This window comes from Bombina bombina, chromosome 9 (assembly GCF_027579735.1).
Source record: "Bombina bombina isolate aBomBom1 chromosome 9, aBomBom1.pri, whole genome shotgun sequence".
Classification (NCBI taxonomy): Eukaryota; Metazoa; Chordata; class Amphibia; order Anura; family Bombinatoridae; genus Bombina; species Bombina bombina.
In genome coordinates this window covers 198,310,629-198,454,807 of record NC_069507.1, presented here as the reverse complement: position 1 = coordinate 198,454,807, position 144,179 = coordinate 198,310,629, and the positions used below count along the sequence as shown (strand labels likewise).

Sequence of the window (144,179 nt, the reverse complement as noted above, 5' to 3'; positions counted from 1 at the left end):
AAATTGCTCCATTCATTGCAACAAGCCCAACTCAATAATTCACCTCTCGCACTACTCTCGACAGACGCGGAGAAGGCGTTTGACAGGGTGGACTGGCAATTCATGTGGTCCGCCCTGTCAAAATTTGGTTTTTCCGAACTCTTCATTTCCAGAATAAAAGCCCTCTACCACAACCCGAGCACAAAGATTAAAGTTAACAACAACCTATCCCAACCTTTTTCCATCTCTAATGGCACATGACAAGGATGCCCACTCTCACCTCTATTATTTGCTATCACGGTTGAAATACTGGCATTGCAAATTAGACACTGCCCCCATATTCAAGGCCTAAATTTCGGAGACATTACTCAAAAATGCCTTCTATTTGCTGACGACGTGATCTTTACTTTACGGTCTCCAAACACCTCCTTGCCTGCCCTCATACAAATCTTAGAAGAATATAAGCTAGTCTCCAACTTCTCCATTAACATGGAGAAATCGGGATTAATGCCGATAAACCTAACTTCCCAAGAAACGCTGACTATCTCACGACAAACAAAATTTGTACTATCGGATAAACTTAAATACTTAGGTTTGATACTCTCTAAAGACTTACGCACACTCTTTCCAGAAAATTTTATCAACCTCCAAAAGACCGTCAAAACCTCACTAGAGAGCTGGCACAGACAGGGACATTTATCTTGGCTAGGGCGGATTAACACGGTGAAGATGATGATAGTCCCCAGATACCTATACTTATTTCAAACCCTACCTATGTCCATGCCAAGACCCTTTCTCCTAGCGCAACAAAAAATGATTAATTCTTTTATTTGGTCATATAAACGTCCGAGAATAGCGCCACATACTATGTACCTGAGTAAGGAAGATGGAGGCCTTGGTGTCCCCAATCTTACTAATTATTACAAAGCCACACATCTAGCTAGAATTGTAGCATGGAATCATGCCAATCCTTCGAAATTGTGGATACAAATGGAGAGTTACCTGGCTCAGGTTGACCACATGAGAGATTTACCTTGGATCCCTAAGGAATCCAGACCACGTATCATACAAGAAAACGATTATATTAAAACCACGCTAGAAGTGTGGGATGATGTACTCGCCCACACAAAAGGAGTTTCCACCATGATATCTCCCTTAACTCCCCTCCTCCACTACCACCTTTTTCTCAAACACAACCTTTTCACTCATTCTCCAGCTAATACGCTCCATAAGTCCCTACCAATCTATCTAATGACCAACGCCTCAGGTGTTAAAGACAGAATAACGCTTCATGAAGAACTAGGCCCTCCTTTTCATTGCTGGTACTCCTACTTACAGATTAGACATGCAATTAGTCACAGCCCGCACAAGGAACTGATACTTCGGCCCTTAACCACATTCAAGCAGTTATGTATCAACCCCAATATGCATAGGGCACATCTTTCTCTGACCTACAAAATCCTCAGGGGTTCCTTCCCTGGAAAACGACCTACATATCTATCAAAATGGTTAGACGAGTTCCAAATTGACCTAGACACAGAGACTTGGAGGAGATGTTTCCGACACACGCACTCTACTTCTATATCCTTGACTATAGCTGAATTAAACTACAAAATACTAGCTCGATGGTATCTAACCCCACAGTGCCTGAGGATCATATATCCAGCCGCCTCTTCTAGTTGTTGGAGGAGGTGCGGAGAGGAAGGTACCCTTACCCATATATGGTGGTCATGTCCTTACTTACACTCTTTCTGGAACCAAATAGAAAAGCACATTGCCAGGGTTCTGGGTATTAATATCAAACTTTCCCCATCAATCATACTTATCCCCAAACCTCATCCCCAAACTCGCTTGTGCTTACCGCAAGAAATTACTCCTTCTAATGCTTTCCTGTGCTAAACGATTAATCCCCCGAAAATGGAAGACATGTGAGATACCCACTATTGCCCAATGGAAACTCGAAGTAAACCACATCCTCACGTTAGAAAAGATGCATTACTGTTATATAGGTAAACTAGACATGATTTCTAACATTCAATTTATATGGGAACAGGGATCCCATGACCACACTAAAAATGCCAACTTGACATCCTCTACATGATGCTATAAACACTATACCCATCTTTCTCCCTGGGACTATAGAGATATAAATACATTCCTCTGCACCTTTGTTTCGCTAGACCAGATGGGATGCTATTCCACCCTCCAAACCTTACCACCCTAATCCTTATTCTTCCCCCCTAACTAATCCAAACCCCTCTATTCCTTCCATGGTCATGTTATGACTCATTCTCAAGTCTTAATTTTTCAACTTTAATCAATCTTGAAAATATTTCTGGAAACTTGGTTATTTACTACAGATGATTGCCTTTATAGTGAATTGCTGTTATGCTTTTGCTAGACGATTGAAACTATAACACTTGCTCTTTTCTCACTGTACCGGTTTTCAATAAAAATCATTTAAACAAAAAAAAAAAAAGGTGAGCATTACTCTACTATTTATTGCTACACTTAACACTAGTGCTTTCATACTGCACCATAAATAATAGTTTTTTGCTTGTTTCCTCCCTTCTATGAGCGCTGACATCTGGATCCCATACTTCACATATATACATAGGTATAGATATATATTTTACAAAAAAAATCATATCATACTATAATTGTGTTTGTAATGTGTCCGTATGTCACGCATCCTCAAAGGAATGTTGGCTGCGCGAGGCAGCCAAAAGAATGTTGGCTGTGCGAGGCAGCCAAAAGAATGTTGGCTGTGCGTGCAGCCAAAAGAATCCACCTGTATGCAGTGAAGCTGCATCTAGGTGGATTCCAAAAATGGCAGGGTGGTAAAAGAATCCACCACCCTGCCATTTTTGGATTCCACCTGGATGCAGCGTAGGCAGACAAAGTCTTTTAAAAAAAAAAAACGCAACCGCACGAAATAACAAAAAAAACACGTAACCACCCGCAAGAAAAAAAAAACAAACTGCCCGCATGAAATAATAAAAAAACCTAACCGCTCGCACGAAGTATAACAAAAAACTAACCTCCCGCAAGAAGTATTAACAGACACCTAAACCGCGAACCGCCACATCACAAAATAATAAAGTATATAACCCCTAATCCGCAAATTAAACAATGCAAATAACATAATTAAAATATTAACCCCTAAACCGTCAACCCCCCACATCACAATAAACCTAATTAACCTATTAACCCCTTAACCGCCAACCCCCCACATCACAATAAACCTAATTAACCTATTAACTCCTAAACCGCCAATCTCCCACAACGCAAATAACTAATTTAATTACTAAGCCCCCTAACCTAACACCCCCTAAATTAACCCCAATTACATAAACTAAGTTATAATTAAAATAAAAAAATCCTAACGTTAATTTAAAAATAAATAAAAAATTAAATAAATACTGAGAGTTCCCAGTACGCCCCACTAACCACAACTGGGAGCTGCCACACTTGTGAGTATGTTTTGATAATTATATACCAATCTCACATATCATCAGTGTTACACTAGGAGGTGCCCTTGTTTGTGATTCCTTTTCACCGAAGCCAATTTAAAGAAAAACCTAACAGTAAATTACAAACAAATTATCTTAAATTACAAAAAATAAAAAGTCTAAAATTACAGAAATAAAATAAACAAAATTATCAAAAATAAAAAAAATTAAACCATATGAAAATAAAAAAGCCCCACCAAAATAAAAATACCCCCTAATCTAAACTACCAATAGCCCTTAAAAGGGCCTTTTGTAGGGCATTACCCTAAGTTAAACAGCTCTTTTACATTTAAAAAATACTAAGCCCCTCCCTAAGAGTAAAACCCCCAACTCACCAAACCCCCCCAAAATAAAAAACTTAACACTAAAAAACCTAAACTACCCATTGCCCCTAAAGGTAGGCTGACCATATTGCCCCTTTAAGAAGGGGCACATATGAAAAATACATATGTCCGGGTTCTTATACAAAACATTTCTTTAAACAGCCCTGACATATGTATTTTTCATATGTGTCCCTTTTTAAAGCGGCAATATGGTCACCCTACTAAAGGGGCATTTGTTTGGGCATTGCCCTTAAAAGGGCATTCAGCTCTTTTACAAGTCCATTAAATCCCTAACCTTAAAAATAAAAAACCCAAAAAATAAAAAAGCCTTAGTCTAACCCCTAATTAGGTACTCACCTTTCCTGAAGTCCGGCGAAGAAGGTCTTCTTCCAGGCTGTAAAGTCTTCTTGGAGGCGGCAATATCTTCTTCCAGCGTGGGGATCTCTTCTATCTTCATCCAGAACCAAGCCGGCGCAGAGCGAAGGTGACCACAGAACAGAAGACCGAGCCACTGAGCATGGAGATCCTCTTTGTACGATCGTCAACGCACACTGAAGATGTAATGCAAGGTACCCGTTTAAAAATGGGGTACCTTGCTTTCCTATTGGCTGAAATTTTGAAGTCAGCCAATAGGATGAGAGCTACTGAAATCTTATTGGCTGATTTGAACAGTCAATAGGATTTCATTAGCTCTAATCCTATTGGCTAATTTAAAAATTTCAGCCAATAGGAATGCGGTACCTTCCATTCAATTTTTAGTGTATGATGGAGATCGGATGAAGAGGAGCCTCCACGCCGTTGAGGACCGCAGCTGCTGAAGACCGCCGCTGAAGAACCACGCATCTGGGAAGACCACTCCGCACCTCTGCTCAGCGCCGCCTTCAATCCGGATGAAGATAGAAGATGTTGGAGCCGCCTGGAAGACCTTCACCGCCAGACTTCAGGAATGATATCTATTTGGGGCTTAGTCTTAGTTTTTTTTTTAGTTTTTTGTGTGGCTTTTTATTTTAGATTAGGGTTTTTTGGGCTGTAAAAGAGTTGATTGGCCTTTTAAAGGCAGTAAAAGAACTGAATGCCCTTTTAAGGGCAATGCCCATACAAATGTCCCTTTAGGGGCAATGGGTAGCTTAAGTTTTTTTAGACTTAGTTTTTTTTATTTTGGGGGGTTGGTTGGGTGGGGGTTTTACTGTTGGGGGTAATTGGTAATTTGTTTAAGTAAAAGAGCTTTTTAAGGGCTATTGATAGTTTAGTATTAGAATAGGGGGTGTTTTTATTTGGGGGGGATTTTTTATTTTTATAGTGGTATTAGTTTAGGTTTAGATTTTCCACACTTCTAGGAGAGTCCACGGCTTCATTCATTACTGTTGGGAATTTAGATCCTGGCCACCAGGAGGAGGCAAAGACACCCCAGCCAAAGGCTTAAATACCTCCCCCACTTCCCTCATCCCCCAGTCATTCTTTGCCTTTCGTCACAGGAGGATGGCAGAGAAGTGCAGAAGATCGGAGTAGTCTCTTATGGAGGGTAGTACTCTTCGCATTGGGACTGAAAGTTAGAGTCCGGAGATGCAGGAAGAGTCTTTCTATGAAACCATCCCGACTCATATAAACAGGGCTCCACAAGCAATCAGCATTGACGAGTTTTGCTGCCTGCTTTCTACACTCAAGTCCATGTCAGGAGCGAGGCTACTAACCAGTCACACTTGAAGGGCTGTGTTCCTGTTCCACCGTGTAGATTCTGGTAAGATTGTTTAATTTTTTATACATAATGATAACACGGAAGACAGGGTCACAGTGTGACGCCTTTTATTTTTAAAGAATCAAGGGTTAATATTCCTGGAAAGAGGATTATTGAACAGGGGGGGTTTATACATGATAATGTTTATTGTGTCATTGCTGCGTTATATGCGAGATGAGGGTTGGCAATGAGTGGAACTTTCAGGTGATTTATGGAGTATTGTGCGGACCTTTTTTGGCACATTTTCTCCTTAGGCAGGGGCGGTCCTGCCAGGCATTCCATGTGACTGGGTGTGGCTATCTCTCTTCCTCTGTTGATCAGCGGTGCAGGGGACGAAACGGTTTCTGTAGTCCGGGTCATAGGAGGTGGTGAGTGTCCCCGCCATTGGAAGTTATAAAGGTGCAAATTTATTAAATTAATCTAGTCTGTAATAAAAGCGCAAGCTATGGAGGTCTCTGACGCGTTAGAGGGTTCTCCCTCTTTAACAAGGTCTCATTCCTGTGTGTATTGTGAGGAGGTTCTGGTAGAACAGCCTGCTCAACTATGTTCCACATGCCTTGATAAAGTTACGACATCTAAAAGTAAATGGATGTCTGGTACTACTGAGCCGTCCACCTCTGAGGGTTCCCCGTCCCGTGAGGTGCATTCCCTGCATTCATCTCCAATTGCTGCACAGGCAGTGCCCCAGGGTCCAACCATTACTCCTGCGGGAGAGATTCGTTGGCCGTCAGATTTTGCGGATCAACTGCAAACGTTGAAATCGAAAGTGATCCATGCCTTACCACGTTCTGCTAAGCGCAAGCGTAGGGCGTTTCATGGCGGCCCGGCCCAGGGGTTGTCTAAACCTAGGGAAATATCAGAGGCATTAAATGATGATGAGGCCCACTCTGACTTGTCGGAGGAGGCCCCTTCTGGGTCGGAGTCCGTGTCATCTAAACCTCCGGCTGCGCAGGAGCCTGACTTTAGGTTTAGGATAGAGAATTTGCGCTTTTTGCTGAATTAAGTGTTTGTTACTCTGGAGGTTCCGGAACCGAAGCTTCCGGAGGAACCTGCGATTCCTAAGCTTGATAAGGTATATGAGGACAGGGTGGTGCCTCAGGCCTTCCCGGTTCCTGTTAAGATGGCTAATATTATTAAAAATGAATGGGAACGATTAGGTTCTTCCTTTTCCCCTTCTTCCTTTTAGAAACTGTTACCCATCCTGGACTCCCAGCTTGAGCTGTGGGATACTGTCCCTAAGGTGGATGGTGCTATCTCCACGCTCACGAAGCGGACAACAATTCCCCTCCAGCATAGTTTGTCGTTTAAAGAGCCCATGGATAAAAATTTGGAAAACATGTTAAGGAAGATGTTTCAACACACAGGGTTTGTTTTTCAGCTGGCAGCGGCCATAGCAGCGGGTGCCGGAGCTGCGACATATTGGTGTGAATCCCTGTGTGAAATGGTCGAGGGGGAGACTTCCATCGATGAGATACAGGATAAGATTAAGGCGCTGAAGGTCGCCAATTCTTTCATCTGTGATGCCAATATGCAAATTATTCGCCTGAACGCTAAGGTGTCAGGTTTTTCTGTTTTAGCTCGCAGGGCTCTGTGGCTAAAGTCTTGGTCTGTGGACATGACCTCTAAGTCGAGGCTGTTGTCCCTGCCTTTTCAAGGAAAGATTCTCTTTGGTCAAGGATTGGATTCGATCATATCCGTGGTTACGGGAGGCAAAGGAGCTTTCCTACCGCAGGATAAGAAGGCTAAGCCTAAAGGATCTATTTTTCATTCCATTCCTGTGGACAAGGACCAGTGCCAGCAACCCGCCGTGAAAGTGGACTAGTCCAAGGGAACTTGGAAGCTTGCTAATTCTTGGAACAAGTCTAAGCAGAGCAAGAAGCCCGCCAAGACAAAATCGGCATGAAGGGGCGGCCCCCGACCGGTCTCCAGACAAAGTAGGGGGCAGATTATCTCTCTTCTCAGAGGGCAGATTATCTCTCTTCTCAGAAGTCTGGTTACAGAACATTATGGACCCTTGGGTTCTGAAGGTTGTCGCCCAGGGTTACAGGAGAGGGTTCAGATCCCATCCGCCCAGGGGCAGATTCCTCCTGTCAAACCTGTCTTCAAGACCAGAAAAGAGAAAAGCCTTTCTAGAGTGTGTGAGGGATCTCTCCTCTCTCTGCGTTATTGTACCAGTACCCCAAGCAGAAAGGGGTTTAGGGTATTATTTAAATCTTTTTGTGGTTCCAAAAAACGAGAGCACGTTCCTCCTGATTCTGGACCTAAAGTGTTTAAACAAGTTTCTGAGTGTTCCATCATTCAAAATGGAAACAATCAGATCTATTCTGCCCCAAGTTCAAGAGGGACAGTTCATGACAACTATAGACTTGAAGGACGCTTACCTTCATGTGACAATTCACAGGGACCACTTCAAGTTCCTAAGATTTGCGTTTCTGGACCAACACTTCCAGTTTGTGGCCCTCCCCTTTGGTCTGGGGATGGCCCTGAGAGTCTTCACTCTTGGTTCTGGGGGCACTGCTTGCAGTGGCCAGAGCCAGAGGCATTGCAGTGGCGCCCTATCTGGACGACATCCTAGTCCAGGTGCCGTCACTCAGTCTCGCAGAGGATCATTCAAGGGCTCTTGTTTTGCTCCAATCTCACGGTTGGAAGATAAACTTAGGAAAGAGTTCCCTGGTTCCATGCAACAGGGTGGAGTTCCTGGGCACGATAATAGACTCTATGTCCATGAAAATATTTCTCACAGCCCCTCGGTGGCTCAGTGTATGGAGGTGATCGGACTCAAGGTTTCCAGCATAGATGTCATTCCATTCGCCAGGTTCCATCTCAGACTTCTTCAATTGTGCATGTTGAGACAGTGGAACGGAGATCATTCAGATCTATCACAGCAGATATCCATGGATGCTCGGACTCGGATCTCCCTCTCTTGGTGGATCCGTCCGGAGCAACTGTCCATTGGGACATCCTTCTTGAGACCATCCTGGGAGATTGTGACCATGGATGCGAATCTGGCAGGATGAGGAGCTGTTTGGGGTGCCAGGATGGCACAAGGAAAATGGACCCGGGAGGAGTCTCTCCTTCCGATAAATATTCTGTAACTCCGAGCAATCTACAATGTTCTGAAGGTATGGACTCCTCTGGGGTTGTTCAGCTTCATCAGATTCCAGACCAACAACACTACCTCGGTGACTTACATCATCCATTAGGGGGGTACGAGGAGCTCTCAGTGATTCACATTCCAGGTGTGGACAACTGGGAAGCGGATTTTCTCAGCAGGCAATCCTTCCATCCGGGGGAATGGTCTCTCCACCCCGAAGTGTTTGCAGAGATTTGTCTCAGGTGGGGAATGCCGGAGATAGATCTCATGGCATCCAGACTCAATTGCAAGCTAACCCCCGATATGGGTCGAGGTCCAGGAATCCCCAGGCAGAGCTGATAGATGCCTTGGCGGTGCCTTGGGGGTTCAGCCCAGCTTACATTTTTCCACCTTTACCACTTCGACCTCGTGTAGTGGCACGCATCAAACAGGAGTGAGCTTTGGTCATTCTGATTGCTCCATCGTGGCCGCAGAGGATGTGGTTTGTGGATCTGGTGGGGATGTCATCCTTTTCGCTTTGTAGGTTACCCTGTCGCAGGGATCTGCTGGAACAGGGTCCTTTTCAACATCAAAATCTCGATTCTCTGAGGCTGACTGCGTGAAGATTGAACGCCTAGTCTTGGCCAAGAGAGGCTTTTCTGAAAGTGTGATTGATAAGCTAATTCAGGCAAGGAAGCCAGTCACTCGTCGCATCTACAATAAGGTGTAGAGGACTTACTTGTTCTGGTGTGAGAAGCATGGATATCCTTGTCATAAGGTGAAGGTATCCAGGATTCTGTCCTTTCTCCAAGAGGGTTTGGAGAAGGGTCTTGCCGCCAGTTCCTTAAAGGGACAGATTTCGGCATTATCAGTCTTGTTGCATAGGAGACTCGCTGAGCTCCCTGACATACACAATCTTTTGTTCAGACTCTGTCTAGAATCAGGCCTGTCTTTAGACAGTCTGCTCCCCCATGGAGCTTAAACTTGGTCCTTAAGGTATTGCAGAAGGTTCAGTTTGAGCCTATGCACTCCATTGACATTAAGATTCTGTCCTGGAAACTTCTTTTCCTGTTGGCCATTGCATCGGCACGCAGAGTATCTGAACTGGCTGCCTTGCAATGTGAGCATCCTTATCTGGTTTTTCATGTGGATAAGGCTGTGCTTCGCATTGGTTTGGGGTTTCTTCCCAAGGTGATGTCTAACCGTAACATCAATCAGGAAATAATTGTTCCTTCTTTACATCCTAACCCTTCTTCATCTAAGGAGAGGTTACTTCATAATCTGGATGTGGTTCATGCCTTAAAGTTCTATCTTCAGGCTACGAAGGATTTCAGACAGTCTACATCTCTTTTTGTGGTGTATTCAGGGAAGCGCAAAGGGCAGAAAGCCTCTTCTACTTCTTTGTCCTTTTGGTTGAGGTGCTTGATTCACTTGGTCTATGAGACAGCAGGACATAAGCCTCCTCAGAGGATCACGGCTCATTCAACTAAAGCTGTGGCTTCGTCTTGGGCCTTCAAGAATGAGGCCTCTATGGAGCAAATTTGTAAGGTGGCTACCTGGTCCTCCTTACACACTTTTACAAAGTTTTACAAGTGTGACCTTTTTGCTTCTGCGTAAGCTGTTTTTTGGAGAAAGGTTTTGTAGGCTGTGGTGCCCTCAGATCAGGCTCCGCCTTTTACCCTCCCGGTTTCATTCAGTGTCCTCTAGAGCTTAGGTATATGTTCCCAACAGTAATGAATGATGCAGTGGACTCTCCTCCCCTTTAGATGGAAAACATAAATTATGCTTACCTGATAATTTAATTTCCATCGCGGGGAGGAGAGTCCACAGCTCCCACCCGTATCTTCGATGGGTGGACCTAAATTTAATTTATCTTCTGGCACCATTTATACCCTGATATTTCTCCTACTGTTCCTTGTTCCATCGGCAGAATGACTGGGGGATGAGGGAAGTGGGGGAGGTATTTAAGCCTTTTGCTGTGGTGTCTTTGCCTCCTCCTGGTGGCCAGGTTCTTAATTCCCAACAGTAATGAATGAAGCCGTAGACTCTCCTCCCCTCAATGGAAATTAAATTATCAGGTAAGCATCATTTATGTTTTTTATTTTGGATAGCTTTGCTTATTTTTTTTCTGTAATTTTACATTTTTTATTTTTTGTATTATTACCTTTGGGGTTTATATATTTTTTTAAATAGACATCGCCTAGTATATATATATATATATATATATATATATATATTAATTGGTGGTTCAAATTAACAGAGGCACTCGCCCTGTTACCAAAGTGCTTTATTCTCTCATGTGAGTAAACGTTTTCGGGCTATGATGCCCGTCATCAGACTCCTGAAATGAAAAAAATGTTTTTTCATTTCAGGAGTCTGATGACGGGCATCATAGCCCGAAAACGTTTACTCACATGAGAGAATAAAGCACTTTGGTAACACGGCGAGTGCCTCTGTTCATTTGAACCACCAATTAATATTGTAACTTTGGGAACAATAGTGAGTGCTGGTAATCTTGAATGGATATATATATATATATATCTATATATCTATATATATATATATATATATATATATATATATAAATAAATAGAGCATATTCTGCATTGTGAAGAACATTGGAATGTAAAATATTCATATTTTCATGTGGGTTAGCGCACTTGAGAAAGTGAGATCAGGTTTGCACGTGAGTAGGGAGCTAGGTTTTTCTCACATTTCTTGCGTTATTGAAGTCTATGAGGAAATACGTTAAGCTAACTTCATAGTTTTTTTTGTGCGCATCAGTTTAGTGAGTAAGCGAATATTTTTTACTTTAAATTAAAAGGGGCTTCACATACAAAATAATAGGACTGTAACTCAAAGGTCCATGAGATTTTACAAGTAAAGATAGCAAGAGAACGAAGAAAATTTGATAATAGGAGTAAATTAGAAAGTTGCTTAAAATTGCATGCTCTATATGAATCCATTTAATGTGTTTCCAATTACTTGTTTTATCAACTGCAGAGTATAAAATTATGGGAATTGGGACTTCCGGGGGGCGGCGCACCAAGATGGCAGCAATAGACTGAAGCTCTGAAATATCTTGTCAGCAATAAGCCTTATGATAGCCTGAATCTATAGCCATCCACACCTCTCTTGACAAACCTGTGTCCGAGAACCTTTGTGGATTGAGACAACAACATCCTCTCTCCCACGGAAGGCATTTTACAAGATATTGGGGAGAAGCGATCCAAGATGGATTCCTTACTTAAAGAATTAACCGCCATCCTCTCACCGCAGCTGGATAACCTTATGAGGTCTTATCTTACACTTTGCGAAGCGATCCGGTATGCTCAGAAACCCCCCGCGTTGCCGAGTGTCACCCCTGTACTCGCAGAGGAGATTCCTCAACCTCTATGTGCCTCACGCTCCTGTATCCTTGGGGAGGCTGCGGGGCCGGAGTGCGACCAGCTTATCCCGGATCAAGGCATGGCTCCAGTTCACCCCTCCAACACACCCGCTCAGCTGGATGACAGCCCTCACAGCACTCCACTATGCAGCGCCGTGGAGAAGCAACCGGACTGTTCCTCTGAAAAAGAGCGCTCTCTGACACTCCATTGGCTGCATAGTTTCTACATAAAGAGCATGAGTCTTACCTTACTGAGAAAGGGCAGGCCGCAACACTTCCGCAGCGCAGGGGGACTCTTGCCGATGCCGGGAGATGACTTTATACCGTGACTCAGGGAAGGCGTTGGCTGATCTATCAAGCTACTAACAGAGCAGAGCATACTGCTTCCCCTATGCTTGTCGGCACCATGGATTACTGATGCCCATTGACTAGGCTGTAAGCTACACAGGCCGAGCAAGCTATTGGGGTGACTATGTCATCTACACTGCATTCAGCACATCGGACTATGGGTTAAATGCTGGGAACTGTGTCTTATTGATTTTGCCTAATGCACTTATACTTTTCCTTTCCCATACCCCTGTTTACGCAGAGATGCCTGGTGTGTAGTTTTATTTTATTGGTCCACTGCACACTTAACGGAACACTACTCTGGGTGATCTAGGGTGTTAAAAATCATAAATGCTGCTTTCCTCTGCACTTCAGTACAGTATTCATTTGCCTGATTATATCTTTCTAGAAAGCACCATGACTAGAAATACATGAAATAAGAGCAGCTTTTTATTAGTGACGGCATCACTGGCTTTGTAATCCTTCCGCATGTTCTCTTGCATCAGCTATATAGTTGAACACCCTACTACTATAACCATTGATAGGCAAATGATTAATTGGGTTGTGAAGTATTAAAAATTGCTTAGTGAAGGCTATCTATGTACTGAATCTTTACATTGTCCTCTAACTGTGCAGAAACATGTAGGACTAAATTGGGATTCTGCAACCTGTCTTGATTATAGAAACTACTGCATTATTTCTAGGACTGGACTAACAGTGTGAAGACTATAGTAGTATTGTGTAACCCAGTTCTGTGGTGCTATGAATGCTGAGATTCTAGATAACTGTGTGAATGGGTTTGGTTGTTTGTTATGCCTGGTCTGCCTGATTAATTAGTTTGCTCGGTTTGTGTGTTTGTATTTGTTGTAAGTTAAAAAAGATCCCTTAAGGGCAGATTGGTAGGGCACCGGGGTGTCAGCCTGTTTTTCTTAGGTTTTAAAGATGTTTGTCTAATCATCTTGTGACCCATCTTGTACTTTCTCTCTCTCATTCCCCCACCTGTACTCCCCCTGTCTCATCCCCCTGCTTAAACAGAAATGCTCTGTGTGCAGCATTATTTTATCTTGTTTTTTAAGCAAGTTGTTTGTTCTACGCTCCACGGACCATTGCTTCGGGTGAACTGGAGTTTGGACGTCACATACGCTGTTCTCCTCAGCACTTAGCCGTAAAGTTAACTTTTGAGCGCCTGACTATACTTTCTAGAGAATATCGCTACTATACACACAAAAATTAGAGCAGCCTTTTATTAGTGGCGTCAGATTCCTCCTTGTATCTTCTGAATATTCTCTTGTATCACCTATATAGTTGAGAACCCTAATATCGTAGCCAACGGCAAGTAATTAACTACCTCTGCAAAGCTGTAGTTAGCTTAATCTTGGTTAGCATATATAAGTATGCTCCTACACAACGCCGTAACTCCTTATGCTTATATCATCCTACATTAGCCCCTGCTTGAGAGTCTGAATGAGGGAAATATCTTATACTATAACTGTGTTGTTCTTGCCCTAATTACTTTTTATCTTATGTTTGAATGAGTCAAATTATTTCTTTTGCCAGGGTCAGGAAATTATTAATTTTAAACGGGTATGCTGCTCAGGTGGTAGGGCATTAGATATATACTCAGCCGGGTTGTACATGTACTGCTTTGTTACACTGCCTCCTAGCCTGGGCAGATGCCTTTTGAACTAAATCAAGACTTTGCAATCTATTTTAACCATATGAAGTGACGCAGTGTTATTAGTACTGGGCTGGTAGCATAGATATTATAATAGTTGTATGTGGCCCACCTATATGGAAAATTACCCAGCCCCTCACTGTGCTACCTCATTCCCTGGGAGAATCTATTGGTAATACGGACCTGAACATTAGGCCTAGTCGGGCGGCTACGAATGTTAAAACATTAGCTAACTCTGTGGATGAGACAGGGTGTTTGCTATGCCTGGTTTGATTGACGGATTGTTTGGGTTGGTTTGTGTGTTATTAGGGGGTGTTTAGTGTTTGAAAGGGTTGATGGAGGGTTCGGGGTTTAGTTGGGGACGAAAATATAAAATGAGAGAGCTGAACATATGTTGGTAACAGGACTGTAAACTGTTATAGGTACCCGGGTTATTTGTCATGTATTGATCTCCTGAATTTCTGTTATGCCCTGAACAATGTCACCGCCAAGTAGATTGTGTGACAACTGTATCTTTGGATGTAATCTTCAGGATAATGTCTGGAACTGTTGACTGATGTATTCATGTGTTAGCTCTCAATAAAAAGAATTAAAAAAAAAAAATATGGGAATTTGCTTTTTAAGGTTTATTTATGTATATGAAATAGCTAGTTTTGTGTTTTGAAGCCACAACCTAATAAAATGGGTTGAGCTTGTATGTATAATCAGATCGCATTACTTTATCACATTGTGTACATATACCTGCTTCTTAATCTTATATCTGTCCGTAAACCAAAGACCAATACTTGTAGAGAACAATGGAAAAGTAAGATTTTATTACCTTATCTCTTCTATACCCATCTGACTGTGTTTACAAAGCATATCTATAGCTTGGACCTAAGGCCAGAAACTTTCAGAATAGGTGAGGATACCAAAGGCTAAATCAACTATTTCAAATGCCAATATAATGATAAAGGAAAAACTTGTAATTTAATACACTCCAGCAGGTAAAGTGGATTGTTGGGAACAAATTAAAGGGGAGAACAATTTTGAGTAAACTGTGCATTTAAACTTGTATTTGTTTCTATTTTCATATACATGATTGTTTTTGTCAGTTTATTTTGTATGTTGAGACACCGTTGCAAGCACTGAAAGTGCAGAGCAGATCAATGAGACCTGCAGCATTAAAGGGCAGAAGAAATATGGTGAGCGCAGGAAGAAAAATTTCAAACATGTCCAAGAAATATTTTTTTCCATCTGACATGCTGACAATATAAAGCCTGTTTAACATAGCTTGCATTACAAAATAAATTGCAGATTCTAACAATAGCACTTCTAAATATACTACTATAAACTCTAAAGTGGAAAAAAATAGCTTTTCCTCTTTACTATATTTACTTCACTTACCAGCAACAAATACAATCGGCTATGCATTAAAGGGACATTAAACACAAAACAAATTCTAGATAGAATGAGGCATTCAAAGAAAAGATTAGTCTGAGAATGACCAAATAAGTGTAAAGTTTTACGGCTAGATTTGGAGTTTGGCGGTAAAAGGGCTGTTAACGCTCCGCGGGTTTTTTTCTGGCCGCACCATAAATTTAACTCTGGTATCGAGAGTTCAAACAAATGCTGCGTTAGGCTCCAAAAAAGGAGCGTAGAGCATATTTAGCGCAAATGCAACTCTCGATACCAGAGTTGCTTACGGACGCGGCCGGCCTCAAAAACGTGCTCGTGCACGATTCTCCCATAGGAAACAATGGGGCTGTTTGAGCTGAAAAAAAACCTAACACCTGCAAAAAAGCAGCGTTCAGCTCCTAACGCAGCCCCATTGTTTCCTATGGGGAAACACTTCCTACGTCTGCACCTAACACTCTAACATGTACCCCGAGTCTAAACACCCCTAGCCTTACACTTATTAACCCCTAATCTGCCGCCCCCGCTATCGCTGACCCCTGCATTACACTTTTAACCCCTAATCTGCCGCTCCGTAAACCGCCGCCACCTACGTTATCCCTATGTACCCCTAATCTGCTGCCCTAACATCGCCGACCCCTATGTTATATTTATTAACCCCTAATCTGCCCCCCACAACGTCGCCGACACCTACCTACACTTATTAACCCCTAATCTGCCGAGCGGACCTGAGCGCTACTATAATAAAGTTATTAACCCCTAATCCGCCTCACTAACCCTATCATAAATAGTATTAACCCCTAATCTGCCCTCCCTAACATCGCCGACACCTACCTTCAATTATTAACCCCTAATCTGCCGACCGGAGCTCACCGCTATTCTAATAAATGTATTAACCCCTAAAGCTAAGTCTAACCCTAACACTAACACCCCCCTAAGTTAAATATAATTTTTATCTAACGAAATAAATTAACTCTTATTAAATAAATGATTCCTATTTAAAGCTAAATACTTACCTGTAAAATAAATCCTAATATAGCTACAATATAAATTACATTTATATTATAGCTATTTTAGGATTAATATTTATTTTACAGGTAACTTTGTATTTATTTTAACCAGGTACAATAGCTATTAAATAGTTAAGAACTATTTAATAGTTACCTAGTTAAAATAATTACAAATTTACCTGTAAAATAAATCCTAACCTAAGATATAATTAAACCTAACACTACCCTATCAATAAAATAATTAAATAAACTACCTACAATTAACCTAACACTACACTATCAATAAATTAATTAAACACAATTGCTACAAATAAATACAATTAAATAAACTATCTAAAGTACAAAAAATAAAAAAGAACTAAGTTACAGAAAATAAAAAAATATTTACAAACATAAGAAAAATATTACAACAATTTTAAACTAATTACACCTACTCTAAGCCCCCTAATAAAATAACAAAGACCCCCAAAATAAAAAATTCCCTACCCTATTCTAAAATACAAAAATTACAAGCTCTTTTACCTTACCAGCCCTGAACAGGGCCCTTTGCGGGGCATGCCCCAAGAATTTCAGCTCTTTTGCCTGTAAAAAAAAACATACAATACCCCCCCCCCAACATTACAACCCACCACCCACATACCCCTAATCTAACCCAAACCCCCTTAAATAAACCTAACACTAATCCCCTGAAGATCTTCCTACCTTGTCTTCACCATCCAGGTATCACCGATCCGTCCTGGCTCCAAGATCTTCATCCAACCCAAGCGGGGGTTGGCGATCCATAATCCGGTGCTCCAAAATCTTCCTCCTATCCGGCAAGAAGAGGACATCCGGACCGGCAAACATCTTCTCCAAGCGGCATCTTCTATGTTCTTCCATCCGATGACGACCGGCTCCATCTTGAAGACCTCCAGCGCGGATCCATCCTCTTCTTCCGACGACTAGACGACGAATGACGGTTCCTTTAAGGGACGTCATCCAAGATGGCGTCCCTCGAATTCCGATTGGCTGATAGGATTCTATCAGCCAATCGGAATTAAGGTAGGAATATTCTGATTGGCTGATGGAATCAGCCAATCAGAATCAAGTTCAATCCGATTGGCTGATCCAATCAGCCAATCAGATTGAGCTCGCATTCTATTGGCTGATCGGAACAGCCAATAGAATGCGAGCTCAATCTGATTGGCTGATTGGATCAGCCAATCGGATTGAACTTGATTCTGATTGGCTGATTCCATCAGCCAATCAGAAAATTCCTACCTTAATTCCGATTGGCTGATAGAATCCTATCAGCCAATCGGAATTCGAGGGACGCCATCTTGGATGACGTCCCTTAAAGGAACCGTCATTCGTCGTCTAGTCGTCGGAAGAAGAGGATGGATCCGCGCTGGAGGTCTTCAAGATGGAGCCGGTCGTCATCGGATGGAAGAACATAGAAGATGCCGCTTGGAGAAGATGTTTGCCGGTCCGGATGTCCTCTTCTTGCCGGATAGGAGGAAGACTTTGGAGCACCGGATTATGGATCGCCAACCCCCGCTTGGGTTGGATGAAGATCTTGGAGCCAGGACGGATCGGTGATACCTGGATGGTGAAGACAAGGTAGGAAGATCTTCAGGGGATTAGTGTTAGGTTTATTTAAGGGGGTTTGGGTTAGATTAGGGGTATGTGGGTGGTGGGTTGTAATGTTGGGGGGGGGGTATTGTATGTTTTTTTTTACAGGCAAAAGAGCTGAAATTCTTGGGGCATGCCCCGCAAAGGGCCCTGTTCAGGGCTGGTAAGGTAAAAGAGCTTGTAATTTTTGTATTTTAGAATAGGGTAGGGAATTTTTTATTTTGGGGGTCTTTGTTATTTTATTAGGGGGCTTAGAGTAGGTGTAATTAGTTTAAAATTGTTGTAATATTTTTCTTATGTTTGTAAATATTTTTTTATTTTCTGTAACTTAGTTCTTTTTTATTTTTTGTACTTTAGATAGTTTATTTAATTGTATTTATTTGTAGCAATTGTGTTTAATTAATTTATTGATAGTGTAGTGTTAGGTTAATTGTAGGTAGTTTATTTAATTATTTTATTGATAGGGTAGTGTTAGGTTTAATTATATCTTAGGTTAGGATTTATTTTACAGGTAAATTTGTAATTATTTTAACTAGGTAACTATTAAATAGTTCTTAACTATTTAATAGCTATTGTACCTGGTTAAAATAAATACAAAGTTACCTGTAAAATAAATATTAATCCTAAAATAGCTATAATATAAATGTAATTTATATTGTAGCTATATTAGGATTTATTTTACAGGTAAGTATTTAGCTTTAAATAGGAATCATTTATTTAATAAGAGTTAATTTATTTCGTTAGATAAAAATTATATTTAACTTAGGGGGGTGTTAGTGTTAGGGTTAGACTTAGCTTTAGGGGTTAATACATTTATTAGAATAGCGGTGAGCTCCGGTCGGCAGATTAGGGGTTAATAATTGAAGGTAGGTGTCGGCGATGTTAGGGAGGGCAGATTAGGGGTTAATACTATTTATGATAGGGTTAGTGAGGCGGATTAGGGGTTAATAACTTTATTATAGTAGCGCTCAGGTCCGCTCGGCAGATTAGGGGTTAATAAGTGTAGGTAGGTGTCGGCGACGTTGTGGGGGGCAGATTAGGGGTTAATAAATATAACATAGGGGTCGGCGATGTTAGGGGCAGCAGATTAGGGGTACATAAGTATAACGTAGGTGGCGGTCGGCAGATTAGGGGTTAAAAATTTTAATCGAGTGGCGGCGATGTGGGGGGACCTCGGTTTAGGGGTACATAGGTAGTTTATGGGTGTTAGTGTACTTTAGGGTACAGTAGTTAAGAGCTTTATAAACCGGCGTTAGCCAGAAAGCTCTTAACTCCTGCTTTTTTCAGGCGGCTGGAATCTTGTCGTTAGAGCTCTAACGCTCACTGCAGAAACGACTCTAAATACCAGCGTTAGAAAGATCCCATTGAAAAGATAGGCTACGCAAATGGCGTAGGGGGATCTGCGGTATGGAAAAGTCGCGGCTGTAAAGTGAGCGTTAGACCCTTTAATCACTGACTCCAAATACCAGCGGGCGGCCAAAACCAGCGTTAGGAGCCTCTAACGCTGGTTTTGACGGCTACCGCCGAACTCTAAATCTAGGCCTTAGTGTCTATAAAATAATGGGAGCTGCCATGTTGTAACTTAGGTTACCTTCTCTGCTTTAACCAATTAGGGACAGGTATAAATACTGTAGGTAACTAGAGTATGCAGCCAATAGATGTGTGGAATATAACAGTGTTCTGCACTTCCATTTTTAACAGGAACTGAAAAGCTCGCAATTTGAGAATGGAGTTACAGGAAAAGGGAACAAAATAAATAATGAAAGTGTATTGCAGATTTTTCCTTATATATACAGTTTATCATTTTATATTACCATCTCAAAATGTTTAATGTCCCTTTAAAAGTTCATCTTTAACATCTAAAAATAGAATGGTATGATCCAAGGAATACAATCTGGTGTCCAGAAATGGTGGAGAACCCCTTACCAAGATACAGTGCTGCCAATATAATATATAATATTATACTTATCTTTCTTTATTGAACCTTGAGAGGTGTCATATTTTTACGTGCCCCTTTTATGTTCATGTTTTGTAAATCTTAAATAATTATGAAAAGCCCTATTGGTGCCGCAATTTTGGACCTAGGTTTCACTGCAGGTATCTGAAGGAGAGTTGCTGCACATGCAGAGGCGTAACTAGAAACCACAAGGCCCAGGTGCAAGAATCTAAGAAGGGCCCCCCCACCCCCAAAAAAGGTGAATATGATACATATCTTTTTTTTTTTTTTACATTTAACACAGAATTTTTATTTTTTTATCAGATTACATGTCTGCAAAACGAGGTACCCTCTGACCACAGTCTGTGAGATGGTCTGACCCCCTGCTACTGTATATAGTGATACTGTTTAAACCACCAGCACTGTATATAGTGAGATGGTGACATAGTCTGTAATCTGATGGTGAGATGGCTGGCCTGACCCTACCCGCACCAGTACTTTATAAAGTGACCACAGTAGTCTGTGACATGGTTCAGCCCCCCGTGCTGTATATAGTGGTACTGTATAGTGACACTGTTTACCTCCCGCCCCCATGCTGTAGTAACAAGGTCTGTAATTTACTTTTTCCACAAACATACACACACACATGCATAAATACACACACAGTCACATACATACATACACACATACAGTACATGCATAAATACACACACACACACACACACACATATAAACACCATAGGGTAAAACAGAAACACTAACCCCTGTAGTCAGAGACACTATTGAAGCATCACATCACACTCACATGATATCAGTGCAGCCAGTGGCAGGTCAACCTTTTTATTGAAAACCTTTTTTTTTTAAGCAGTCGCAGTTGTGCCCTCTGCACCCCCTGTAGTTCCGCAAAGTCACATGTGCAAACAGGTCAGCACTGGAATGTAGTGAAAGACAGATGCAGTAAAGGCCAAGGGTTATATTTATCAAAGCGTCAACTATGTTGCATTCACAGGCATCAATACACTTGCCAAACATCGCCAAACATTGCGGCCTCGGATCTGAATACGATCTCCTTATTTATCAAAAAATCCATCAAAAACATGTGCGTCAAGTACGGTACGGTATCGGACTGGTGTTAACTAACAGTCATCAATGTCGCGGTTATTCAGGTTTTTCCCAACTTTATTTAAATAATTTCATTACTGTCTACGAACAAGCACATTTCTCTTTTTCTGAGCAGGACTAATTGTGAATATAGCAAGTAGCGACATATTTGTATATATGTGTGTGTTATGTCAGAAATCTTTTGCAAACATATTTACATGTCCCTAAGTTTCTTTTTTTGTTCTAGACAATGTTGTCTGTCATATCTGTGTTTATTTATACCACTATATGTATATATTGTAAATGTATTATTATTCTGAGATGGAATAATTGCCAATATAACATGTAATTAAAGTATCATATGCATTTATTTGCAATCAATGGATATTTTAAAAGGATAGGAAAGTAAAAATTTAAGTTGCACTAGTGGGAGCTAGCTGCTAATTGGTGCCTGCACACATTTGTCTCTTGTGATTGGCTAAATAGATGTGTTCAGCTAGCTGCCAGTAGTGCAATGCTGTTCCTTCAGAAAAGGATAACAAGAGAATGACGCAAATTTGATAATAGAAGTAAATTGGAAAGTTGTTTAAAATTGTATGTTCTATCCAAATCATGAAAGAATATGTTGGGGTTTTCCTGTCCCTTTAAGAGCTGGGCCAGGTTTCTCTCTGCACCTGTCTAACCCCTCCTGATTGCAATCTATTTTTAAAAACCACCACTTCGAGTTCAGGGGCGGAGCCAAGCCACGCAGGCAGATGGCGGTGTTTTAGGAGAGCTCCTCAACCCTCAAGTTGTACATAACATATTAATGGCATAATTAAACCCTTTTTCTTTTATTTTCTAAATGTGTGGGAGCACTGAAGTATCAACTACCTCCTAGCATACTTTTCAAAAGGAAAGTAAAAGACCTGCAGAGGTTGCGGACGGAACACTTGGAGAGGTGAAAAAAAAATAAGCAGACGCAGTGGTTTCAGTCTTGTGGATACAGCGACTGAGAGCCTGAGGATACAGAACGGCTAACGCTGCTCACCCTTGAAAATCGCTGACATAGAGGAGAAGGAGTTCGCTTGCAGTGGGCTGACAGTCTTTGTCTGTGGACACGGAGATCTCCCGATAACACGCAGGGTAGGCTGGTCACATACACCCATAACCGCGACACAGCGGATGCATCTGGGACTGAGCGCGCCACTCTCTAATCTAGGCCGCACGTACATAGCACAGTATAGAGCAACGGGCAGCTGTATGCCTGGAGGGCAGCGCAAGGGAAAACTCCAAAAGCCTGGCTCTTAAACATATAATTTGAACAGGAGGGGGAAAAAACAAAGAAAAAAGCAACACTAATAATAATAAAAAAAAAAAAAAAAGACACTGACCACTTGTGACATCTTTGGGCAGGGGAGGTGAGAAACTTTAGGTCTTTATCAAGGGGGAAGGGGTGCTGTGGAGCATAGCATCGTGGGCTAGCTGGTAATAAAAAAACATCTGTGAGCTTTTAATGCAGTCCTTTTTTTTTTGAAGGTCTGAATCTTCCTCCTGCCTATATCCACATTCCATATCTGCCATTTTGACACTTGTGAGGCACTTCTGGAAACACTGCAGGAACCCACAACTATCATTTATAGCTACAGTGAGGCTTTACACTTGCCTTTATAGCTGGATAGCTCTCTCTAAATTAAGACATAGGTGATTTCTGTGTGACAAGACATAACAACAGACATTGTCTCTTACAGCCCAGACATAATTAGTCAATACAGTTTCACTTAACAGCTGCGACGCACCGTATTTTCCTCACCACGTGCACGTCTTCACACCCAAATACTAAGGGAGTGATGAACCCCTTACAGGGACATATCATCTGAATCTTAAATTATACAACAGATAGAGAACTAAGGGATGCCTTGCAAGAAGCAACAAAAGGCAGACAAAAATACTCCTGCAGGCACGCTCAATAAATATTTGAAACAAGTGGATTCGTCCACCCCTTCACCACCTGACATCATGGAAGCTGACCAACATGCCAAGACTACACAGCTACATGGCTCAGATAACAGAGCACAACAATTAATCACAAAAGAGGACTTGAGACACTTATCTTCCAAGGAAGACATTAAACATGCAGTCCAAGAAATGCGCTATCTATTTAACGAATTACGGAAGGACATCTCTGTTCTAGATACCAGAGTATCTCAGGTGGAAGCCAAGCAGCAGGAACACCTAGCCTCAGTAAAACTAATGAGCACTGAAGTCCAAAGCAACTCAGAGGCAATACAACAGCTATCTGACAAAATTGAAGACTTAGACAACAGGGGCAGACGAAACAACTTACGATTCAGAGGAGTTTCAGAAACTATCCACCCTCCTGCCATTGATGGATACCTCCAAAGTCTGTTCCGTACCCCAAAGGACTCCCCATCCTCCCCAGATATCATCTTGGAGCGTGCACACAGAGCGCTCAGGGCCAAGCCTCCACCCAAGGCCCCCCCCAAAGATATCATAGTCCGTTTCTTAAATTATAGAGACAAGGAAGAGATCCTCAGATCTGCACGACTCAAGCACCCGGTTCATCATGTAGGTGAGGAACTGCAACTTTTTTCGGACCTGTCACCTACTACTCTTCAGAAAAGAAGGGAATTGGGCCACATTACAGCCAAATTAAGGGCCCACAAAATTCAATACCGCTGGGGATTCCCGGTATCCTTAGTAGTTACACATCAGAACAAAACTGTCATATTCCATCCGGGCTCAGACGTGCAGGCCTTTTACACAGGTCTGTCAATTAGCGGCGAACCACCTCATCAGGGCACCACCTCAGAGAACACCTCTTCAACCACTTGAAACTGCAGCTGTTATACGCCTCTTCCCCTACCAAATGAACTTCAAGGTTCCGTGCCCGGACTGTTTCCCACAGTATCCTTTTAAGTATAGTTTAGCAAACTGTTATGTAGTGCAGGTTGGTCACTATACATAAGTGCACTTACCTCCGCACTTACGGGGGGCTGTGGGGGTGGGTATGGTTGCAGAACTGAAAGACTCATTGAATATGGGAGTTGCACTGAGTTTACAGAGGGGAAAAAAAAAATATATATATATATATAAAAGACACTTGCTCTTTAAATAATTGACTGTTCACTGTGTTAACTCTCAGTCACAGACTGTACTGCTGCTTCACCTGGGTAATGTGGTTACTTTTCAAGATGTTGACATCAGTTACTACGAACTTTTAACTTTTCTCAGTTTTATTGTTCTAAAAAGTTTTTCATGTTTTGCCTTCTGTACTTACTACACGGCTGCTCTAATAATGATTCCCTTACAGGTTTTCACATAAGGGCCCGAGGCTCTATATTTCGCTTAGACAACACCCTGTATAAGCCCACCTTCCCCCTTTCATTTACCCTCCACCCCCCCACTGCTGCATCCCTTCCCCTCTCCCCCTCCTCACCCTTCCCCTCCCCCCCTCTCCCTCCCCTTCCTTCCTTCCCCACTCTCCTCACCCGTTCTCCCCCTTTCCCCCTTCCCCCCTCTTTAACCTCTTCCTCCCACCCTCCTCCCCTCCCCCCCCTCTATTTTCCTTCCTCATTCTTCCCCTCCCCTTTTTCTCCCCCTCCTCCCCTATCCTTTCCACCCCCCCTTCCTCCCTTTCACCCTTCTTTTCCTATCCCCTCCTTTCCTCTTCTACCTATTCCCCCTATACTCTTCCCTCCCCACCTTTTTCTTCCCTTCCTCCCACTTATCTCTTCCCCTTCTCCCCTTCTCCTTTTCCCTACCCCTCCCTCCCCCTCCTCCCCCCCATCTCCCACCTCCTCCTCCTCCGGCCTCTCACCCTTGCCAGATAACACAACCTGGCCAATGTAAAAAGCTCCCCACTTCATTTACATTCTTATCATTAGGAGTTTAAAACTTACCACTTCTTTATTTACTAGCTTGAGGGTTATTACCCCGTTTAAGACCTATTCTCAAACTTCATTGTATTTTCCTAGTTGTTATTTAATTGTATACTGAAGATTATCTCTGTCATATTTAGTATACTGTCCAGAATACGTGCACACACCGGGTTTTACCCCATTCTCACACCCTTCTCTTCTCCCCCCCCCCTCCTTCTCTAACCTTATCTCACCTTTCAATACTGTAAAACCTGCTTCCCCTAGTCCTCTCTTTCCCCCCCCCCCCCCCCCCCCCCCACACACACACTTTTTTTTTTTTTTTTTTTTTGGATGAATCGACGAACGAGCAAATTTGGTTCTCACGGTCTGACGCTGACCACTATTAATGCCAAAGGTCTGAACAACCCAGGTAAAAGGTCAATAGCCTTTAGGGCGCTAAAAAGTTTGTATAGCCATGTACTGTTTTTTCAAGAAACACATTTTCGAAAGGGAAGAGAACCGAAATGGTTCAATTCACAATACCCCACGGCCCTATTTGCCTCTGGGAAAGTTAAAAAAGGAGGAGTAGGCATTCTAATCCATCACTCAGTACCCCTAAAGATCTCTCACATTGAGAGGGATCCGGAAGGCAGATACTTGATTGTAACGGGTCTCCTATATGAGCACGCAAAAAAAAACAGGTACGCTGAGTCGGAAAAGACGCAAGCGTAACTGTAGAAATTTTGATAACTTTGTGAGAGCTTCAAATAGTGTTGAATAGGAGGGTGAATTCCACTGATTTTCAACTTGCATCGATCTGCGTCGGACTGAGATCGCGGGATCGTATGTTACGTCACAAATTTCAACATTTGCCGATCTTGGCGCTTTGATGCTTTGATAACTACGGCAGATCAATCTCGCAACAATTACAACACGGAATTCCAGCGTATTTTCAGTTGATGCTTTGATAAATATCCCTCAAATTTCAACATGGTAGAACACGTTGTGACGGATACCCCGGCTACCCCGACTGGGTAGCTCCACCAAACGGGTCCTTCTTCCTTCCTGGTGACTCCAGCTATGTAGCCCAAGAAAATGATTCTAGCAGGGGCCCATCTAAATGACTAGACAGACTAGCATTCAGGTGAAATAAGACTGACTTTATTGGGACAAACACACATCTTTTATACATACAACTCATCTTGATAAAACAGGAGACAATGCTACAGTTTTCCGGCCATACCCGCCCCTCCAGACAGGCTGGCACCGGCCATAGCAAGCATGGGCCAGAGTTATGCTGGTTTAAACGTCCACCTGGAAGTCCAGGAGGATAGGGGTTATAAGGGGAACCAGAACCCCCGGTTCCCAAGGGAGCTCCCTTCCGGCAATCACCACACCTCTGGGCCACCCTGAGAGGCAGCAAACCCCAGAAGAGCGGAGCTCTGGGACAAAGGGCCACTGGAGTGACCTGGGTCAAAGGGCACCAGTAATCCTGGATGATGCGGCCGACCGATAGTTCCAGTGGCCCGGCTGGCCGAAGGGGAAAATGGTGGTCAGCGACCAGTTCTTCCAAGACGACATTCAACACACAAAACAAGGGGAGCAGAAGGGCAGGGGAATCGCTCTGAGGAGCCCAAAACCACAGGGAGACAGCAGGCATGAGGTTGTAGGGGGGGGTGGGAGTTTAACCCTTTCAGCCCGGTATCTGTGACAACTCCCCCCTTCCAGTTCGGCAGACCCGGCTAGATCCACACCGGTCTACTTGGGGCTGTCCAACGAGCATTCTATTTCAGTCTGACGGGAAAGTCCATCGGCATTCCCATTGCCCTTTACCGGCCTATACTGAACGTCAAAGTTAAAGGGCTGCAGGGCTAAACTCCATCTTAGTAGACGTCCATTATCTCCCAACACTCGGTTAAGCCACACCAGGGGGTTGTGATCGATGAGGACAGTGAAAGGTCTTTCATATAGGTACGGTTGTAATTTCTTGCCAGTGCCAGGCATTCTTTCTCCACCACCGCGTAGCCTACCTCCCTGGGCAGCAGCTTCCTACTGATGTAGGCTATGGGGTGGTCTTGCCCTTCCTTGTCCATCTGGCTTAACACTGCTCCCAACCCAAACATGGAGGCATCTGTGTGGACACAAAAATGTTTGTTGGGGTTAGGCGCGGCCAGGATGGGGGCAGAGATCAAGGCAGACTTTAGGCTCTGGAAGGCGTTTTCACATTCTGGGGACCACAGTACCTGTCGGGGCAGTCTTTTACGAGTCAGGTCAGTCAGGGGTTTTGGTGAGGGTGCTATAATTGGGGACGAACCTTCGGTAATAGCCGGCGGTTCCTGGGTCTTGGTTCGAGGAGTGGGCCAGTTTGCCACTGCCTCAACCTTGGCCAGCTCCGGCCGCTGCTGCCCGCAGCCCACTCGGTGGCCCAGGTACTGGACTTCTGAGCGGCCTATGGTGCATTTGTCGGGCTTCAGGGTCAGCCCGGCATCTCTGAGGCGATCTAGAACGATGCCCAGGTGGATCAAATGGTCCTCCCAGGTGTCGCTAAAGATGGCAATGTCATCCAAGTAGGCACAGGCATAGTCTTGGAGGCCCTCCAGCAGGCGATCCACCATCCTCTGAAAGGTGGCTGGAGCGTTCTTCATCCCAAACGGCATGAACTTAAACTGGTAGAGGCTGAAAGGGGTGATGAATGCGGACTTGGGAATGGATTCAGGGTCTAGTGGGATCTGCCAATACCCCTTGCAGAGGTCAAGGGTAGTTAGGAAGTGACCCCTGGTGATTCTATCTAAGAGGTCATCGACGGGGGGCATGAGGTAGCCGTCGGTTGTGGTTCTGTCATTGAGCTTATGGTAGTCAATGCAGAACCGGGTAGTACCATGTTTTTTGGGGACCAGCACCACCGGGGAGGCCCAGGGACTGTTGGATGTTTCAACAACACCGAGGTCCAACATTCCTCAGAGCTCCCGGTGCATACTGTCTCTGACAGCTTTAGGTACTCTGTAAGCTGCCTGCCTCAGGGGAGCTTGTCCCGGGGTTTCCACTCAGTGCACAGCCACTGTGGTGTACCCAGGGACATTGGAGAACATCTCCTGGCAGTCCTCTAGAAAATGCCAGACCTGCTGTCTCTGTCCAGCCGCTAACCTCTCATCCAGGATTATGTTGGCTACTCCTTGAGGGGTCTGATTCGGCCCGGGGAGCTCTGGCATGGGAAGGCTCTCCGAGTCTTCCACAGCCGGAGCACAGATAGTGGCTACATCTTGGGGTCTTTCTACATACTCCTTGAGCATGTTCACATGAAAGGTCTGGTCATCGGAGCATTTTGCTACAAGGTAGGTGGTGTTATTGAATTGTTCCACCACCCGGTAGGGCCCTTGCCAGGAAGCCTGTAACTTGTCCGTTTTGATAGGCTTCAAGGCTAGAACCATCTGCCCTACTGTGAGAATTTGGCTACGAGCGTTACGGTCGTACCACCGTTTCTGTCTCCTTTGAGCGCCCTGAAGGTTCTCCCGCACCATGGCAGTGAGGTCCTTCAGCCGATCCCTGAACTTCAAGACGTACTCCACAATGGAGGGTCCTTCCTCCCTGGCTGAACCCTCCCAGTGGGCTTGCAACAAGTCTATGGGCCCCCTTATTTTCCGGCCATATAGCAACTCAAAGGGTGAAAACCCGGTGGATTCCTGGGGCACCTCTTGGTAGGCAAATAGAAGGTGTGGCAGGAACTTTTCCCAGTTTTTGTGAGTGGCCGAGAACATTCGAAGCAATTGCTTCAGTGTCCCATTAAACTATTCACAAAGCCCATTGGTCTGGGGGTACAGAGGTTTTATCCCACACAGTTCCCATAACTTCTGGGTGAAGTTATGAAGGGAAGTGATCATACAACAAAGGAGGAGCCAAAGCAATCTATCCCGAATAAAAGGCAAGCTGAGGGCATTCAAAGATCCATCTTGATAAAGGCTGCAAACAGCTGAAATGCGTTGATCTGACATTAACCTATAACCACTACCTGGATTGTTTTGAATGAAAAATTGAGAACGATACACAGAGCGCTCTATAACATAATTTTCACCCATCAACCAATACAGTCCTGGCGGAATTGAAACATAGTTACTTTTTGTCCGTTACTAACAACATATTTGCAACTCACAACCGCCACACATTTCAAAGACTAAAAGACCACCCGGTAATCCGTGCTTCTGATTGGCCAGTGAATTGTCACGTGACCGAATACATCCCAGACCGACACAGCCCACTTCAAAGCTGACTGCACGCTAAGGGGTCGAGACGTGAAGTTCAGAGAACTGGAATACAACACACGGAGAAGCATAAAATACATCGCTTCGTATTCTGGGTGAGTCATTTCCCATTGCGGGCTTAACTTTGTCTTAACCAAACATTGTTTGTATTATCTACCTCAGCCTCATTTTTCACATTGGATTTATTCCTCCCTCCAAACAAAATCTTTTAACTTTTACCTCCATGGATATTAAATTTTAATCTCGCTTCTATTTTTTATCATATTTTTAACCTTTTGTTTTTTTGTTGGACATATATTTTTCTTCTCACCAGAATTTTTTGCGCATATATAATTTTTTTTGCGCATATATATTTTTTATTTCTTTGCATCTAATATTTTTAACATTTTCAAACCACCGGTGGTCACTGTCATTAAACTAATGCATTCTATGATTATGTAAACTACCTCTAATGTATTTCATATGAGTATCTATTAAATATTATCTATTTTTATCAGCTGATTTTTATTTATCTTATTAATTTCTTTTTAGCCCCTCCCCACAGTAGCTTTCATTAGCGCTCCCTCATTTCATTTTGCATTTATTATTCTAGAGGTTTTTGGAACTAACCTCTCACTTTAGGGTAGCTTGACTGTGGTTTACAGGTATTTGTCTTTTGCATTTATCAACCTTTAGTTCCCAGTCCTGTACTAGAGGGGGATTTCTTGGTTAGATTCACATTCTATACATTGCACCATAGAAATATCATGGATATTTTTACTACCAGAAAGTCTATGTTATCTGATATTGAACAAATAGAAAATATAGAATCAGTTAACATAACATTAGAAAATCCTGACATTAAAAATATTTGTGACGATTTAGAAAAAATTATGACCAAAGAGTTAAAACAGAAACTTGAAGTTAGCTATTTGCAAAGATATCTGAATTTGAACATGGTACCCAGGGGGTTAAGACTGATTAAGAACTGCACCTTTGACCTACAAGAACCCTTGCAATTAGAATGGTACAATACTTTAAAGAAAGCATCTTTAAATCTAGTAAAAATTATTATTAAGTCGCGTAACATCACACTAAGGGAATTTGAAGACAAGCTAAATTATCTAAGTAATGAACTCTCACCTTTTAGTGATGATGAAAATTTTAAAACCTCACAAAATGAAATTATTACACGTTTGCAGAACATTAAAAAAGAAGTATCAGATAATAAACACAAGAAAATGAATAGGGATATATTATAACCCAAAGACTACAGTAACTAAAGATAACACTATAGATATCACCACCCCTATAGAATCTTCCCCTGACATTGAATCACAACAAATAAAAGATGAAAAATGGAAACTCTTTTCAAAGAAAAAAAGAGAAAAAAAATCATATAATTTTAATGATAGAGATCACAGACAGACCAACTTTCCAAGTCACAAAAATTTTAATGTTAGCAGGAAATACACCGATTATTCACACAATAATTCTAACACATACAATCATGAGAATATGAATTGGAGATTGAAAGATAAGAAACATCATTATTCCCCAAAAAAATGATCAAGAATACAATAGGGAAAGATTCACCACAAATAGGAAACACTACCAAGAAACAAATAAAAACCATTTTGATCACAATTATCATAATTATCCAAACTCAAATTGGAGAACTAGAAGAACATCTTTTAGGGAAGGACAATATAGATATAAAAATACACCAGAACCTATGACCTTTTTTAAGAATGATTATGATAAATACAACTCCAGACAAGACAAATCTAGTTATAGAAACTGGAATACACCTCATAATAGTTATGAACAAGAACATTATGACACATGGCAAATCAATACACAGAACAAATTTAACCCACTATTAGAAGATCATCCTCACAATGCTAATGATAATTACCCCCAAAAACAATCTTGGAAACAAAGGGAACCCTATATAAAACAAGGCACTTCAAAATCTTTTTTAGAGAACGACCCAAAAAAGATTAAAAATAAAGAAAAGAGCAAGAGAGGATGTAGAGGAAGAGGAACAAATAGAACAACAAAAAAGAATGAGATAAACAATCATAATAATATTTTTAACTTAAGTTCAGTCACACTAAAAGAGGAAGAATGTAATATATTACAAAAAGGTCTCTCCTTTGCACCTTCAGTAAAAATAAATAAATTTAATACTCTAATTAATGTAAATCACTTTATTAGGAGTGCAACACAAAAAAGGTATTTTTTTAAAAATCCTATAACGAGAGATTTAGAACAAAGAAATAAAACCAATTTTCAACAAACAAATTTGAAACTGAAATCAAACTTTTATCTGGTCACAGATAAAGGAAAAAATCTAGAACTAATCGAAAAATGGTCAAACAAGATATTGAAAAAAATAAACACTGACAACTACTCAAAAATGAATCTCAATAAAAAAGAGTGGGAAACATTAAAAAATTTGAAATCCAATAGAAACATTATTATTAAACAGGCCGACAAAGGAGACGGGATTGTGGTTCTAAACAAAGATGCATATAAAAAGGAAGCATTAAGATTATTAGAAGACCCTTTAACATACAAGAAAATTCCTTCTAATCCCATTCACAAGCAAAAAAGAGAAATAGAAAAACTCTTAAAAAAGGCTTACGATTTAGGTATAATTAATAATAAAGAATATGATTTTTTGACTGTTAACCATCCCATTACTCCCACCTTTTATTATTTACCAAAAATACATAAATGTCTATCAAATCCGCCAGGTAGGCCTATCATTTCAGGGACTGATTCGGTGACTGCAAATCTTTCAGAATACATAGATTATTTTTTGCAACAATATGTTACAAGACTCCCCTCATATTTGAAAGATTCAACAGACCTCTTAAACATCTTGCAAACTGTTAAATGGAAAGAGAGCTACACTCTTATAACTTGCGATGTATGTTCCCTTTATACCAGTATACAACATCATTTAGGATTGAAGGCCATTGATTATCATTTAACAAAAGAAGGTGAACTTCAGCCAGAACAAATAGACTTCATTATAACTTGTATCAAATTCATCCTTGAAAACAACTCCTTTGTCTTCAACGATCAATTTTTTCTGCAACTTCAAGGCACAGCGATGGGCACCAAGTTTGCCCCAAGCTACGCCAATCTCTTCATGGGACATCTCAAAGATTTGGTAATATACAGTGGTGCTTGGGATGCGAACTTGGTGCTCTATTGCAGATTTATAGACAATATTTTTATCATATGGGAGGGGGATCTTGAATTATTCGAACTTTTAATAGAAGATTTAAGTACTAGCAAGTTTGGTCTTAATTTTACTTATGAACACAGTAAATATACTCTAAGTTATTTAGATATTAAAATTGAAATTATACAACAAGAAATCCATACCAAGACATATTTTAAAAAAGTAGAATCGAATAATTATGTACACAGAAATAGTTGTCATTACAAAAAATGGGTTGACAACATCCCCCCTAACCAATTCACAGAATAAGAAAAAGCTGCTCTACACTAGAATATTATGATGAGCAAGCGTTACATATAGAGAAAAAATTTCAAGAAAAAGGCTACAATAAAATTAAAATAGAAGCCAAAATAAATGCAAGAATGAAAAATAGAAGTGATCTTCTTAAACGGAAAGCTAAAACAGTCACAGATTCAGGTTTCCTATGGATCCCATTTATTACTGACTACAATATTAATCATAATCATATTAAAACTATCCTCAATAAACATTGGTACATTTTACAGAGAGATCCGATTATAGGCGAATTACTACCTGAAAAACCAACATTAATTTTTAAAAAAGCCAAAAATGTAAAAAATATACTAGCCCCCAGTGCTTTTAGAGAACCAAAAAAACAAATTTATTGAAACAGACCTCTCATCTCGAAAATTAAAAGGTTTCTTTCCCTGCATTGGTTGCAAGGCCTGCAATTTCAGTACAAAAACCCAGACAGTTAAATCCTGTACCATGAAAAAAGATTTTGAAATAAGAGATTGTATTAGATGTACAGACAGAAATGTGGTTTATCTAATACAATGTCCATGTGACAAACAATATTTGGGGAGACCTCACGCCCCCTCAAAGATAGGATCCATGAACATCTTTTAAACATTGAGCATGGCTTCACTGGACATTTATTGTCCAGGCATTTTAAAGAATCTCATAATCAGTATACAAGAGGTCTCAAATATTGGGGCATCAAAAAGGTAACAAACAATTGGAGAGGAGGTGACCTTAACAAGAAACTCTTACGTACTGAAGCAGAATTAATTTTTCAATTCAAAACTTTAGAACCACTAGGCCTTAACGTTGAGTTGGATTTAAATTCCATTATGGATTAATCACTTTTTTTCTTCACATCCTTATCACTATCCCCTGCCAACACTTCTCATTACCAATGTGATTGGTTTAATTTATAAATTTAATAAATCCAATAAACCATACACTGCTTTAAATATATTTTTAAACACCCCTAATAAATTTATATCCCCCCCCTTATATTTTACAGAAACATAATATTATTATCAGTTTGGACACTGATGTTCACTTTAAGAGACACATTAAGTTGTTATATATAGGTTATTTTTACTTTCAATATTAAGTTCATCACAATTACACTTTCATTATATATTTTTTATTATTCTTCTTTCTTTATTATTCTATCAAATTTTTTTACTATCCTTCTTTTTTTGATCACTAAACATATTGGTTCAAAATAATATGTAATAAAACAAATAAACTCATTTTACGTATATCGTTTATCAGTATATTATCTTTCTAGGCATACATATGTTTTTTCCAAAAATATTTACATCTTCAAGTATATATTTTTATGATGCAAACTATGAATTAATTTAAATAATTTTTCTAAGAAAGTTCTTTCTGGTGAAGTTTTTTTCTGGTGAGATTTTTCCTTTTTCTTTTTGTTTATACTGTTAAGCTACGATAAACGTATAATAGATGTTTGATTGTCTGAAGGGAAGTGATCATACAACAAAGGAGAAGCCAAAGCAATCTATCCCAAATTTAAGGCAAGCTGAGGGCATTCAAAGATCCATCTTGATAAAGGCTGCAAACAGCTGAAAAGCGTTGATCCGACATTCACCTATAACCACTACCTGGATTGTTTTGAATGAAAAATTGAGAACGATACACAGAGCGCTCTGTAACATCATTTTCACCCACCAACCAATACAGTCCTGGCGGAATTGTAACATAGTTACTTTTTGTCCGTTACTAACAACATATTTGCAACTCACAACCGCCACACATTTCAAAGACTCAAAGACCACCCGGTAATCCGTGCTTCTGATTGGCCAGCGAATTGTCACGTGACCGCCTACACGCCGGGGAACGGAGATCCATCCGAATACATCCCAGACCGACACAGCCCACTTCAAACCTGACTGCACGCTAAAGGGTCGAGACGTGAAGTTCAGAGAACTGGAATACAACACACGGAGAAGCAAAAAAAAAAAAATCGCTTCGTATTCTGGGTGAGTCGTTTCCCATTGTAGGCTGAGTTGCAATATTTTGTCTTAACCAAACATTGTTTGTATTATCTACCTCAGCCTCATTTTTCACATTGGATTTATTCCTCCCTCCAAACAAGATCTATTAACTTTAACCTCCATGGATATTTTTAACCTTTTGTTTTTTTGTTGGACATATATTTTTCTTCTCACCAGAATTTTTTGCGCATATATACTTTTTTTGCGCATATATAATTTTTATTTTTTATTTCTTTGCATCTAATATTTTTAACATTTTCAAACCACCGGTGGTCACTGTCATTAAACTAATGCATTCTATGTTTATGTAAACTACCTCTAATGTATTTCATTTGAGTATCTATTAAATATTATCTATTTTTATCAGCTGATTTTTATTTATCTTATTAATTTCTTTTTAGCCCCTCCCCACAGTAGCTTTCATTAGCGCTCCCTCATTTCATTTTGCATTTATTATTCTAGAGGTTTTTGGAACTAACCTCTCACTTTAGGGTAGCTTGACGGTGGTTTACAGGTATTTGTCTTTTGCATTTATCATAACTTCTGGGTGACCTACGCTGTAAACTCGGTCCCCTGGTCAGAGACCATTTCTCGGGGGAAGCCTACCCTGGTGAATACCCGGAGCAAAGCACTTGCCACCGTCTCCGCCTGGATATTCGCCAGAGGTATTGCCTCGGGATACCTAGTGGCATAGTCTACTACCGTGAGTATGTATTTTTTTCCTGGAGGGACTGGGTCAAGGTAGGGGCCCTACTATAGCCACAGCGATTCTGCTAAAGGGTTCGTCAATAATGGGGAGAGGGTAAAGGGGGGCTTTCGTATGGTACCCGGTCTTCTCTACCTTCTGACACACCACGCAGGTCCTACAATACTCCCTATTTCTCTTGTGATTCTGGGCCAGAAAAAGACCTGAGTAAGGCGGTGGTGTGTTCGGGAGTTGCCTAAATGCCCGGCCAAGGGGATATCGTTCCATATTTGCAGCAGGTCGGACCAATATCGTTTCGGTACCACCAGCTCGCGTTTGAGCACTGGCCCTTTCTTTCTCCGGGAGACCCAATACAACAGACCGTTTTCCCATTGGAACAGTTCCTCCCCGGGGCCCTGGGGATCAGTCTCTACTCAGTCTTGGAAGGGGGCAAGGGTCGGGTCACTCAGGGTCTCTTGGGCAAATTCAGAGGGGGAGGCCCAGGATAGTTGGTCATGAAGGAGGGCAGGGACCGGGGTTGGGCATTGGGGGTGAGGGTAGGGCATCGGGTAAGGAGAGGAGTCAGGGTGGGAGGTCTAACATGGGTCCCTAGCTGCAGTGTGATCGCTTGACGCTGAACTTACCTGTGGGTGGAGACAAATAGGCCGAGGTTGTTTCCTAGTAGAACTTCTGCGGGAAGATCTGGCATAATGCCCACGTCCACAGTACGGGCTCCAGCACCCCAAACCAGATGGACACAGGCAATAGGGATTCGTACAGTGGCACCTCCGGCCACTCGAACAGCAAGAGTTCTTCCAGTAGCGGTAGAAACGGAGGCCAGATGAGGCTGGATCAGGGTGATGGTAGATCCGATGTCCCGTAATCCCTGGGCCGCCTTTCCATTGACCCAAACGGTCTGGCAGTGGTGCTGGTGGTTGTTGGTGGACACAAGGTGGGTTTCTTGTAGAGTGCCAACCTCCTCTTCAGCCCATTCAGGGTAGTCAGCCGATGCCGGTGCATAAGCGTAGTGGGCAGTGGCTGAGTAGGTCGGGCTGGAGCGCTTACCCAAGCTGTTGGCTGGGGGTGTCTTGGCTGGGCTGCCGGCTGCTGTCAGCCCGATTCGGGCATTCCCGCCTGAAGTGGCCGGGGTGCCCACAGGAGAAACATCCCCGTGAGTCCCTGACTCCGGCCGAAGGGACAAAGGCCGGACATCCCGGATTGTGGGGCAGAGCGAACTTGGCAGTGGGCATCTGCGTATTGATGCTCCAGTAGGAAAAGCTGTGCCACTTCGGCCCCAGTAGTGGCCTTGCAGCCGGCTAGCCATGAAGTCATCGACCGGGTGAATTGGTGGGTCCATTCTGTGAAAGGCTGTCCGTCCTGCTTCCTTAGTGCCTGGAATTTCTGCCGGTGGGCCTCCGGCATGAGCCCATATCGGGCAAGGATACGGTCTTTCACTTTGTTATAGTCCTTTTGGTCCTCAGAAGGGGTAGCGTGGAAAGCTGCCAAAGCCCGCCCTGACAATTTACCGATCAGGACAGACAGTCTGTCAGCATAGGCTACCCCCTGCAGTTCGCATTGGGTCTCAAAGACCTGAAGATAACAGTCAATATCCTCCTCCTCTTTCTTGTAGGCTCGGAAGGCCCCATGAAGTAGCTTGGGTGGTCGGGGAGCCTGCATTCCATGGGCGGATGAAGCCCCTCCTATGAACTGGTGGATTTCTGCTAACTTGAGCTGGGTAACATCCGAGACTATCTTGGTGATGACCTCCTCTGGTGGCCGGGTGTCATACAACGCCAACCACCACTGCACTTCCCACTGTATATCAGACGTGGATGTCCCCGGGGTGGATACTGTACTTGGTGCTGAACTTGGCGCTGTAATGGATGGCTCATTGCCCTGGTCATCATCCGACCCACTGGCCGCCTGGTCCTCCCCCAGCATTTCTCTGGTGGGGGTAGTTCTGCTCCTGGTACCCGCAGTTTTCCCTCGAGTCTCCATTCAATAATACTTCTAGCTGGTGGTTTGAATGTCCCAGGAAGTTGGAAGCATCCCACCGCTGCAAGCAAATGTGACGGATACAGCTCCGCCAAATGGGTCCTTCTTCCTCCCTGGTGACTCCAGCTATGTAGCCAAAGAAAATGATTCTAGCAGGGGCCCACCTAAATGACTAGACAGACTACCATTCAGGTGAAATAAGACTGACTTTATTGGGGCAAACACACATCTTTTATACATACAACTTATCTTGATAAAACAGGAGACAATGCTACATCCCCGTACCTCCAGACAGGCTGGCGCCGGCCATAGCAGCCATGATCCTCCAGATTCCCAGTACCCAGGAGTGGCGGTTTTCGGGGTGATCCCAGGGGAGCAGTTTAAACATCCACCTGGAAGTCCAGGGAGAATAGGGGTTATAAGGGGAACCAGAACCCCCGGTTCCCAAGGGAGCTCCCTTCCGGCAATCACCCCACCTCTGGGCCACCCTGAGAGGCAGCAAACCCCAGAAGAGTGGAGCTCTGGGACAAAGGGCCACTGGAGCGACCTGGGTCAAAGGGCACCGGTAATCCAGGATGATGCGGCCAACCGGTAGTACCAGGTGCCAGGCTGGCCGAAGGGGAAAGTGGCGGTCAGCGACCAGTTCTTACAACATGATATTTAACACACAAAACAAGGGGAGCAGAAGGGCTGGGGGATCGCGGTTGCTCTGAGGAGCCCAAAACCGCAGAGAGACAGCAGGGGTGAGGTTGTAGGGGGGGTGGGAGTTTAACCCTTGCAGCCCGGTATCCGTGACACACGTGACTAGAGGAATGTGGGGAAGAACTTTAATACTAATCTTATAAAATGTATATAGTGTTTCATTTCCATTTAAAGGGACATTTTAATGGGAAAATTTTATGCTCTAATTCATTCAGAGAATTTAAGTTTTTTTCACTAGTTGCATATTATAATATTAATAATTAAAGTTTTGTGTGTATTTTTGATGTGTGAGGGATTTACAGATGTTGAGTGCATATCTTTGGACTAATATAACTCTGCAGCAGCTGATTGGGGAAGTAGGCTTTTGAATATAACTTTTGCTTTCACTAACTGGAAACATTCATCCTTTAACCCTGCATGTAAATAAATACATAAATAAATACATTAAAGGGACACTGAACCCAAATCTTTTTTTTTTCATGATTTAGATAGAGCATGAATATTTAAGCAACTTTCTCATTTACTCCTATTATCAATTTTTCTTCATTCTCTTGGAGGCCTACTTATCAAGCCGTCAACTGTGCTGCATTCGACGGCACCAACATCGCGGCCGCGGACCTGAATACGTTCTCCATATTTAACAAAAAAGCTGTCAAAAAGCCGCGCACCAAGTACGGGGAGATGAGCAGCGGACTGTTGTTAACTAACTCGCTGCTCTTCAGCTTTTTCACAGCTTTATTTGTATACTGTCACTAAACACCGCCACTATACTAAAGTGTTTAACCCCTATGCCGCCGCTCCCGGACCCCGCCGCAACTAAATAAAGTTATTAACCCCTATCCCGCTGCTCCCGGGGCCCACTGTAACTCTAATAAACTTATTAACCCCTATCCCGCCGCTCCCGGACCCCGCCACCACCTACATTATGTTCTTAACCCCTAATCTGCCGCCCCTACACCGCCGCCACGTACATTATGTTATTAACCCCTATCCCACCGCTCACAGAGCCCACCGCAACTAAATAAAGTAAAATAAAATAAATATTAACTCCTAAACCACCAACCCCCCACATCTCCATAAACTAAATTAACCTATTAACTCTTAAACCTAGCAACCCGCTAACTTTATATGAAATATTACCTCATCCCTATCTTATAGACACGTTGATAACTAGAGGTCAGTGTCTCTTGATGTGTTAACTCTTGCACCCTGGAGAGTGCATCTGCCTTTGTATTTAAATGTTCTGGTCTATATGTGATCAGGAAATTAAACCTGTCTAAGAATAATGACCATCTTACTTGTCTGGCTGTTAAAGTCTTACTTTTCTTTAAGTATTCTAGATTTTTATGATCAGTGAAAACTTTAAATGGTTCTTGGGTTCCTTCCAATAAATGTCTCCATTGTTCAAGGGAGGTTTTTATAGCTAGCAGTTCCTTGTCACCGATGCTATAATTATTTTCTGCAGGAGTAAATCTTCTTGAATAATAGGCGACAGGGTATATTTCCGTTTTTTCTTTGTTGTGTTGAGACAGAACAGCCCCAATCCCTGAACTGGAGGCATCTACTTCCAGAACGTATTGTAGTTTATGATCCGGCATGTGTAAAAGAGGAGCGATAGTAAACTGCTCTTTTAGATAATCAAAAGCTGATTGTGCCTGATCTGTCCATTTGTATCTTTGTTTTCTGCTGGTCAGTTGTGTTAAAGGTTTCACTATATTGGAGAAGTTTTTGATAAACTTTCGGTAATAGTTCGCGAAACCTATAAATCGTAATGAACTAATTGATTTTGGTACAGGCCATTCTACTACTGCTGAAACTTTTTCTGGATCCATTTGGATCCTATTAGGTGTTATAATGTATCCGAGGAACTTAATTCTGTTCACATGGAACAGACATTTCTCTTGTTTGGCATATAACTTATGCTCTTTTAATCGTGTTAAGACCCAGCGTACATGTTTTTCATGTTCTTGTTGTGTTTTAGAGTAGATTAAAATATTGTCAAGATAAACAATGACACAGATATCCATTAAATCATGAAAAATTTCATTAATAAAATGCTGGAACGTCGCTGGGACATTGGTAATGGATACCTGTTCTTTATTGTTATGGTGTTTAGAGCCCTGTAGTCAATTATGGGTCTTAAAGTGCCATCTTTGTTTTTAACCAAAAACATCCCTGCTGCAGCTGGGGACGTTGAGTGGGATATAAATCCCTTTCTCAAATTGTCATCCAAATATGACCTTAAATAAGTTTATTCCTCCTGAGATAGAGGATAAATCTTTCCATGTGGTATCTCTGACCCTGGAATTAAATCTATAGGACAGTCGAATTTTCTATGGGGTGGTAAGTTTTCTGCTTCCTTCATATTGAAAACCTCTGCCAAATCCTGATATAGCCCTGGTATCCCTGTCTCAAGCGACGCTATAGTACTATGTGGGTAACAGGTATTTAAACAGTATGTAGAGTTAAGTTTAAGCTCAGAGTGTTCCCAATCTATTTTGGGGTTATGTTGTTGTAACCATGTATATCCTAAAATAAAACTATGTAAAGCAATAGGAATCACATCAAACATTATATATTCTGTGTGGCCTTTGTTTGTTTTAGTAAGTAAAGGTATAGTGTGATGTGTAATGGGTCCCTTCATCTATTGACTTGACATAAACAGGGTTTTGCTTGCACACAAGAGGGATTTTATTATTTACAACATATAAGGAATCTACATAATTCCCAGATGCGCCTGAGTCAATCAACGCCCTGGATTGGATATTTTCCTGATCCCACTGCAAAGATAGAAGTAAAGTCAATTGCATATTGTCAGGAATATGATGTATGTAGTTATGACTGTGTTGCTTACCCTTCTTTTGTCTTTGGAGCAAGGGACAGCCTGAGACGGTGTGCTCCTTATGCGCACAGTACAAACATAAATTTTCAAGTCTTCTTCTTGCTTTCTCCTCATTTGTTAGAGGTCCTTTGATAGCACCAATTTCCATAGGAGTGGAACTGACATGGGGTCTTTCAGGTGTGGAGGTATAGCTAAACAGACGTCTTGGTGTAACGTCAGATGTTGCCCTTTCTGCTCGCCGTTCTCTGAGCCTTCTATCTATGACTGTACTTAATTTAATCAGTGCTGGGAGACTATCAGGTATCTCTTGTCGAGACAGTTCATCTTTTAGTGTCTCCGATAGCCCCAGTCTGAACTGATTTTTAAGGCTAACTTGGTTCCATTGCGAATCAACTGCCCACATCTGAAAATCAGTGGTGTACTCCTCCACTGTACGCTTACCCTGTTTGAGGGAGCAAAATTTAGATTCTGCAATTATTTGAGAATCTGTGTCCTCATAAAGATTGGACATGGCTTGAAAAAAGTCCTGTAGGGAATCCAAAATTGGATCATTATTTTCATAGTACCTGTTTGCCCAGGTTCTGGGCTCTCCCTGTAAAAATGAAATTGTGGTGCAAACCTTAATTCGGTCAGAATGATAAGTGCGTGGTCGCAAGGAAAAAGTAGGTTGCAAGCATTCTTGAAGTCTCTAAATTCATGTCTTTTACCAGTAAAGGTTTGTGGCTATTGTATGTGAGGCTCAGGTACATCAGTGCTTTTTGTAGTCATATAATCTTTAACTATAGCTTTTAATGCTGAATTCTCAGTTTGAACCTCAGTTAAACCATGAGCTAAATAATCCAGTTTTTGTTGGATATTGCTAAACTCATTTTTAATCTCATTTGGATCCATGTTATTTTTGTTTCTGTATAAAAGTAACCTTCCTTATAAACACTGTGGCCTGAAAATTATGTGATGACCTGCCTTGAACAGGTATATTTTGCAGTGTATAAATATAAGGATTGTTGCTCTTTATATGTAAAACCAGGTAATATGGCTCAGAATACCTGTTAGAACATAAGTGAGATGGTTGCTGATAGAAGGTGTTGCCACTTAATATGATCAAGGTGTTAAAATTGACCAAGCTTAAGCTGCACAATAGATGTGGTGTAGAACTTTAGTTCTGTATAAATCTTAGTAGCAAGTCACGAATTCAAAAGGTTAACTTCAATGAACAAATATACGTGACTCTGAAGGTGTAGTCCTTATCTTGAAAACAGAATCTTTACGCACTCACACTTACACACTTAAAATATATATACAGTTCACAAACAACCTCAGGTAATATCCCTTTAAGAGCACTGTCACAATCCGGATATTTGCAAAATATAATAATGGAAAGCAAGTTTAACTGTACAGCATATTTCAAGTATAACAAGTATTCCTATGGTAGAAGATTTGTTAGCACAATCGATGGGCAGAGAGGAATTACCTGTTCGACCACTCCGGTCAGAGGCGATGGTGTGAGTGCGGCTTCCGGGAACGCTGAGAAGTAGATCCGGCGGCTCCTTGATCTGGATGCAGGTTAGAAACGGAATCGGAGGAAATGATAAGTGCTCAGGAAAAAACAAGCAGGTATTGAGCAGAGATTCTAAAATCTGATACAAAAAAATCGGTCCAAGTCAATTGTATGAAATTAGGATTGAGATATGTAGGTATAATAACCCAAAACGAGCCAAAAACTATTAGAGTAACGATCTGACTAACTCCACAGTGTTACTACAATTTTCAGGCAATGAATCACTGCCCAGGACTGCTAAAAATAGGGTGGAATGATTAGATAGGCGGGGATATACCTTAAAGGTATATCACAATGGTAGACGATGAATATAGCAAAAACAAGTGACATTAGGACTTGTAAATAACCCCCCCCCCTCAAACTTACAGCATAGAATAGAGAAAGACGAACAGGGAGGTAGCTTTTACTTTTGATCCCCAGGGATAAACCTTTGAAAACATTAACCTATGCCAGTCTCCAAAGCTAAAATAATGCTGGAAAGACCATTACCGATGATCAAAAACTCACCAGCATGGAGAGAAATTACGCGAAAGCTTTGAGGTTTTTTTTTCCATATCCTATTGTAGTGTAGGTGTCTCTCCTTCACATGCTGAACCCTGCATAACAAGATAAACAGCTCTTAAAATTAAAGATTGCTTTCTAAAATTCTTTGAGGGACCCTGCAGTACTGACGAGATGTCTTAGAGCTATAAATCATGGGGACACATTTTATAGATTTGGGCACTGAGTACAAAGAGATGCAATGTATTTCCAAGTAAAAGAGAATTGATTCAAACGAGAGTCATCGGTACACAAACATGTAGTTCAGATCCGGGAATCCTTCACCAATGATGATAAGTTAACACTGTGCATAAAAGCATGAAAAAAGTGATGCATGAAAATGGTGCAGAGAAGATGAGAACCATGAAGAAACCTACAAACAGAGCAGTGTCTTCTAGCAGTCTTTCAAGAAACGTTTGGACACAAGCTCTGCTCCAGAGAAAGATGAGGTCTCAGAAAGCAACAGCTCTTTCTCCAGCTTCAATTTTTGAAGAGGAAGAAATAGAAGAGATCCCATCAAATTACCTTCCTCTTTCTTTACCTAAATAAATAAACAAAATGGGCTCAATTTATCAAAGCTAAAGTTTGAAATTTGATTCAGATCGGTGTATTTTTGGAGGCAATTTATGCTACAACAAGTTATCAAGCGATCCGATGCCCCAAAAAACACTGATTTCATCACAATCGAATAATAGTCGCCATGGCTCGATTCCTCCCCACTTTGCTCAACTTTTGTCCGTCATGATAGTATGTTCCCTCAATTTTGAAATTATAAAGCATTCTTCTTGTTCATTTGTGCAGCAAAAGATGCCGCGGACATGCCTTTCAATCCGCAAGCTTAGAGCTTGTGAATACCATAGAAGTCAATGGGCCGCAAGATGCTACATGCAACTAAACAACCTTGACCTATATTTATTTAAAACATTTTTTTTTATTATGCTCCATTTTCAATGCACATAATGGAAAACATAATAGCGTTATTTTTGTCAGCTAATTTCATTTGCGTCATTATTAAATATTTAAGAACCAAATTGAAATAAAATAAAATATACTACATTTAATTTTATCTCAAAGATTAACTTTAATGAAGAGAGAAGTGGATGATGTCTTTTTCAATGAAGTCAAAATGGCTGCTATGGGCATAAAAATTAGAGTCACGTGTTATTAAATTCACTGAATATAGACTGTAAGCTTTATAAATTAGATCATTTACGTCATCAAAGTATCCAAAGTCTTTAACAGTCTGTATAACTCGCTTCGGGAAAAGACCCAAGTGAAAATAAGTTTATTTTTTATGTTAATGCAGTGAATTGCGCAACTAGACAAAATTGACACTTTGATAAATCGAGCCTAATGGGCTAGATGACAGGTGGAGCAATACATTTTTGCTAACTGCACTCAAGGTAAAACATTAGTGCTCTCAGGTAAGCACTGATATTACAAGGTGAAAGTAAAAGGTTAGCCTGCAAGCTGGACTTCAGATAACGCAACCAAGCTAACTCCCTCACCCCATAGACTCCTATTGGGCACGGAAAAAGAAAGACTTTTCCATTTATTGCTCATGAGTGAACCTGAAGCTGTGCTAGACCAACTGCTGTGCTAAAGCTAAAGGTGTGTTAGGAATACTTTACATTCCTATGTTCTTCACTTATAAGAAATTTTTATTTTTAAATATATATCAATATATATATATATATATATATATATATACTACAGGGAGTGCAGAATTATTAGGCAAGTTGTATTTTTGAGGATTAATTTTATTATTGAACAACAACCATGTTCTCAATGAACCCAACAAACTCATTAATATCAAAGCTGAATAGTTTGGGAAGTAGTTTTTAGTTTGTTTTTAGTTATAGCTATTTTAGGGGGATATCTGTGTGTGCAGGTTACTATTACTGTGCATAATTATTAGGCAACTTAACAAAAAACAAATATATACCCATTTCAATTATTTATTTTTACCAGTGAAACCAATATAACATCTCAACATTCAAAAATATACATTTCTGACATTCAAAAACAAAACAAAAACAAATCAGTGACCAATATAGCCACCTTTCTTTGCAAGGACACTCAAAAGCCTGCCATCCATGGATTCTGTCAGTGTTTTGATCTGTTCACCATCAACATTGCGTGCAGCAGCAACCACAGCCTCCCAGACACTGTTCAGAGAGGTGTACTGTTTTCCCTCCTTGTAAATCTCACATTTGATGATGGACCACAGGTTCTCAATGGGGTTCAGATCAGGTGAACAAGGAGGCCATGTCATTAGATTTTCTTCTTTTATACCCTTTCTTGCCAGCCACGCTGTGGAGTACTTGGACGCGTGTGATGGAGCATTGTCCTGCATGAAAATCATGTTTTTCTTGAAGGATGCAGACTTCTTCCTGTACCACTGCTTGAAGAAGGTGTCTTCCAGAAACTGGCAGTAGGACTGGGAGTTGAGCTTGATTCCATCCTCAACCCGAAAAGGCCCCACAAGCTCATCTTTGATGATACCAGCCCAAACCAGTACTCCACCTCCACCTTGCTGGCGTCTGAGTCGGACTGGAGCTCTCTGCCCTATACCAATCCAGCCACGGGCCCATCCATCTGGCCCATCAAGACTCACTCTCATTTCATCAGTCCATAAAACCTTAGAAAAATCAGTCTTGAGATATTTCTTGGCCCAGTCTTGACATTTCAGCTTGTGTGTCTTGTTCAGTGGTGGTCGTCTTTCAGCCTTTCTTACCTTGGCCATGTCTCTGAGTTTTGCACACCTTGTGCTTTTGGGCACTCCAGTGATGTTGCAGCTCTGAAATATGGCCAAACTGGTGGCAAGTGTCATCTTGGCAGCTGCACGCTTGACTTTTCTCAGTTCATGGGCAGTTATTTTGCGCCTTGGTTTTTCCACACGCTTCTTGCGACCCTGTTGACTATTTTGAATGAAACGCTTGATTGTTCGATGATCACGCTTCAGAAGCTTTGCAATTTTAAGAGTGCTGCATCCCTCTGCAAGATATCTCACTATTTTTGACTTTTCTGAGCCTGTCAAGTCCTTCTTTTGACCCATTTTGCCAAAGGAAAGGAAGTTGCCTAATAATTATGCACACGTGATATAGAGTGTTGATGTCATTAGACCACACCCCTTCTCATTACAGAGATGCACATCACCTAATATGCTTAATTGGTAGTATGCTTTCGAGCCTATACAGCTTGGAGTAAGACAACATGCATAAAGAGGATGATGTGGTCAAAATACTCATTTGCCTAATAATTCTGCACTCCCTGTATATATATATATATATATATATATATATATATATATATATATATATATATATATATATATATATATATATAATCTAAAATAAAATAAAAATTCTTCTTTGAGAATTACAAATATTTCTATTAAAAAACATTAAAACTTATAAAAATTGATTGAAAATTATATTGCTTGTTTCATGATATTTGACTGGTAATGGCTTAAAAGTGAATATATATGTATGTCTATATAATATATGTGTTTATATGTATGTATGTGTGCACATACATATTTACACATATACATAGACATGTATACATATACATATTTAGAAATATATACACACATATATACACTGGAGCCCTTTCCAGTCAAACACCTTGCCGTATACCATATCCCCTTTTAACCCTTTTTTTAAAAAAATTCAATATAAAAGTGACCTTTTTTTTAATTAAAATTAATATATCTTAGTGTAATACTTTATTTTAATGTGTGTCACATGTTTTGTGTAACTTTTTTTTAACCCTTACACTTTACTTCAGGTCTCAGTTCGCGCTTATTCTTCTAGCACTATTTGGGCTTTCGCTGAAGTGCAACCCAGAACTTTCAACATGTAATATCAGCGATTTTTAGCGTGGTCTCGATATCCATTGAAAGTAAAGGTTATGCTAGAGTAGGGTTGCCACCTGCCCCGGTTTCACTGGGACAGTCCCGGTCTGGGACTGTATGTCCCGTGCCCCAGAAATACCGTCAAATGCCCCGGGCTAAGAGCTCCCCTGGGGCTGGCAAAGCACTGACCGCAGATTTTAAAAAAACAGCTGGCCAGAGGAGCTCATAACCCGGCGGGAGGAGCGACGGAACCTGCGCTGTCTGACTCTGGAGTATGTGGGAGGGAGGGAGGAGGAGGGTCACGTGACGTCACTTCCATGTTCCTCGCTGCGGTGAGCCTGCACTGCCTGCGCAGATTGTGTAAGGACTCAGTCAGGAGGAGACAATCAGACAAGAAGACAGTGAGTGAGCAGAGGTGCGTGCTCGTGCAGCCGGTGACCGGTCCAACTTACTGGGGACAAGTATTTAGTATTTATTTAGTGAGCACAGTGCATTGTTTCAACGTTAAAAAACCATTTGGCACCAAGTTATAACTATAGTTACCTCATGCTGATATATATATTTTTTCTCCTTATGCTCCCTAAGTTCTGCTAAATATAACGTATTTTCTGCTGGTTGAAAGCGTATATATATTATATATATAATATATATATATTATTTATATATATTATTTATATATATTATATATATATCATATATAAATACATTATATATATTATATATATATATATTATATATATTATATATATTATATATATTATATACATATATAATATATAAATTTGATTTCATATTAATTTTGAGGCTGCGTGAGGCCACGCCCCCAAGCCACGCCCCCTCCACCCCCATTTAGAAAGTGTCCAGGAATCTCCTGGGCAAAAGGTGGCAACTCTGTGCTAGAGTGATATCGGCCTTCTGTTTACCTTTTCTGGTAGATCTGTTTGCCATGAACTTGCAATATCAATTTGTGTGCTAATTTTAGCATGGTCCAGTAATAGTTCTGTCGAGTCCCACACTAGCATTAGAGTGCCACTTATACTTTGGGCCAATTTGTTTATCACATCACAAGCTGGAATGCGGTGCCATCTGCCTCATTTTTCAAGGCTGTCTCTGGCTCCTTTGTGTAAATAGGCGTCAGTTATTATAATAGCAAAACCATGTACAAAGTAGCAGAAATCAATACCCACTTGAAACTACTCTTACAAAGGCCTGTAGTTATGGCATGGCAGTGACAAGAGAGTTTTCTGTTTGGAGTGTGTTCAAAGTCAGGAATTTATTGACCCATACTGCTCTAGGACATCATCAGAACCAAAAATAGACATGGAATTGTCAGGTATTTGTAAAATAGGTCTTCCTCTCTGTAAACATGTTGATTATTAAATGTCTAGAAAAATCCACTTTTTTCTTTTTTTGTGAGCAGTCTTAGAGTTTATACAGACAGTGATTTTTAGGCAGAAGTACATGTTGGCTAAAGGCATGATACCTTCCTTCTTCTAAGCTCTCATATATATATATATATACATATATATATATATATATATATATATATATATATATATATATACTGTATATATATATATATTATTACAAATCAGTGATGCCTGGTTGTCTAGTATGATTACATGGTTCTGGGGGCAGAAGATTTTTCATTGCCTAGGGGAAAACATAGACTAAATACACAACTGGTAGGTATATAAGAATAGTGATGTCGCAAACCTAAAAATTTGGGTTCGCGAACAGAGAACTCGAACTTCCACAATAGTGATGGAAAAGTTGTTTCAAGGGCACTAACACCTGGACTGTGGCATGCCGGAGAGTGATCCATGGCAAAACTCCCATGGAAAATTACATAGTTGATGCATAGTCTGGTTTTAATCCATAAAGGGCATAAATCACCTAACATTGCTAAATTGTTTGGAATAACGTGCTTTAAAACATCAGGTATGATGTTATATCGATCAGGTAGTGTAAGGGTTACGTGTAAGGTTTACGCCCGCTTCACAGTGCGCAGTGTAGGTGATATACTTGCCCTGACCATGCTTTGCAGACCAGGTATCAGTGGTCAGATGGACCCTTGCCCCAACACTGTGTGCCAGACATGCCATTATAGCAGACTTATATGACTTTGGCGTTGCTTTTTGGTAATTAGAAGGCTGCTAAATGCCACTGAACACCACACGTGTTTTATTCCCAGCAGTGAAGGGGTTAATTAGGGAGCATGTAGGCAGCTTGTAGAGTTAATTTTAGCTTAAGTGTAGTGTAGTAGACAACCCAAAGTATTGATCTAGGCCTATTTTGGTATATTTCATGCCACCATTTCACCGCCAAATGCTATAAAATAAAAAAAAAATTGTTCACTTTTTCACAAACTTTAGGTTTCTCACATAAATTATTTACAAACAACTTATGCAATTATGGGATAAATGGTTGTAAATGCTTCTCTGGGATCCCCTTTGTTCAGAAATAGCAGACTTATATGGCTTTGGCATTGCTTTTTGGTAATTAGAAGGCTGCTAAATGCCACTGCGCACCACACGTGTTTTATGCCCAGCAGTGAAGGGGTTAATTAGGGAGCATGTAGGGAGCTTGTAGAGTTAATTTTAGCTTAAGTGTAGTGTAGTAGACAACCCAAAGTCTTGATCTAGGCCCATTTTGGTATATTTCATGCCACCATTTCACCACCAAATGCGATCAAATTTTAAAAAAACTCAAATCTTTTCGCAATTTTAGGTTTCTCACTGAAATTATTTACAAACAGCTTGTGCAATTATGGCACAAATGGTTGTAAATGCTTCTCTGGAATCCCCTTTGTTCAGAAATAGCAGACATATATGACTTTGGCGTTGCTTTCTGGTAATTAGAAGGCCGCTAAATGCTGCTGCGCATCACACGTGTATTATGGCTAGCAGTGAAGGGGTTAATTAGGTAGTTTGTAGGGAGCTTGCAGGGTTAATTTTAGCTTTAGTGTAGAGATCAGCCTCTCACCTGACACATCAGACCCCCTGATCCCTCCCACACAGCTCCCTTCCCCCCCCCCACCCCACAATTGTCCCTGCCATCTTAAGTACTGGCAGAAAGTCTGCCAGTACTAAAATAAAAGTTGTTTTTTTTTTTAGCATATTTACATATGCTGTGGTGTAGCATCCCCCCTTAGCCCCCAACCTCCCTGATCCCCCCCAAAACAGCTCTCTAACCCTCCCCATCTGCCTTATTGGCGGCCATCTTGGGTACTGGCAGCTGTCTGCTATTATTTCACAGTCAAAAAAGTTTTTGTTTTTTTAAATTTACACTACTGTTACACCAGATATGAGTGGTGGCACTGGGCAAGTGGGCACAGTATACGCTGTGAGCCTGGCACACACGCTGGCAGGCAGGCAACTGCAATTAGATTACACTAGCAGACTGATGTTTCACAGTCAAAAAAGTTTCTTTTTTAAATTTACACTATTGTTACACCAGATATGAGTGGTGGCACTGGGCAAGTGGGCCTGGCACACACGCTGGCAGGCAGACAACTGCAATTAGATTACACAAGCAGACTGATGTTTCACAGTCAAAAAAGTTTTTTTTTTTTTAATTTACACTACTGTTACACCAGATATGAGTGGTGGCACTGGGCAAGTGGGCAAAGTATACACCATGAGCCTGGCACACACGCTGGCAGGCAGGCAACTGCAATTAGATTACACTAGCATACTGATGTTTCACAGTCAAAATTTTTTTTTTTTTTTAAATTTGCACTACTTTTACACCAGATATGACAGATATGAGTGGTGGCACTGGGCAAGTGGGCACAGTATACGCTGTGGGCCTTACACACACGCTGGCAGGCAGGCAACTGCAATTAGATTACACAGGAAAAAAAAAAAACAGACTGATGTTCTAGCCCTAAAAAGGGCTTTTTGGGGTGCTGTCCTTACAGCAGAGATCAGATGAGTCCTTCAGGACTGTAGTGGACACTGAATACACTAGTCTAGCTATCAATTTCCCTATTAAATCAGCAGCAGCTACACTGTCCCTCATCTCACTAAGAAAGCAGCTTCCGAATGAATCTAAAATGGCTGCTGTCCAGGAGCTGTGAGGGTCTGGGAGGGAGGGTCTGCTGCTGATTGGCTGCAATGTGTCTGCAGACTGTGAGATACAGGGTCAAAGTTTACTCAATGATGACGAATAGGGGGCGGATCGAACATCGCATATGTTCGCCCACCGTTGCGAACGCGAACAAGCTATGTTTGCTGGGAACTATTCGCCGGCGAACAATTTGCGACATCACTATATAAGAATAAATAAAATGATCCTGGGTACATATTCTAATGTAAAATGTTATACATGTTTATAATTCTCAGGTATCAATTTAAGTTATAAGTTATATTTTCCCCAAATGTTATCAGTGTGTGGTGCTTTATAAATAATCTGCCCCACCAAAGAACTCAGTTGTGAAATATTTTACTGTAAAATAATCATTTACAGCACCTTATATTACAATCAAGCCCCGTGCAACCACAAGGAGAGTCAAGAAGGTTGTCTTAGGGGGAGACAAGGGACATCAAACTGTTGAATGTCATGTGCTACTTCTGTGCATCTCTCCCTCATAGTAGTGGTACTGGTGAAAGGTTTCTTCTTCTCAATCTACGTATCTATACCTGCATGAATCTATTCAGCACACTATATGTAAGTGTAATATTGCAGGGGATCCTTGCAGTTACGTCAAACAACTAGGGTTATACGATGGTTGGTGGGGTCACACATCGTCCTCCCAAAAGCTTTACCTTAGCCCCCACACTTGATCCCATTTGTATATTTTTTCCAATTGGGCAGTCATTTTATTCCTGGGCTGTCAGTAACATACAAATCAATAATTTTACCTCCATATTTGTAATACGTTGAGGCATAGAAAGCCTTTTACATTTCGCTAACACATAGGGACTTAAAAACTGGACATTTAAGTATCCACCATTTTTATGAAGTTTTTATTGGACAGCTTGCTATAATACTGGACTGTCCGGTTGAATACTGGACACCTGGCAAGTGGCAACCCTACATACAACAGTGATGATGTGTTTGTATGGGAAAAATGAGGATTAGTCAAGCCCAGTGGCGTAGCGTGGGGGGGGCAACAGGGGCGGTTGCCCCGGGCGCATAATTCTGAGGGGCGCTTTCAGCCTCAACTTAGCAAAGGGAAGAAGGGAGGCTAAAAATTCTGACAGGCCCCCAGCTCTGTTCTGCGACCCGTCAGGAATGTGGTGATGCCGCAACTAAGGTAAGGTGTCAGGACCAGACTTAATTATAGCCCTGTTTTTGCCTGATACTAGCAACCAGTGGCGTAGCGTGGGGGGGGGCAACAGGGGCGGTTGCCCCGGGCGCATAATTCTGAGGGGCGCTTTCAGCCTCAACTTAGCAAAGGGAAGAAGGGAGGCTAAAAATTCTGACAGGCCCCCAGCTCTGTTCTGCGACCCGTCAGGAATGTGGTGATGCCGCAACTAAGGTAAGGTGTCAGGACCAGACTTAATTATAGCCCTGTTTTTGCCTGATACTAGCAACACGTAAAATGCAGCTTAATTACGGTTCTATTATTACCCAACAAGTAAGTTCCCTTCCAACAAAGGACCCAGAGCCAGAATGCCATGCATTGCCTGGGGCACTTTTTAAGGATCTCTAAGCAGAGGTGGGGGGGGAGGAATCCTTAAAAAGTGCGATAAATCTCTTTCAAACCCGTGGCACTGGTGGCAGCATGGCTGGGCTCTGCCTTTCTATTAACCCCAGTTACCTAGTTAGTGGGATGGTGGGGTGATCAGAGACCATACTTTCATGTTTGACCGGATTCTGATTACAACTTACGCCATCTTGTCCTTGCACAAAAAAGTATATTTGTGACAGTTGACAAAAATGAGACCTTGTTTCCTGTATTTGATTTTTCCCCTCCATGATCTTCCTAGGGCAGAAGTAGATTTAGGGATTTGTGTGCTGTCTGGCACCAGGATTGTGCTGCTCACCAGGCATTTCACTGTGTTTGTCTCCTATCAAAGAAGTCCTATGAATTCACCATCTTGAATCTATTTCTTGCTGGACTCCTGAGGTGTGGACTTTTACAACCTTATGGAACAGCTGCCAACCTGTGTGTCCCCTTTTCCTCTTTTTAACGACTTACCAAAAACCTATTGCACCACATATACAATATGGGTTGCTGCAATGTGGGGGTGGGTGCACCCTGTGGTCTGCAGTATTTGTACCATGAAGTTTTACAGATCAGGACATGTCACCACCAGATGGGGGTTAAGGGGGGCTTTCCCCCATGTGTAAAACGAGAATAAATCTTAAAATGTAATATTGTATATATTTGCCCAGCTCTGGAGAGCTGCAGACAGGGTTTGATCACAGGGGGATAGCACATAATGCTTGCAGGCTTCACCCACTGCCTCTTGTATTGCCAATATATTATTTTCATGGCTTTGTTTGTAAGGCACTACTGATTAGTAGCTGCTTATGACAAGGGACATATTTTGGGGATATGGGTATCAGCAGCAATAACTGTTAGTTATCCAGTAAAGATGGTTAAGGGGGCATTTTGTGGGAGAGGAGACAGTGTCCCTTGCTTTATGTGATCTACCAGGCTTGGGTCTTTGCTTGGTTTGTCCCAAATGTAAGAAGAAGCAGCATATCTAAAATGGGGATGGGGGGGGGGGGGGCGCAATACTTACCTTGCCCTGGGCACTGACAACCCACGCTACGCCACTGGTCAAGCCCAGTTTAATTTTGCAAAACGAGAGCCCTGTCTACCTTTGAAAGAGAGTATTTAGCATAGCCCACACTAGCTGGGATTATCAGAATACTACACCCTCTTCACTTTACCAGACACAAAATAGCACTTCTCTAAATAAAGGTCATAGTGAGTAGAATTATGAGACAGTGCAATATGCAAATAAGCTGGGGACTCTATAAAGTACTGTGTGTAACTTGAGCCATATGGGTCAAGGTAAAGGGATGCAATGGACAATATATCTGGTCTTATCTATGATCTGAATTGCTGAGTAGAGAGTATCTTTAATTCTAGACTCATAAGTGAACCATGATGTCTGATAGGGGCTCCAAACCACACCACATTTAGACCCTGCTTAAAGGGACAGTCTAGTATAAATTAAACTTTCATTATTCAGATAGGACTTTTAATTTTAATCAACTTTCCAATCTACTTTTATCATCAAATTTGCTTTTTTCTCTTGGTATTCTTAGTTTAAACTAAACATAGGTAGGCTCATATGCTAATTTCTAAGCCTTTTAGGGCTGCCTCTTATCACATGCTTTTTAAATCTCTTTTCAACACAAAGAGACAGAAAGTACACGTGGGCCATATAGATAACACTGTGTTCAGGCACAGGGGGTTATTTAAGATTTAGCACAACACAATGCTAAATGTAAGACAATAGATAATAAACAGTCACAGTCATGTGATCAGGGGGCTGGAAGAAGGTTCCTAGATACAAGGTAATCACAGAGGTAAAAAGTATATTAATATAACTGTGTTGGTTATGCAAAACTGGGGAATGGGTAATTAACAATAACAATTATATGGTAGACTGTCCCTTTAATGTAGCCTTTTTTAAAGGCTTATATTTTTTTAAAGCTGTGAGATAAGCAAATACATTTATTGTTGGTGCCTACTCTCCATGTACAAGCTTCCTGTCATGTAAGCTTATTCACAGACCAACCAGAGGTTGCATATTCTCACAAAATTGGCACTGTGGAGCAATACACTACTGGGAGCTAGCTGGTGATTGGTGGTTGCACATATATGCCTCTTGTCATTGGTTCATCCAATGTCTTCAGCTAGCATCCTGTAGTGAAATGCTGCTCCTTCAATAAAGAATGCCAAAGGAATGAAGCAAATTTGTTAATTTTAATACATTGGGAAATTGTTTAAAATGGTATGCTCTATCTGAAACACAAAGAAAATAATTAGGTTTTCGTGTCCGTTTAACCCCTTAACGACCGACGACGTATGCCATACGTCCTCAAAAAAAAAAGCACTTAACGACCGAGGACGTATGGCATACGTCGTCGGTTTAACAGAGCACTGGAAGCGACCGAAATCGCTTCCAGCTGCTCTAACAGTATTGCAGGCTTGCCTTGATGTCTAGACATCCTGCAATACTGTTCCCGAGTGCCGGGACCGGATTGATCACTCCCCCACGAGTGATCACTTCCGGTTTCGCTCCACGTGGAGCCCGGCAGTGTTTCAGAGCATCGGAAGCGATCGGACACGCTTCCGATGCTCTGGTTGTGTGCTAAGTGCCTCGGTGGGTCGAGGCACTTAGTTGGTTATTAAATAATTAAAAAAAAAAAAAAAAAAAAAAACGGATAAAATAAAAAAAAAGCCCAAATAGCCCCCCCTCCCCCTTCACTAGGCATCCAAAATGGCGATGCCCAGTGCATCATGGGGCCTCTGGGGGTGTCCCTAGCCTGCATCATCATAGGGGCAAGCTAGGGTCACCCAATCTGAGCCTCCCACCCTAAAAAAAATAATAATAATAAAATACCCCATTTGTCTGATCATGTCAATATTTGTAAATATGGACTATGATCAGTGTGGATCTCCCTCCCTCTCCTCACTTGCCATTTTGTTGGAGAGAGAGAGAGACCTGTATTTAGCAGAGAGAGATTTATTTCTTTTATTTGTTAAAAAATATAGAACCAAAGGCTCTTTTCAGAGCCATTAACCCCTAGCTTGCCAGTGATCACTATATATCACTGGCAGTAGCATAGGTGCACTTTTTTTTGCTGCATTTTGCTGTCTGTGCATTTTTTTAGGGGTTAATTTTGTTGTTGTAATTTTTTAAAAACCCAAAGGCTCTTTTCAGAAACATTTAGTTAATTTAATTTAATTTTCAGAGCCATTAACCCCTAGCTTGCCAGTGATCGCTATAAATCACTGGCAGTTGCATAGCTGTACTTTTTTGCTGTCTGTGCATTTTTTTAGGGGTTAATTTTGTTGTAGTAATTTTTTAAAAACCCAAAGGCTCTTTTCAGAAACATTTAGTTAATTTAATTTAATTTTCAGAGCCATTAACCCCTAGCTTGCCAGTGATCGCTATAAATCACTGGCAGTTGCATAGCTGTACTTTTTTGCTGTCTGTGCATTTTTTTAGGGGTTAATTTTGTTGTTGTAATTTTTTAAAAACCCAAAGGCTCTTTTCAGAAAAATTTAGTTAATTTAATTTTCAGAGCCATTAACCCCTAGCTTGCCAGTGATCGCTATAAATCACTGGCAGTAGCATAGCTGTACTTTTTTGCTAGTTAATTTAGTTAATTAATTTAGTTAATTTAATTTTTTAAGTAATTGTTTTCTGTGACAGATACAAAAATGTCACAGAAAAGATATAGTGCTGAGGAGGCGTATGCCATCCTTGCGTCAGAGTCAGATGCCTCTATTTCTGACTCAGACCCCAATTTTGACCCTGCCATGTGCTCAGATACATCACTAGATGCAGTCTCAACTGATAGTGATGTATCTGTGGCTGCTAGCCCCCCTACCAGCCCCCCTGCTACCCCCCCCTGGAAGCCCCCCTGCTAGCCCCCCTGCCAGAAGGAGGCGTGTTGCTGCCATTGCTGCTGAAGAGTGGGTAACGCCTCATCTCCAGAGGCCAGTTATCCCACCCTTCACAGCAAATGCTGGCATAAATATAGATGTGGCAGGTTTTAGCCCCCAGCAGTTTCTGGAAGTGTTTCTGGGCGATGATATATTGGGGAACATTGTCGCCCAAACTAATTTATATGCCCATCAGTTCCGTGCTGCAAAGCCTGGAACATATTTGGCAAAGCAGCAATGGGCCCCCATCAATGTGCCAGAATTCAAAAAATTCTGGGCATTGACTATGCTGATGGGCATCATAAAGAAACCCTCCATTCGCTCCTACTGGAGTACTAGCCCCATCTGCTCTACCCCCATTTTCTCCCAGACTATGTCGAGGAAGAGGTATGAAATGATTCTGCATTTCATGCACTTCAGCGACAACAGCCTGTGCCCCCCTAGGGAGCATCCCCAATTTGACAGGCTGTATAAAATCCGCCCCCTGATAACCCACTTTTCTGCCAGGTTTGCAGAGGCTTATACACCTGGAAGGAATATATGCGTTGATGAATCCCTAATGAAGTATAAGGGAAGGCTGGGATTCAAGCAGTATATTCCTTCCAAACGCTCCAGATATGGGGTAAAGGTGTATAAGCTCTGTGACAGCGAGACTGGATATACTCAGGCCTTCCGGGTGTATGAGGGAAAGGATAGCCACCTTGACCCTCCAGGTTGCCCAGAACATATGGGAACCACTGGCAAGATTGTCTGGGACCTGATATTACCCCTAATGAACAAAGGGTATCACTTGTACTTAGACAATTTTTATACAAGTGTCCTTTTGTTCAAGCTACTGTATTGCTTTGATACAGTAGCATGCGGTACAATTAAAAAGAACCGCGCAGGTTTCCCAGGACAACTTGTACGCACCCGGCTACGAAGGGGGGAGACCTCAGCTCTGCGCCAAGAGGAGCTGTTGGCACTTAAGTACAGAGACAAGAAGGATGTATACCTTCTTACCACCATCCACACAGAGAGGACGGTGGCGGTTTCTGTACGTGGCAGAGCTGAGATCATAAGGAAGCCAGTGTGCATCAAATCTTATAACCGGCATATGGGTGGGGTTGATCTGGCTGATCAGCTGCTGCAGCCCTACCTAATTATGCGGAAGACAAGGGCCTGGTACAAAAAGGTTGCCATTTACCTAATGCAGATTGCAACCCACAACGCTTTTTTGTTGTTCAAAAAAGCAAACCCCAGAGTTAAAAAAACTTTTTTACAGTTTCAGCTCCAGATTATTACTGGGATTTTGTACCATGATGCACCTGCTCCCCGGGCGGTGATGGGAGAGAGCAGAGTTGGGGCTACTCATTTTATTTTTAAAATCCCCCCTACTGCCGCAAAGCAGAAACCACAAAAAAAATGCAGAGTCTGTACCAAGAGGGGGAAGAGAAGGGACACCATATATCACTGTCCTGATTGCCCTGGACAGCCTGCACTCTGCATTGGGGACTGCTTCAAGCGGTACCATGCAATGGTCAATTTTTTAAAAAATAAATACATTTGGTGTTATATATATATATATTATTTTTTTTTTGGTTATGTTTACTGTTAGATGGGTTTTTTTTTTTTTTTACTTTTACTGTGCCAGATTTTTACATTTCACTACTCTATTTTTTTCTAATATTGGGCCTGTTTTTTTTTTTTTTTTTAACCAAAACCCCTGTCATACCTATGCATGGGGGACATAGGTGTTCTCAGGGTGCCTTGCAAAAAACAACCTGAAGTATGTTTTTGTAATAACTTACAACAGTCTCTCCTAAATCATAGTCAAAAAGCAATGTGTCTGTAAAAATTAAAATTGAAAAATTACCACCATACACTTTCTCCAATTTTTTGGGCTAAAACGGTTGCTTCAAAGGCATCAAAGCACACCATATACAATACCTTGGGGTGTCAACATTTAAAAAATATACACTTTCATGGCAATAAATAAAAGTGGGGTATGCGATAGGCCACAAACTAAAGATAGGCCTATCAGAAGAAATACTCTCATTGTTAATAACTAAAATCACAAGTCATAACATTGTAACATAACCTTCCCAAAATCCTGGCAAACCTATACATAGGTGGTATCACTGTACTCAGGAGATATTGTTGAACACATATTGAGGTGGTTTTTGGCAGTAACACATAACAGGAACTGAAAATACATGCCTAAAGTACAATGTGTGTGAAAAATAACACAAAAAAAATGACTACCCAAAAGTTTGACAAAGACTGGTGGTTGAATTAGTGCATGGAAAGTGTTAAAATATCAGCATTTGAAAAACCCTAGGGTGTCTACTTTTTAAAAAATATATGGTTTGATGGGGGTAAATTCCATTGGCCAGCTTCAGAAAAGTCCCAAATAGGACATGGGTGCATGATGACCGATGTGAAAATTCCAAGTTGAAAAACTGGAATGCGCTACCTAAAAATAAGGCCTTTTAGCCCCCAGAGAACCCGACACACCTATACATGGGTGGTATCACTGTACTCAGGAGATGTTGTTAAACACATATTGAGGTGTTTTTTTGGCAGTAACACATAACAGGAACTGAAAATACATGCCTAAAGTACAATGTGTGTGAAAAATAACACAAAAAAATGACTACCCAAAGGTTTGACAAAGACTAGTGGTTGAATTAGTGCATGGAAAGTGTTAAAATACCAGCATTTTAAATACCCTAGGGTGTCTACTTTTCAAAAATATATGGTTTGATGGGGGTAAATTTTATTGGCCAGCTTCAGAAATGTCCCAAATAGGACATGGGTGCATGATGACCGATGTGAAAATTCCAAGTTGAAAAACTGGAATGCGCTACCTAAAAATAAGGCCATTTAGCCCCCAGAGAACCCGACACACCTATACATAGGTGGTATCACTGTACTCGGGAGATGTTGTTGAACACATATTGAGGTGGTTTTTGGCAGTAACACATAAGAGGAACTGAAAATACATGCCTAAAGTACAATGTGTGTGAAAAATAACACAAAAAAATGACTACCGAAAAGTTTGACAAAGACTAGTGGTTGAATTAGTGCATGGAAAGTGTTAAAATACCAGCATTTGAAATACCCTAGGGTGTCTACTTTGTAAAAATATATGGTTTGATGGGGTAAATTCCATTGGCCAGCTTCAGAAATGTCCCAAATAGGACATGGGTGCATGATGACCGATGTGAAAATTCCAAGTTGAAAAACTGGAATGCGCTACCTAAAAATAAGGCCATTTAGCCCCCAGAGAACCCGACTCACCTATACATAGGTGGTATCACTGTACTCTGGAGATGTTGTTGAACACATATTGAGGTGTTTTTTGGCAGTAACACATAACAGGAACTGAAAACACATGCCTAAAGTACAATGTGTGTGAAAAATAACACAAAAAAATGACTACACAAAAGTTTGACAAAGACTAGTGGTTGAATTAGTGCATGGAAAGTGTTAAAATACCAGCATTTTAAATACCCTAGGGTGTCTACTTTTCAAAAATATATGGTTTTATGGGGGTAAATTCCATTGGCCAGCTTCAGAAATGTCCCAAATAGGACATGGGTGCATGATGACCGATGTGAAAATTCCAAGTTGAAAAACTGGAATGCGCTACCTAAAAATAAGGCCATTTAGCCCCCAGAGAACCCGACACACCTATACATAGGTGGTATCACTGTACTCAGGAGATATTGTTGAACACATATTGAGGTGGTTTTTGGCAGTAACACATAAGAGGAACTGAAAATACATGCCTAAAGTACAATGTGTGTGAAAAATAACACAAAAAAATGACTACCCAAAAGTTTGACAAAGACTAGTGGTTGAATTAGTGCATGGAAAGTGTTAAAATACCAGGATTTGAAATACCCTAGGGTGTCTACTTTTCAAAAATATATGGTTTGATGGGGGTAAATTCCATTGGCCAGCTTTAGAAATGTCCCAAATAGGACATGGGTGCATGATGACCGATGTGAAAATTCCAAGTTGAAAAACTGGAATGCGCTACCTAAAATTAAGGCCATTTAGCCCCCAGAGAACCCGACACACCTATACATAGGTGGTATCACTGTACTCAGGAGATGTTGTTGAACACATATTGAGGTGTTTTTTGGCAGTAACACATAACAGGAACTGAAAATCCATGCATAAAATACAATGTGTGTGAAAAATAACACAAAAAATAACTACCCTAAAGTTTGACAAAGACTAGTGGTTGAATTAGTGCATGGAAAGTGTTAAAATACCAGCATTTGAAATACCCTAGGGTGTCTACTTTTCAAAAATATATGGTTTGATGGGGGTAAATTCCATTGGCCAGCTTCAGAAATGTCCCAAATAGGACATGGGTGCATGATGACCGATGTGAAAATTCCAAGTTGAAAAACTGGAATGCGCTCTATAAAAATAAGGGCTTTTAGCCCACAGAGAACCCGACACACCTATACATGGGTGGTATCACTGTATCCAGGAGTTGCTACTGAAGACATATTAGGGTGTTATTTGGCAGTAACCCTTACCATTTTATCAGTAAATGTATTCTTAAATTGCTATTTGTCAAAAAATCAAATTATTTTTTTTTCCCTCCAAACTTTGGCATAGATTGGTGGTATAATGGTTGCATGAAAAAAAGTCAAAATACCCCAAGTTTAATACCTTAGGTTGTCTTCTTTTAAAAAATATATACATTTGAAGGGTTATTCAGAGATTCCTGACAGATATTGGTGTTACAATGTAACTATCGCCAATTTTGAAAAAACATGGTTTTGAAATAGCAAAGTGCTACTTGTACTTATTGCCCTATAACTTGCAAAAATAGCAAAGAACATGTAAACATTGGGTATTTCTAAACTCAAGACAAAATTTAGAAACTGTTTAGCATTGGTATTTTATGGTGGTTGTAGATGTGTTAGAGATTTTGGGGCTCAAAGTTAGAAAAAGTGTGTTTTTTTTTCATTTTTTCCTAATATTTTATAATTTTTTTATAGTAAATTATAAGATATGATGAAAATAATGGTATCTTTAGAAAGTCTATTTAATGGCGAGAAAAACGGTATATAATATGTGTGGGTACAGTAAATGAGTAAGAGGAAAATAACAGTTAAACACAAACATCGCAGAAATGCAAAAATAGCCTTGGTCCCAGATGGTCAACAAATTGAAAAGTGGTCTGGTCACTAAGGGGTTAAGGAGGCATGCATTGCCTTACTTTACAAACTGTTCTATGGCTACTTCTTATATTTGTGCTTTACATGAAGAATTACAGTATATGGCATTCTCATGAAACCACTAGTACTACAGCTTACATATATACAAAGTCCAGAAGCAAAGAAAGGGAGTAAAATATTCTCTAGTCTCAATTGTTACCCACATGGGTGAATTAAAAGACCACTAAACACAAATTGTAAACTACATGAATTTGAACCTTCATATCTGGGAAAAATTTTGCAATGAAAACTGCAGCTTCATTTTGTCAAATTAGTATATTGTTTTATGTTTATTCAATTCACTGATTTCCCTGTCCCCCAGAACAAAAGAATACTTGCTAACCAATCACAAACTAATATTCAGATAGCACACACTTTGTTTGCACGTGTACAGCTGAGAGAGACTGGGGAAGCCTGCCATTATCTCTATTAAATGCAGTACAATTGCATAATTAAGAAGTTCATAGTAAAAAGACAATGATTTAACACCTACTCTAAATTTAAAATGAGCAGTAGATTTATTTCTGACATATGAAATGTTTCTCCCATTTTCTGGCCCCTGTATAATGTGACAGACATCAGCCAATCACAGTCAAGTATACGTATAACCTGGGAGCTTGTGCACATGCTCAGTAGGATCTTGTTCCCTTGGAAGTGTGAATATAAAAAGAATGTGCAAAATTTGATAATGGATGTAAATTGGAAAGTGTCTTAAAACTGCATGTTCTAACTGAATCTTAAAAATTAATTTGACTTGAGTGTCCCTTTAAGGTGGTTTAGCACTGACTCAACTTAGTTACTATTGCAAAGAATGCTTCTATGCTTCTATGATGATTGTTGATGCAAAACTGATAATCCAGCTTTTAGAAACATGGGGATGCTGAAAATCATCTGGGGGGGGGGGGTAGTGAATTAAAAACTTACATAAACTGCCTAAAAATATTAACTCATACCTCCCTAGGAGAAAGTGAAATAAGTTTAATATTTAGGTGTATTTTACATCAAAAGGCAGCAAAATAAATAATGAATGTATATTGCAATAATATTTCACTTGCAATAATGAAACATTATTGATGAAATGTCAAGTTTAAAGGGATATTAACCCCAATTTTTTTATTTCATGATTCAGATAAAGCATGCAATTTTAAGCAACTTTCTAATTTACTCCTATTATCAATTGTTTTTGTTCTCATGTTATCTTTATTTGAAAAAGCAGTAATGAAAGGTTAGGAGCTGGCCCATTTTTAGTTCAGCACCTGGGTAGCGTTTGCTAATTGGTTTGCTACATTTAGCCACAAATCAGCAAGTGCTACCCAGGTGCTAAACAAAAAAATGGGCTGGCTCTAAAACTTACAGTACTACTTTTTCAAATCAAGATAGCATGAGAACAAAGAACATTTGATAATAGGAGTAAATTAGAAAGTTGCTTAAAATGTCATGCTCTATCTGAATCATGAAAGAATAAAATTGGGTTTAGTATCCCTTTAATGGTCCTTTAAATGTCAATAATAGGCACAGTCATAATGTGAAGTACATCTGGAGAAGTAAAGTTATACAGTGAGATCACAGTGAAATATCCATATTTTTGGAAGTGTGAAACAGATAAAAATCAAAAGAGGCTCATAAGTCTTAGATTGGACAACAATGAAAACAAAAATCCTGCTTTGCGTGCCTGTAGCTTTAAAAGGCCAAACAACATCTGCTGTCAGTCAGCAGCTTTTCCTTCCTCTGGGCGGGAACTAAAATAACCACGTGTGAAGGGTAGAGAGAATGCGATTCGTATGGGCGTTGCCAACACAAATAGGCGGGGTTATTGCGCCAATACTTTGGTATGTGATGGGCGGGGCCTAAACAGGCAGACGGGCAGAGACTATGGTGGCAAAGGGGCCAGCCCAGAACACTGAGAGCGGAAGGCGGAGGTTGGGAAGCACAGTGCCTGGGGCGGGTGATGCTGCAGGAGGGATAAGTTCTCCGTGGGAAGGTTATCGGTGAGTTCTGCACAGAAATGATGCCGTGAACGGGTTGGCAGCGGACTGGTGCAGAGCGCTTGTTCTTGGGTACAAAGTTGCTTCTGGGAAACCGGTGGCAGGAAGTTGGCACTAGAGGCTGATGCTGGGGTGAAGGGCTGGGTGATAGAGACACTGTACGGTGCTACACACCGTGAGAGGCTTTTCACAGGGCGGACCGGATAGGTGGGTTCAGCAGAAGCAGGTACCGAAGGGCAGGAACCAGATGGGCATACTGTATTGTTACAGCAGTGAGAAAGCAGCTGCAGGGGGTAATAAAATATGCAGGGTACATGGGTCAAAACAGGCTAAGCAGGTACAGAGGGTGACATGGCAGAGGCAGGAACAATGTAGTGAGAACGTGTTGTAATTATAGGGTTAAAAAGAACAGGTGCAGATGGGGCAAAGTGTGTGACAAGTGAAAGGAGGTAAAATAGGGGGTGGGTGAAGACCTAAATGAGATTGACAGACAACAATTATCAGTGTCACACACATAGAAGAAAAGTAGAAAAGTGAAGGGGTTGAGTAAAAGTCACTGCTTATGGGGCACATAAAGACTACAGAGAAGACAGTGACAAAGACCCCATAGGGAAGACTTTGAAAACATTGTTGGCAAAAGAAAATGCAAATTATAAGTAAATAAAGTAAATCAAATGGGGATTGATTATGTTTTAACAGGCAAAGTATTCTGAATGACTAAACTGAGATTGCCAAACCGTGGGCAGTATGATGAAATGTTGCACAGAACATGGGCAAACATATTAACAAATGTAATGACTTGGTTACTAAAACACAATTGAAGCAAAATAATAGAACTATAAGAGGTGATTGGATCATTAATTCATTCGTGAACAAAATGATTCAAGCATATAAAGACATTAATTTCTTTAGAAAATATTCAGATGTGTTTGGTAGAAATAGGATATCACATTAGTAATTCTCTTTTTATGCAGATTATATTTGACACAGATTATTATAGTAATCCCTTATCACCTTTCATAGTGCAACAGGGATATGTTTGTAATCCTGTTTCTGTCATTTCTCTTTCTTCATAGTGATGGTGTCTGTTCAGAATACTGTGTATATAACCTGTTGCTAGAGAGCTATATTGCTGTTTCTTCTTGCTCAATTGTTCATGTTAAACTCCATGATGCTTTGCTGAGAATTTCCAGCATGAGTCACCAGTAATGTGTACATATTCCTAATGTACCCTACTGGAAGCACAGTGCGGCATCATATGCTTTTGCAATTAATCATAATTAAATGACATACATGATTTTATTGAGAGTCAGTTATTACTGGTGATTCACATGTAGGCCTCTCTGATAATGTCTTCTGTGTTGTTGATCTTATTTTATGCATTATATTTCCCCTCCATTGCAAAAGGGATAGCACTAGAATTTTATTGTATTTATTAACCCCCGGGTTCTGTTTTAATTATGAACCACAGTGTTTCTCATACACATGGTTTAGTTCAAACAGATGGACCATTTTGCAAATTCTTAAGTGTACAGTCACTTGGTTTTGATCAGAACTCAAGAATCCGTTAGTACAAATCCATATATTTTTAATTTACTATTTTTTTAATTCATAACTTCACTCACTGGTGTCTCTGGAGCTAGTCACTAAAGGATAATCACACAGTTAAAGGGACAGTCAACCCAAAAATTGTTATTGTTTAAAAAGATAGATAACGCCTTTACTACCCATTCCCCAGCTTTGCACAACCAACATTGTTAGATTAATATAGTTTATAACATTTAAACCTCTACATTTCTGCCTGTTTCTAAGCCAATAAAGACAGCCTCTTATCACATATTTTATTTGCTTTTCACAACAGGGGAGTGCTAGTTCATATGAGCCATATAGATAACATTGTGCTCACACCGGTGGGTTGTGGCAGACACTTCACTAATTGGCTTAAAGGGACAGTATGCACTCATTTTCATATAACTGCATGTAATAGACACTACTATAAAGAATAAGATGCACAGATACTGATATAAAAATCCAGTATAAAACTGTTTAAAAACTTACTTAGAAGCTGTCAGTTTGGCTCTGTTGAAAAGGTAGCTAGAAAGCCCACTGCAAGTGACAAATAAGACACTCCCCCCTCCCCCTTCTTTTGCTTATGAAAAGACCCTTTACACAAACAGGAGCAAGCTGGAGAAGGTAGCTGACGGTATTCACATAAAACTTTGGGGCTTGGTTAGGAGTCTGAAAATCAGAGCAATGTTATTTAAAAATAAGCAAAACTATACATTTATTTAAAAAAAAACCTTTATGGGCTATATAAATAGATCATCTACAAAACATTTATGCAAAGAAAAAATGAGTGTATAATGTCCCTTTAAATGCAAGTCAATAGATAATAAATAAAAAGTCATGTGATCAGGGGGCTGTCAGAAGAGGATTAGATACAAGGTAATCACAGAGGTAAAAAGTGCATTAATATACTGTAACGATGTTTTCTGTGCAAATCTGGGGAATGGGTAGTAAAGGGATTATCTATCTTTTTAAACAATATTTTATTTTGAGTTGACTGTCCCTTTAATGCTAATGTGCTGGTGCAAAATTATGTATATGATTTTTGCAGAAAAACATATACTTCAGCTATCATCCAGCCTTGTTTCTCAGTTAAAGGGACATTGAACCCAAATTTTTTCTTTCGTGATTCAGATAGAGCATGCAATTTTAAACAACTTTCTAATTTACTCCTATTATCATTTTTTCTTCATTCTCTTGACTAATTGAAAGTACATTAAAAAAAAATTCTGATACTTTTTTGTAATGTACTTTCATTTAGTCAATTACATTGTATATTCCACATTCTTTATACATAGATACACAGGTAAGCCTATGTCCACACTTTTGTCTTTATTTTAACTTTTGTATTCCGCCTGTATATACAATTTCACATCTTTATAGATATTGATTCAATGTTGATATATAACTTTATGTCAGTATATGCTCTATGTATAGCTATATATTTCCCCTGTCTACACTGGACACTGTCTGCCTGTTACCTAAGCCCCCCTCATGATTTTTACAACACCTCCTCCTCTCCTTGCACTTTCTGTCTTTTTATCCATCCTGTGTTTTAAGATATTATCTGTAAATTCCATTAAATTGGCCAGTATTGCTTCAGACTTGATAAAGGAAGGAACTCTTCCGAAAGCTTGTCAACTTATAAATGTATAGTTAGTCCAATAAAAAAAGTATCATTGCTCAATGCAATACTCTTGTTATTTATATATATATATATATATATATATATATATATATATATATATATATATATATATATATATATATATATATATCTTATAGGAACATTACAATCATATTTTTTATATACAGTACTCACAAAATTAATCCCTGCATTGCAAAATATATGTATTTTTTTAAGCATCAGAAAATTATTTTCTTAACAAAATTTGCAATGTTTGCTGTGTGCTCTGTTTTCTCTTTTGCTATGTCCGGTTAGGGACAGATATAAATGAGCATCTATCAAACAATCACTGTGCAGCATGTAGGAGGATCAGAGTTTTTAATTTCACAGAATGTTCTCTCCTTTTTATCTATAATCTGTAGAAAAACTGCAAATTTTTAGATGTAAATTACAAGAAAGGCAGGCAAAATAATAAGAAAGTGTATTACATTTTTTTTGCACTGTGCATTATTAAACCTTTTGTGGAGGATTACATTTTGAGTGTAATGTCTCCTTAAAGGGACTCAAACTTCAAAATTAAAATTCATTCAGATAGTGCATGCAGTTTTGAGAGGCTTTTCAGTTTACTTACATTATCAAATTGTGCAGGCGCCAGCTACTACTGAGCACTTGCACAGTTCAGTGTATACGTATAGGAGTCTGATTGGCTGATGGCTGTCACATGATACAGGGGGCTAGCAAATTGAACTCCATTTTAAAATATGTAAAAAAAACAAAAAAACTTATTGCTCATTTAAAATTCAGAGTTAGTGCTGTTGCATTTTCTTTTTATCATGCATGTGTTGATACTGTATTTACTGGCCCTTTAAAGTATTATGTAATGTTCCCTGCAGAGATTACTGAGCCTTCACATTACAAGGGAAAATACTGAAGAGCTGCTGTTTTAAAGTGACAGTAAAGTCAAAATGAAATTTTCATTGTTTAGATAGATCATCCTTTGTTGAAGAGAACACCCAGGTAGACTAAGGAGCGTGCAGGTGTCTTTAGAGCACTATGGCAGCAATGTTTGTATTAATGTTATACATTATTGCAAAGTCTTCTGCCATAGATTGCTAAAGACACCTGCACACTCATAAGAACATATGAGCCTAGCTAGTTCATTAGAAAGCTGAATAAAAATTGCATGCTCTATCCAAACCATGAAAAGAGTAATGTTGATTCTACTGTCCCTTTAATGTGAAACAAACGTTTTGTTGGATGCAATCATACCAGCTCTTTTAATACCGGATTGGAGGCAGGATAATGGGCAGGACTACAAATTTGCCTATTTGAAAATTGTAACACAGATTTACTGTATCTCTTAAACGACCCTTTAATGAGATTTACAACTGATAGTATTATATCGGTATCTGAGCTTAAAGGGACACTAAACCCAAATTTTTTTTTCATGATTCTGATAGAGTATGCAATTTTAAGCAACTTTCTAATTTACTCCTATTATCAATTTTTCTTCATTCTCTTTGAAAAAGAAGGCATCTAAGCTAAGGAGCCAGCAATTTTTTGGTTCAGACCATGGACAGCACTTGTTTATTGGTGCTGTCCAATCAGCAAGGACAACCCAGGTTATTCACCAAAAATGGGCCGGCATCTAAACTTACATTCTTGCTTTTCAAATAAACATATCAAGAGAATGAAGAAAATTTGATAATAGCAGTAAATTAGAAAGTTGCTTAAAATTGCCTGCTCTGTCGGAATCACGAAAGAAAAGAAAAAAATTGGGTTCAGTGTCCCTTTTAACTTTCCACTATTGAGGAAAATTCTTGACATTAATGGATGTTGTTTACTGACATTAAATACTTGTCAAACAAAGTAACTACAAATTGTTACTTTTATACAAGTATGCTCTCAAATAATGATGCATATTGATCATAAGAGTGTAAATTATTTTAGCTTTAGTATAGAATATACTGTGCACAAAAAAATCTTTTGGGTGCCAAAAGAAAATTCAGTGCCTGCTTATGTTATGAACTGACAAAGTCAGGAGCAAGTGGCATTAGGGACTTGACACATTTTATATATGTAATTTGGGAGCCAGGGATATATGTTCTATGGCTAGATAATTCTTTATGTATACAAATATATGAAAACAATAATCTAAAACGATTCGACAAAAGAAGAAAACTTTTATTAAGGGTTGTGGTTTCTTGATATTTGAGATGTTGTGGTTTAACATAAATATTTAAGAGCTGATCAAACATTGAGTTCCACATTGAGCTCCTTAAAGGTTAAAGTGAAGGTAAAGTTACCTTGATGCTGATCCAAAATCCAATTCTGTGTTAAAAATCAATAGGACTTTAATTCATCATTTTGTTAAATATTGATTCTAAATCCAGTAATCTCACTTTTAATTACCTTTTTGCCGGTCTGTAAAATCAACCCATATATTTTTTTTTTTTTTAAGTTTGGGTCACGTTTTTTTAACAGCCAGTTGAAAATCTGTCCGTTAGGCGGCCGTGATCTTACGTCATCCGCCTACTTGTGGATATGCGCATGCGCTACTGTCTAATTATTTAGCTGACAGTACATGTGCGTTCCCGTTTCGGGACAGGAAGTCAGTAGCTATGCACTTTCAGTTAGTGCAAATGAACTTGCGTAGCAGTCCATGTGACTGAACGATAAGCATGACACGGAAGTAGGCTAAGTAATTCGGCAGTAACTATAGCAACGGCTTTGCTGCTGCTCCCGTAGATACTCAGATTCGTGCATGTGCATTGACACTGCTCATCGTGAACGCGCTTCTGAGATTACAGCACATCACATCAGGAAATAGAGGTTGGGAGGAGTTATCGTCAGAATGGTAGGGAAAAATATAGATAAAAATACAAGACAAATTAATATTTTTTTTATAAAATGAAGTTAGCGATTAGCTTATTCATTCATGAAAGAGTGCATTGATATATTGTAATTGAATAACGTTTACCTTCACTTTAAGCGTGAGACACTCTTTCTTTACAGCAGTTCACATATAAAGTAGGCGCAATGTGGAAGAAAATATATGAAATCTAAGATGAATCATATTTTGAAAGAGACCAATGCTTTAAGCCAGACATTCTCAAACTTGGCCCTTCCGAGGTTTTGGAGCTACATTTCCCATGATGCCCTGCCAGCTGATATGCTGGCTGTGCATCATGGGAAATGTAGTTTCAAAACCTCTGGAGGGCCAGGTTTGATGATGCCTGCTTTAAGCAATGTAAAGCACTGTGGCATTAGAATCTCTTGAAGGAAACTAAAAGCAACAACATAGTAATGTTTTCTGACAGTTGGAAGAGTAAAATAATCAAATTTTGTAGTTCAACTAGAAAACAAGGTCTGCACATAACAAAGATGTGATTAATTGCCTGTCATAAACGCATATACCAAAGGTTCCTCACCAGTAGTTAAAATTAAGAAGGGAATGACCAGCTACAATATATGACCTAAGAAGATTGGTAGTGTGATATATTTTGTGTAAATAATGTGGCTAAAAAATAACTGTGCAAAAGGAGCTGTGTAGGGTTAAATATTTTGGCCCATACATCAAATCGATCAAGCTGAAATATAACTTCAATCAGTTCTTGGTGCCCTAAAGATTCTCAAGAGGTTATGGGCCTCTGGGGATTGTCCAGCACAGAAGTCCACGAACCTTCAAAATACAGACATATTCAGGGTTAAGAAAGTAAGACAGGAAAGGTAAAAAGCTTCTAGAAGAACAAGATGAGAGACTAACCACTCGTGAATGACCTGCACCCAAGATAGTCACAATGGACAGGAAAAATGTAATTCTCTCTCACTCTCCGTACATAAATAATTGTTTAGAATAATGGAAAAGGTGGAACACATAACCTCCTTGACTCAATCACTAGTGAATAATAGCATCCATTGACAAGATCTCTGGATGTGTTATCCTCTCCAAAAATGGTTGAACTGGCAGTTTTCTTTGTCTTGTGAGACAAAAAGGTCTAAGGTGAAATGTTTAAACAAGGCATTGTAATATTTTCAGATTTAACTTCCTGCAATAGTCATCTTTCAATACTTGAAGAACCAGGTAACAGATATTTCCCTGGTTTATATTTTGATTAGACGATATGATTTTGAGAAATTGTTCATCAGACCTGAAAGATTTGGTCCCTCCCAGCTTATTGCAGATGGACAATGTCTCCACTATTAAATATGTCAAATAATGCAACATCTGGAAGAATAGCCCTCATAACGTTATACTGTAAAGGAGCCTAACAATCCATTCCAAGTTATTACGTAGAAAGGACTACCAATCAGCATATTGCTCTGCTAAAAAAGGGATCAGACCAGGAGAATGCCGTCTGATTGTTTTACAAAATATGACTGATTAGTTTCCATTCAAGTTCCCACAAAAATGGTAAACTTGTTCCAGGATTGCGAGTTGAGAATACATCAACAATGTGCTTTTTTTACCTTGTTTGTGAAAGAAAAAATAGGAGGAATTACATCTTACATTTTAACTCATAATATAGCCTATTGGTGCAGTGGTCCTGGAACAATTACCTAAATGGAATATAACAGATTTCTCATTATTATTATTATTTTTTTCTGAAGCTGTGTCCAATTATTATTGGTTTACTTTTGAAAAATGAGAAGTATCAGGGAAGGTTTGATTTACCTTGGAATATTTATCTTGCACACTGTTGCCCATGAAAACATCATGTATCTGAATCCAGTGTCTTCACATGTGAGAGAAATAAAGCTGTTTTGTGTAAGAATTAGATTGATTATAGAATTGTCTAAAATAGGTATAGAGTGCAATAACAACAATAGTTACACCCTGTGAATAATATACAATCGAGACACAAAAGTGTTCAAATATTACCCACAGTGCACAAAATATACTTATAGCATAACAAACCAATTGGATAAGTGAAAAAACAAATAAAGGGGACTTTGAGTCATGAAGTATCAAATACTTCATGACTAAAGTTCCTTTATTTGTTTGAAGTGTTCGCTAACTGGCCCGCATGGCTATTGGCTAAGAGGTGGAAACCTCACAGCAAAATAGCGTTCTGCCGTGGGCTGCCTGAGGAGCTCAGTGCGACAAACGCTTCAAACAAATAAAAGAACTTTTAGCATGAAGTATTTAACATCATGACTGAAAATCCTCTTTATTTGTTCCAGTGGTAAATCCTTGCGTTTCACAAACGCTAGGGTTTACCATCACTTTAACCATCTTCAATCCTCAAAAGAAAAAAGGAGAATACGGGATCATAGCAGAATATTATAACATAATAGACAATCCTCTTTATAAGAACATATTTGGTACTCATGCTCTTCGGAGCTACGATTTAGCTCTAAGATAATAGCTCTATATAACAACTCTCTCAGAAATCCAGGTCTCCTTTATAAAAAAAATTATTTAAAACAATTTAAAATACAGGGATTATTGAGCCTTTATCCGGGTACTAATGCCGGTAAACGTGTCTCCAGAACTCCACTCACTTGGGAATCGTATAAAGAGCTGTAAAAAAAGCTATGTGAAGAAGCCTGAAAGAAGGGACTCGCAATAGGACTGGTTGGATATACCGTAACTGTTTTACAGCTCTTTGTTTGTACAGTCTCTTAGTGGGCGGAGTTTTGGAGACACGTTTTCCTGCAATAGTACCCAGATAAAGGCTCAATATTCCCTGTATTTTAAATTGTTTTAAATTGTCGTAACTAAATGTTGTTTAAAGGAGACCTGGATTCCTGAGAGAGTTGTTATATAAAGCTATTACCTATGAGCAAATCGTAGCTCAGAAGAGCGCAAGTACCAGTGTTCTTATAAATTGGATTGCCTATACTGTTACAGTATTGCTCTATGATACTGTATTATTATTTTTTTCTTTCGAGGATTGAAGATGGTTAAGAGCCACTTTAATAAAAATGACTTTTTTCACTACAATTGGTTTATGATTTATGTATATTTTGTGCATTGTGGGTAATATTTTAACACTTTTTTTATATTTGTAAAATAACTACTTTAAAAGTACTCAAAATTATAATTGACTGCATATAATGCAACATTTGAAAGGCCTAAGAAGTAGAGGGTCTTTTTGGATTAGCTCTTACATGGTGTTTGGAGTCTGTGAGTTAAAAGATGAGACTGCTTCAATCATATTTTGTGAACTGTTAAGGGGCTTCTATAGACTGTTGCTAGGAACAATGTCATATTTAAAGAGACAGCAAACACCTTTGGCTAGATTACGAATTTTTGTCGGTAATGGTGTTCAGTGCTAACGCACAGTTTTTCCTTACCGCTCACCTACAGTAACGCTGGTATTACGGGTCTTCAGAAACCCGGCGTTAGCTGCAAAAAAGTGAGCGTAGAGCAGAATTTAGCTCCACATCTCACCTCAATACCAGCGCTGCTTACGTAGCGGTAAGCTGGCAAAACGTGCTCGTGCACGATTTCCCCATAGGAATCAATGGGGCAGATTCAGCTGAAAAAAAAACCTAACAACTGCAAAAAAGCAGCGTTCAGCTCCTAACACAGCCCCATTGATTCCTATGGGGAAACACATGTATGTCTAAAACCTAACACCCTAACATGAACCCCAAAGTGTTCTGATTAGAACAGCCAATAGGATTGAGCTTGCATGCCAGCCAATAGAATGCAAGCTCAATCCTATTGGCTGATTGGATCAGCCAATAGGATTTTTTCTACCTTAATTCCGATTGGCTGATAGAATTCTATCAGCCAATCGGAAATTGAAGGGACGCCATCTTGGATGACGTAATTTAAAGGACCCGTCATTGTTCCAGTCGCCGTCGAATGAAAAGGATGCTCCACGTCGGATGTCTTGAAGATGGACCCGCTCCGGATGGATGAAGATAGAAGATGCCGTCTGGATGAAGACTTCTGGCCGTCTGGAGGACCTCTTCTGCCCGGTTGGGTGATGACGTCTCAAGGTAGGGTGATCTTTAAGGGGGTAGTGTTAGGTTTTATTAAGAGGGGATTGGGTGGGTTTTAGAGTAGGGTTGGGTGTGTGGGTGGTGGGTTTTAATGTTTGGGGGGTATTGTATTTTTTTTTTACAGGTAAAAGAGCTGATTACTTTGAGACAATGCTCCGCAAAAGGCCCTTGTAAGGGCTATTTGTAATTTAGTATAGGGTAGGGCTTTTTTATTTTGGGGGCTTTTTTATTTTATTTGGGGGATTAGATTAGGTGTAATTAATTTAAAAATCTTTGTAATTATTTTATTATTTTCTGTAATTTAGTGGGTTTTTTTTCCGTACTTTAGTTTATTTAATTGTAGTTAATTTAGTTAATTTATTTAATGATAGCGTAGTGTTAGGTGTAATTGTAACTTCGGTTAGGTTTTATTTTACAGGTCAATTTGTAATTATTTTAACTAGGAAGTTATTAAATAGTTAATAACTATTTAATAACTATTGTACCTAGTTAAAATAAATACAAAGTTGCCTGTAAAATAAATATAAACCCTATGCTAGCTACAATGTAACTATTAGTTATTGTAGCTAGATTAAGGTTTATTTTATAGGTAACTATTTAGTTTAAAAAAGGAATAATTTATTTAATGATAGGAATATTTATTTAGATTATTTTAAATTATATTTAAGTTAGGGGGGTGTTAGGGTTAGACTTAGATTTAGGGGTTAATAACTTTATTGTTGGGGCGGCAGATTAGGGGTTAATAATTGTAGGTAGGTGTCGGCGATGTTAGGGACGGCAGATTAGGGGTTAATAGAATTTAACAAGTGTTTGCGAGGCGGGAGTGCGGCAGTTTAGGGGTTAATATATTTATTAAGTGGCGGCGATGTCCGGTCGGCAGATTAGGGGTTCAAATTTTCTTAGATCTCAACCCCCTCAGTTTTCAGGCAAAATAATGTATACAAAATTTGTTAAAAAAATTTGATTTTTTTACTGCACGTAATTCAACTTTATATTTAATTTTTTATTATTGAGCTTAATTCAAAAAGAAAAAACAAGAAAGGTGGCAACATCTGTCATTTAGAACATAAAATACAACAAGATCTTTAAACATATCAACATCTGGTAAAGAGCTTAAGTGCAAATGTAATATTTTTTTTATTAGTCTTAAAGTGTTAGTTTTCTTTTAAGCATGCAAGGAACCATTTATTGGTTTGAAACGTTAAAACAATAACTTTGTTATTGCAAAATAATAATAAAAAAACAATGAATTAAACTTTGTTATTCAAAATTTAACAAATGCTGCTTTGAACATGGCTCAACTTTACAATAACTTTAAGTTTGAGTGGATTTGTAACTTTTTCCCATGGAATTCTCTTCTCTTACTAGTAAACTATAGTGATATTTTTCCATCCTTGTGTGTGTGTAGTAACTGAAGTGTATTAATATCTGTGGCTCTTAACCCCTTCGGGGCAGTACTATAGTGTTCATAGTTCTAATGTAAACACTGTTAGTAAAAAGGAAATCACATGACTGTCAATGTGATTACGTGATTTCAAGGCTGGGATCAAATCATGGGGGACTGCCTACGCTGCTAAGCACCCCCCCCCCCCCCCGGCCGATCCTTGCCTACGTCAAAGGGGGATATATATATATATATATATATATATATATATATATATATATATATATATATATATATATATATATATATATATATATATATATATATATATATATAATCTCAATGCATTTGTGTCAGTGGCTTCATTGATGTCAGTGGAAGACCTGTCTGTTCCTCGCCTGGTGTTTGTTTCTCTACTGAACACCCTTATGTGTGCATAGCGCGCATGCGCAATGGCACTCTGATAGTGCCACAGCTCAATACATATGGAATGCTAGTTGGTGATCAGTTAACAGCAAGAAGGCAGCAAACATGTATGTTGAATCACAACCCACCAGCAGGGCTGGTACTGGGCCATTAGAGAAGACTTTAAAAATGTATTACAGTTTTCTGTAATACAGATATTTTCATATACTGAGAAAAAAGTAAATATATATTTATGCTTGGAAGGTGGGTTTATTAGCAAGTGAGATCAGTTGCTCTCCATGCAAATATATATTTCTTCTACAACATACGACGAGTCTACGGATTCATCCTTACTTGTGGGATATTATCCTCCTGCTAACAGGAAGTGGCAAAGAGCACCACAGCAGAGCTGTCTATATAGCTCCTCCCTTGACTCCACCCTCCAGTCATTCTCTTTGCCTATGCTAATAATAGGAAGGCTAAAGTGATAGTGGTGATAAAATGGTACCAGTGAGTACTATTTTTCTCAGGGAGGATATGGAAGAAGATTTCCCCCTGAAATTGATGATTTTAGCAGCAGTTACTAAGATCAATTATGGTTCCCACAGATCTGAAGGTAATATGAGAAAACTCTTCAGTGTGGAGGACAGTCTCATGCAGCAAGCAGCATTTGAGGTATGTTTCAGCCCTTTTCTTCTGAGGAAACTTAGTATATCAGAATTGGCTGATTTGGTTCCTTATAGTGGGAACAGGGTAAGCAGTAGTCCTGTAAATGAAAAGGGTGTTACTGTCCTACTGGGTGTTTTACTGACATTATTGCAGCAATAAGATACACAGCATATAATATTGACACTGGGGTATTTTACAAAATTATGGCATAAAATAAGTTTATTGATAAAGAGGACTTTATGTTGTGCTTATATGTTTGGGGACCACATGGCTGTTTGTAACCGCTTCCCATGCGGTAGATTAATCAAATAGTGCGACGTCTATTATAGGCGGGACCTATTTTCCCTCCTCAGGCGCGCAGTTTACTCTGAAGGAGACAGCAGACATTAGCTCCGGTTGGGCCCTATCTGTGTGTTATACAATCCGGATTGGTGTTGAGTCGTTTGGCAGTTATCTGGGGGCAGGTAGGCGCCACAGCAGAGCTGTGGCAAGGTGCAGGGGTCGTTATTTAGCAAATTGAGTTTTGTTTTGCTTTATGTTCCTGTAGAGGGTAAATTTCTGCTCTTGCATGTGGGATGCAATCATTTTTGGCATCTCTGTATATCCATACCTAGTTTTTGAACGTTTAAAATAGACGTTATTAAGTGTGTTTGGAAAAATTGTGCGCTTTTGTCTCTTAAAGGCACAGTACTCGTTTTTTGCAAAATTGTTTTTTTCAATAAAGTGTTTACCAACTGTTGTGGTTATTACTGGCACTTGGTGAACTGTTTGTGAGAGTGCACTTGCATATATATATATATATATATATATATATATATATATATATATATATATATATATATATATATATATATATATATATATATATATATATTTATATATATATATTAGAGTTTACTGAGCTAAAGGTTAAGATCTGAATATTATGAAATTGTGTGTTCAGCAAATGTATAGAGAGGCTGCAGTGACATCATCTGTTCTGCTAAACAAGCTCAGAGAACTTGAAATATTATAGGGGCTTGTAGGTGTAAAACTGCAGTGATTTATATGTTATGGAGGCTATCGGAGTTGACTGTTAGTGACAATGTCTGTACTGACCAAATGCATAATAACATTAGCAGCTCTGTGACGTATTTCTGTGTTTTAAAATATTCTAATTCAATTGAAGGAGTATAAAAGTTACGTGTAAAATGTCTATATAAATAAATGTACAAAAACAGTGACAGTAATCATTGACGTTTTGACAGAGACCACTCTTGTTCCACTGACTGACTTAGCGCTAATGGGTAATTAAATCTTAGTTTAGTTAGAAGCAGTTTAATAATTCAAATATTCAAAATCTGTATTTTCTGACTTTCTGTTCTTATTGTTTTTATTCTTAAATTATTTGTCAAGTAAAAAAGTGATTTAGACCAGTAAACTGGAAAGTTGCATCATTCTATTTAAATGTTAGTGAACATTACAATGAATAATTAAATTTACATCCTAATCCTAAAAGGATTTAGTAGTTACAAATTAATACACTGACCCTGGGCTTGACAAACCTAAGAGCCACTGGCACCTTAAAATTAGGCCCTTGTTTAAAGTCTCCAAGACATGAATGGGTGCCATCCCATCATTCCCTGCTGGCTGCCCCCAGCCACATTTAAAATTTATCTTGGAGTAGCTGGATCCTTTCTGACACTTTAGCTGTGAAATAGAAATCCAGCTTTTACTGTTTTGTTATATAATGTATCATGATATTTACTAACCCTGATGCTGCTTCTATACTGCATACAGGAAGGAAACAGAGCGAAGAGCCTGGCTGCCATGTGGATGTGATGCATGGCTGCACTGGTAGTGCGTTCTAAGTTATTTTAGGAGGCGCCAGGTACAATTTTCAAGGTTCCGTGGTGACAAAGCACCTGAGATTTGTAATGTAAAAAATATATATTTTTTATAAACAATTACTACTAGTAGTAGTCTCATACAGTTGCACAAGGGCCCAAGTGCTGGAGGGGCACATAGCAGCCAGTTTATATACAAGCATGTGCCTATGTGGTCATTATATGTGTATATGATACCATCAGGCTTTGCATCATTAGAACATACTCAGTAGGACTGGGTGATATGGGCGAAAATGAAAATCGCGATTTTTGTACCCAAAAAAATCGCGATTGCGATTTAATCGCGATTTTCTTAGAAATGACTAACGCCTTCATTTTTAAATACATTTTTTTTATTTAAGACTACAGAATCTTAATGTACATGTTTCTGAATGTCCAATACACTCTGGAAGCACAAAAATACAAACCATGTATGTATGTATGTGTGTGTGTGTATATATGTATGTGTGTGTATGTATATGTGTGTGTGTATATGTATATATATATATATATATATATATATATATATAATCTCCACCCCCCCCCCACACACACATATACATATATATATGTGTGTATCTATTTATTTATTTTTTCTTCTTTTTTTCTTTATTTTTTTTAAACATTTTATCTTGACTGATAATGAGCCCTGCTCCTGTGCAGGAATCCAGTACAGGAATCCAATACATATATCAGTAGGGGTGGGGGGCTGCTCCTTACAGAAATGCTGTGTCTTGCTGATATCAAATACATTGTAGATTAAGTTAACCCAGCAGCTAGCTAGCAGAGGGGACTGCAGTTTTAGCCTTTTTGGCGTTGGGGTTAATTGCATCGGCTATGTATTTGAGCCGTTTCTCAGAGAGCAGGAGATTGTGTGGGAGGTTCCATAATGATTACATACCCTAAGTTTCAGATTGCAGACGTCCCTAGGAGGAAATATAAGTAAGTGGCTTTCCCTCCTCTTTACATTTCCTGCATGGGCTCTGCTTTTAGACTTCTATAGATTAATCAGCTGCTACTGAGATCGCAAACAGAAAGAGAAAGTAAAACAGCAATTTTACAAATGTGTGCTAAAAGCAATCACTAGATGGAGCTGGTTTGCAAGAAATCACTGCAGTACAGCCACATCTGAGTATTTTTTTTAGCAAAAATTCGCAGACGCTTGTTTTTTAAATTGCGGCGATTAATTGCAGTTTTAAATCGCATATGCGATTAATCGTGCAGCCCTAATACTCAGTGAGGAAGTGCTTAGGGGCAGACAATTCCTCATTGTTAGCGGTCCAGGATAGAGGGGGTTTTATAGTATCCATACCCCCCCACACACTGCTTAGAGGGGCATGAAACTGAATGAGAGGAGTCTGCTCTTTTAAATGAGGAGTGTCATGTCCCTCTGATGGTTAGCATTTTTTTAGGGCACATTAAACTCTCACATGCCTCTTTCTTTATCTGATTGCTCTTTATTTTTTTTCTGTGTTAACTTTAAATTAGATTGCAAACGAATAACAAAGTTTATATCCCCCCCCCCCCCAGAATTCTATTAGTTCTTAGACCAGATATATATGCAACTCAAAGTATAAATGTTTTAAGTTAAACTTCTGATTTAAAGGGACACTAACCCCAATTTTTTTCTTTCATGATTCAGATAGAGCATGCCATTTTAAGCAACTTTCTAATTTACTCCTAGTATCATTTTTTCTTTGTTCTCACGTTCTCTTGATTTGAAAAATCAGTAATGAAAGGTAAGTTGCCGGTCCATTTTTAGTTCAGCACCTGGGTAGCGCTTGCTAATTGGTTTGCTACATTTAGCCACAAATCAGCAAGTGCTACCCAGATGCTGAACAAAAAATGGGCTGGCTCTAAAGCTTACAGTATTGCTTTTTCAAATCAAGATAGCAAGAGAACAAAGAAACATTGATAATAGGAGTCAATTAGAAAGTTGCTTAAAATCTCATGCTCTATCTTAATCATGAAAGAAAAAAATTGGGTTTAGTGTTCCTTTAAGGTATCCGGTGTCAGAACTAAAGGAATGCCGGAAAAAGAGGATAACTTTGCTATTCTTTTGTAAACAAATAATGAAGTAGGAAATTTGGAGGAACCATTCTGGGCTTTAGTCCATAGACAACAAGGCTAGCCACGGTCATAATATAAGCATAACGTATGTTGATTTGTAGTTGTTGTTGTTTGATCAAGCCAATTAGGGACAGATATGTAGCAGGGTTAGTCATAAGTCAACAGGGTACATTTCAAGTTCTGAGAATTAGAAATTGCTCAATTTTCAGAGCTAAATACACAAAAAGGGGGCAAAATGAATAATGAAAATATATTGCAAAGTTGTTTCATTATGCAGAACTAAATATTTTATATGAAAATCTCAGGGTGTTTATTGTCCGTTTTTAAAGGGACATAACAATATTCTTCACACATTTTTTGAGAATTTGTTTGAATTTTTCAATAATTATTAGGTATAGATATGCTAAACCATTATCTCTGAAATAGCCAGCTTTTATCATTTCACCTTTTTTCACTAAATACTTCCTGTAGACACAAGATTGCTTCATTACTTAAGGGGAGGATGCTTGGGATACTAGGATACAGATGAGGCATTCACTCCCATTTAGAGAGCTGCTCAGCTGCTGATTGGTGGCTGGTGCATCCTTATTCTCGTGCATTGCTTGGCCTGCTTTTGTAGCTGATCAGGACTATTGCATTGTGTGCTTGTTGCAGAGGCTTGAGTGCCACTGATACCTGGACATTAAACCTTGACTTTCTGGGGGATGTCATGATTCAGCTTTTATGTTTTAGATAGACCATGCCATTAAAAAATATCTCTATCAAATTTACTTCATTCTTTTGGTATCATTTGTTGAAGAATGCATGGACATAAACCCCCAAACCTTTTTTTTTTTCATGATTCAGATACAACATTCAGTTTTAAACAAATTTTCAATTTGCTTCTATTCTCATATTTGCTACATTCTCTTGGTTTTCTTTTGTTGAAGGAGCGGCAATGCACTGTTGGGCACCAGCTGAACACATCAGGTGAGTCAATGACAAGAGGGACATATGTGAAGCCTGCAATCAGCAGCTCTCAGTAGTGCATTGCTGCTTTTGAGCTTCCTAGATATGCTTTTCAACAAAGGATACCAAGAGAATGAGGGAACATTAGATAATAAAAGTTGATTGGTAAGTTGTTCAAAATTCCATGCCCTATCTGAATCATGAATGTTTAATTTCTTTCATGAGGTGGAGAGAGTCCACGAGCCATCATGTGGGATTGAACTCCTGTCCGCTAAGAGCTTTTAATCCGTGCCGCTTCCCTGTATATCTCAGACTTAATTTTTTTGCCTCCATATGACAAGGTGAAAATTAGAGGTGATCCTGATTCTAACTAAATAGGGGTTCTCAGAGCGATGTGAGACCCACTATCCCCATCAGAGAGCCTTAGCGCCTTGAGACCCTCACGGGTGATTAGTTTGCGCTCTATAAGTACCCAATAGATGGATAGGAATAGGACAGAGGGGTGTATGAGGGTACTTAGATAGTGAGAGTAAATCTGCTGGGAGTTTGTCACTAGCCTCCCACAAGTGTTGCAGGGATTTATCCTGCAGCCTCCCCTGTTGGCCTAGTTGTTGTGCTCCTGAGCTTATATCTAAAACACAGGATGGGTTCCTCTACTAGATGCAGGGTTCCTGCAGCTGGCTAAGCACAGTAGCATGGGTGCCCTCATGTAAGTACAGTTTGCACTTGCATAACCCACAGGCTGTTAGTAGGTACAGACAGTATGTATGTCATAGCCAGGGGGCTTAACATGTAGTATAGACTTCTACACTGTGGGGGAACGTTCAGTGGATTGAGCTATACTCTTTGCCTCAGTAAGATGTTTAACATATGGTGTTCCTTTAAGACTTCTGTGGGGATTTTCTCTTCCCTGCATTGGCAGCACAAATACATCTTACAATTTATGGTGTGATCTTTTCATTAAAGTGAAGCTTAATATTTTATTATTAATGTTTGCCCTTCTCTACCAATTGAACTTATATGGGTTGTGCTTTTTACCCAGTAAACATTTTTTTCTTTCAAGACTCAGAGCATGAAATTTTAAGCAACTTTCTAATTTACTCCTATTATCAATTTTTCTTTGTTCTCTTGCTATCTTTATTTAAAAAGCAGAAATGTAAATTTTAGCAGCCAGCCCATTTTAGGTTCAGCACCATGGATAGCGCTTGCTTATTGGTGACTGACATTTAGCCACCAATAAACAAGCAAAACCCAGGTTCTCATCCGAAAAATGGACCAGCTCCTATGCATCTCCTCATTCCTGCTTTTTAAATAAAGATAGCAAGAGAACGAAGAAAAATTGATAAGTTTGTTCAAACTGCTAATTTTCCATAATCAACATGGCCGCTATGAGCCATTCGCCTTTTGATCGCTGTTTAATTGCGTAAATTTGCACTTTATGCATTATGTTTACACTATTTAACTATACAAATAACCGATAATAATAATAATAGGAGTCAATTAGAAAGTTGTTTAAGATTGCATGCTCTATCTGAATCATGAGAAAGAAAAATGTGGGTTTCGTTTCCGTTTAACACAACAGACTATTTTTGAATTTAGCTTTTCATGACATTTACTTGATTTAATTAAATGAATCTGTTTAATTGCTGCTTTTTACTAGGTATACTAGGACATTTTTGAGTACTATATCCTTGTAATGTCTAAACTGTCCCCAAACTGGTTTTGTTCTGCTGTAAGAAATTATTGCTGGTTATCCAAAAAGTATTTCTGATTTTAAGCAATCAATCATTTACAGAAAACTTTTTAAAAGTCAATGTTGGAATAAAAACTCATTTCTGAAGCCACATAGCAGAAAATAGTGTTAATCTAAACTCTTAATATAGAACATTAATACTTTATAGAAACTCATTCATCATCTTGTGCTGTATCAGATAATTCTGTATATCCTGAAGACAGAACGACGCTATAAATCATAGCCTGTGTCAGCTGGTTATTTTTCTATCTCTGTTTAAGTTCTTGTAAATGTTGCACGATTCTCTGTTGCCTTTTCTTGTTTGTTTTTTTTCCTTTCTTTTTTTTTCCTTTGAAGTTGGCCTTTGTTAATTATGGTATGTCTTCTTTTTTTGTGTTTGTTAAGGGGGGTATATTAATCAATAACATTAACCCTTTCACTGCTAAGCTTCTAAAAATTTCCAGGGCCGGTATGATTTCCCAGTCTGGCCCTGGTCTAATATTATATAAACTTTATTAGGGGTCTTTTTTTTTTATTTTTTTAATTGAGCTTATAAATTCCCTTTCCCCAGCAAAACCCCGGGTCTTATTCTTTTTATGTTTTTACAAAGATCTGGGTGCTTGTGGCAATTTCCCTTAATGATAATTAGGCTTATAGGCAGCAGTTTGCATGACAACCCGTTCGCGTCACATACATTGAAGCGGTTAAAGGGACAGTGTACTCTAAAATTGGTTTCCCCTAAATGTGTTTCCAATGACTCCTTATACCAGCTGTAGAGCATAAACGCTACGGAATTTGGCAGCGCTTTACAAATAAATGATAATAATAAAATGTATGTGAAATGGCTTGATTAGGTTGTTTTTTTTTTGTAGTAAATTAAACAACTTTTTGCTCTTTGAAACTACAATCCATTACAGTGGTCTGAGCTTGCATTGAGAAGAAACTACAATCCATTAAAATTTTCTAGGCTTGCTAGGAGAGCAAATATTTTTCTTATCACTCAAATGCTTCCTTAATATGCTTAGGAGGCATGGGGGTTTGTTATCCATCTCCTTTGTTTTTAACCATCCATTACAAATTTTTAAATCTATCTAAGAACAATGAATTTGAAGCCAATTCTAGAGGAAGAATTTCCATTGTTGAAGACCTTTATTACTTTTTTATAAACGCCAACATATTATGCAGCACTGTAACATTAAAGGGATATGAAACCCCAACTTTTTTCTTTTATAATTCAGATAGAGCATACGATTTTAATCAACTTTAAAATGTACTTCTATTATCTAATTTGCTTTATTCTGTTAGTACCCTTTGTTGAAAAGCATACCTAGGTATGCTCAGGGACAGCAATGCACTCCTGGGAGCTAGCTGCTGATAGGCGACTGCACATATATGCCTTTTGTCTTTGTCATTGGATCACTGTGTGTTCAGCTAGCTCCCCCCAGTAGTGCATTGCTTCTCCTCAAACAAAGGATAAAAAAATAAATTTGGTAATAAAAGTAAATTGGAAAGTTTTTTAAAATTGTATGCTTGGGTGGGGGCTTCTGGGTGCCCGCAATGACTGGTCGCAATATTGTATGCTACTCCAGCTCTTAAAGGGACACTGTACCCAACTTTTTTTTTCATGATTCAGATAGAGCATGCAATTTTAAGCAACTTTCTATTTTACTCCTATTATCACTTTTACTTAATTCTCTTGCTATCTTTATTTGAAAAGCAATAATGTAAGTTTAGAAGCCGGCCCATTTTTGGTTCACAACCTGGGTTGTCCTTGCTGATTGGATAGCACCAATAAACAAGTGCTGTCCATTGTGCTGAACCAAAAACTACCTGGCTCCTTAGCTTAGATGCCTTCTTTTTCAAATAAAGATAGCCAGAGAACGAAGAAAAAATGATGAGTAAATTAGAAAGTTACTTAAAATTGCATGCTCTATCTGAATCATGAAAGAAAAAATTGGGGTTTAGTGTCCCTTTAAGGTTTCTACCCAGCGCTGTGGAATCTGCTGGCGCTCTACAAATACCTGATAATAAACAAAATCTTCTTCTCCAGCTACCATCTGGTGCTGATGTTTACAGACCTTAATTCAGCTACAGACTTTTTATTAGATGAGGCTTGTATTGCTAGGATTGCTGTCTGCATCAATGTTCTGGAGCTATATCTGAGACTATTGTAAAATAAAATAAATAAATAAAGCAAATTTTATAATAGAAGTAAATTTATTTGTTACCATGATATTCTTTGTTGAAGAGATACCTAGATAGGTGTTGAGAACTACATGGTTGTGCTGCCATCTAGTGCTCTTGAAATAGATAACATTTGTGAAAAACTGCTGCCATCTAGTGCTCTTGAAATAGATAACATTTGTGCAAAACTGCTGCCATCTAGTGCTCTTGAAATAGATAACATTTGTGCAAAACTGCTGCCATCTAGTGCTCTTGAAATAGATAACATTTGTTAAAAAGCATATCTAGATATGCTCAGTAGCTGCTGATTGGTGGCTGCACATAGATGCCTCATGTGATTGGCTCACCCTGCGCATTGCTATTTCTTCAACAAAGGATATCTGAAAAATGAAGCAAATGAAATAATAGAAGTAAATTGGAAAGTTGTTTAACATTGTATTCTCTATCTAGATCTTGAAAGAAAGATTTTGGGTTTCATGTCCCTTTTAATAGAAATACTCCCCCCCCCCTACCTTTGTGCAGTGTCCTTTACTTCTTGTCACAGCCTTACAAGGAGGAGGGGACCTCTGCAGGAAGGTTTATCTTATCCTGTTGTCATAAAACTTCTAGGTTGGTTACCAATAGACTAGATAACAGGGAGTCAGACTTACTCATGCCTAGATCAGTCAGAATGTAACCTAAGTTTCACAGATGTCCGCTCTCCCATATAACACTGGGGGCAGGACTACACTGATAATTTCTAAGCGATCATTATGCAAGAAAACAAGTAAGTTGTTTGCTGTTTTTTAAAGGAACAGTAAACTCAAAAATGTTTGTTTAAAAAGATAGATAATCCCTTTATTACCCATTCCCCGGTTTTGCATAACCAACAGTTATATTAATATACTTTTTTCCTCTGTGATTACCTTGTATCTAAGCCTTTTCTGACAGCCCACTGATCACATGACTTTTTTAAATTATCTATTGACTTGCATTTTATACAATTAGTGCCGTGTCAGCCACAGCCCACGAGCGTTGGCACAATGTTATCTATTTGGCTTACATGAACTAGCAGTCTCCTGTTGTAAAAAGCTAATAAAAAAAGCTTGTGATAAGAGGCTGTCTGTAGTGGCTTAGACACAGGCAGAAATTTAGAGGTTAAATGTTATAAAGTATATTAATATATCAGTGTTGGTTGTGCAAAGCTGGGGAATGGGTAGTAAAGGCGTTATCTATCCCTTTAAACGATAACAATTCTGGTGTAGACTGTCCCTTTTTAAGTTTTATTTTGATTTAACATATTTATTTTTTTACCGAAGGAGCACTGTTTAATATCCCTTTAAGTATACAGTTGTGGAGTACCATAATTAGAATTTACTTGAATCCTAAATGGTAGAGGGCTCTGTCCTTGAGTCACTATAAGCTGTAAACCCTCTTTACGTAAGACTATCAACAAGTGCACTTGTGAGCTTACTTTCTAAAGACCTTTTCTGGAATTTGATATCCCTTGTTGTGTTTATATTTTTGGAATAATTTACATTGATAGGATTAAGTAGGGTTGGTAACATTATTTCTGAAAACTAAAGGATGGTATCTTTCCTTACTTCTATTAGTTGTTACACCAGCCAGTTTGGCCATGTTTTCCTGGACACTTATGAGTTACACATGGTGCAGGGTGTGCAGGAAGGAACATTTATTGTGTTTCTAGACAGCTCTATTCATATTCCACCCTGCAGCATGTGTAACTCATAAGTGTCCAGGAAAACATGGCTGAGGTGGCAACCCTACATGAGGTTCTGAAAACATCTTTGTTTAGGAGATGTGGAATTCCGTTATTTAAAAGGACAGTCTAGTCCAAAATAAACTTTAATGATTCAGATAGGGCATGCCATTTTAAACTTTCTAATTTACTTTTATCACCAATTTTGCTTTGTTCTCTTGGTATTCTTAGTTGAAAGCTAAACCTAGGAGGTTCATATGGTAATTTCTTAGACCTTAAAGGCTGCCTCTTATCTGAATGCATTTTGACAGTTTTTCTCCACTAGATTGTGTTAGTTCATGTGTGTGTCATATAGATAACATTGTGCTCACGCACGTGGAGTTACCTAGGAGTCACTACTGATTGGCTAACATGGAAGTCTGTCAAAAGAAGTGAAATAAGGGAGCAGTCTGCAGAGGCTTACATACAAGGTTGTCACAGAGCTAAAAAGTATATTAATATAACTGTATTGGTTATGCAAAACTAGGGAATGGGTAATAAAGAGATTTTCTATCTTTTAAAGCAATAAAAATTCTGGTGTGTAGACTGTCCCTTTTTTAATCCTTTTTTCTTTCTACCTACCACTACGTGTTCAAAAATGTTCTGAGAATCTGGAACAAGCGGATAATTTCCTTGGAAAAAAGAAAATCTCTTATCCTTGAAACCAGTTGCACATAAAAATACAATAGAAAATGGTCTGTTTTTTTGTATCGGTTTATAATTGCACTGATACTTACATATAAATGTGTTTAACCTCTGCAAACGGGATAAACTCATTGCTAAAGTCCACTCCATAGCAGCAATCAGCAACTAGCTCCCAGTAGTGCATTGCTGCACCTGTGCCTATCTAGGTATGCTTTTCAACAAAGGGATATCAAGAGAATGATAAAATGAGTCAAATTGAAAAGTCTCTTTAAAATTGCTTTTTGTATCTGGACCATGAACGTTTGATTTTGAGCACTTTTTCATATCCCTTTTAAGTACTTCCATTATTTCTCCTTATTACTAAGTTCTCAAAACATTGTTGTTTTTTTAAGAATTCTAGAATGTCTGTCTATTTTTAAAGCCAATTCCTGGAAGTATATTTCTATGAATGAAGATCAGTTCTATGTATGTATGTATCAGAACTTCCATATTTTCCCTTAGCACTGGTGTTATGGCTTCCATTTGTGCAATGTGTTCTATAACACTGCAGTGAGGAGTGTGTTCCTGTTCCCATGTCTCTTTAGCGATTATCCAATGTGGGATGTCTACCATATAGTAATTCGAAAGGCAAAATCCCTGTGGAAGATTGAGGCACTTCTCTAATAGAGAGGTATGGCAACAAACAATCCCTATCCTTTCCATCTGTCTATTTTGCGCAACATAGCCTTTAATGTTTTATTAATCCTCTCAACCAACCTGTCAGTTTGGGGGTGATGTACTGATGTTCAAAGATGCTTAATTTTAAGAAGTTTACACAATTCTTTCATTACATTTGACATAGAAAGGGTTCCCTGGTCTGTAAGAATCTTTTTTGGTATGCCCACTCTTCGAAACATCATCAACTCTTTCAATCTAGTATAACTAAGATATATTGGTGCCCCCTAGCGGATTTAGGTTACGTCCCTACTAAATCCTTCGCAATCCGTTCAAAGGGAGTTTCTATAATAGGTAAAAGTATCAGTGGGTTACAAAAACCTTTAAATGGAACAAAATCTCTCTCTGGTGGAAAAAAAAACCTGGCCAATAAAACCTTGCAAGTACTTGGTCCCTGGTTTTCTCAATCCCAAGATTCCCCCTAACACATGACTGTGAGCAAGCTTTTGGGCAATATTTCTGTAAGAAATGGGAACCAACAACTGCTCCACCTCATCAATCCCCCTTTTTTCCCACCCCATAAAGTAAATCGTGCTTCACTTTAAAATAGGGAAATCACAAAGGTTTGTTAGGATTAGTGATAGTTACTTTTATCATCTGTACATTTTTCATTGTGGCTGTTAAACTTGGGTCTTCCCACTGAGCAGTATGAAAATTACCAGGACTAATGTTTAGATCCTGAAACTTTACATCTCTTATAAGGGCATCATTCATTTCTGGGGGTTCAGCCTCATTACCCAGGCACACTAGGTAACTCTTTATCACTGTCTGTCTCCAAAACAACATTAGAGAAAGGGATTTTTTTTTATCTATTTCTGGTACCCCCAGTTCTTCCCCTGGGCACATTTCCTGACTTCCTAGGAATTTGACGAATGTTAAGGGAAGTCTCTGCCTATTACCATATCATAGGGCAAAACAGGTACTACCCCTACACGTCATTTAACCATTCCAGTATCTGTAATAACTTCTACCTCTGCTGTGGGGTATGAGTGAGGGTCACCATGTACACATACAATATAAAGCAATTGCACTATTTTTAATATAATATTTCAGGTTTAAGCAAAATATTTTTTACCAAAGTAACCTAACTTCCAGAATCAAGGAGTGCTTGCACACTCCTACCTTCAACCTGCATAGTTCTTAAACGGTCCATAAAAATAGCACTAGTTACCCCAGACGGCTTAGTTCAAGTCAGTACAGTAGTATGTCTGTCCCTGGTTCCCATATTGCATTCCATGGGTTCTTCAATCTGTGGACAGTAACATGCAAATTTTAAAGAATTTATTTGCCCTTCATTTTGTCCTCGTCTCTGTGGGAAAATCGGGGTAGCTATCACTCACCATGACTTGAAATCTGTACAGGAATTTGTCCTCTGTCTGATTTATTTCTTCCAGTTCTTTCACTTGTCCTATTATTAGGATACCTTGAATTAGGTTGAAGATCAATAGTATGATGGTCCTTAGCAGTCAGATATCTTTCAACCAAGCACATCATTACATCTGGGTCCCATGGGCTGACCCTCTGCCGAAGCCCTGTTGGCAGACTCCTGAGATAGCGATCTATCACAACTATCTCCACAACTTTTATAGCTGAGTTAGTCTCTGGCTGTAACAATTTCTGTGCAAGTCTCAACAAGTCATACATCTGCACCCTTGGGGCTTTCCCCCGATCATAAGATTCCCCCGATCATAAGACCATTTATTGAACCTTTGGGCACAAATTGCGGGTGTGACTCCCAGGCGGATAAGGATTTAATTTTTCAGCCTACTATAATCCTGGACCTGGCTGTGGGACAAATCATCATAAGCTTTCTGGGCTTCTCTACACAGACATGGGGCTAGCAGCCCCGCCCACTGCTGCTGTGGCCACTTTCTCTAGCCGCAAACCTTTCAAAAGTTGTGAGGTAGGCCTCAACATCATCCGTCTTTGTCATCTTATGCATAAAGTAATTTATTTTAATGTGCCATTCTTTGTCCATAGTTTGGGTAACTGCAGATGGCAGCAATACTTGTTGCAGAACATTTATTAGTGCAGCTCTGTTTTCCTGCTGAGCTTCCATTATACTGCTAACTTGTGCAGCACGCAAACGATTCGTCTCCTGCTGAACTACAGTAGCCTGCACCAAGGCCTTTACCAGCTCTTCCATCTTTGATACAAATGTCTGACAGTTTCACAGAAGAGTTTTTTATCAGCAGTTTTTCAGAAAACTTTTATACCTACATGCCATTTAGTGTTGTGCCCGCATTCTCCATAATATTGTGATACAGCAATCACACAGGATACCTGTTTTCAGGTAAAACACGGACCTCTAGGGTAGTGCTTGACAAATCTGTTTTAAAATTAGGAGCCAGTAAGAATGAGTAGGAGCCAGACAGTTGGATTTGTATATAGATATACAGGTGGCCCTCATTTTACAACGGTTCAATTTACACCGTTTCAGAATAACAACCTTTTTTTCCAGTCATGTGACTGCTATTGAAAAGCATTGAGAAGCAGTGCATTTATTAAAATAGCCAGTAGGTGGAGCTGTCCGCTTGTGTTGCAGCAAAGCCAAGCAAGCTGAAATTAATCAGTTTAACCAGACCTAAGCTATCGAGCAGATTTCAAAGGAACAAGATCTTCCTGTCAATAAATCAGTCCAGATTGGAATGCATAGAAAGAACTGTTTGCAGAAAAATGCAAGTGAAGTCTGTGTTGCGTGATTATTTTATTAGGTTTATAATGCTGTTTAGCGAATGATTTTGTTAATTTAACTTAGTTTAATTATATATTCTGTGTTGTGTGATTATTTTATTAGGTTTATAATGCTGTTTAGCATTTAAAGTCTTCATTTCAAAGCTTTAAAAATAATTTATTAGGTGTTACTTATGACAATTTTGAGAGGGGTCTGGAACCTAACTCCCTCACTTCCCATTGACTTACATTATAAACTGGGTTTCAATTTACAACGGTTTCGATTTACAACCATTCCTTCTGGAACCTAACCCCGGCGTAAACTGAGGGCTACCTGTATAGAGAATAACCCAAAATGTTAGGAGCCAGAGTTAAAATTCTAGGTTCCAGAGGCTCCCTGGGTTTGTTGAGCCCTGCTCTAGGGTATAGACATTTGTAGATTTGAAATTTCAGAAAAGTGCAAGTTTATTCCAAAAATAAACATATGCTACACTTGCCTTTAAATCACACTCACAGGTGATTTCAAAAACTACATACAAAGCCTAGCTCTTTTAGAGGGATAACTAAATAGGTAGCAATCCTAACTAATTGGTAGAATAACCTAACAAACAATATAACCGTTTTCACCAAACTTTCTGATTAACATTTTTTTAGATGAGAGAAAATTAATATATATACACCCCCCCCCCCAAAAAAAATACATTTAGTTAGCGTATTGAACTTGTTAAAAGGTACATTTTTCTTTTTTTCACATTTAATACATCATATCTTATATAGAAACAAAATTTAAAATTTAAACAGGTGTCAAATAAAAGTTGAATTTGAGGTATAGTTTCACTATGGACACTCATTTAAAGGGAAAATACCTCTTGTATTTGTTTAAAATTTTTACTAAAAAGTAAAATTTGTAACCTAGGTTTTCAGAATGCTGCCTAAACCAGCTATTTGATTTGCAGCATGTGCAGGTTACAGAATTGCTTCCCCCCCCCCCATAAGGGAGTGTGAGACAACTGCAACCAACAATTGTTCAATGTCCTTTTAATGAAGTCTAAATAGATAGATTGCAAAACTATAAAAATGTGTGGCCTCCAGCAGTAGAAAAATTTAAAGCCCTGGCACTGAAAGTGTTAAAGAAAGCCATTCATTTATTTTCTACCATTGTATGTTGCGCAACCTTCATCTCTTTGTGAGAATGGATTAAGTTTGTTGCTGTGGTTATTGTCAAGCAGAATGCTTTGCGCAAATAAAAATGCTGTTTTTAAATTTCACACTGAGTTATATTGTGGTGAGATAAAGCAGGAAATTGCCAGGAAGTTAAAGAAAAACGACTTTAATTTTGTCTACATCTGTTTGAATAAATGAAGCAACTGTTTGATTAGTTTCCTAGTGGGATTTGATAAATCATGGATTGAACAGACGTTACTAGTTTTATATTTACCTCTTTCTTTTCCTGTAGGTGTAAAGGGGAAAGAGATTTGGGAGCGCTCTGTGACATGAAAATATGAGAGTAAATTTGGAATTCCTCTCTTTCTGGATGTGGCCGTAGATGAGATCTATATGATTTAGAAGAGCTCCACATTTTGCAAGTATGTTTCTCTCCCCCCCCCCTCTCTTACATACACTGTATTCGAAAATATCAAACTATTATAACCAGAAAAGTAGCAGACTTTTTGTAGTGATAGCCTGGTACATGTATAAACGTAGCTCTTTATTATAGGCTATTGAGCATATTCTGTAAACGAGGGAGCTATAGATAGATAGATAGATGTCTCAGATAGAGAAAGTTCTCTTATAGATCTTCCATCTTGTTACTAGAATTCCTATAGGTCTCACACTAGAAGCCCTATATCTCGGCATAAAAATTGGATGTTAAATGGCCAGTAAATAGTGAAGACTTACTGTATACGGTTTCCTATATATTCACATATCTGTGCTGTGGTTGATTAAATAAAGCATTTTGCAGGGTTATCCTTTTATATCTCTAAATATGCAGTATTTTTTCATTGGGAGTAAAAAACAATTATGTTTTCCAGAGGTAAATTACAGCAAAAGCAAATCAAATTTAAAGTTTTTTTTTTAATGACTATTTTATTTTTTTACTTCCAATCTTTATTCTTATAGATAATTTTATGTTGTGATGTTGTTTAACATCAAATTGTCAAAGTAAGTTAATTTGAAGTCGTCATTTTTCTGTTCTGCAGTGTAAATACACTTTTTTTTTTTCTTTTTTTTTTTTATAATTCAGAGCATTTCTAGATAATCCAAAAGGCATATTTGAATCAATGCTGGGAGTTCCACATAGCATTAAAGGGACAGTAAAGTCAAAATAAGGTTACATTTATTGGATAGAACACGTCATTTAAAACATATTTCCACTTTACGTTGATTATCAATTTTGCTTAGCTCCCTATTGTTTGTTAAAGAGTTATCCTAGGTGAGCTCAGGAGCGTGCATGTGTCTTTAGCCATCTGGTAGCAGTGTCTGCAACATTGTTTATAGCAATGTTATACATAGTTTCAATCACTTCTGCCATAGACTGCTATAGACACGTGCACGCTTCTATCAGCCTACCTAGGTTTAGTCTTCAACAAAGAATATGAAAAGAACTAAGCACATTTTATAATATAAGTTAATTTGAAAGTTGTTTAAAACTGCATGCTCTATCTGAATCGTAAAAGTTTAATTTTGACTTTACTGTACATTGGAGGTAAATAGGAGCATCAGTCAAGATATTTATATGTGGTAAGCTAATTGTTTTAAGCTTTTAGATTCCCTTCCTTACCATATATCATATCAAGCACGTTCCAAACCTTTGCATATTAAGCAGCTCATTAGCATACAGCATCTCACAAAAACCCAGCTGCACCTACACTAATCCATAAATATAGCTGTTTTTTATTATTATCAGTTATTTATAGAGCGCCAACAGATTCTGCAGCGCTGTACACACAGGCGGAGTACAACAAAACATTTATAGGGATCAAATGGGTATAGGGCCCTGCCAAGAGTCGCACTGTTGAAGTCAGCTCTTAATAAGGTGATCTACAAACAGCTGGGCTCATAGGCTTTCCTGCTAAGGGGGTTCAGGGGATAGAAATGGAGGAGAGGAACTGGTATAAAGAAAGGTTAGTGTAGGTTGTATGTATCCCTGAACAGTAGAGTCTTTAGGGAGCGCTTGAAGCTTTCAAATCTTTGTGGAGCGGGGCAGAGAGTTCCACAAGATGGGAGCCAGTCTGGAGAAGTCCTGTAAACGGGAGTGTGAGGAGGTAACAAGAGAGGAGGAGGTCATGAGCAGAGCGAAGGGGACAGGAGGGAGAGTATCTGGAGACAAGGTCTGAGATATAGGGGGGAGCAGTGCAGTTGAGGACTTTGTCAGAGTGAGAATTTTGTGTTAAATCCTAGAGGCAAGAGGAAGCCAGTGAAGGGATTGGCAGAGAGATGCAACAGATGAAGAGCGACGTGTAAGGAAGATGAGCCTGGCAGAGGCATTCATTATGGAATGTAAAGGAACTGGGCGGCAGCTGGGGAGACCAGAGAGGACAGAGTTGCAGTAATCAAGGTGGTAAAGGATGAGAGAGTGGATTAAAATCTTAGTTGTGTCTTGTGTAAGGAAGTGTCTAATTTTAGAGATGGTTTTTAAGGTGAAAGCAGCAGGATTTATCCAAGGACTGAATGTGAGGAGTAAAAGAAAGGTCTGAGTCAAATGTGACCCCAAGACATCGGGCATGCGGGGTAAGGATAATGATGGCGTTCTCTACAGTTATAGAGAGATTGGGGGGGTGGAGATTTTGGAAGAAGGGGGGGGGGGGAAATAAGGAGCTCAGTTTTGGAGAGATTTAGCTTGAGGTAATGAGAGGACATCCAGGAAAAGATGTGAGAAAGACAGTTAGTGACACAGCAATGAAGGTAGGTGGAGAGAAGTAGATTGGGGTGTCGTCCGCATACAAATGATATTGGAACCCGTGGGACTTTATTAGGGAACCTAATGATGTTAACGTGTAGATTGAGAAGAGAGGGGACCTAGGACAGAGCCTTGCGGTACCCCGACAGAACATGGTGACGGGGCAGAGGAGGCCCCAGAGAAGGCTACACTAAAGGTACGGTTTGACAGGTAGCAAGAGAACCACAAGAGGGCTGTGTCACAATTTGATTTGAGGGTTTGGAGCAAAAGAGGGTGGTTAACAGCATCAAAGGCTGTGTGGATAAGCAGAGAATTGGCCCTTTGATTTTGCTGTAAGTAAGTTGTTACGGTTACCCTTAGTCTCGCTGAGAGATGGACCGCTTAGTAGCCTGGATCCCTATTGCTAAAGAGGGGAGAAGCTGCTTTCCATAGTATTCTATATGAGTCTCGCAAATATAGAATAATCTCCCTTAGCTGTAGTACAGCTAGGATACCCTTCTGCCCACAAAAACGAGTCAACGCTGCGATTGAGGGTCAAACAAGAACTCAGCACTGGGATGCCCAGCCTGCTTTTTATTAAGGTTACATGCACACAGGGCACTCCCAGGGGGAGAGGGGGGGGGGAAGCACAAAATCCCCCATCACACATTTAGATAGAGAGCACTGTCCTTTGACAGGCCACAATAGGATTACAGTACTTAAGATAACAAGTTTACAAGTTCATCTTATCAATTAGCAGTCTGGCTCCAGAGGTGATTAGACAATGGGATTGGTTATCCCTAAACTTAGAGCTGAGGCCAGCAAAAATGTGTATTTAGGCAATAGTTTCTAAAAGCTGAAAAAAAAAGAGTTAACTCTTTATGAAATGATACTTGTTACGGTTTTCTTGGAGCCCTTCTTAGGCGCTGGCTTGCTGGTTCAGGCATTGCTGCTGGGAAATAAGCTCTTCACAACAAAATAACTAATGCTTCTGTAACAGTGCTCCCTTTCTGTGGAACACTCTGGCAGACACGGTCTGACCCCTTTTCGGGGCAGACTAAGGCTGTCCAGACCGCTGGTTATGCGGGGCTGAGGTCTGTTTGTCTGGACAACCCGTCGGCGTTGCCATTCTGTTTCCCAGGTCTGTAAGTAATGGTGAAATTGAAGGGTTGCAACGATAAGCTCCAACGTAATAGCCTGCCGTTATCTCCAGAGACCCGGTTCAGCCACACCAACGGGTTATGGTCGGTGACCAGAGTGAACTCCTGACCATATAAATAGGGAGTCAATTTCTTTAATGCCCACACCAAAGCCAAACACTCCTTTTCGACCGCTGCATAGCTGACTTCGCGGGGCAGGAGCTTCCGGCTGATGTAGGCAACTGGATGCTCCCCTCCATCTTCGCCTACTTGGCTGAGGACAGCTCCCAGCCCGAACATGGAAGCGTCTGTATGGACGATAAAACGTTTGTTAAGGGCTGGGGCCGCCAAGACAGGGGCGTTAATTAGAGCATTTTTGAGAGCCTGGAAAGCCGTTTCACAGTGGGGAGACCACAGGACCTGTCGAGGTAAGTTCTTCTTGGTCAAGTCAGTCAGGGGTTTGGCAAGTGTGCTGTAGTCTGGTACGAACCGTCTATAGTACCCTGCCGTGCCCAGGAAGGCTAGGACCTGAGTCTTAGTGATGGGGGTGGGCCAATTGGCGACAGCTTCTATTTTGGCCGGCTCTGGTCGCTGCTTTCCACACCCCACCCGGTGACCCAGGTACTGTACCTCGGCCATCCCAAAGTGGCATTTTTCTGGCTTCAGAGTCAGGCCAGCAGCCCGGATCTGATCCAGAACCATTCCCACATGAGCTAAGTGGTCCTCCCAGGACTCACTGTGGATCGCTATGTTGTCCAGGTAGGCGCAAGCAAAACTCTGGAAGCCATCCAGGAGCCTATCCACCAAGCGCTGGAATGTAGCTGGGGCATTCTTCATCCCAAACGGCATTACCCTAAACTGATATAAGCCGAATGGGGTGACGAATGCCGACTTGGGGATAGCCTCCGGGGCCAGGGGAATCTGCCAGTAACCTTTGCAGAGGTCAATAGTGGTCAGGTAATTTCCCCTGGCTATACGATCGAGTAGCTCGTCTACCCTGGGCATAGGGTAAGCGTCCGTCACGGTATTTTCATTGAGCCTCCGATAGTCTACACAGAACCGGGTGGTCCCATCTTTCTTGGGCACCAAGACAACTGGGGAGGCCCATGGACTATCGGAGGGCTCAATTACCCTGAGCTGGAGCATCTCATCGATCTCCTTCTTCATTCCTGTCCTAACTGCTTCGGGGATTCGGTACGGAGCCTGGCGCAAGGGAGCTTGTCCCGGAGTATCTACCTGGTGGGTGGTTAAAGTAGTGTACCCTGGCTTCGGGGAGAAGGTGAGGTGTTTGGACTGGAGGAGTTGGTTGAGCTGCTCCCTTTCAGTGGGGCTAAGTCGGTCCCCTATCTGAACCTGCGCCACTATACCTGTGGGGAGACTCTTTTCTAATGGGTCTGGAATGGGTAAACTGTCGGGGTCTTCCTGAGGGGAACAACATACGGCCGTCACGTTCTCTGGTCGCTCAAAATATTCCTTGAGCATGTTTACATGGAATGTCTTTCTAAGATTGTTGTCATGGCAGCTAGCTATCACATAAGTGGTGTCTCCCCTTTTCTCTACGATCTGGTAGGGACCCTGCCAGGACGCCTGCAATTTGTCTGTCTTCACCGGCTTAAGTACTAACACCTTTTGTCCTATGGTGAAGATTCTCTTTCGGGCCCCCCGATCGTACCATACTTTCTGTCTTCTCTAGGCCAACTGGAGATTAGCCCGCACGGATTTGGCTAATTGCTCCATTCGGTCCCTGAGTTCCAGCACGTATGGCACAATGGGGACACCGTCAGCCTCCATCTCTCCCTCCCAGTGCTCCCGGATCAGGTTTAGGGGTCCCCGTACCTTTCTTCCGTAGAGCAACTCGAAGGGAGAGAACCCTGTCGTTTCCTGGGGCACCTCCCGATAAGCAAATAGGAGGTGCGGCAGGAAGCGTTCCCAGTCTCGGTATTCCTGAGTGAACGTCTTGAGCATTTGCTTGAGGGTCCCATTGAACCTCTCACACAGCCCGTTCGTCTGGGGGTGGTATGGGGAGCTCAGGAGGGACTTAATTTTGCAAACCTGCCAGAGTTGTTGGGTTAATTCAGCCGTAAATTGGGTGCCTCGGTCGGATAGGATTTCTTTTGGAAATCCTACCCGGGAGAACACCTGTACTAGTGCATTCGCTACCGTATCCGCTTGTATGTTGGATAGGGCGACAGCCTCTGGGTACCTGGTAGCGTAGTCCACTACGGTAAGAATGTAGCGCTTACCGGAGGGACTAGGGGTAGCCAGTGGTCCCACTAGGTCAATAGCAACCCGGCTGAAGGGTTCCTCTACAATGGGCATATTTACTAGCTGGGCTTTAGGGTGATCGCCTCGCCTTCCTACTCGTTGACACACATCGCAGGTGTTACAGTAAGTTCTAACGTCAGCGTGCACCCCTGGCCAAAAGAACGTGTGAGTAATGCGGTGTAGGGTACGGGTAACGGCTAGGTGGCCTGCTAAGGGGATGTCGTGGCCTATTTTGAGGATTTCTTGACGGTATTTGTGGGGCACTACCAGCTGTCGCCTACGCTGTCCCCTTTTCTCTGTCCAGCGGTATAGTTTCCCTTTTTCCCATAAGAATGTTTCGTTATCTGCCCCGCCCCCTCCGGTCTCTGCTCGTTCCCGGTACTTTTGTAAGGTCGGGTCAGTCTTAGACTCTGCCTCGAAAGCATCTGGGGTGTCCCAGGGTATGGGGCCTAACCTGTCAGGCAAGGTCGGGGTAGGTCTTACCTGTGTCTCCCGCACTGGTGAGAGCTCTCGCTCCGTCCGGGCTTGGGCCCGTGTAGTCACTGGGTCCGCCTCGTTGTTGCATACTGGAGCATAGGCAGAAGTCATGGGGCCCAAATCGTTGCCCAGTAGTACTTCGGCAGGTAAATTATCCATTAGGCCCACGTTCACAGCCCCCTTTCCCGCTCCCCAATCAAGATGCACTTTAGCTGTTGGAATTTTGTACACATCCCACCCCGCCACTCTAACGGCCACAGTCTGTCCGGATCGCTTGTGCTCTGGCACCAAATGACTCTGTACCAGCGTGATAGTAGCCCCTGTGTCTCGCAATCCCTCGGTAGATCGCCCCTCGAGCCATACCCTCTGCCGATGGTGCTGGCGGTTATCTGAGGCAGCATATACAGGGTCTGCCTCGTGAAGCGGCCCCACATATCCCTCCATAGGGGCCTCTTGGTTAACACAGAGGGCCCGGGCCGGACGATAGGACCCAGAGGGGTAATTGTAATTCCTGGGTGACTGGTGCGTATTAAGGGGGCAGCTAGCCATGAAATGCCCTGGTTGCTTGCATCGGTGGCAAGTCGGTCTGTGACGCTCAGAGCTGTTATTGGGTAGTCCTGAGTGTCGGACGGGCCCTGTGGGCACCGGGGCTCGGAATTCAGCACGAGGGGGTGCACGGTAAACCTCTCTGGGTTCGACCCGTGCTGGAGCTCGGTAGTTCATGGGTTCGTGAAGACGGGAGTCATAATGTTCATCGGCCAATTTGGCTGCTTCTTCTAAGGTAGAAGGCCGCCTGTCTCGCAGCCATTCCTTCCCTTGCTGTTCCATGCCATTATAAAAATGTTCTAAGAGAAACAATTGTAAAATTTCCTCCCCAGTCACCGCTTTACTTCCGCTCAGCCAGTGATTTGCCGCTCTCCGCATTCGGTGCGCCCATTCCATATGGGTATCGTTAGGCTTCTTTTCCGTGCCCCGAAACTGTCGGCGATACGTGTCCGGAGTTACAGCGTACCGTCGCAACAGTGTCTCCTTAACTAGCTCATACTGTGTCACTTCCTTAGCACCCAGAGTACGAAAGGCTTCCAGGGCTCGCCCGGATAGTTTCCCAGACAATATCGTGGGCCACTCTCTGTTGGGAATCTGGTGCAGGGCACATTGCCTTTCGAAGTCCGCCAAATATTCATCAATCCCTGTCTCGCTCTCTAGAAAGGGTCGAAATGCCGTATAGGGTATCTTGGGCCTCCCAGCATTTTCGACAGGGATGATTACCTGCGGGGCTACAGCATTGCGGTGTGCGTTCGCTAGGTTGAGTTTGTGGGCTCGAGTCTCTCGTATATCCTCGTCCGCCTCCGCCATCAACTGCTGTACCAATTCCATGGAGGGGTTCGGCCCGTATAATGAGAGCCTTTCCCGAACAATCCTGGTTTTTTCGTCACTAATCGTGGTCGGTGTTTCCGCCATTGTGAAGCTCTGATCCAGTTCGTTCAATTCTGCGATCAGCTCTCTCCTCGGCCGGTTGCTGGCGTACCCCCCTCTGCTTTCAAGTAAATCCTTTAGGGTTGTACGCTTCAATTTTTCGTAAGCGCTCTCCATCCGTTCTGTACCTCTCCTAGGAAATCCAGGAAAATCCCGCCGCTGCCGCCAAATGTTACGGTTACCCTTAGTCTCGCTGAGAGATGGACCGCTTAGTAGCCTGGATCCCTATTGCTAAAGAGGGGAGAAGCTGCTTTCCATAGTATTCTATATGAGTCTCGCAAATATAGAATAATCTCCCTTAGCTGTAGTACAGCTAGGATACCCTTCTGCCCACAAAAACGAGTCAACGCTGCGATTGAGGGTCAAACAAGAACTCAGCACTGGGATGCCCAGCCTGCTTTTTATTAAGGTTACATGCACACAGGGCACTCCCAGGGGGAGAGGGGGGGGGGGGAAGCACAAAATCCCCCATCACACATTTAGATAGAGAGCACTGTCCTTTGACAGGCCACAATAGGATTACAGTACTTAAGATAACAAGTTTACAAGTTCATCTTATCAATTAGCAGTCTGGCTCCAGAGGTGATTAGACAATGGGATTGGTTATCCCTAAACTTAGAGCTGAGGCCAGCAAAAATGTGTATTTAGGCAATAGTTTCTAAAAGCTGAAAAAAAAAGAGTTAACTCTTTATGAAATGATACTTGTTACGGTTTTCTTGGAGCCCTTCTTAGGCGCTGGCTTGCTGGTTCAGGCATTGCTGCTGGGAAATAAGCTCTTCACAACAAAATAACTAATGCTTCTGTAACATAAGTCATTGCTAACCTTAACGATTGCTGTCTCTGTGGAGTGATGGGAACGAAATCCAGATTGCATTGAGTCAAGGAGGGAGTTTAATTTAAGTAAATGGGATAGGCGTGCATATACTAGCTCTTTGAGAAGCTTTGAGGAAAGAGGGAGTAGGGAAATAGGGCGGTAGTTGAATGGGGAAGTTGGATCAAGAGAAGGTTTTTTGAGGATAGGTGTGACCAGTGCATGTTTCAGAGATGAGGGAAATATACCAGTGCTGAGTGAGAGGTTGAAAATGTGTGTAAGTATAAGGGTAAGGGTAGAAGAGAGGGAGGAGAGTAGCTGTGAGGGGATAGGGTCAAGGGGACAGGTAGTGAGGTGAGAGCGCAGTATAATTGCAGAAACTTCTTCCTCAGTAACAGGGGAGAAAGAGCTAAGTTTATGGCTATGTGAGTTGTGGTTGATTGCGAGCGTTTGAGGGGGTGAGAGAATGGGTGTATGTTGAGAGCTGATTTAGTTATTGAAGTGGCTGGCAAAGACTTGAGCAGACAGAGAAGTTGCATTAGGAGGTGGGTGTGGGCGGAGAAGAGTATTGAAAGTGGAAAACGGACGTTTTGGGTTTGAAGCAAAAGTAGACATAAGAGTAGAGAAGTAATGTTGCTTATAAAGATTAAGGGCAGAACAGTAGGAGTTGAAGATGACTTTGTAATGAAGAAAATCAGCTGAACTCCGAGATTTTCTCCAGTGCTGCTCAGCAGTACGGGAACATCTGTGTAGGTACTGTGTCAGAGGAGTATGCCAGGGCTGAGGATAAGTGTGTGATTTCCGAGCTATGGTAAGAGGGGCCAGATTGTCAAGGACGGATGTAAGGGTGGAATTTTAGTGGCAGATAGATTGGTCAGGGCAGTGAAAGGAGGAGATGGATGAGAGGAGAGGTTTGAGGGAATTAGCAAGCTGTTGCTGATCTAATGACATAATGCTTCTGTGACGTTTGTTGTTGGGAATAGGAGGGAGAGTTGTAGGGAGGGATGATATGTTGCAAGTGAGGAGATGGTGGTCAGAAAGTGGAAAAGGGGAGTTTGTGAAGTTTGAAATAGTGCATCGATAGCTAAAGATCAGGTCAAGGGAGTGACCGTCTTTGTGAGTGGGAGAGTCATTCCATTGTGACAAACCGAAAGAGGAAGTGAGTTGCAGAGGTTGTTTTGCAGAGGAGGCAAGAGGGATGTTGTAGTCGCCAAGAATGAGGGCAGGGGTATCTGAGGAAAGGAAATAAGGTAGCCGGGCAGCCAAGTGATCTAGAAATAGAGTTGAGGAGCCAGGGGGTTGGTATTTGCTAGAAACTAGAGACTTCTCTTCAGCTGATTTTCATTTGTCATTTAAGGGAATCCTGATCAATTCTTCTTGCAGCATCAGCATATTTAGCTTTGCACATTCTGGATTTAATAACAGTAACTCTTTGCCTGCCATTTATTTCTACCAATCATTCTTTGAATATGACAAATAAGTTAGACTGTAATATTAAAGGGTTAGGAAAGTCAAAATTAAACTTGCATGATTCCGATAGAAAATGTAATTTTAAGACGCTTTTAAATTTACTAATATTTTCAAAAGTGCTTTGTTCTATTGGTAACCCTTGTTGAAGAAGAATATGCACATATCCTACACTAGTGGGAGCTGCTGCTAATTGGCGCCTGCACACATTTGTCTTTTGTGATTGGCTAACTAGATGTGTTCATCTTACTGCCAGTAGTGCAATGCTGTTCCTTCAGCAATGAATAGCAAGAGAATGAAGCAAATTTGATAATGTAAGTAAATTGGAAAGTTGTTTAAAATTGTATGTTCTATCCAAATCATGAAAGAAAAGTTTGGGGTTTCCTGTCCCTTTAAGATTCCTTAAAGGGACATTAAACTCTATATAAATGCTAGATAGAATGAAGCATTCAAATAAAATATTAGTCTAAAAATACATCTACATATTCTCAGTTTCATTAGCTGTTTAAATATTGACAAAACAAGTGTAAAGTTTTAGTGAATATAAAACAATGGGATCTGCCATGTTGTAACTTAGGTTACCTTCTCTGCTGTGGCCAATTAGGGACAATTTATAAATAGGTCACTAGAGTGTGTAGCCAATGACTGTGTGGAATATAACAGTGTTCTGCACTTCCACTTCTAACAGGAACTAAAAGCTCACAATTTCAAAATGGAATTTCAGAGAAAGGGGACAAAATAAATAATGAACGTATCGTATGTTGCAGAGGTTTTTTTATATATACATGATTTATAATTTTATATTACCATCTCAAAGTGTTTAATGTCCCTTTAATAGTTTTGTAGAAAACGTTCCTTCCACTCTTCTCCAGTTCCAACTTCAGTATTGTTAGCTTAACCCTTTCAGTGCAGAGGATGAGAGGATGACAAAAAATGTTCTCCTTCCTTCCTGGAAGTAGAAAACTTCTCTATTTCTCTTGTTAAGTGTATCCGGTCCACGGATCATCCATTACTTGTGGGATATTCTCCTTCCCAACAGGAAGTTGCAAGAGGATCACCCACAGCAGAGCTGCTATATAGCTCCTCTCCTCACTGCCATACCCAGTCATTCTCTTGCAACTCTCAATTAAGATGGAGGTCGTAAGAGGACTGTGGTGTTTTATACTTAGTTTATTTCTTCAATCAAAAGTTTGTTATTTTTAAATGGTACCGGAGTGTACTGTTTATCTCAGGCAGTATTTAGAAGAAGAATCTGCCTGCGTTTTCTATGATCTTAGCAGAAGTAACTAAGATCCTTTGCTGTTCTCACATATTCTGAGAAGTGAGGTAACTTCAGAGGGGGAATAGCGTGCAGGTTTTCCTGTAATAAGGTATGTGCAGTTAAAATATTTTTCTAGGGATGGAATTTGCTAGAAAATGCTGCTGATATCGAAGTAATGTAAGTAAAGCCTTAAATGCAGTGATAGCGACTGGTATCAGGCTTATTAATAGAGATACATACTCTTATAAAAGTGTATTTTAAAACGTTTGCTAGTATGTTTAATTGTTTTTTACATATGTTTGGTGATAAAACTTATTGGGGCCTAGTTTTTTCCACATGGCTGGCTTGAATTTTGCCTAGAAACAGTTCCCTGAGGCTTCCCACTGTTGTAATATGAGTGGGAGGGGCCTATTTTAGCGTTTTTTTTGCACAGAAAAAATTACAGAAAAAATTACAGACACAGACATCCAGCTTCTTCCTGCATGATCCAGGACTTCTCTGAAGGGCTCAAAAGGCTTCAAAAGTCGTATTGAGGGAGGTAAAAAGCCACAGTAGAGCTGTGGCAGTTGTTGTGACTGTTTAAAAAATGTTTTTGTAATTTGTTATTCCGTTTTTGGTATTAAGGGGTTAATCATCCATTTGCAAGTGGGTGCAATGCTCTGCTAACTTATTACATACACTGTAAAAATGTCGTTAGTGTAACTGCATTTTTTCACTGTTTCAAAATTTGGGAAAATTTGTGTTTCTTAAAGGCGCAGTAACGTTTTTTATATTGCTTGTAAACTTGTTTTAAAGTGTTTTCCAAGCTTGCTAGTCTCATTGCTAGTCTGTTTAAACATGTCTGACACAGAGGAACCTACTTGTTCATTATGTTTGAAAGCCATGGTGGAGCCCCATAGGAGAATGTGTACTAAATGTATTGATTTCACCTTAAACAGTAAAGATCAGTCTTTATCTATAAAAGAATTATCACCAGAGGGTTCTGTCGAGGGGGAAGTTATGCCGACTAACTCTCCCCACGTGTCAGACCCTTCGCCTCCCGCTCAGGGGACGCACGCTAATATGGCGCCAATTACATCTGGGACGCCCATAGCGATTACCTTGCAGGACATGGCTGCAATCATGAATAATACCCTGTCAGAGGTATTATCTAGATTGCCTGAATTAAGAGGCAAGCGCGATAGCTCTGGGGTTAGGAGAGATACAGAGCGCGCAAATGCTGTTAGAGCCATGTCTGATACTGCGTCACAGTATGCAGAACATGAGGACGGAGAGCTTCAGTCTGTGGGTGACATCTCTGACTCGGGGAAACCTGATTCAGAGATTTCTAATTTTAAATTTAAGCTTGAGAACCTCCGTGTATTGCTTGGGGAGGTATTAGCTGCTCTGAATGACTGTAACACAGTTGCAATTCCAGAGAAATTGTGTAGGCTGGATAGATACTATGCGGTGCCGGTGTGTACTGACGTTTTTCCTATACCTAAAAGGCTTACAGAAATTATTAGCAAGGAGTGGGATAGACCCAGTGTGCCCTTTTCCCCACCTCCTATATTTAGAAAAATGTTTCCAATAGACGCCACTACACGGGACTTATGGCAGACGGTCCCAAAGGTGGAGGGAGCAGTTTCTACTTTAGCAAAGTGTACCACTATCCCGGTTGAGGACAGTTGTGCTTTTTCAGATCCAATGGATAAAAAATTGGAGGGTTACCTTAAGAAAATGTTTATTCAACAAGGTTTTATTTTACAGCCCCTTGCATGCATTGTGCCTGTCACTGCTGCGGCGGCATTCTGGTTTGAGGCCCTGGAAGAGGCCATCCAGACAGCTCCATTGAATGAAATTATTGACAAGCTTAGAACGCTTAAGCTAGCTAACTCATTTGTTTCTGATGCCATTGTTCATTTGACTAAACTAACGGCTAAGAATTCCGGATTCGCCATCCAGGCGCGTAGGGCGCTATGGCTTAAATCCTGGTCAGCTGACGTGACTTCAAAGTCTAAATTACTCAACATTCCTTTCAAGGGGCAGACCTTATTCGGGCCTGGCTTGAAGGAAATTATTGCTGACATTACTGGAGGCAAGGGTCATACCCTTCCTCAGGACAGGGCCAAATCAAAGGCCAAACAGTCTAATTTTCGTGCCTTTCAAAATTTCAAGGCAGGAGCAGCATCAACTTCCTCCGCTTCAAAACAAGAGGGAACTGTTGCTCATTCCAGACAGGCCTGGAAACCTAACCAGTCCTGGAACAAGGGCAAGCAGGCCAGAAAGCCTGCTGCTGCCCCCAAGACAGCATGAAGGAACGGCCCCCTATCCGGAAACGGATCTAGTGGGGGGCAGACTTTCTCTCTTCGCCCAGGCGTGGGCAAGAGATGTTCATGATCCCTGGGCGTTGGAGATCATATCTCAGGGATATTTTCTGGACTTCAAAGCTTCTCCTCCACAAGGGAGATTTCATCTTTCAAGGTTATCAGCAAACCAGATAAAGAAAGAGGCATTCCTAAGCTGTGTGCAAGACCTCCTAGTAATGGGAGTGATCCATCCAGTTCCGCGGACGGAACAAGGACAGGGATTTTATTCAAATCTGTTTGTGGTTCCCAAGAAAGAGGGAACCTTCAGACCAATCTTGGATCTAAAGATCTTAAACAAATTCCTCAGAGTTCCATCATTCAAAATGGAAACTATTCGGACCATTCTACCCATGATCCAAGAGGGTCAGTACATGACCACAGTGGATTTAAAGGATGCCTACCTTCACATACCGATTCACAAAGATCATCATCGGTTCCTAAGGTTTGTCTTTCTAGACAGGCATTACCAATTTGTAGCTCTTCCCTTCGGGTTGGCCACTGCCCCGAGAATTTTTACAAAGGTTCTGGGCTCACTTCTGGCGGTTCTAAGACCGCGAGGCATAGCGGTGGCTCCGTATCTAGACGACATCCTGATAAAGGCGTCAAGCTTTCAAATTGCCAAGTCTCATACAGAGATAGTTCTGGCATTTCTGAGGTCGCATGGGTGGAAAGTGAACGTGGAAAAGAGTTCTCTATCACCACTCACAAGAGTCTCCTTCCTAGGGACTCTTATAGATTCTGTAGAGATGAAAATTTACCTGACGGAGTCCAGGTTATCAAAACTTCTAAATGCATGCCGTGTCCTTCATTCCATTCCACGCCCGCCAGTGGCTCAGTGCATGGAAGTAATCGGCTTAATGGTAGCGGCAATGGACATAGTGCCATTTGCGCGCCTGCATCTCAGACCGCTGCAATTATGCATGCTAAGTCAGTGGAATGGGGATTACTCAGATTTGTCCCCTCTACTAAATCTGGATCAAGAGACCAGAGATTCTCTTCTCTGGTGGCTTTCTCGGGTCCATCTGTCCAAGGGTATGACCTTTCGCAGGCCAGATTGGACGATTGTAACAACAGATGCCAGCCTTCTAGGTTGGGGCGCAGTCTGGAACTCCCTGAAGGCTCAGGGATCATGGACTCAGGAGGAGAAACTCCTCCCAATAAATATTCTGGAGTTAAGAGCAATATTCAATGCTCTTCTAGCTTGGCCTCAGTTAGCAACACTGAGGTTCATCAGATTTAAGTCGGACAACATCACGACTGTGGCTTACATCAACCATCAAGGGGGAACCAGGAGTTCCCTAGCGATGTTAGAAGTCTCAAAGATAATTCGCTGGGCAGAGTCTCACTCTTGCCATCTGTCAGCGATCCACATCCCAGGCGTAGAGAACTGGGAGGCGGATTTTCTAAGTCGTCAGACTTTTCATCCGGGGGAGTGGGAACTCCATCCGGAGGTGTTTGCTCAACTGGTCCATCGTTGGGGCAAACCAGAACTGGATCTCATTGCGTCTCGCAAGAACGCCAAGCTTCCTTGTTACGGATCCAGGTCCAGGGACCCGGGAGCAACGCTGATAGATGCTCTAGCAGCTCCTTGGTTCTTCAACCTGGCCTATGTGTTTCCACCGTTTCCTCTGCTCCCTCGACTGATTGCCAAAATCAAACAGGAGAGAGCATCAGTGATTCTGATAGCGCCTGCGTGGCCACGCAGGACCTGGTATGCAGACCTAGTGGACATGTCATCTCTTCCACCATGGACTCTGCCTCTGAGGCAGGACCTTCTAATACAAGGTCCTTTCAATCATCCAAATCTAATTTCTCTGAGACTGACTGCATGGAGATTGAACGCTTGATTCTATCAAGGCGTGGCTTCTCAGAGTCAGTCATTGATACCTTAATACAGGCTCGGAAGCCTGTCACCAGGAAAATCTACCATAAGAAATGGCGTAAATATCTTTATTGGTGTGAATCCAAGAGTTACTCATGGAGTAAGGTTAGGATTCCTAGGATATTGTCCTTTCTCCAAGAGGGTTTGGACAAAGGCTTATCAGCTAGTTCTTTAAAAGGACAGATCTCTGCTCTGTCTATTCTTTTGCACAAGCGTCTGGCAGAAGTTCCAGACGTCCAGGCATTTTGTCAGGCTTGGGTTAGGATTAAGCCTGTGTTTAAAACTGTTGCTCCCCCGTGGAGCTTAAACTTGGTCCTTAAAGTTCTTCAGGGAGTTCCGTTTGAACCCCTTCATTCCATTGATATTAAACTTTTATCTTGGAAAGTTCTGTTTTTGATGGCTATTTCCTCGGCTCGAAGAGTCTCTGAGTTATCTGCCTTACATTGTGATTCTCCTTATCTGATTTTTCATTCAGACAAGGTAGTTCTGCGTACCAAACCTGTGTTTTTACCTAAGGTGGTTTCTAACAGGAATATCAATCAAGAGATTGTTGTTCCATCATTGTGTCCTAATCCTTCTTCAAAGAAGGAACGTCTTTTGCATAATCTGGACGTAGTCCGTGCCTTGAAGTTTTACTTACAGGCTACTAAAGATTTTCGTCAAACATCTGCCCTGTTTGTCGTTTACTCTGGACAGAGGAGAGGTCAAAAAGCTTCGGCAACCTCTCTCTCCTTTTGGCTTCGGAGCATAATACGCTTAGCCTATGAGACTGCTGGACAGCAGCCCCCTGAAAGGATTACAGCTCATTCTACTAGAGCTGTGGCTTCCACCTGGACCTTTAAAAATGAGGCCTCTGTTGAACAGATTTGCAAGGCTGCGACTTGGTCTTCGCTTCACACCTTTTCAACATTTTACAAATTTGACACTTTTGCTTCTTCGGAGGCTGTTTTTGGGAGAGAGGTTCTACAGGCAGTGGTTCCTTTCGTTTAAGTTCCTGCCTTGTCCCTCCCATCATCCGTGTACTTTAGCTTTGGTATTGGTATCCCACAAGTAATGGATGATCCGTGGACTGGATACACTTAACAAGAGAAAACATAATTTATGCTTACCTGATAAATTTATTTCTCTTGTAGTGTATCCAGTCCACGGCCCGCCCTGTCCTTTTAAGGCAGGTCTAAATTTTAATTAAACTACAGTCACCACTGCACCCTATGGTTTCTCCTTTCTCGTCTTGTTTTGGTCGAATGACTGGATATGGCAGTGAGGGGAGGAACTATATAGCAGCTCTGCTGTGGGTGATCCTCTTGCAACTTCCTGTTGGGAAGGAGAATATCCCACAAGTAATGGATGATCCGTGGACTGGATACACTACAAGAGAAATAAATTTATCAGGTAAGCATAAATTATGTTTTTTTGCTTTGCACCAGCGCCGTTGCTTCCGGTCATCTTAAGGGAGCGGGACCCAAGGTCCTGGTGAACCATAACAAAATTTATTGAACATGCAAAATTATGTCACAGTTAAAGTGAAGGTCAACTTCAGCGCTCCGATGATAAGCGCAGCTCTCCTTCCCGGCATTTTGTCAGATTGATTGACAGATGAAGATTCTGAAAAGAACGAATCCTTGTTTCCCCCCGGCCGTGGCGTTTATGCAAAGGGGCTGAATGCCCGGGGGGGAAAACAAGGATTAGTTCTTTTAAGAATCGTCCTCTGTCAATCAATTTGTCAAAATGCCGGGTGGGAATGCTGCGCTTATCGTCGGAGCGCTCAAAAGGTAATTTTTTTAAAAAAATGAATGAAATATAACATATTTGAATTAAACCCACCCTCATTTTACAAAGTCTATCCAATGCCGTGGGGCAGTTGCGTGAAGTTGACCTTCACTTTAAAGGGAGGGGCATGAATGTTAAAATTAAAGTTTCATTATTCCAAATAAAATGAATTTACTTTAAAGGCACTTTGTTAAATTGTTCTTTTGTTATCCATTGTTTAAAAGCATATGTGCATATCCTCAGCCGCAGAAATATATTACTGGGAGCTAGCTGGTAATTGGTGGCTTGACAGATTTGTCTCATCATTGGCTCACCAGATGTGTTCAGCAGTTTCCCACTTGTGCATTGCTGATCTGGAGCTAACTTTTGACTATGTATTTAATTCCTTTGCAGGGGTTACACACAGTTATAGAATAGTATTATAGCACTGTTACTTACAAATAACACATTAGCGCATTTTTGTTTTGCCAGTTCATTTCCCTTTAAGGAATATATGCCTGACTACAGCCATACTTACTCATTGCTTTTATATGTTAAAGGAATGTTAAACTCAAACTGTAATTCCCCATAAAATGTTTAATTCATGAAAATATTACAACATTGCAATATACGTTCATTACTTATTTTCCTGCTTTTTCCACCCCTTCCCAAGGAGCCCCCCAGCTCAGTCTATATGTAAGCAGTCACTGTGTAGTGTTTAGCTGGGGCATGCAAACTGAAGCAGAGTAGAAAACCTACTTACAGCTTGCCCAATTTGGCAACAATACAACACCGCTCTAATGCAGCAAAACCCTGTAGTGAAGTGAAATTTCATTTACTCAGTAAGACAGACTTCTCACCTGTTCTTATTTGCGGGGGTCAGTCCCTAATTCTGAGCTGTGTCCCTCTGAGACAGCCATATGTCCTGATTTGCAGAATTTTCTGTAGCCCCGCCCATAGACTGCTAGACACGCCCACTGACAAGACACACCCATAATCCTGCCCACTATGCACTTTTGACCCTGCGCCTTCCTGGCACAACCCCGCCCACAAAATATTTATGGTGTCCCTCAGCCTCCTGAGTCCCTATTACCTAGCCACAATTGTTGTGAGGTATGGAAAGGTATGACAAATGATTGCAGAGGTCACCCAAATGCTAAGCATCCATCCATACTATTTTTAGAATATATATATATATGTACAGTATATGAGTGACTGTTTATTCAGCTACATGACCATTAGCACTTCTTTGTGGTTGATAGTTAAATAAGTAAGGCTCTCGCATAACATATAAGGAATATTCTATAATACATATTCTGCCAATCTGATATACAAAATGTTTGTTTCTCCAACATAGGTGTGTCCGGTCCACGGCGTCATCCTTACTTGTGGGATATTCTCTTCCCCAACAGGAAATGGCAAAGAGCCCAGCAAAGCTGGTCACATGATCCCTCCTAGGCTCCGCCTACCCCAGTCATTCTCTTTGCCGTTGTACAGGCAACATCTCCACGGAGATGGCTTAGAGTTTTTTAGTGTTTAACTGTAGTTTTTCATTATTCAATCAAGAGTTTGTTATTTTCAAATAGTGCTGGTACGTACTATTTACTCAGAAACAGAAAAGAGATGAAGAATTCTGTTTGTATGAGGAAAATGATTTTAGCAACCGTAACTAAAATCCATGGCTGTTCCACACAGGACTGTTGAGAGCATTAACTTCAGTTGGGGGAACAGTTTGCAGTCCTTTGCTGCTTGAGGTATGACACATTCTAACAAGACGATGTAATGCTGGAAGCTGTCATTTTCCCTATGGGATCCGGTAAGCCATGTTTATTACGATTGTAAATAAGGGCTTCACAAGGGCTTATTTAGACTGTAGACATTTTTTGGGCTAAATCGATTGATATTAACACTTATTTAGCCTTGAGGAATCATTTATTCTGGGTATTTTGATATAATAATATCGGCAGGCACTGTTTTAGACACCTTATTCTTTAGGGGCTTTCCCAAAGCATAGGCAGAGTCTCATTTTCGCGCCGGTGTTGCGCACTTGTTTTTGAGAGGCATGGCATGCAGTCGCATGTGAGAGGAGCTCTGATACTTATAAAAGACTTCTGAAGGCATCATTTGGTATCGTATTCCCCTTGGGTTTGGTTGGGTCTCAGCAAAGCAGATACCAGGGACTGTAAAGGGGTTAAAGCTTAAAACGGCTCCGGTTCCGTTATTTTAAGGGTTAAAGCTTCCAAAATTGGTGTGCAATATTTTCAAGGCTTTAAGACACTGTGGTGAAAGTTTGGTGAATTTTGAACAATTCCTTCATGTTTTTTCGCAATTGCAGTAATAAAGTGTGTTCAGTTTAAAATTTAAAGTGACAGTAACGGTTTTATTTCAAAACGTTTTTTGTACTTTCTTATCAAGTTTATGCCTGTTTAACATGTCTGAACTACCAGATAGACTGTGTTCTGAATGTGGGGAAGCCAGAATTCCTATTCATTTAAATAAATGTGATTTATGTGATAATGACAATGATGCCCAAGATGATTCCTCAAGTGAGGGGAGTAAGCATGGTACTGCATCATTCCCTCCTTCGTCTACACGAGTCTTGCCCACTCAGGAGGCCCCTAGTACATCTAGCGCGCCAATACTCCTTACTATGCAACAATTAACGGCTGTAATGGATAATTCTGTCAAAAACATTTTAGCCAAAATGAACCCTTGTCAGCGTAAGCGTGGATGCTCTGTTTTAGTTACTGAAGAGCATGACGACGCTGATATTAATATCTCTGAAGGGCCCCTAACCCAATCTGAGGGAGCCAGGGAGGTTTTGTCTGAGGGAGAAATTACTGATTTAGGGAACATTTCTCAGCAGGCAGAATCTGATGTGATTACTTTTAAATTTAAATTGGAACATCTCCGCATTTTGCTTAAGGAGGTATTATCCACTCTGGATGATTGTGAAAATTTGGTCATCCCAGAGAAACTATGTAAAATGGACAAGTTCCTAGAGGTGCCGGGGCTCCCAGAAGCTTTTCCTATACCCAAGCGGGTGGCGGACATTGTTAATAAAGAATGGGAAAGGCCCGGTATTCCTTTCGTCCCTCCCCCCATATTTAAAAAATTGTTTCCTATGGTCGACCCTAGAAAGGACTTATGGCAGTCAGTCCCCAAGGTCGAGGGAGCGGTTTCTACTTTAAACAAACGCACCACTATTCCCATAGAGGATAGTTGTGCTTTCAAAGATCCTATGGATAAAAAATTAGAAGGTTTGCTTAAAAAGATGTTTGTTCAGCAGGGTTACCTTCTACAACCCATTTCATGCATTGTCCCTGTCACTACAGCCGCATATTTCTGGTTTGATGAACTGATTAAGGTGCTCGATAGTGACTCTCCTCCTTATGAGGAGATTATGGACAGAGTCAATGCTCTCAAATTGGCTAATTCTTTCACTCTAGACGCCTCTTTGCAATTGGCTAAGTTAGCGGCTAAGAATTCTGGGTTTGCTATTGTGGCGCGCAGAGCGCTTTGGTTGAAATCTTGGTCGGCTGATGCGTCTTCCAAGAACAAGCTACTAAACATTCCTTTCAAGGGGAAAACGCTGTTTGGTCCTGACTTGAAAGAGATTATCTCTGATATCACTGGGGGTAAGGGCCATGCCCTTCCTCAGGATCGGCCTTTCAAGGCAAAAAATAGACCTAATTTTCGTCCCTTTCGTAAAAACGGACCAGCCCAAGGTGCTACGTCCTCTAAGCAAGAGGGTAATACTTCTCAGGCCAAGCCAGCTTGGAGACCAATGCAAGGCTGGAACAAGGGAAAGCAGGCAAAGAAACCTGCCACTGCTACCAAGACAGCATGAAATATCGGCCCCCGATCCGGGACCGGATCTGGTGGGGGGCAGACTCTCTCTCTTCGTTCAGGCTTGGGCAAGAGATGTTCTGGATCCTTGGGCGCTAGAAATAGTCTCCCAGGGTTATCTTCTGGAATTCAAGGGACTTCCCCCAAGGGGAAGGTTCCACAGGTCTCAGTTGTCTTCAGACCACATAAAAAGACAGGCGTTCTTACATTGTGTAGAAGACCTGTTAAAAATGGGAGTGATTCATCCTGTTCCATTGAGAGAACAAGGGATGGGGTTCTACTCCAATCTGTTCATAGTTCCCAAAAAAGAGGGAACATTCAGACCAATCCTAGATCTCAAGATCTTAAACAAATTTCTCAAGGTCCCATCTTTCAAGATGGAAACCATTCGATCTATCCTTCCTTCCATCCAGGAAGGTCAATTCATGACCACGGTGGATTTAAAGGATGCGTATCTACATATTCCTATCCACAAGGAACATCATCGGTTCCTAAGGTTTGCATTCCTGGACAAACATTACCAGTTCGTGGCGCTTCCCTTCGGATTAGCCACTGCTCCAAGGATTTTCACAAAGGTACTAGGGTCCCTTCTAGCTGTGCTAAGACCAAGGGGCATTGCAGTAGTACCTTACCTGGACGACATTCTGATTCAAGCGTCGTCCCTCCCTCGAGCAAAGGCTCACACGGACATCGTCCTGGCCTTTCTCAGATCGCACGGCTGGAAAGTGAACGTGGAAAAGAGTTCTCTATCCCCGTCAACAAGGGTTCCCTTCTTGGGAACAATTATAGACTCCTCAGAAATGAGGATTTTTCTAACAGAGGCCAGAAAGACAAAGCTTCTGGACTCTTGTCGAATACTTCATTCCGTTCCTCTTCCTTCCGTAGCTCAGTGCATGGAAGTGATCGGGTTGATGGTAGCGGCAATGGACATAGTTCCTTTTGCGCGCATTCATCTAAGACCATTACAACTGTGCATGCTCAGTCAGTGGAATGGGGACTATACAGACTTGTCTCCAAAGATACAAGTAAATCAGAGGACCAGAGACTCACTCCGTTGGTGGCTGTCCCTGGACAACCTGTCACGAGGGATGACATTCCACAGACCAGAGTGGGTCATTGTAACGACCGACGCCAGTCTGATGGGCTGGGGCGCGGTCTGGGGATCCCTGAAAGCTCAGGGTCTTTGGTCTCGGGAAGAATCTCTTCTACCGATAAATATTCTGGAACTGAGAGCGATATTCAATGCTCTCAAGGCTTGGCCTCAGCTAGCGAGGACCAAGTTCATACGGTTTCAATCAGACAACATGACGACTGTTGCGTACATCAACCATCAGGGGGGAACAAGGAGTTCCCTAGCGATGGAAGAAGTGACCAAGATTATTCTATGGGCGGAGTCTCACTCCTGCCACCTGTCTGCTATCCACATCCCGGGAGTGGAAAATTGGGAAGCGGATTTTCTGAGTCGTCAGACATTGCATCCGGGGGAGTGGGAACTCCATCCGGAAATCTTTGCCCAAGTCACTCAACTTTGGGGCATTCCAGACATGGATCTGATGGCCTCTCGTCAGAACTTCAAAGTTCCTTGCTACGGGTCCAGATCCAGGGATCCCAAGGCGGCTCTAGTGGATGCACTAGTAGCACCTTGGACCTTCTAACTAGCTTATGTGTTCCCGCCGTTTCCTCTCATCCCCAGGCTGGTAGCCAGGATCAATCAGGAGAGGGCGTCGGTGATCTTGATAGCTCCTGCGTGGCCACGCAGGACTTGGTATGCAGATCTGGTGAATATGTCATCGGCTCCACCTTGGAAGCTACCTTTGAGACGAGACCTTCTTGTTCAGGGTCCGTTCGAACATCCGAATCTGGTTTCACTCCAGCTGACTGCTTGGAGATTGAACGCTTGATTTTATCGAAGCGAGGTTTCTCAGATTCTGTTATCGATATTCTTGTTCAGGCCAGAAAGCCTGTAACTAGAAAGATTTACCACAAAATTTGGAAAAAATATATCTGTTGGTGTGAATCTAAAGGATTCCCTTGGGACAAGGTTAAGATTCCTAGGATTCTATCCTTCCTTCAAGAAGGATTGGAAAAAGGATTATCGGCAAGTTCCCTGAAGGGACAGATTTCTGCCTTGTCGGTGTTACTTCACAAAAAACTGGCAGCTGTGCCAGATGTTCAAGCCTTTGTTCAGGCTCTGGTTAGAATCAAGCCTGTTTACAAACCTTTGACTCCTCCTTGGAGTCTCAATTTAGTTCTTTCAGTTCTTCAGGGGGTTCCGTTTGAACCCTTACATTCCGTTGATATTAAGTTATTATCTTGGAAAGTTTTGTTTTTAGTTGCAATTTCTTCTGCTAGAAGAGTTTCAGAATTATCTGCTCTGCAGTGTTCTCCTCCTTATCTGGTGTTCCATGCAGATAAGGTGGTTTTACGTACTAAACCTGGTTTTCTTCCAAAAGTTGTTTCTAACAAAAACATTAACCAGGAGATTATCGTACCTTCTCTGTGTCCGAAACCAGTTTCAAAGAAGGAACGCTTGTTGCACAATTTGGATGTTGTTCGCGCTCTAAAATTCTATTTAGATGCTACAAAGGATTTTAGACAAACATCTTCCCTGTTTGTTGTTTATTCAGGTAAAAGGAGAGGTCAAAAAGCAACTTCTACCTCTCTCTCTTTTTGGATTAAAAGCATCATCAGATTGGCTTACGAGACTGCCGGACGGCAGCCTCCCGAAAGAATCACGGCTCATTCCACTAGGGCTGTGGCTTCCACATGGGCCTTCAAGAACGAGGCTTCTGTTGATCAGATATGTAGGGCAGCGACTTGGTCTTCACTGCACACTTTTACCAAATTTTACAAGTTTGATACTTTTGCTTCTTCTGAGGCTATTTTTGGGAGAAAGGTTTTGCAAACCGTGGTGCCTTCCATTTAGGTGACCTGATTTGCTCCCTCCCTTCATCCGTGTCCTAAAGCTTTGGTATTGGTTCCCACAAGTAAGGATGACGCCGTGGACCGGACACACCTATGTTGGAGAAAACAGAATTTATGTTTACCTGATAAATTTCTTTCTCCAACGGTGTGTCCGGTCCACGGCCCGCCCTGGTTTTTTAATCAGGTCTGATAATTTATTTTCTTTAACTACAGTCACCACGGTACCATATGGTTTCTCCTATGCTATTATTCCTCCTTAACGTCGGTCGAATGACTGGGGTAGGCGGAGCCTAGGAGGGATCATGTGACCAGCTTTGCTGGGCTCTTTGCCATTTCCTGTTGGGGAAGAGAATATCCCACAAGTAAGGATGACGCCGTGGACCGGACACACCGTTGGAGAAAGAAATTTATCAGGTAAACATAAATTCTGTTTTTATTTAGGGCTACAGGTTTGGGAAAGTAAAAACCCAAGAAAGTGAGCTGACCATTAAGAAATATTTAGCAAAAGGCCATTCAAAGTGCAGTCACGTGATTGCTATTTTCCTATGTTTCGCGTCCATATTCTCAAAGCTATTTGCGTATTTCCATAATTATTTAAGAAGAAATGCAACGGAATATATGACCCATAATTCACACGAAAGGAGGAGTATTGCAAAGCAGATGAGGAACTTTTCTAGTGCGATTAGGCTCTGATTGTGTGGCAGAGACAAATGACAGATTTGCTTGTTTTTTTATTTTTTAATAATATGAATATCACACTACCACAATACGCTTGGCAGAGGATTAGGTAATGAAGGCACATATTGTATCCAGCAACGATCTATGCACCTGGCAAAGTGTGGTTTATGTGACGTATATGCTGCTTTACCCAATTTTGAGTACTGAGCACTTTATTTTAAGCAAATTTACCAATATACTTGATTTTGAATGAATGTGCGTGCTTTTCAACAAAGGATACCAAGTGAACAAAACAAATCATGGAAGTTGCTGAACTGACAGGGGATGAAATTTATTAAATAAATAACTATCAGGGTTAAAATCCTAAATGTAAATGTATTGTAAAGCTGAGCTGATGCTAATGTGAACGTGTTTCATTGAAACATTTAGGAAATAATGACTCGTGCTGATTTTACCTTGTATGATTCAGAAAATTAAACGGTTTTTTTTGTTTTTTTTTTGGCATTTTGTAGTATCCCTGCAAACTAAAGTTCTTAAAAGTGCTTTGGCTGCTTAAAAATAAAAGCAAAAAACAATATCCAATTTGTGTTTGTACCTCACAATAAAAGCAATATAATTGATGTTTAAATGCAGGGAGTGCAGGAGACTAAAACAGCTTCAGAACAACACTTAGAAAAGATTCAGCAGTAGGGGGGTTACATGGGTGGGCATGGTGCTTTGTATGATTGTTGTTACGAAGACTAAATTTGACACATTTTACTGAGCTATAGAGTAGGTAGTTGGTGTAATACTGTACTGCATATTCATGGCACGGTAGCAGAGATCAGGAATAGCAGATCTTATGACTAACCAAAGAGAAAGACATACTTTTAGTCTTGGGAAAGGTGAAATATGAATTTCAACATTTTCTATGATGTTTTTTTAATGTAATTCCTGTAAATGACACTTCCACAAAGTGGTTTTACACTTGCTTCTTAGTGTCAATGCAGCTGTAATCTTGTTTTTTTCTTTTGTTTTTATATGCACACAAACTTTCCAATAACTCCTTTCCTCCCCCAAGATGCCTGTAGCTTTCCTCGTGTCAGGGTTTTGATATAGACATTTGCTTAGTGCCAGGGCTGGCTCTAAGGTTTGTGATGCCAGGTGCGAGGCCATCTAAAGGGATAGGAAAAAGAGGAGGGGGGGTGGAGAACAGAGGAAGAGAGAGAGAGGGGAAGAACAGAGGAAGAGAATAGAGTGTGTCTATGTATATATTTCATGTGTAAAGTGACGTTTTTGGGGATCAAACCGTCCCCTTCCTCAGACCAGATCAGTGTTTTGCGGAATGGGACGGTTTGATCCCCGAAACGTCAATTTACACTTTAAAACCCTTGTGTGGAAAGTCCAGTGAGTGCGGATCCTTTTTTTGTTATAAGAAGAAACTGCTAACAGAGATGAGAGACTTGGGAACTAAGCCAACAACCACGGAGGATGTAAATATCCCCAAGATGGACAAGCAACTTACTTTTGTGACCACTTTTTCCCCCGAGAGCCACTTCATATCACAAGCTGTTAAAGAGGAGTGGAGACTGTTGAAGGGGGATTCAACTCTTCCTTTCAATGGGTGGCCAGCCCCAAGAATTGGTTACAAACGGGATCGCAGTCTGAAGGATTCTTTAATGTAAACAGATATCAACTCTGATTCATTTCAACAAACCTTGTTGAAAACCAATAAAAAAAGGTTGTTTCCACTGCCCTAGTTGTGTAACCTGAAACAGAATGTTGACTGGCACTTATTTCAACCATCCGGAGAAAAAGAAAAAGTATGAGATTAAAGGGACAGTTTACTCAAAATTTTTCTCCCCTTTAATTTGTTCCCAATGATCCACTTTACCTGCTGGAGTGCATTAAATTGTTTACAAGTAGCTCCTTTACCCTTATATTGGCATTTGAAATTGTTAATTTAGCATGTGGTATCCCCACCTATTCTGAAAGTTTGTGGCCGCGCGTACCAGCTATAGATAAGCTTTGTAAACACAGCCAGCAGAAGAAATTACACTCCCAGCCGGATATAGCAGAGATAAGGTAATACAATGTTGATTTTCCATTGTTCTCTCAAAGTACTGGTGATTGTTTTAAGGACAGATATAAGATAAAGAAGCAGGTATATGTGCACAATGTGATCAGTAATGAGATCTGATTATACCTACAAGCTCAACCCATTATATTAGGTTGTGGCTTCAAAACACAGAATCAGATCTTTAATATACACAAATAAGCCTTAAAAAGCTAATTTTCATACATTTTTTTACTCTGCAGTGGGTAAAAAAAGCAATTGTAAACACATTAAGGGAAAAACTATTTTACAGTATACTGTCCCTTTAAGTTTTTCCTGACCTGCACAACTAAGTTTGTGATCTATCTCCTCAACTGTCCGTGTAATAAATTCTATACCGGGAAAACGGTGGATGATGTCCGCACAAGAATGGTGAACCATTGGTCCAGTATTCGGACAGCCATCAATAAAGGGAAGTCGGACCAGCCTGTTGCTCGTCACTTCTTAGAGGCAGGGCATTCTGTGAACAAACTTAGATTCAGGATAATTGACCATGTACCACAACTGAGAAGAGGTGGAGACAGGGCGAAAATCTTGTTGCAGAAAGAATCCAGTTGGATTTACGAACTGGGGACTTTGAGTCCTAAAGGCTTAAATGTACACACTGGGTGGCAGAGCTACCTATGAATTGATGAGGGTTCATGTTCCATATCCTGTACCTTACTTTACACGAGAGCCTGGGGGGCGTCCCCCCGGGCATATTCCTGATAAGAGTGATCATTTAATTTGAGAGTCCACAATCTATTGGAGTATTTTGATCTGATGGATTTTAGATTTTAATTTAAGTTGATGTTCATTGGTGTACAGTGTATTAACCATCTTAGTGAGGTCTTCACTTGTATATATGTATATTTTTGGCTCGTTCTTATGTTGTTTTTCATTTTAGTTTTTAATGATAATTATGTATTCTTTATCCTCGGGGTCCTTGTTCCAGATGAACAGTGAATTATTGATCAGGGTCACATATGGTAACAGTTGATCCAGACTTGTTGTCCCGGTGTGATCAGTTGTACCTTGTTCTATCTATTTGTCTCTTTTAAGGTTTTTCCAGTTTGGGCTCCATGGGCTATTCTTGTCGCCTATTCCTTCCCTTCCCCTTCATGGTAGGGCTGTGTTCAATCCCTGTGACCTTGCACTGGGTCTTGTAGATTTATTAGTCTCCTTCTACATTTAATTATTCTTTGGGATTGTGGGTCTAGCCAATCTGTGTTTATGTACTGCGGTGGGTGTTTACTTGATATATAGGACTGATTATCAGCTATGGTTTAGAGTGGTTTATATGCCACCTTTAGAGGTAGTGTACACTGGCTTCTCTCTCGGTAGTAACACCCAGTGGCTGATTCGGAGGCTTGTAGATAGGAGGGAGGAGGTATGATGTGTGACCCTCTATGAATAACGTTGCTTTTCCTTCAAACATGTTTTAGAAAGAGGATTGACAGACGATCAGACTTATTGGATATTCATTAACACTCATTCATTCACACTAATCAGTATCTGTCTTAGTTTAGTGGCCTAAGGTTTTATATTAGGTATGATCCGAGGAGCTGAATATAGCTGCCATGTGTGTGTGGAGGTTTTTTGATGGCTAGGACTGTGGTGGAGCTTGAATTTCGCCTGATTCTGTCTGCTGACGTAGGAGCATTGTGAGCTGCTGCTTTGTTTATTAGAGAACGTGGTCTCGTTTGTTGTGGGCGTGATCCGAGTCATTCATGATGGTAATTGGTCCAGGTGGCGTGTGCGTCGGTTTCTCCGCCCCTGTATGGGGGTGGCTTAGATGGTAGTTGCGGGCATTTTCGGGGTATATCGTTGATTGCGGTTTAGCGATGTACACATTAGGCATGGTTTTATTTTTCAGTGAGAGAGCTAAGACGGATATGTCCCATTTACAGATTACCACATTTTTTTTGGCTACAGGGACCCTGATGATGATTTTAATTTATTTCATGTAATTGATAAGAGTCCATGAACTAGTGACGTATTTGATATACAATCCTACCAGGATGGGCAAAGTTTCCCAAACCTCAAAATGCCTATAAATGCACCCCTCACCACACCCACAATTCAGTTTTACAAACTTTGCCTCCTATGGAGGTGGTGAACTAAGTTTGTGCTAAGATTTCTACATTGATATTCGCTTCTCAGCATTTTGAAGCCTGATTCCTCTGAGTACAGTGAATGTCAGAGGGATGTGAAGGGAGTATCACCTATTGAATGCAATGGTTTTCCTCATGGGAGATCTATTTCATAGGTTCTCTGTTATCGGTCGTAGAGATTCATCTCCTACCTCTTTTCAGATCGACAATATACTCTCATATTCCATTATCTCTATTGATAGCCAAACCAGTACTGAAATGGTTATCTGCTATATGTGGATGGGTGTCTTTTGGTAAGTATATTTTCATTACTTAAGACACTCTCAGCTATGGTTTGGCACTTTATGTATTTATATAAAGTTCTAAATATATGTATTGTACTTATATTTGCCATGATTCAGGTTTTCAGTATATTTCCTTTTGCAGACTGTCAGTTTCATATCTGGGAAATTCATTTTTTAGGAAAATGTATTTCTTTTGTCATTTTTATATTCGCGGGCAGAATTAGGCTTGCGAGGGCGCAAAATGCCAAAATATATTGCATCATTTTTGGTGCAAAGTTAAGTTTGATGGCGCAAATTCGTCACTTCCGGTGTCTTAGTTGACGCTGAGTCCTTTCACAAGGTTGCGTCTTCAGTGACGCGAGTGTGTCATTTCCGGATGTTGTTGGCGCCAAATTTTTTTTTCTGTTTGTGTTATGCGTCATACTTGGCACCAAATATTTTCATTATTTAAAACCCCATTTCTATATGCCTCTTTCCTTTTTTCTCTATCAGAGGGCTATGCTGTTTGCATTTTTTTTTTCCTATTCCTGAAACTGCCATATAAGGAAATTGATAATTTTGCTTTATATGTTGTTTTTTCTTTTACATTTGAAAGATGTCTCAATCTGATCCCTTCTCAGAAATCACTGTTGGAACCCTGCTGCCTGATAACAGTTCTACCAAAGCTAAGTGCATTTGTTGTAAACTTGTGGAGATTATATCTCCAGCTGTGGTTTGTAATAGTTGTCATGATAAACTTTTACATGCAGATGTGTCCATCAGTAATAGTACATTGCCTGTTGCTATTCCTTCAACATCTAATGTACAAGATATATCTGTGAATTTAAAATAATTTATTGCTGAGTCTATTCAGAAGGCTTTGTCTGCTATCCTGCCTTCTAATAAACGTAAAAGGTCTTTTAAAACTTCTTATAAAGTTGATGAAATTTCAAATGACCGACAACATACTGAATTATCCTCCTCTGATGAGAATCTATCTGATTCAGAAGATCCTTCCTCAGATATTGACACTGACAAATCTACTTATTTTTTTAAAATGGAGTATATTCGTTCTTTGTTAAAAGAAGTGTTGATTACATTGGATATTGAGGAAACTAGTCCTCTTGATATTAAAACTAGTAAACGTTTAAATTCTGTTTATAAACCTCCTGTGGTTACTCCAGAGGTTTTTCCAGTTTCTGATGCTATTTCTGATATGATTTCTAAGGAATGGAATAGGCCTGGTACTTCTTTCATTCCTTCTTCAAGGTTTAAAAAATTGTATCCTTTGCCAGCAGTTACTTTGGAGTTTTGGGAAAAATCCCCAAAGTTGATGGGGCTATCTCTACTCTTGCTAAACCTACTACTATTCCTATGGAAGACAGTACTTCTTTTAAAGATCCTTTAGATAGGAAACTTGAATCTTGTCTAAGGAAAGCTTATTTGTATTCGGGTCATCTTCTCAGGCTTGCAATTTCTTTGGCTGATGTTGCAGCTGCATCAACTTTTTGGTTGGACAATTTAGCGCAACAAGATTTGTATTCTGATTTGTCTAGCATTGTTCGCTTGCTTTTTTTTTATGATGCCATTTTTGATATCATCAAAATTGATGTTAAATCTATGTCTTTAGCTAGAAGAGCTTTGTGGCTTAAATCTTGGAATGCTGACATGACTTCTAAGTCCAGATTGCTATCTCTTTCTTTCCAAGGTAATAAGTTATTTGGTTCTCAGTTGGATTCGATTATTTCAACCGTCACTGGAGGGAAGGGAGTTTTTTTGCATCAGGATAAAAGACCTAAGGATAAATCTAAAGCTTCTAACCGTTTTCGTTGCTTTCGACAAAATAAGGAACAGAAACCTAATCCTTCCCCAGAGGAATCTTTTTCCAATTGGAAACCTTCTTCAAATTGGTATAAATCCAAGCCATTTAAGAAACCAAAGTCATCCCCTAAGTCCGCATGAAGGTGCGGCCCTCATTCCAGCTCAGCTGGTAGGGGGTAGATTAAGATTTTTCAAGGATGTTTGCATAAATTCTGTCCAAAATCAATGGATTCTGAGTATTGTCTCTCAGGGGTACCAAATAGGATTCAGAGTAAGACCTCCTGTGAGAAGATATTTTCTCTCACGCATCCCAGCAAATCCAGTAAATGTGTTTCAGACCTGGAGTTTTTAGGGGTAATCATGCCAGTTCCCTTTCAGGAACAGGGTCTGGGGTTTTATTCAAATCTATTCATTGTCCCAAAGAAAGAAAATTCAGTCAGACCAGTTCTGGATCTGAAAATTTTAAATAGTTATGTAAGAGTACCAACGTTCAAAATGGTGACTATAAGGACTATTCTGCCTTTTGTTCAGCAAGGACATTATATGTCCACAATAGACTTATAGGATGTATATCTTCATATTCTGATTCATCCAGATCATTATCAGTTTCTGATATTCTCTTTTCTAGACGAGCATTACCAATTTGTTGCTGTTTTTTTGGCCTAGCGGCAGCTCCAAGATTTATTCAAAGGTTCTCGGTGCCCTACTCTCTGTAATCAGAGAGCGGGGTATTGCAGTGTTTCCTTATTTGGACGATATCTTGGTACTAGCTCAGTCTTTACGTTCTGCAGAATCTCACATGAATCAACTAGTGTTGTTTCTTCAAAAACATGGTTGGAAGATTAATTTACCAAAAAGTTATTTTGATTCCTCAGACAAAGCTAACCTTTTTAGGTTTCCAGATAGATTCAGTGTCCATAACTTTGTCTCTAACAGACAAGAGACGTTTAAAATTGGTTGCAGCCTGTCAGAACCTTCAGTCTCAGTCATTCCCTTCAGTAGCTATGTGCATGGAAGTTTTAAGTCTCATGACTGCAGCATTGGACGCGATCCCCTTTGCTCATTTTCACATGAGACCTCTTCAGCTTTGTATGCTGAACCAATGGTGCAGGGATTATACAAGGATATCACAATTAATATCCTTAAATCCCAATGTTCGACTTTCTCTGACTTGGTGGTTAGATCACCATCGTATAGTTCAAGGGGCCTCTCTTGTTCGTCCAACCTGGACTGTGATCACAACAGATGCGAGTCTTTCAGGTTGGGGAGCTGTTTGGGGATCTCTGACAGCACAAGGGGTTTGGAAATCTCAAGAAGCGAGATTACCAATCAATATTTTGGAACTCTGTGTGATTTTCAGGGCTCTTCAGATTTCGCCTCTGTTGAAGAGAGAACCGTTCATTTGTTTTCAGACAGGCAATATCACAACTGTTGCATATGTCAATCATCAGGGTGGGACTCACAGTCCCCAAGCTATGAAAGAAGTATCTCGGATACTTGCTTGTGTGGAATCCAGCACCTGTCTAATTTCTGCTGTTCATTTCCCAGGTATAGACAATTGGGAGGCGGATTATCTCAGCCGTCAGACTTTACATCCGGCGAAGTGGTCTCTCCATTCAGATGTGTTTTCTCCGGTTTTTCAGTTGTGGGGTCTTCCAGAAATAGATATGATGGCTTCTAATCTAAACAAGAAACTTCCCAGGTTCCTGTCCAGGGATCCTCAGGCAGAAGCAGTGGATGCATTGACACTTCCTTGGTGTTATCAACCTTCTTATATTTTCCCACCTCTATTTCTTCTTCCAAGAGTGATCACCAAAATTATCATGGAGCAAACATTTGTGTGGCTGGTGGCTCCAGCATGGCCTCACAGGTTTTGGTATGCGGATCTTGTTTTGATGTTCAGTTGCCAACCTTGGCCACTTCCATTAAGGCCGGACCTTCTGTCTCAAGGTCCGTTTTTTTCCATCGGGATCTCAAATCATTAAATTTGAAGGTATGGAAATTGAACACTTTATTATCGAGTTTGGAAGACTTATATTTCATGGTGTTCTCATAAATTCTCTTGGCATTCTTTCGGAATTCCTATAATTTTACAGTTCCTTCAGGATGGTTTGGATATGGGTTTGTCTGCAAGTTCTTTGAATGGACAAATCTCTGCTCTTTCTGTTTTATTTCATTGAAAGATTGCTAAGCTTCCTGATATTCACTGTTTTGTACATGCTTTGGTTCGTTTCAAGCCTGTCATTAAATCAATCTCTCCTCTTTGGAGTCTTAACTTGGTTTTGAAGGCCTTACAGGCTCCTCCTTTTGAGCCTATGCATTCTTTCTTGTAAATCTCCTTTTCTGATTTTCCATCACGATAAGGCAGTTTTGCGGACTTTATTTAAATTCTTACCTAAGGTTGTGAATTCTAACAACATTTAATAGAGAAATTGTTGTCCCTTCTTAATCCTTAATCCTATTCTTTGGAGAAATCCTTACATTCTTTGGATGTGGTAAGAGCTTTGAAATATTATGTTGAAGCTACTAAAAATTTCAGGAAGACTTCTAGTCTATTTGTTATCTTTTCTGGTTCTAGGAAAGGTCAGAAGGCTTCTGCTGTTTCCTTGGCTTCGTGGTTAAAGCTTTTGATTCATCAAGCTTATTTGGAGTTGGGTCAAGCCCCGCCTCAGAATTACAGCTCATTCTACTAGATCAGTCTCCACTTTGTGGGCTTTTAAGAACAAAGCTTCAGTTGATCAAATTTGCAAAGCAGCAACTTGGTCTTCTTTGCATACATTTACTAAATTCTAACGTTTTGATGCATTTGCTTCTTCGGAAGCAGTTTTTGGTAGAAAAGTTCTTCAGGCAGCCGTTTCAGTTTGTTTCTTCTGCTTATGTTTTAAGTTTTTCTTTTCATTTATGAGAATAAACTTATATTTTGGGTTGTGGATTAATTTTTTTCAGCGAAAAATTGCTGTTTTTATTGTATCCCTCCCTCTCTAGTGACTCTTGCGTGGAGTTCCACATCTTGGGTAATGCTATCCCATACGTCACTAGCTCATGGACTCTTGGCAATTACATGAAAGAAAACCTAATTTATCTAAGAACTTATCTGATAAATTCATTTATTTCATATTGACAAGAGTCCATGAGGCCCACCCTTTTTATGGTGGTTATTTTTTAGTATAAAGCACAATTATTTCCAAATTCCTTTGTTGATGCTTTTTACTCCTTTCTTTATCACCCCGCTACTTAGCTATTCGTTAAACTGAATTGTGGGTGTGGTGAGGGGTGTATTTATAGGCATTTTGAGGTTTGGGAAACTTTGCCCCTCCTGGTAGGATTGTATATCCCATATGTCACTAGCTCATGGACTCTTGCCAATATGAAAGAAATTAATTTATCGGGTAAGTTCTTACATAAATTATGTTTTTTCTTCTTTAATTTTTTCTTTATTTGTTTTTACTTTCACCTAAATTTGGTATTCACTATGACACTTTTGTGCTGTATCCAATGGGAGCATACATACATACATACATACATACATGTAGTAGGTAGTCACGTTTACTTTCAACTTGTAATATGAGTTCAAGATAGCGTGTGAAGTAGCCATGTGGGGGCATTGTAATACGCGCAATATAATTGCATAATTTAACATTGATTTAATAATAATTTGGGCAACAAACATTAAAAAATGTAATATTTCATTTTACCTTAATATTGGCTTACATTTTAGCCGTTCAAAAAAAAAATCAGTGTGATGGTATTACCAATAAATAGGTCCTAATGGGAGCACTGATTATTATTCAATATGCAAATATGTGTGTGTGTATATCTTGTTTATATGTGTATGTATATTTGTACTATCAGTTGTAAAAGCCAAACCGTGATAAAGAATAACTTTTTTCATACTTGAAGCCATTGCTGTGTAGAATATACTTGTGCATATTTTTTTTAATGAGTGTGTATTAGTTCGACTTTCTGTAGGCAAAAATAAATAAATCACACAATCTACTGGCTGGCACTTCACTGTTAGACACACCTTGTGTATGTTCTGTTGCTCAAGCAATGTCAACCAGACATTGGCCTGATAAGGCTTCTCTTTGAAGAGCAAATAGAAAAAAAAAAGTTGAAATGGTTTCTGCTCACGCCCAAGTATGTCATTTTGAGCTATCAGAGATCAGACCTGAAACCTGGTCTGCTACTAAGTATTTTTGTAAGTGTAGAGGCAATATAAATTGTAGTGTGCGTTTAAAGAGACCTATTTAGTTATGCGCCTTCAGTTTTAATTTAAAGGGACATAAAATGGAATTCTAGAATAAATGGTAAATTACTCTGCGCATCATAAGCAATATTGCAACTTACTTCTCTTAAAGGGACAAAGGTGCATTTTATTTTTAATTAGAAGCATTGTTGCATTATATTTCCATGCTTATTACTGTTTTGTAGCAGCACACAAACACACATGCTGTGAGGGCCCCACACTACACCATTTCAGAGTCAGCAGTAACACACATGCTGTAAGGGCCCCACACTACACCATTTCAGAGTCAGCAGTAACACACATGCTGTGTGGGCCCCACACTACACCATTTCAGAGTCAGCAGTAACACACATGCTGTGAGGGCCCCACACTACACCGTTTCAGAGAGTCAGCAGTGGCTTGTATGACACAATACACACCACCACCAGTATTTACAGTAATAAACAGTAATACATTTTACTAGAAGCATTTTTGCTAATGGAAGTATAAAAATGCTTCTATTTAAAGTTTAAATGCACCTATGCACATTTCATTGTTTATCTTTCTATCCCTTTTAAAATGTTGCCATATAAACTTAGTATTGGTAATAATAATAAACTTCTCTCAAGCCCTAACCAGCAGCCTCTGCTCACGTGCACAGTGCTACTACTGATTCCCTAAACCTGTAAAGGAACCTGAGAAGTGAATACTCTGTGCTGTTGGGGCCACGTTCACCTGCAAGTATCTGCTTTATAAGTTAAGTTTAGGTCTGGATATTGCAGTATTATTATGTGCAGCGTAATTATCACTTGCTGCCTCTATTTATGTGCTAATTTTAAGATGTTTTAAGGAATAAAATTAAACTTTCATGATTCAGATAGATCATGCATTTTTAAAGTTCTCTTGTATCCATTTTTTTTAAAAGCATACCTAGGTAGGCTTGGGAGCAACAATGCACTACTGGGAGCTAGCTGGTGATTGGTGGGCTACACACATGCCTCGTGTTATGCACTAACTAAATGTGCTCAGCTAGCTCCCAGTAATGCACTGCTGCTATGGAGTTGACTTAAGACCATAATAGCTAAAACATGCATGCGCTAATCCATTAGAAAATGTTATTTCATGACTGTCGACCTGCTCTACTGTGTGTTTAAGCCCTGCAAAAGGGTTAACCACAGAGTACAGCTATCACTTGGGATCGCAGAGCACTGCTGGTCCGCAGCAGAAACTTCTTCTTCCAATCAGCATTGCTAGTCGTAGAACTCCATTGCGCAACTAGCTCTGCTGATGGGATCAGTGGCTCAGGACCAGCAGTGCTCTGTGCTCCCAAGCGGCACTTCTACTGTGTGCTTAACCCCTTTGCAAAGGTTAAACCCACTGTAGAGCAGGGTTGCTAGCCATAAAATTTGCATGCTTTAACGGCTTGGAGCATGTAATATTGTGACTGTTATGGCCTGTATGTATAACCGCTTTGCAGAGCATAGTTATAGGCAATAACACAATGCTGTATTAACCCATAAGAGCATTTTCTTTTTGCACTTTTATGTCCCTTTAATCTTTTTGCTGAAGCTGGTTATAAAGTGTTCTGCTGTACTTTCTTGCAGAATTAAAATCATTTGAAACCATTAAATATTATTTCACTGAAGGAGGTGGGTAACAAATGTCACGGCTGTGACTCATGCAGAGAGATTGCTCATCTCCTTAATGCTTCTCTTATTGAGCGCTGCGTGTCAGTCAGTTTAAATAGATACTGTAAACCAAAGGATTTAGTGCTGAGACTGACTCTCTTCATGATCTGCTTTTCCAGCACAATCTACTTGTGGATATTTCCAATGTAAGGAAGGTGAACTTATGATAAACATCATTTTCTATTAATCTTAAGATAAATCAGAATTTACTGATGCAAAATCCTTTTTAAAAAACTAAACAAAATTTAGATCACTGTTAGGTGCAGAATACTTTGTTCGCTTGTTCTCCTTTGTTGAAGAGTAAATCTAGGTATGCTGATAGGTGCTGGTAGATGCTTAGGAGTGTGCACTCTTTGGTAGCAGCTTTTTTGTTATAATATTGCTATGACATTGTTGCAAACATTTCTGCCAGATAGCTCACTTAGGATTGCTCTTTAACAAAGGATATCAAAAGAACTAAGCAGAATTGATGATGATAATAATAAAAAATAAATTGATAATAAAAGTATATTGGAAAGTTGTTTACATTTTTATACTCTCTCCAAATAATTTAAGTTTAATTTTGACTTTACTGTCCCTTTAAGGCTTAAGGCTCCATTTATCATCGCTATCATGACCCCTGTCCGCTGGCCTTGCGCTGAGTGTACAACATCCACTGCCCGCATTTAACTTTGTACAAGCCGCCGCATGTACATTGCCAGTCTCTGTTTGTGTGTGGCCAATTACGCACGAGCAGGGGCTGTTGATCATCTCGATGGGTGGCGTAGAGGTTAAGTAGCAGCGGTCTTAAGACCACAGCTACTTAACTAGCGTATGTAAACGTAAAATGCTGGGGCTCCGATGCTGCCTTCGCATATTAATAAATGGAGGCCTTAGTATCACTAATAACGCAATCCTATCGGTTACTGGTCAGCAGATACATCAGTAGATCAGTTTTGTAAACACCTGCACTTGTTACATTTCATTTACTATACAAAGGATTTTTGCTTTATGCATTTGTTTGGTTTTTGTTTCTGTGCTAATTGTTACAGTGCACGAGATCAGCTATCCTGTGCACGGAGGCCATGAGCAATCATTTTATTTTAATTCTAAATACAATTTAACTTTGTCCCTGTTTAGCATGTTTAGGAATTGTGATAATGTTCTTTTTTATGTCCTCTTATGAATAATGCTTAATAATAGCTTCAAACTTTACTGCAGACTTGCATTTATTTATTTATTTTAGGCTCTTTATTTATTATGGATATATGATTTTTTTTTATTATTTTTTTACCTGTTAAAGGGACATAAAACCCAAAATATTTCTTTCATAATTCAGTTGGAACATACAATTTTAAACAACTTTCTAGTTTACTTCTATGATCACATTTTGTTTCATTCTCTTGGTATCATTTGTTGAAGGAGCAGCAATGCACTACTGGTTTCTAACTGAACACCTGAGTGAGCCAATGACAATCTGTATATATATGCAGCCACCAATCAGCAGCTGGACCCTAGGTTCTTTGCTGCTCCTGAGCGTACTTAGATAAACCTTTCAGCAAAGGATAACGAGAGAAGAAAGCAAACTAAATAATAGAAGTCAATTGGAAAGTTGTTTAAAATTATATGTTCTGTCTAAATCATGAATGTCTAATTATAACTTTACTGTCCTTTAAAGGGACACTGAACCCAATTTTTTTATTTAGTGATTCATATCAAGCATGCGATTTTAAGCAACTTTCTAATTTACTCCTATTATCAATTTTTCTACGTTCTCTTGCTATCTTTATTTGAAAAAGAAGGCATCTAAGCTAAGGAACCAGACAATTTTTGGTTTAGACACTGGACAGCACCTGTTTATTGGTGTTGTCCAATCAGCAAGGACAACCCAGGTTGTTTACCAAAAATGGGCGGGCATCTAAACTTACATTCTTGCTTTTCAAATAAAGATACCAAGAGAATGAAGAACATTTGATAATAGGAGTAAATTAGAAAGTTGCTTAAAATTGCATGTTCTATCTGAATCACAAAAGAAAGAATTTGGGTTCAGTGTCCCTTTAAGGATGGAGGCAATTGTCCAAGATCAGAATGCAAACAGATGCAGACAGAAAAAAATAATATTCCCCAAAATGGACATGATAGACAGATGCTCTATATTTTATCCAGATTTAGTTCCAGATTTAGTTCATCTGAAATGAAACTGTTTTTTTGTAGCATCATCTTCAGACATCAGAGAATGCAATGGACTTTGAAAATGCGTCGGGAAACCATAGCTGTAGGAATGAGATAATGCAGAAAAAAGACCTTAACCTTCAGGTATGGTAATCCATTCTGATACAAATATTTATATATGAAGACCTACACAGATCTAATGTATTGTTAAAATTATAGTCGCATGGAACATAACACACGTACCGACACATATTTCTTAACCTGCACTTTTAGATGATATTTTCACACTATAAATGAAAAACTTGTTCAGTGCAAGAAAGATTGACAGTTAATCAAAACCATTTTATCCATAGAATCCTTTTTTTTATTTTTTTTATTTTGTGTTTGTTCTCGAAGGAGGAAGAATTTAATTCAGATGACTATTTGTCAGATGATAGTCAATCCAGACACAAGGCGGAGCGGCGGAGAGCGAAGAAGAAGGTGAGTCTTGTTTCTGATATTAGAATGTGAAAGGGACAGTAAACACTGTTTATTTTTTTATATAAAATGTTTAGTTATGTACAATGAAATACATTTGCAATACCAGTATTTTTATTTTGCCCCCCTTTCATGTAATTTAACTGGAAATTTAGCAATTTTTAATTCTCAAAACATGAAAAAACCCTGCTAACTTCTCAAGGTTAACTGTGCTACATATAAGTCCCTTTTTGGCTTAACTGCAAAACACAGCACTTTATACTAACTTAAAGGGACATGAAACCCAAAAAATTGCTTTTATGGTTCAGATAGAGCAGGGGTATCAAAGTACCGGCCCGCGGGCCATTTCCGTCCCACAAACCGGTTACAATGCGGCCCTCCACTTACTCCCCATAACTGAGAGCTGATTAACATAATGCCAGGGGCGCGAGGAGCACCAGGTTCTTGCCTCTATATAAGCCTCTGAGTGTGCAGCACGCCAACATTGGCGCCATAGCTGTTTGTGGCTGTGGCAGCAGAGGAGCAAGCGAGTGAGTAGGATTGTTTTGCCCAGAGCTTGTGTTTGGCAGTGAATAGGGGACCAAGGACTTCCCTGAGGGAGTGTAGTGTAACTCTCAGTGAGACTGTGGGGCAAACTGAGTCTAACCAGGCAGCAGCAGAGACGGTCAGGTGTAGCAGCAGAGAAGGACAAGCAATGGGGTTATGCAAGGTATGTGCCAAGTACAGTTGCCTTATAGTGAGTTTTATTTTTTGTCTCTATCTAAGAGAGGGGCTGTATATTTTGCTTTGTTTAAAATACTGCCATGCCATAACTTGTCTGTGTGTGTGGGTCTCTCTGTGTGTGTGTGTGGGGCTGTGTGTGTTTGTGGGGATCTGGTGTGTTTATGTGGGGGTCTGAGTGTGGGTCTGTGTGTGTTTGTGTGGGGGTCTGTGTGTGTTTGTGTGGGGGTCTGTGTGGATATGTGTGGGTCTGTCTGTGTGTGTGAGGTGGAGTATGTGTGTGGGTCTAAATGTCTGTGTGGGTCTGTGTGTGTAAGGGTCTGTGTGTTGGGTTCTATGTATGTGGGTCTGTGTGTGTGTAAGGGTCTGTGTGTTGGGTTCTATGTATGTGGGTGTGTGTGTGTGTGTGTAAGGGTCTGTGTGTTGGGTTCTATGTATGTGGGTCTGTGTGTGTGTGTGTAAGGGTCTGTGTGTTGGGTTCTATGTATGTGGGTCTGTGTGTGTGTGTGTAAGGGTCTGTGTGTTGGGTTCTATGTATGTGGGTCTGTGTGTGTGTGTGGGGGGGGGGGGGCGGGCTCTGGGTGTGTATGTAATGATTACACATATGACACAAAGCCATCACTGATAGTATCTGTTTAACAGAGCATTCAGTTTTATATATATAGATAGAGAATATCTATGTGTGTGTAAGGGTCTGTGTGTTGGGTTCTATGTATGTGGGTCTGTGTGTGTGTAAGGGTCTGTGTGTTGGGTTCTATGTATGTGGGTGTGTGTGTGTGTGTGTAAGGGTCTGTGTGTTGGGTTCTATGTATGTGGGTCTGTGTGTGTGTGTGTAAGGGTCTGTGTGTTGGGTTCTATGTATGTGGGTCTGTGTGTGTGTGTGTAAGGGTCTGTGTGTTGGGTTCTATGTATGTGGGTCTGTGTGTGTGTGTGGGGGGGGGGGCGGGCTCTGGGTGTGTATGTAATGATTACACATATGACACAAAGCCATCACTGATAGTATCTGTTTAACAGAGCATTCAGTTTTATATATATAGATAGAGAATACAGTTTTAAACAACTTTTCAATTTAATTATATTATTTAATTTGTTTCTTTCTCTTGGTATCCATTGTTGAAGAAACAGCAATGCACATGGGTGAGCCAATAACATTAGACATAAATGTGCAGCCACCAATCAGCAGCTTCTGAGCCTACCTAGGTATGCTTTTCAATGAAGGATACCAAGAAAACAAAACTAATTAGATAATAGAAGTACATTAGAAAGTTGTTTAAAATTGCATGCTCTATCTGAATCACGGAAGAAAAAAAAATGGATTTAATGACCGAGGCTAGCCTTGTTGTCTGCAAACTAAAGCCCTGATTGGCTCCTCTAAATAAGGCAAATGTTGGGTGGAGTTTGACTAGTGATAAATAACTGCATTAAGAAGGGTATTATTTTTGTTGTAAAAATGTTGACTGCTGATATGTTATTTTATAGCAACACAGCAGAAATGCCTTGAAATTACAAGGTGTTTACTGTCTTTTTTTAAAGCTGAATTTCATCAGATTCTGGGGAAAACTAGTAGAGTTCTCTGTTAAAATAGAAGAGTATTCTATTTGAAACTAGACTTATAAATCCTTGCAGATTCCATTACAACTTGTGTATAACAAGGATGGCCAACCCCAGTGGTAGAAAATAGACCTGGTGCTTCCAGGGCTCTTGAGTGACACAGGTTGGTACCTACTAAGAGGTAGCACAGACCCAGAGGCAGAACTTTTTTTTATTTTCTGCAATGAGATTTTTTTTGTGAAAATTTTTCTGCAGTGTCTCACTATATACACGAAGGAAATTTGTTTGGCTCCTAGACTTAAAATAAATTTGTTAAGCCCTAACTTACCTATTCTGCTATGTGCTATTACCCTGTACCACACTGGAGTTCAGGAAGGTGGAGGAATATGATTCATACATACACATACACACACACTAAAGAACAAGAAAAATCTGTCTCTTTAAGTATTTTGGTTGGCTCCTAGAATACATTTTTTAAGCCCTGACTTACCTTTTCTGCAATGTGCTGTTACCCTGTACCGCACTGGAGTTCAGGAAGTGGGAGGAGATTGAAGAGAGAGGAACTAGTAAATATTTACATTGAGAGAGAATGGAACATTGACACCTGCAGACAGAAATTAAAAGTGCAGGCAATATTTTTTTTCTGCATAACTGGTAAACTTCCTGCGATGAGATCCACATTGCAGTATGTTTTGCCTTGGGGACCACAGATTATAACTCTTGTACCAAAGAGGAGTATCCATAAAGTGTCATAAACTGGATAGAAAGGTCAAAAGGAAATTTACATGGGTGCATTACAAATTGAAATAGAATATTTTTTGCAATATACTTCCATTAGCAAAAATGCTTCTAATAAGTTATTACTGTTTTCCTGTTGCATATACGCATATCCTGTGAGGGCCCAAGCACCAGTATTCAAACACAACACCTTAGAGCAGCAGCAGTGACTTGTATGACATAAATTACATCTTCAAAAGCAATAATTGTTAATGGTAGTATATTGCAAAAATGTTCATTTTGACCTCTCGATCTCTTTAAACAATAATAAAATGCTATTTTGTGTTAGACCAGTAATGGGCAATTTCTTAATACATGTGAGCAGCAGATCAATATTCAATATCAAGGGCTGCACACAAATTTATAGCTATTTAACACACAATTTAATAAAAATGTGCAGGGCCACAACACCATACCACTTTACAGAGTGCTCTATAGAATTGAGGTCACCTTTTCTTTGTCTTCTTACTGGAAGTCCCCAAAGTACAAATTCTTAGTTTTAATTTTTCTCAGGGTCACAAAAACTTTGCCACGGGCCACCAGTTGGCCATTTTCATATCCTACTACTGCCTGCCTATAAAAAAGTTAAACATATAGGGGCCGAATTATCAAGCTTCAAACGGAGCTTGATGTCCGTGTTTCTGGCGAGCCTTCAGACTGCTGCTCCATAACCTGTCCGCCTGCTCTGAGGAGGCGGACAGACATCACCGGAAATCAACCCGATCAAATACGATCGGGTTGATTGACACCCCCTGCTAGCGGCTGCAAATCTGCAGGGGGCAGTATTGCACCAGCAGTTCACCAGAACTGCTGGTGCAATGATAAATGCCGAGAGCGTATGCTGTCGGTATTTATCGATGTGCAGCGGACATGATCCGCAATATCGGATCATGTCCGCTCACATCATGATAAATAGGCGCCATAGTCTAAGTCAGTTCTGGAGCAGTAGTGCATTGGCAGCTACACTGCTGATTGGCTTAGAAGCCAAGTTTTGCTTAGGCCTAATAGTGCATTGCTACTCTAGAGCTTAACTATGTGTTTAACATCTTTGTGTGGATTAAACACATCATTCTTTGCAAGTAATAGTGCCATAAGGAAATGCTCTAGCACATTAGAACATTGTATCATTTGTCTTTTTTTGCATTTTAATGGGACCTTAAACACACAAAATGATTTGATGCATATGAATGAGCATAAGCATAAAAAAAGTTAAAGGGATTTCCCAAATCAATATTATAAAACATTTAAAGAAGTTTTGGCTCCACACCATTTCAGTTTTCCAAAAGGTACACAGCACTTTTTTTAGAAGCTTATGTTTCATTGATTCCCAAGGCTGGTGAAGACCCTGGCATCTATCGTCCCATTTCCCTGTTAAACACTGATTTAAAGGTATTCATAAAAATCTAAGCTAAGAGAATAAACACAGTACTCAAAAGAGCTTTTGCATGTAGATCAGCCGGCCTTCGTCCCAAATAGAGAATTCGTGATAATACCATCAGGGCCCTGACATTTTATGTCCTTTTTAAAATTAAGGAAGATCAAATTAGCACTATAGCAGCACTGGACGCTGAGAAAGCGTTTTATAGTACAAACTGGACTTTCCTCTGAGCAACATTAGAGACTTTTAATTTTGGCTCAAAAATGATAACTAGGATTCTTAGGTTATACTCAAATCCCTCGGCCAGAGTCAAAACAAATGGAATTCTCTTACAACAATTCACAAAATACAATGGAACTAGACTGAGCTGGCCACTATCACCCATAACTTTTGTTCTAGCAATGGAAGTTTAAGATGCCCATATTCTACAAAATAAATATATAAAGGAATACCAATTGGCCTATATTCCCACAAAATTGCAATGTATGCAGATGATTTACTCCTCACGTTATCTGACCCCATAAACTCGCTCCAACAAACTCTTATAGATATATACACATTTGGCCTATATAGTTTTTTACTTAATAGTATGAAGTCAGAAATACTAAATATCAATTTATCACAACAGGAGATTATACTCTACATGCGATTAGACCCCTTACAAATACAAAAAAAGGAATAAAATATTTAGACATACACTTGACTCCCAATACCAAGCTACTCTTTAAAAACAAATTAATTGTCCCTCTAAAAAAAATGTAAATACTGACTTGAAACTTTGGAATATGAAACAATTATCATGGAGGGGCAAAATACAATGAATTAAGATGACCACCCTTCCGAGAATTCTTTACATACTCTAGGTCCTACCTATTTCCACTCCTGACTTTCTTTTGGGGGAACAAAAAAAACAGAATCAATAAGAATTCATTATACCGTAGTTCCAAAGAGGGAGGATAGGTAGTCCTATATATCTCTCTCCTTCAGCCTAATTTGAAATATATTCCTGCCCCAGAACTTCAAGAAAATACAAGAATATTTCACTCAGCTGTTAAACTGCCCTTTGCAAGCAACAGCCTAATTTGAAATATATTCCTGCCCCAGAACTCCAAGAAAATACAAGGATATTTCACGTAGCTGTTAAACTGCCCTTTGCAAGCAACAGGTAGCCTTCTGGAAGACAATTTATGTTCACAATTCCATAAAGTCCCACCCCCTTACAAAAATCTAGCTCTCCTGCCACCTTTTGATTTCCTTTGAGATCCTGTGATGTAAATCAATCATTGTTGCAGGAATCTACCGCCCACCTAGCTCCCCTTTGCATTCCCTTTCTGACATAGCACATCTCCTTAGTGAAACCATAGCTCAATTCCCAAAAAGTGAAATTTTGTTTTTTGGAGATTTTAATATTGATTGGCTGAATCCTAAAAACAATAGTTCTTGCTCACCATTTAAAGGGACAGTCTAGTATAAATTAAACTTTCATTATTCAGATAGGACTTTTAATTTTAATCAACTTTCCAATTTACTTTTATCATCAAATTTGCTTTTTTTCTCTTGGTATTCTTAATTTAAACTAAACCTAGGTAGGCTCATATGCTAATGTCTAAGCCTTTGAGGGCTGCCTCTTATCACATGCTTTTTAAATCTCTTTTCCACACAAAGAGACAGAAAGTACACGTGGGCCATATAGATAACACTGTGTTCAGGCACAGGGGGTTATTTAAGATTTAGCACAAAACAATGCTAAATTTAAGACAATAGATAATAAACAGTCACAGTCATGTGATCAGGGGGCTGGAAAAAGGTTCCTAGATACAAGGTAATCACAGAGGTAAAAAGTATATTAATATAGCTGTGTTGGTTGTTCAAAACTGGGGAATGGGTAATAAAGGGATTATCTATCTTTTAAAACAATAACAATTCTATGGTAGACTGTCCCTTTAAGACTTTGCAGCTAACACAATTAATCTCCTCCCCAACTCGCATAAACATTAAAAGCCATAACCACATCCTCCTCGATTTGGATTCTCTCCAGGAGGCAGGTGTTCCCTCTGTTTCAGTGACCACTGCTTAGTATACTGCGTGCACAAAATAAGAGCTACTAAATCCTCTCCCAAGGTTAAAATCACAAGGTCCTTCAAAAAATGTAATCTTCAATCATTTACAGATTAAACCTAATTCCAGATTTAAACTCTGCAGTTTAATTTTTGCAGTCGGAACTCCTACAAGTTTGGAATTTGCATGCCCCGCTGCGTAAGGTGAGAGTAAAAGGAGCGCATATGAATTGGATCACATCTGACCTCATTCAAATGTACCAGTTTCGGGATTCATTGTGGTCAAAGTTCAAGCATACTGGCTCTATGAACAATCACTGTGTATATAGAAAATGGCGAAATATATGCACTAAACAAACAAAATTGGTCAAGGCTCAATATTTCTGACATTTATGTCCTTTTTAAAATTAAGGAAGATCAAATTAGCACTATAGTAGCTCTGGACGCTGAGAAAGCGTTTTATAGTAAAAACTGGACTTTCCTCTGAGCAACATTAGAGACTTTTAATTTTGGCTCAAAAATGATAACTAGGATTCTTAGGTTATACTCAAATCCCTCGGCCAGAGTCAAAACAAATGGAATTCTCTTACAACAATTCACAAAATACAATGGAACTAGACTGAGCTGGCCACTATCACCCATAACTTTTGTTCTAGCAATGGAAGTTTAAGATGCCCATATTCGACAAAATAAATATATAAAGGAATACCAATTGGCCTATATTCCCACAAAATTGCAATGTATGCAGATGATTTACTCCTCACGTTATCTGACCCCATAAACTCGCTCCAACAAACTCTTATAGATATATACACATTTGGCCTATATAGTTTTTTACTTAATAGTATGAAGTCAGAAATACTAAATATCAATTTATCACAACAGGAGATTATACTCTACATGCGATTAGACCCCTTACAAATACAAAAAAAGGAATAAAATATTTAGACATACACTTGACTCCCAATACCAAGCTACTCTTTAAAAACAAATTAATTGTCCCTCTAAAAAAAAAGTAAATACTGACTTGAAACTTTGGAATATGAAACAATTATCATGGAGGGGCAAAATACAATGAATTAAGATGACCACCCTTCCGAGAATTCTTTACATACTCTAGGTCCTACCTATTTCCACTCCTGACTTTCTTTTGGGGGAACAAAAAAAACCAGAATCAATAAGAATTCATTATACCGTAGTTCCAAAGAGGGAGGATAGGTAGTCCTATATATCTCTCTCCTTCAGCCTAATTTGAAATATATTCCTGCCCCAGAACTCCAAGAAAATACAAGGATATTTCACATAGCTGTTAAACTGCCCTTTGCAAGCAACAGGTAGCCTTCTGGAAGACAATTTATGTTGACAATTCCATAAAGTCCACCCCCTTACAAAAATCTAGCTCTCCTGCCACCTTTTGATTTCCTTTGAGATCCCGTGATGTAAATCAATCATTGTTGCAGGAATCTACCGCCCACCTAGCTCCCCTTTGCATTCCCTTTCTGACATAGCACATCTCCTTAGTGAAACCATAGCTCAATTCCCAAAAAGTGAAATTTTGTTTTTTGGAGATTTTAATATTGATTGGCTGAATCCTAAAAACAATAGTTCTTGCTCACCATTTAAAGGGACAGTCTAGTATAAATTAAACTTTCATTATTCAGATAGGACTTTTAATTTTAATCAACTTTCCAATTTACTTTTATCATCAAATTTGCTTTTTTTTCTCTTGGTATTCTTAATTTAAACTAAACCTAGGTAGGCTCATATGCTAATGTCTAAGCCTTTGAGGGCTACCTCTTATCACATGCTTTTTAAATCTCTTTTCAACACAAAGAGACAGAAAGTACACGTGGGCCATATAGATAACACTGTGTTCAGGCACAGGGGGTTATTTAAGATTTAGCACAAAACAATGCTAAATTTAAGACAATAGATAATAAACAGTCACAGTCATGTGATCAGGGGGCTGGAAGAAGGTTCCTAGATACAAGGTAATCACAGAGGTAAAAAGTATATTAATATAACTGTGTTGGTTGTGCAAAACTGGGGAATGGGTAATAAAGAGATTATCTATCTTTTAAAACAATAACAATTCTATGGTAAACTGTCCCTTTAAGACTTTGCAGCTAACACAATTAATCTCCTCCCCAACTCGCATAAACATTAAAAGCCATAACCACATCCTCCTCGATTGGATTCTCTCCACTTCCCCTGACTGAATCCAGGAGGCAGGTGTTCCCTCGGTTTCAGTGACCACTGCTTAGTATACTGCGTGCGCAAAATAAGAGCTACTAAATCCTCTCCCAAGGTTAAAATCACAAGGTCCTTCAAAAAATGTAATCTTCAATCATTTACAGATTAAACCTAATTCCAGATTTAAACTCTGCAGTTTAATTTTTGCAGTCGGAACTCCTACAAGTTTGGAATTTGCATGCTCCGCTGCATAAGGTGAGAGTAAAAGGAGCGCATATGAATTGGATCACATCTGACCTCATTCAAATGTACCAGTTTCGGGATTCATTGTGGTCAAAGATCAAGCATACTGGCTCTATGAACAATCACTGTGTATATAGAAAATGGCGAAATATGGGCACTACACAAACAAAATTGGTCAAGGCTCAATATTTCTGTGAAAATCTGAAAAATAATATATCAAACCCTAGAAAGTTTTGGAAAGTCATAAATAACTTACACACTCAGCCAATCCACTCCCACCCCTCCACTGTCAAAGTGGACAATCAAACCCTGCAACTTCCCTTAGAAGTAGCAAATGCCTTTAACAATTATTTTGTCAGATTCTCCACCACTCTGATTGACAAACTTATAAATGACACACATCCTGAAACTACAAATGTGGATCAGGCCCCACTAAATCTACAAAGACACAATATAGAAAAGTTCAATTTTAGACCTGTACCCATCAATGTCGTTAAAAACCTTAATAAACAAAAAATGAAAAACCAGTCTGGACTTGATCAAATCCCAACAATGCTGTTGAAGCTCAGTGTGCCAGCAATTGCTAAACCTGTCACAACCCTAATTAAAGAATCCTTGGTGTCTAGATACATACCCAAACTTTGGAAGACTTCAAGAGTAGTGCATATCCATAAAAGTGGTGAGTTAACCATGGTTACTAACTATCACCCAATATCATTGCTCCCAGTATTGTCAAAAATCTTAGAAAAATGCGTCAATACGCAACTGTGAGTATTGCCAACAATCGAGCTAGATGACCCCTGTTCAATCGGGTTTTCTCCCGAATCACTCCACTACAACTGCTCTCCTAAATGTTTGCAACGACATCTAAACTGGTATGGAACAAGGAGACCTAACTGGAGCTATTTTTCTTGATTTTGCAAAGGCCTTTGACACAGTAGACCACGACATACTACTGCTCAAACTAAAAAACTCAGGTATTGGTGATCATCCGCTAACCTGGTTTCTTTCATGTAATTAGCAAGAGTCCATGAGCTAGTGACGTATGGGATATACATTCCTACCAGGAGGGGCAAAGTTTCCCAAACCTCAAAATGCCTATAAATACACCCCTCACCACACCCACAAATCAGTTTTTACAAACTTTGCCTCCTATGGAGGTGGTGAAGTAAGTTTGTGCTAGATTCTACGTTGATATGCGCTCCGCAGCAGGTTGGAGCCCGGTTTTCCTCTCAGCGTGCAGTGAATGTCAGAGGGATGTGAGGAGAGTATTGCCTATTTGAATGCAGTGATCTCCTTCTACGGGGTCTATTTCATAGGTTCTCTGTTATCGGTCGTAGAGATTCATCTCTTACCTCCCTTTTCAGATCGACGATATACTCTTATATATACCATTTCCTCTACTGATTCTCGTTTCAGTACTGGTTTGGCTTTCTACTACATGTAGATGAGTGTCCTGGGGTAAGTAAGTCTTATTTTCTGTGACACTCTAAGCTATGGTTGGGCACTTTTATATAAAGTTCTAAATATATGTATTCAAACATTTATTTGCCTTGACTCAGGATGTTCAACATTCCTTATTTCAGACAGTCAGTTTCATATTTGGGATAATGCATATGAATAAATCATTTTTTCTTACCTTAAAAATTTGACTTTTCCCTGTGGGCTGTTAGGCTCGCGGGGGCTGAAAATGCTTCATTTTATTGCGTCATTCTTGGCGCGGACTTTTTTGGCACAAATTTTTTTTTCTGTTTCCGGCGTCATACGTGTCGCCGGAAGTTGCGTCATTTTTGACGTTTTTTTGCGCCAAAAGTGTCGGCGTTCCGGATGTGGCGTCATTTTGGCGCCAAAAGCATTTAGGCGCCAAATAATGTGGGCGTCTTTTTTGACGCTTAAAAAATATGGGCGTCACTATTGTCTCCACATTATTTAAGTCTCATTATTTTGTGCTTCTGGTTGCTAGAAGCTTGTTCTATGGCATTTTTTTCCCATTCCTGAAACTGTCATTTAAGGAATTTGATCAATTTTGCTTTTTATGTTGTTTTTTCTATTACATATTGCAAGATGTCCCACGTTGAAGCTGAGTCAGAAGATACTTCTGGAATATCCCTGCCTAGTGCTGGAGCTACCAAAGCTAAGTGTATCTGCTGTAAACTTTTGGTATCTGTTCCTCCAGCTGTTGTTTGTACTGTTTGTCATGACAAACTTGCTAATGCAGATAATATTTCCTTTAGTACTGTTACATTACCTGTTGCTGTTCCGTCAACATCTAATATTCAGAGTGTTCCTGATAACATAAGAGATTTTGTTTCGAAATCCATTAAGAAGGCTATGTCTGTTATTCCTCCTTCTAGTAAACGTAAAAAGTCTTTTAAAACTTCTCATTTTTCAGATGAATTTTTAAATGAACATCATCATTCTGATACTGATATTGTTTCTTCTGATTCAGAGGATTCTGTCTCAGAGGTTGATGCTGATAAATCTTCATATTTATTTAAAATGGAATTTATTCGTTCTTTACTTAAAGAAGTCCTAATTGCATTAGAAATTGAGGATTCTAGTCCTCTTGATACTAAATCTAAACGTTTAGATAAGGTTTTTAAATCTCCTGTAGTTATTCCAGAAGTTTTTCCTGTCCCTGGTGCTATTTCTGAAGTAATTTCCAGTTAATGGAATAATTTGGGTAATTCTTTTTCTCCTTCTAAACGTTTTAAGCAATTATATCCTGTGCCATCTGACAGATTAGAATTTTGGGACAAAATTCCTAAGGTTGATGGGGCTGTCTCTACTCTTGCTAAGCGTACTACTATTCCTACGGCAGATGGTACTTCCTTTAAGGATCCTTTATATAGGAAAATTGAATCCTTTCTAAGAAAAGCTTACTTGTGTTCAGGTAATCTTCTTAGACCTGCTATATCTTTAGCGGATGTTGCTGCAGCTTCAACCTTTTGGTTAGAAGCTTTAGCGCAACAAGTAACAGATCATAATTCTCATAGCATTATTATTCTTCTACAACATGCTAATAATTTTATTTGTGATGCCATCTTTGATATCATTAGAGTTGATGTCAGGTATATGTCTCTAGCTATTTTAGCTAGAAGAGCTTTATGGCTTAAAACTTGGAATGCTGATATGTCTTCTAAGTCTACTCTGCTTTCCCTTTCTTTCCAGGGTAATAAATTATTTGGTTCTCAGTTGGATTCTATTATCTCAACTGTTACTGGAGGGAAAGGAACTTTTTTACCACAGGATAAAAAATCTAAAGGTAAATTTAGGTCTAATAATCGTTTTCGTTCCTTTCGTCACAACAAGGAACAAAAGCCTGATCCTTCATCCTCAGGAGCGGTATCAGTTTGGAAACCATCTCCAGTCTGGAATAAATCCAAGCCTTTTAGAA

At 40.2% G+C, this 144,179-nt stretch overlaps 1 long non-coding RNA gene across 2 annotated transcripts; it reads left to right on the top strand.

Moving 5' to 3' along the window:
* Positions 1–63,535: 63,535 nt before the first annotated feature.
* On the top strand, positions 63,536–131,871 carry LOC128639606 (uncharacterized). Of its 2 annotated transcripts, none has more exons than XR_008399229.1 (4): positions 63,536–63,669; positions 92,300–92,429; positions 131,429–131,530; positions 131,783–131,871. It is a non-coding gene; the product is annotated as an uncharacterized LOC128639606 (long non-coding RNA). The 2 variants fall into 2 exon arrangements; XR_008399230.1 differs by having other exon boundaries at positions 63,611–63,738.
* The last annotated feature ends 12,308 nt before the right edge of the window (positions 131,872–144,179 follow it).